Source organism: Patella vulgata, chromosome 9 (assembly GCF_932274485.2).
Source record: "Patella vulgata chromosome 9, xgPatVulg1.2, whole genome shotgun sequence".
Taxonomy (NCBI): Eukaryota; Metazoa; Mollusca; class Gastropoda; family Patellidae; genus Patella; species Patella vulgata.
The window spans coordinates 40,027,937-40,172,115 of NC_065887.2; the positions used below are offsets into that span (position 1 = coordinate 40,027,937).

Sequence of the window (144,179 nt, forward strand, 5' to 3'; positions counted from 1 at the left end):
CGTGGGTTTTCTCCGGGTCCTCCGGTTTCCTCCCACTGCTAAAGATCCCTATGCGCAAGCGAATTATTGAAATAAAAGTAAACCATATGTTAGTCCCGAAAAGACCTAGTTTGTGTCGAGTGGACGTTAAAACCCATCTCTCTCTCTCTCTCTCCCTACAGTAATGATTGACGACATCAAGCTGGAAAATGTAGAGGAAAGTTGATATTTTCATCTTTGTTTTCTTACTCTAGGTTCCCACTGTCACGATTTGCGCTACGATTGAAATCGTGGTTTTAATCGTGGAGTAATCGTGTTGATCCTATCACGTCTTATCGTATATTAAGGTCAGACGTAGCAATCGTGTTGATCGTATCGAAACGTATCCCAACGTATCTACACGTAGCAGATCGTGGACTCAATAGAGACAGTCCTATCGTGACGCATCGCAGGAAAGTCGGAACCTAGTATTAACTAAAAGACACAAATTAAAGTCTTTGTGCGTCATTTTCTTCTTCTTTTTTTAAACTTAATATTTTAGATTCTCGCCGAGATACTTACTAAGCGGTAAATAATCGTCCTTTGAAAGGAAAGATTACATGTAGAAGATTTAAGAATGTTTATAGCTAAGGATATATTTTAAGACAATTTATGTGTTTTCAGCTGTTTGCTATCTTTATGTAATGTCGAGTTGTCCTTTCCGTATTTAAATTTAGATTTGAATTACATCCTTATATCTGATGAATCCAAGAGTTATAGATCTTCCAGTAAAGATTCACAGCTCCATTCCTGCATGAGATTCTGTTGGGCGAATATAATATGTAAGTAATAGGGAAGGAACCACTTGCCGTTCAATGTTGTATTGTTTTAGCATATAAATACAGTTTCTAATAAATATATAATATTTTAATGAGAAGTAGTATCACGTGTTATACGATAGCTAGCACATTCTGCATTGTACACGATATCCATCACTAGCAACGTTGAAGGATAGTTTGGACTTCAAGAAAGTATTAGGAATATTTAGCATACACCGTTTCCTGTGAAGTACCCGTTAGTTAGTAAAGTTCCTGGGACAGTTTGGACTTTACGGAAGAGTTCTATAAAGAGATGACATCTTCCACCTGCTGTACAATACCCGCCAGCAGCGGACTGTATTATAACCGTTAGTAGCAAGAGTTGGGGATGATAATTTGGACTGTACTATACCCGTCAGTGGCAAGAGTTGGGGATAGTTTGAACTGTATTATACCCGTTAGTAGCAAGAGTTGGGGATGATAATTTGGACTATACTATATCCGTCAGCAGTAAGAGATTGGGTTAACCCCCCCCCCCCCAAAGAAGAGATACCATGTCACCTAAGGGCGGATATCTTTAATGGATGGTCTAATGTTTAATGGAATAGAAAGGGGTTGACATCTGGTCAACACTTTACTCAGACCGTCTTGATACTAATATAGTCATCTTTATTTACAAGATCAACACAAGAGAAAATTCGAATTCAAAGGGAACTTTTATGTTTACGTACACTGTCAATGGGGTGTTTTGTTAGTAACCTTGAACAAATTGCGTCATATCTATTACCCAACTAATGAATAATTCACTTTCGTGGGAAACAGTGAATCTATTTCATTACTAATTTTATTGTTTGTAGTCAGGCATATTATTCATGCCTGATATTTTTACATAATTTGCACAGCTATTGCAGGGTCTTGTTCTACCCCTATCATCCCGACTATCTCCCTCCACAACAAAAACACATTGCTATAGTCTACAACGAGTAATTGGCCCTTCTAAAAAACCAATCTGTCATAAGAATATGGTCAAGCCTCGTCAAGCACGGAATCTCGAGGGATGTGTTAAGAATTAACGCAGTAATTTCCTCCCCATATCGCGTTAACCATCAGGAACTCCAGAAAAATTCCTGGCAAAAATGTCTGTGAATGAATGGACTATGTTTGTGTAATAAAGACAGTACACGGTTCTTGAAAGACTGAGTATTATTGATTGAATTTGTATGAAGAGTCGGCTATTTCTAGCCACCACACGTCTCTCGCTATGTCTCAACACTATCCAATACACGGATAGCCACTACTACAAATATCATTCATATAGTCCATATATTTCACATCCAACGAAACCTACACGAACTCGGACTTGTTTTCTTAATAAATTGCCTTGTATGCTTTAAGACAACCCTTGAATTTGGTCCTTGGTGCTTCTCTTATTAGCATGATTATCAGTTAAGTGTGTTTTCTTAAATGTCTTCGGTTATAAACACAGAATAAGCGACACGCTGTTTTCCTGGCTGTCAACACGCCATTACACGACACCGTGGAAATTACCAGCCATATATATCATAGCGGTAAATTATACCATCTCATAACCAGCATCCCCAAGGTGACATAAACAATGTATAATCTACCTTACCTTATTTAGAATAATTGTTCTATCGTCTGCTATCAATTTGTGTCATATATGGAAACGCGCGTATGGCGCATGAACGTTCCGCGTGAAGGTACACATCCGGTGGAATTAGAAACGAGGTTGGATAGTTGGGATTGGAAAATGTCAGAGGATAAAGATTGTTCTTTGATGACTGATATTTATCCTATCAATGGTGATGTTCTTGAAGACCAAAGCACACAGAGAGACTTTCCCACATCAAAGTGACAATATCTGCTTGAGTATTAACCATCAAGTCGTTTGATATATCATTTCCAGCAATATTTATTGCATATTTTCTTTATTTCGTAATTTGAATAAAATTATTAGAAAGGGGGTTTTGATTTTAAAGTTTAATAAAGTTGCCTAGCACTTCCTATAAAGGTGGAGGGGGGGGGGCTTACATATTCATGCGTTCCAGTTTGGATTTTGTCTAAACATTTAGAGATAAACATCCCTATGCACGTGCCTTAGCGTAGCAAGAAGGCGTTTGTAAATTGCTTGAGCAACTCCCCTCCCCCATGTCTAAAAAGAAAGTGTAGGCCTATTTGGATTTAAAGTATGTCCCATCCCCTTCATCGCAAAATCCTCTTAATGAAGACAGGCATATGCCATATAGTGTGCTATGGGGAAATTTGGCCCGAATTCCAGCTGTCAATGGTTCTTTTACGTGCACTCAAATGTATTCACGGGACCTCGGTGTTTGTCCCATCCGAACAACTATACGTTGTCCCTTGCCAGGCCCCCTGTCCTAAACCACCGATGTACACGGGTCCTCTTAGCCTACTCACCGTGGCTCCCGTATTAATCTTTAAGAAGCTAGCATTATTTGACTGTATCTTCCATGTGTGGCTATTTAACATTAAAACAGCACTTATTTTTGAATCGAAATACGTGTGTTGCTTCGAACCGTATTTTCCATTTTTTTCTAAATTCCTTTGTAAATCGGAAAAGTCTTGTCTGAATAAATATCACACAGACATTCCAGAGAAAAATAGCAACTACCATGATGTAGAGGGTGAGATAAAATCACAAGATGGAACTCAAGATAACATGACAATATGAACTGGTACCAAGTGGTCTAGAAAATCACCCACGCCCCTCTAAACGCCAGGTATCCTTAACAACCTAGTTTACTATTTCTGCGCTTCGTGGAATATAAAACGCAAATCGTCTTCGCAGTCGGTTACTGCAAAATAAACAATTAGAAACTACAATAATTTTTTTAAAAGTTCAATATGAATCAGTCTGATTAGAATACATATCTATATTTCGTTTCGTTTTTTTTAAATATATATACTTTCGATGGCCTACACTACATGAAAATCTGAGCAGTTGTACTGGAAGGTCGCGTCAGAGGTCATACGAGCGGATTTTGACCCTATGACGTCAGACATTGATTAATTAATCAGCGTTGACGTTTCTACGGATTTACCCACAGTTTAGTGCATCGTTCGCCAAGAAATCTCCGTAACGGACCGTTTCATTAGCTAATTCCTCACATCAACTAGAACGCCGGTTATATAACAACTCTTCCAAATCCCAGTGTTGTGAAGATAAATTTGGACTATAAAAAACGAAACGAAATAGAATCTGTGTTTTAATCAGATTGAATATAAATCCTTTTATATACATGTACATCCATATTACTTTCATATATGTGCCGTTTTTAAGGTTCCAAAGAATAGGGCCATTCGCCCTTTAAATGACTTACAAAAAGTATCAGTACGTATATGCCTTATAATGTAGTTGACTTCATTGATCACACTGATTGACCACAATTGACCAGTCAAAGATGTAAGGGATAAATCTGCCTATTCTAGGTCTTTATTTGTGCTTCAAATGTTATATAGACTATTATATAGACATCTATTTACAGGACAAGCCTATAATCAACTCGCTGGGATATCGAGTGGCGGAGATTTTAACGGGTTGAAATACGATCGTCATTTAATGATTTAATTTAAAAATGTTGAAACGATGTTATGCCTCGAATACCAAGTACCTTTGTTACGATAATAAACAATCTATGCTACATCTTGTCAAAACTTCAAACTGTGGTAACGTCCCGTAGAAAAAAACTAATTTGAATGAAATTTGTATTATCTAATTTTGAAGTATTATAGCAATAACGATCAGCTATTTATCTAAATCTTAAATGATGAATCTGTAATATGCTGCTGGTTATGACATAAATGTTCAGTTTTATAAAAGTATATTTTATAGTGCTGAGTACATTGATCAAATTGGTTGACCACGGTTTAGTTTGATAGGTAAACTATAACAATAAACTATAACACATACTTATAGAAGAACAATTACTGATTTGTTGGACAACGTTTCGAAGAGTATTCTCTGAACGCTTTCAGGAAAGGTAAAATAACAGTATTTTTTATAGTGTGGAATCTGTTGATCAAGTTGGTTGACCACGATATAGTTTTATTGGTAAAAAAACAGTGTATATTTTAGAGTATTGATTTCTTTGATCAAGTTGGTTGGCTACACTATAGATAGTTTTATAAGTAAATTAACAGTATATATTTTATAGTGTTGAGTCCATTGATCGAGTTGGTTGACCACGCTCTAGTTTATCAGTTAATATTCTGCTGATTTGACAGATCCTGAAAGCAACCATATTACATGTCAATCACTGACGATAGATGATTATTGAGAGGCGTATATGAAGGTCAAAATACATTCCTCGACATTCTAGTATCCTTGTCAACTTCTATAGGGCAGCTTCAGGGTGTTCAGAAATGAATGTTTAACACTTCGTAAACACCTTATTCTAGTTCTTCGAACATTCTGATTTCACCATCTTGTATGTCAGCTTCAGAAATTTATCTTTAAAGGTCACCGGAAAAGTTTAATTTTTTTTTTTAATAATGCAAGAAATATGGACTAGAATATGAACAGAAGGACTAAAGTGACGTCACGGGTTATTTATTGACGGAAAGGTACGACTACCCACGGAGAACGGAGAAAATTACTAACGATGAAATTTACCTGTTGCAGGTAATATTGACATTCGGGTTCGTTGAATACGTATGGAAAGGATATGTTGATATAATTACTTGCATCATTTAAAGAATTTATGAAGCTTTTTCGGTGACCTTTAACAGTTCGTCAACATATTAATCATATATGTGGTAAAGGTGGGTGGATTAGATTTCCCATGCCCTTCAAACCGTCAAGGGGGATCGCGGTGGCTAAGTGGGTAAGACACTGGCTCGCTAGCCTGGAGGTCGGGTGTTCGATCCCTGCGTTGGCCGAGATTTTCCGGCGTGGTTCCCCCTTGTCAGTGATGCAGGACGGAGGTCCTGACAAGAACAGATGTCTAGTCGTTCGAATGGGACGAAACACCGAGGTCCCGTGTACACATTGGCGTGCACGTAAAAGATCCCTTGGCGGTTAGAATTCGATATAAGAGTAGGCCGTAGTGCCGCTGTTTGGGCAAAATTTCCCAGCACACTGTATGGCGTATGCCCGTCTTCATTAGCCCAGTTTGGAGCAGAACAGTAGGACGTTAAACCCCATTTCATTTCATTTCAGACCGTCAAGCTAAAGCTCAAACTTTTAAAATTTCCATTTTTCTAAACTCGGAACATAAACTTTTAATGGGAATTTCAATTGCGTCAAATTTATTCCGAAATTTTCGACATACCAAAATTTGGGGATGGGGTGGATGAGATGTTATAAGGTTTTTGTGTGCAACCACATTTACTTATACCGACAGGTTTTAAAATATTGTTTAGTATGGGCTAGCTGAAAATTCATCAGTTGAAATAGATTATATTGTTAATTAATTATTTACTTACAAATGAAATATTTCACCATCGTTGTTTTTTTTACTGAATCTGTATTTATTGATATGGGGGGGGGGGTCAACAAGGTAATATTGAACAAACTGGCGGTAGACTTAAAATGAACTGCGTCTTGAGCTTCTTAAATCCATTTTCCATATTAATATCTGCACCCCCACCCCGGCACCCACCCGGCACTATATGCGTAGATTCTCCTGTGTCCATTTTGGAATGTATAGCCCAGGATTTGTTGTACTAATGACGGGTTGCTTTAGAATATGACCATATGCCTGATCGACTGATCCCAGCGGTATCGTGCCGTTCTATTCCACTAACGGAACGATACCAGTACCCCACTAACGGAATGATACCACTACCCTTCTAAAGGAATGATACCACTACCCCACTAACGGAACGACACCAGTAGCCCACTAACGGAACGATACCACTACCCCACTAACGGAATGATATCACTACCCCACTAACGCAACGATACCACTACCCCACTAACGGAATGATACTACTACCCCACTAACGGAATGATACCAGTACCCCACTAACGGAACGATACCAGTACCCCACTAACGGAACGACACAAGTACCCCACTAACGGAACGATACCACTACCCCACTAACGGAACGATACCACTACCCCACTAACGGAACGATACCAGTACCTCACAAACAGGATGATACCACTACCCCACTAACGGAATGATACGACTACCCCACTTACGGAATGATACCACTACCCCACTAACGGAACGATACCAGTACCCCACTAACGATGATACCAGTACCCCACTAACGATGATACCAGTACCCCATTAACGGAACGATACCAGTACTCAACTAACGGAATGATACCACTACCCCACAAACGGAACGATACCAGTACCCCACTAACGGAATGATATCACTATCCCACTAACGGAACGATACCAGTACCCCACTAACGGAATGATACTACTATCCCACTAACGGAATGATACCACTACCCCACTAACGAATGATATCACTACCCCACTAACGGAACGATACCAGTACCCCACTAACGGAACGATACCAGTACCCCACTAACGGAACGATACCACTACCCCACTAACGGAACGATACCACTACCCCACTAACAGAATGATACCACTACCCTTCTAACGGAATGATACCACTACCCCACTTACGGAATGATACCACTACCCCACTAACGGAACGATACCAGTACCCCACTAGGGTGATACCAGTACCCCACTTACGGAATGATACCAGAACTCAACTAACGGAATGATACCAGTACCCCACTAACGGAACGATACCACTGGGGATATTGAGAATGTAGATGACGTGGCCACATCTGTATGGAATAAATAGAAGTTCTGGCCGTTCACCTTTGAATTGTCTATAAAAACAGGGAAAGAGACCTTTAAGCTATATGCAACAAGAATCTTTTGGTGGTTTTTTATTTTTTTTTTTTTTTAAATTCTTATCTTGATAGTACCGAAATAAAGGCATTAAAGATACATTATTTAAGATTTAGATAAGAAGCTGGTCGTTCTTTATGGTGTTTTTATGCTAGAAATGTCACAATCCTAAATGTGTTCATGTAAAGCGTCCATGAAGAATACATTTAATAATTTGTTATAATAGTTCTAAAATAGATAATGAAAAGGGAATATATTGAAAATGTCATTCAAATTACTTTATTTTGAGCGAAGTTACGACTGTTTGAGGATGTAGAGTAGTTTGTTTATCATCGTAGTCTTGATTATCCAACATCGTAGTCTCGGTTATCGATTTTATTAAATCATTTTTCGAAAATCAAAAGCCTAAAAGCAGTTTTATGTAAATCCACTGTTCAGGCATCCTCAGCAATACGAAAAATGAATATCGAGTTAACTTCACCTGCCCTTAACCAAGGGTAGCCATGACAGTATGATATCTGGGTCTTGGTCTTGGCTTATGAGTCACTATGTAAAATATGAAACTTTAACATGCATTCAGTATATTATATTTCACATTTAATTGACAAGATAAAAGTGTAAAATATTCAGTAAGAATTCCTAATACATGGACACAGAATAAACATCTATTGCTTTGAGATTTCTCGAATTTCACAAACAATTCCAGCATATCTGGCATTTCGGATTTGATTAAGAATTAAATCGCAAATTCTGTCGTTATCTCGCGACATGTCTGAAATAAAAACACAAACATTCGCCATGTTCTCCTGTCAATTACTGTTGAGAAAACCTGGATAGAACATCCAATCAAAAACAAATTCAATCACATGAATCGTTATCTTGTGGGTTCCTCGGCAGTGAGATTTAATCTGTACCAACTGTAGATCGCCAGTCACGTACAAAAACTTAAATCTCCTTAAAATCGTCTTAAACTAAAATTCCATCCTAACTTAAGATAGATGCGTTTCACATGGTTCAATTTTATTTGAATAATTCGCTTGGGCGTAATGGTCTTTTGTAGTGGGAGGACACCGGAGGTCCCGGAGAAAACCCAAGAGGTTGGACATACAACCTGGGAATCGAAACCCCGTCAGTCCTATAATACTAGATACGCCATATGCAAAGTAAATGAAATGAAAATGAAATGAAAATGAAATGAAAATGAAATGAAATGGGGTTTAACGTCCTACTGTTCTGCTCCTATACTGAGCTAATGAAGACGGGCATGCGCCATACAGTGTGCTATGAGGGAAATTTTGCCCGGGCAGCGGCACTATCGCCTACTCTTATATCGAATTCCAACTGCCAGGGGATCTTTTACGTGCATTCCAATATATACACGGGACCTCGGTTTTTCGTCTCATCCGAAGGACTAGACAGCTGTCCTTGTCCGGCCCTCCCGTCCTGCATCACTCACAAGGGGGAACCACGCCGGAAACATATGCAAAGTATTTATGGCTTTGAGGTTATGATGATTTATATAGGAGCCAAGGGTATTTTATATTGGGAATAGATAGGCATTATCCAATAAGGTGTGTGGCACTTTGGCATTTTCAAATTATTATTGAAAGGGTCCATGGGACTGATATTTCAAATCTAGGCATCGCCGGAACATTGGTTATTTCGTGTATTAATTTAAAAGTTATAAAATCGACAATAGTTTAGTCTAGATTAATCGTTTGAGTCAGAAATATCACATGTTTGTTACAATTTCTCAGTAGTTTCTGTTATCCAAAATACCACAAAACTACTAAATTCAAGAGATTTACATGTAGTTTATCGATACGCATTATTTCCATTGAAGCCTGCGAGTAAATCAAATGCCAAGGTCACGAAAGCGACATGCAAGTTCAAGGCCAACCAACTGATACATTTCAAAACAAATAACACGCAATGAACTTATTTATTTCATCTCTCTACGATTGACTGACCATGTGCAGACATTGTTACAACGTATGAAACCCCCCTCATTGGTATTGTAACGGTTAGTTCAACCTGGCAACAGTTTTCAGTTCCGAAGCGTGTACGCTCCCACCCTATGTGCCCTCACCGGAATTGTGCACTGCGCGAGCGCAAGCAATTTTAACTAAAATATATTAAAATTGCATTTTAAGTTTCAATCGATCTTCGTGAAACGCTTAAAATTTAAAATTTCATTTTGATTTTAGTTAAAATCTATTTTAATGATTTTAGTTTAAGTTTTTGTGAAACAGGGCCCAGGCATCGAACCCACAGACTTCTCGGCTAACTATAGTCCCACAATTAGTTAAGTATACATAAATGAAATGAAATCGAGTTTAACGTTCTACTGTTCCGCTACGACTGGGCACAGTGTGCTAGAAGGGAAATTTTGCCCGGACAGCGACCTACTCTTATATCGAATTCCAACTGCTAAGGATTCTTTTACGTGCACACCAATGTGTACACGAAACCTCTGTTTTTCGTGCCGTCAGAACGGCTAAACGTTGTCTCTTGCCAGGCCCTCTGTCCTGCACCTCTGACAAGGGGAACCACGCCAGAAAATTTTTAATAACTATAAACTTTCTCGGCTAACACGGGAATCGAACACGACACCTCCAGGTAAGCATGCCAACGTCTTACTCACTGAGCCACCGTAGAAATAAGGTGAGTCGCTCATAATATGCAAGTGGTACAATCAATATTCGGTTGCACTTCTCCGAAACATTACAAAAAACGTAGTTCATCAAAAAATACCCTCGTTAAGTTTACGAATCGTGATCAAAAGAAAAAAGCTTATAATTAGTCCAATCCATTGCCCTTACTAGCAGTGAAGGGTGTTGTGCATGGGGTAATGTATGCATATTCTTTCTAGCACACCTTGTACTAGTTGAAAAGTTTATATAGCTAAGACTTGGACTATTCTACGCGGGTTAATTAGGGCTTCGATGTCTATAATCAAAATAAAGTTAAATCCGTACATGGGGTAGGCTATGCTTACTATTTCTAGAACGCCACATCTCTTTTAGTTGGGGATTTAAAGGACAATATTGGTGTCAGTCATTATCACATATGTGATAAAACTGGTTTAACACGTTCCAAATATAATTTGACTGAAACCAATATTGTCCTTTAACATATATAGCTAACGAAGTTTGTTATATCCTTGTACTGAAGGCAATTCTGGACCAATCCACGTTTACATCGGCGTCTAAAATAAAGGTCTAATTCTTTTCGACAGACATTAAATAATGAATGGTCTCGTACACGAGGAAGAATATGCTAGAGATTTCTAGAACACCTGATACGACTTCTCATTTAGTTGGAAATTGAACATAGCTAATGACTTTTGTTATATACGAACCTAGGATTAATCTGTACGGCTTTATGGTCGGAATGTATCTCAAGGGAACGTTTCAACCTTTTAAGTGGCATGTAATTTGCTTTTCACACACGAGGAAGGTTAATTAAATCTTTTGACCTATAAATAAAGTAGATACATGGAGAAAAGAAAGTCGATAAACGATGAATATTGCTCAGACTAACCAATCAGCCTCACAGTAGTGGCTAAGAACAGAGTTATGTGACCCAATCAGCTGATGCTATGCGCCGCAGATCACAGGCCTCTCGCCAACCCATTCATTGTTTGATCACTTAATCGTATGTGAAGGGGGGGGGGGCGCACACCCACTAATCCGTATCCTTCTGAAAAACCTTTGGTTGTACGTGGCGATGAAGATTGGGCCCCAGACTATGAAACACCAGTTATGCCCTGGTAATGACTGACGGAGTAGTTCGTGTTTGACATCTGCCTCCACGATAGTGATATCGCAGACAAGCAGACCGATCAAGCTGAAGTGGGACAACTTCTTGACGTAACCTGTCGGTACAAGTCAGTTAATAGAGACTATGTTCTTAAAGTCCCCTTCACACACAACGTAGACCTTGCTACGTGCTTACTATGCGCAAAAAAATCTTTCTTCAGAGCGTGATAATTCAGGCCGCCGTGAAATGTGGAAGAAAGCCGCAAGTGTGAAGTCAACTACGCTCTAAGTACGCGCAAAATCACAGAAATTTTCACCCTTTTCCAGGTTCTCACAACATTAACCACGCCACATACGTCCTCACCACGCCTCGTCCACGTTCAACCACATTGCCACTACGCAGTCCCCGCTCTCACTATGTTCTCCTGTAATTTGGAATAAAATCTATTGAGTTAGACCCATATTTTGACTTACTAGGTTTTTCGCTTTCCATTTAAAGTGTTAAAGTGTGTGAAACTCTCACCTGTTGGCAGTTTTTCATCTGCTAGAACCTAGTAAGTATACTGACATACCAGGGTTTTTTTTTACCAGGTTGCAGGAGCATTATCTCCACGCTTTCTTTTCCACCACTACTTCGGTACGCGATCAGGGTGCAAGTTCCATACCCGCGTGGTGACGTCGTGGCCTGTCACGCTCTCCATATTCCTACCATGACCCAATCTCGCGCCTAATACGCAATCTGGTTAAAACACAGATCCTATTTCGTTTCGTTTTTATAGTTCAAAATTTCGTTTTACTTGTCTTTACTACACTTGGATCTGGAAGAATTGTTATTAAACTCGTGTTCTGAATGGTATCAGGGATAAGCCAATGAAACTGTCTGTTACGGCGAGCTTTATGCGTGTTTTGCACGGAACTGTTGGTAATCCACTAGTAACATCAATGCTGATTGGTTAATCAAATGTCTGACATCATAGGGTCATAAGTCGGTCTTTTGACCCCTGACGTGGCCTATCGCTATAACTAGTCAGATCTTCATGTAGTGTAGGCCATCGAAAGTATAAAAAAAACGAAACGAAATATAGATGTGTATTTTAATCAGATTGGCCTAATACGCTGACAAAGACCTCGTAACGTCCATACCGCTCTCAGCTAAGATCTGGGTAATTTTTGAAGTCGTAGGAACGTCGTTGTGTATGCGTGATGTGGGGATAAGCAAATATTTTCAATAACAACGGATTTTCATATAAAATCGCCCAACGATATAAACGGTAAAACTGGTCGGGATGAAGGATGGCCAGTCAGATCGTTAACCTTCCTCAAGACACCCAAGCGGTAAAACAAGTCGAGCTGAAGGGTAGAGATTCAGAGTTGACCTGGTGTATTAGGTTTTCTCCGGGTCCTCCGGTTTCGTCCCACTGTTAAAGGCCCCTACGCGCAAACGAATTATTGAAATAAAATTGAACCATATGTTAGTCCCAAAATGACCCAGTTTGTGTCGAGTGGACGTTAAATCCCAGTTCTCTCTCTCTAGTTTGGGAAGATTAAGTATAAGTATACACTGTCTCGTGAACAATACCCGTATTAGAACCAGATTCAATTAATCTATCACAATAACTGTCCCAATTTTTTTTTTTTTTTTTTTTTTTTCTTTTGTACAACTTTATCTAGTTTAGATTAAAACTATGCCGTTCAGTCAGGGTGACCTTGAAACATTTTGTAAAGACCGAATGTCACAGGAAGAGCTAATAATGGCGTTCTTATCAGGACTGATTTTATCTTGTAGACATTGGTTTTCTGTGAAATTCATAGATTTACATATGGGAAGTTTCAACTCCCTCGGCTTGAGAAATAAAATAAAATGTTGTTTAAATTAAGATCCAGCTTTTCTGCACCAACTGGACTAATGCAGTATGCCATGCTGTGTGTTATGAGGGAACGTGCCATGCAGTGTGTTATGAGGGAACGTGCCATACAGTGTGTTATGAGGGAACGTGCCATGCAGTTGGTTATGAGGGAACGTGCCATGCAGTGTGTTATGAGGGAACGCGCCATGCAGTGTGCTATGAGGGAACGCGCCAGGCTGTGTGCTATTAGGGACATTTTGCCTGGATAGCGGTATTTCCGCCTACTCTTAGCAACGCCGGATTAACCATGGTGGGGGCCCTGGGGCCTGGAACATGTGGGGGGCCCCTGATCACCGACCGTGGAGAGCGCCGAAGGCGCGAAGCCCCACAAGGGGGGTCTGGGGGGGGGGGGTCTCCCCCCTGTAAATTTTCAGAAATTGGAGGCCGGAAACGGGATTTCCTGGCATTTCAGGCGCTTGTGTGGAGCCATTTAGAAGTACCTCCCCCACCAAAAAAAAAATAAAATTCTGCCACAAAATTAGCGCATTCTGGCGTTATTTCAGTGGACCAATCCATGCGAGTGCTATGAAATGATGGCATTTCTAGAGGAGGGGGCTGGAAACAACTGAGATTTTTGTGGGGGGCCCTCTAATGTGGGGGGGCCCTGGGGCCTGTGCCCCATGGTTAATTTCAACAGCCAGGGGTTTATTTACGTGCATGCCAATGTGTACATGATTTCCCGGTTTTCGTCCCAACGGAACGACTAGACATTTTTTCTTGCCAGATCCTTTGTGCAGCAGTACTGACAAGGGGAATCCACGCCGGAAACGTCTCGGCAAACACCAGAATCTAACCCGCGAGCACGACCTTTTGGTGAGGGAACTATGCACCGTATTACCAGAGGAATAATCAGAAATACCAATGTTTGGGCAAAATTAGCACTTCACACGTAGCCATAGAAATAAAATTGCCATTTGTTATAGTCAAAACGACCTTAGTAAAGTTTCGATGCAACTTCAAACCCCATTTCATTCCAAGGCCTATTAACATTTCAGCGATCACGCCGGTGTTATAATAGAGATAAGATCGACCTGTAGATTATAAACACAGATAATAAAGTTGTACCAATTGTTCATAGACTTGTTGAAATCCATATAATGAAGAGGTCGAGAGTAACTGGGACTAGTGCCTTTGTTTTACTGTTATGTAAGTTTCCAATTCATTATAACTGGGATATTACAGACAGTCTAATTCTGTTATATGTATCCCTGATTTTATTTGGTTTTAAAAAACGTTAATCGCAGCTGTGGGCCGTTGTCATTTCCTATAGTAATAACTACTTACGGCTACTAACTAATTCAGTGGGCCGGATATGGATTTCAGAAGCTAGAGGCTACTGGGTAGAATTATAAATAACAATTTGAAATGTGGTGATCATTCAAATGGTTGTTGGAAGGGGTAACTGGTGTGTTATTATTATTTATAAGTAAAACAACCTTTCTGTGTCGTGCACAAGACCTGGTAGCTGCCGGTGGTTGGAGGGGCAAAGCTGGGGCAAAGTCAAAGATTACGCGGGCAAAGGCTCGAGATCTGACCAGATACGGATGTCGCCTGCCCACTAATTTATCCGATCAGAGTGGATAGTGTCAAACGAACGGACTTGCGAACCTGGAGGAAGTCCCATTATGGGGGTCAAAGTAGCGAAAATTTTGAAAAATAAACAGCCGGAAATGCAGCCTGACAGTATTCAGACACCGATTTTCGAGATAAATAGAGCTGACCAGATACGGTGTCGACAGTGGAACACAACATCTTAAAACTGGCTTTATCTGTAGATTAATTTTCAACACACAAAACAGTACCGAAAAGATAAACTACATAGATATTGCAAGAAATAAACAATAAATATCAAATCAACTGTATATTCCCGGGGCCCAGTCTTAAGAATCCACTGCGCTGTACAGTCCCGGGCCTGTAATGATACAGGCTTCAACCAAATTGGGAAAAAACCCAATTAAGTAATGATTTTCAATAGAAATAATGCGATCGGTCTTGACGTCGGTCTTCTCCTGAATGGCGATAGTCTGCCAGCTGACGATAAAGATTAAGCATATAAAAATCTAATAAAATCGACAAGTTAGTTTTGTCCACAATCAAAGAGTTCTAGTCATTTTAGAATACGCAATAATAAAGATAAGTTGATAATACTAACTTCCTGTGGGCTCGGGGTGAACGACCCATGCTCTTAATAATCTGTATTCAGATGTTCCATAGTACAACAAAGTCGGAAACAGAGTCGGGCCTACACTTGTGCGAAACTGAAGCCTGAACTATCATTCTCAATCAGCAACGTGGGCTGGGTAGCCACGGTAAACGTCTTCAGTGGCGTTGCTCAATGGCAGAAGAAACCCTACATTCGTGTAATTAACCCTATGCTCTGGTTCTACATAGGAAATTTTCAGGGGACCCACAAATAGTACAGTAGTTATTCACCCCTAGACTTCCATTCACCCCTATGTGGTAACGGACAGGTGACTACAGTGGTTCTACAATTTTTAAACAGTGCACTCGCTTCTTCGGGGTTAGCATAACGTGTAAGAATACCAGAAATAAAAACCTGTTAATATAGTAAATAATATGAAAACATCTATTTATATAGGTCTGTATAGTCAACACGTGTCTGCAGCATTACCGGGAAATTGTGTACACCTTGAAGATAAGCCCCTGGATACAACAGATCCAATTACCATATTTGGTGCTAACAATGAGCTTGAAGGTCGTGCTAAACCAACCAGAACCGGCAATCTCAGACGGTCTAGAGCTCTACCTACTGGACACTTTGCAACTAATCACATCAAGCCAAACTCAATTCCTTTAAGACTCTTTCCATATGAAGGTTTGCCTGATTTTATTAAACTCGTATCTTTAATAGGAACCATGAAAGTTGAATAATCATGTGTTACGCGAAGGACCACTAACAGAATTTTTATGTGCTGGAGCAAAACAAATTTTACCCCCCCCCCCACTCCTCCATTTCCATAGTACTACATCGGGGATCGAATCAAGGGTTTTGTGGCACGAATACTGGCCATGCAGACGTAAACAAAGTGGTTATCTATCGACCCTCTGGCCCATTATTGGCACCGGCTGCACCAGTACACCCGTCCTCTCCAGGACAAGGAGGTTAGGGCTTGGAAGTTAACCAATGTACTCCTGGGGGTTCCAGAGGGATGAGGACGAACTCAAGAATCACCCAGGACGACACATCTCTATTTAAGCCACTAGTTTGGTGTCCAAATTCTTCAACTTTCAGAGCAAATCAGAGCAAACACCTCCATCTGCACTGAACGTCCATTCTATATTTGAAAGTAGTTATGACGTCTGTATCGGACGTGTATTTTATAACTGAAGGTATTTAAGCTTATTTTTCACAAGGTTAAGAAACCTGATAATTTATACTTGTAGCAAACATGGACAAAAATGGCGTCACATATGATGCTTACACAATGGACAGGTGGACCAAGTCCGACAGAACCGATCTTATGGAAGAACAATCCGCTTGGCAATCCGGACAACCCTGGAACAGACTCGACAAAATGGGAACTAACTTGAAACAGATGGTTGCTGGTCCTGACGGAAATCCGATGGGGGTGTTTTCAGGTACTGTATTGTCATATATTTGATTTTGAAATGTACCCTTAAATTGTTAGGGAAGGGGGGGGGGGTATGTGTCCGCTAATCACCCCGGGTTTCTTTCCCAGTTCTAACCAGACGTCTGCTGTCTTGGCATATAGTTCTGTCAGGCAAGACAACAGAGCGCTCGCTTAATATACATTTAACTGAATCATGTTGTTGATAATTCTATATTTCAATATTTGAATCAGTAAAATAAAATCGTGGTAGCGAGGGGTAGTAGTTAGATAGGCGTTCCTAACTCTTGTCGTTTTCAGCTGTGGATTAAGTTGCTGAAGGACCAATGATCAACCCCTCCAAAATTTAGACCACTGACGATTCTGCGACATTTAGCTACACTATATGACAAACACAGAAAACATGAGCACATGGTCGACTAAACCTACACATTGTGATTATTTTAATTTCAGGAAAATCAGGAGTTAGAATTGGAATAGCTGGTGCAGGGGAGCCTACTCTTACAGACTTTGGTGATTTATTTGCAAACTTTATATACAATGGACATGGAGGAAGCATGGAGGTGAGCATTGATCATTATACACGTACTCTAATTCCGTTAACACGTGGAGTAGATTGTCTCAAATTAAAGGGCGTACATGTCTCATTTAATCCTCTATGATAGACCAAATAAAACTATCAGACCAGGCTGCTAATAACGAACGATTAAATCTCCTTTTATAGATCTTATGCCCGCCATTTAGATCTACAGATCTTTTTGGCTGATATTTTGCTTCTGTTACTTTACAGTCTGCGCTTGTTTAGCTTTTGGAGGGTGTCGTTTATACGGTAGAGTATGCTTAAATGTCCGGAATAAATGTTCCTACTTTGATTTTCTATGCACCGTTAGGAAGTCCTCTTACTTCTGTTTCGAATTTTGCCATATAATGTTTACTGGATTTTTTGTATTCAATCTATTATACCATGCCTACTATTGAAACTAATCATGGTTCCCAAATGCCATGTATTGGGATGGACAAAATTAAATCTAAAATTTTACTACATACTGTACTTGGCAAATCAATTGTTGCTCTTTAAAGCAGCTGATCTGGTCATCATGTCCTCGATTTTGGAACCCCAGCAAACTAAAATATCGTGAATCTCGGCTCTCTTAAAGTAATGGGGGGTAGGGGTCGTGGTTGAATGGTTAACGCGTGTGCGTTGTTTCGTGAGGTATGTCATTGAGTCAACATTCGTGGATTCGATTCCCCGGTTGTATGTGACAAGGAGTAGGGTCGCCTGCCCAACCTCGTGTGTTTTCTCCGGGTTTTCTCCCATTGCTAAAGATCCTACGCGCATGCGAATTATTGAAATAAAATTGAACCATATGTTAGTCCCGAAATGACCTAGTTTATGTCGAGTGGATGTCAAACACCATTTCTCTCTCTTAAAATAATATAGTTCAAAAATGGTTCAGTTTTGTAAAGAATCCACAAAGATGAGACGAATTGAAATATACTAGCAACATCTGACAATATCTGAAGAAGATATAATCAAGTGAATACCACCTATGGATGTTGGGTACAATCTTTGATTAATCGCTTTTTAATCTGAGTGTCCAGTGTTGAGATTTTGGTGTTATGGGGGTTATTTAAATAAAAGTTAAATTATTAATTTGAGTACAGTTTAGCGTAGATTAAGCCATGAAAACTTAGATATTGTCTGCAGGTTGGGACCAGGGCAATGTTTGATGGCCGATGTGTCGTTTTGTCGGGAATGATAATTGTTGTTTTCCACAATGTTACACTAAATTATTATTTCGTTTAGGTTCCTGTTGTAAGGGGAGCAACTCTACTTACTCATATCTTAAAGAACGCCAATCCAGTAATTAAACCATACTGTCTGAGTTCTATCAATGGACATGCTGTTAAATTTGGTTGTCCTATGGAACCGTCAGGTAGGCAATGATAGACATGAAAACGTTCCGCTTTTATGTACTGATCACTCCCTGATTGCATTAGTTCAGTGGTTGTCAAACTGTTTTTGCCAACGGCACACCTTGGAACTCATGACAAAATAGCGGCCCACCTGGCTAAATATATATGAACAATGTTTGAATTTTGCAAAATAAAAACATGGCAAGTCATAGATGGCATACAACCGTAGACACAGACTAGTCATAGACACATAGAATGACTCAAACTAACTAGATGAAAAACACTGTTATGAACTTACTTTATTGCAGTGTTTCGAATTTCATCAGTCAAATATCTGGCTTCTTAGAGAGGAATTGTCTTATTGTGCCGTTCCAAATTTCGCGGCACACTTAGGAAGATGTCGCGGCACACCTGTGTGTCGCGGCACACTGGTTGAGAATCACTGCATTAGTAAATAGCCGAAAGTATGTCTTTTGCAAGGAAACGGGTTTGCCGCAGAGATATTTACTCTAACCCGCCAGAACCTTTCTTGTGGCCTTAACTTATTTTGCGTGAATGTCGGCAGCCGAGAGGTCCATCTATCGTTTATTCATAGTGGGTGTCAGACGAAGAAAACTGTTTTCGTTTATAAAATGCTTAACGCAGGCAAATTTGGGGAGATTACAGAATCTGTTGATCAAGGTTTCTAACACTATGTCGTACCAAATCGATAATCCGGGCATTCATTACACGTGCAATATGGTTAATTGGAGCATGCGCCATTTTTCAATTCTTAATAAACAAATAGACATTGTGACAGCTGAATATTAAAACAAAGTCCCAAGTAAATGGCAACGCTTTTACAATGATATTAAAATATATGATGTACCAATAAGGTGAAGAGGGTACTAGACCTGTTAGAGGACACCATGACAGATGGGCCTAGTGACGGGTGGTATAAGGACTGGTGTTCGTAAAAGGTAAGAATGCCATCGATAACGTTTTGTTTACATGACCTAAACGAAGAGTTCCGTCATTTCGTATGGTTGTCAACGTTAGGACTGCTAGGATTTACCCTCCAGATCTGGCTAATATAATTGTTGATTTTGTTTTATTGACAAGGGCCAGTCTACGTTGTTTGTTTGTAGTTGTAGCTGGGGAAAATAGTCCCCTTTCACTGGTTGGAATCGCCAGGTACGGTCAATAAGTGACTTGTTTGCGAGATGCCAGTCATCATTCTGGACAATTCGTCGAAGTTTTGATTTCTGTCCCCTCGGTAAATCATTGGGGCCAACTTATCAGTTGTGGTGTACCAGCAACTGATGATAGGGTCCGCGGCAGATTGCTCTGTTTTTAGGCAAATGCATCTTTGCCGTGATTCAATATTTTAGCGGCAGATGGAGGAAGTGGATATTTAACTGGAGTCTGTCATGGTGGGAATCTCCATATCAGCCTTCACAATACTCGACCTATAAAAGATGTCACTAAGTTACAATGGGCTGCCCAAACTCAACACACGTGGCAACAGAAAACAATGAGGAGCTGTGATGCTAGTCATTGCAAGGTTTCGTCTGATGGTAAAACGGTTTCCATAGTAATACCAAACGCTTCAGGTATATTTTTTATTGTCTTTTGACTTATTCGACTCCATGACTATTATAGATAGAGTATAAGAAATCCTGCGAATAATTATTTACGTATAACGAAGGCTACATTAAGGAACGCCTGACGCGTTTGTCGATGCTCTGTCATCTTTTACTTTAGGGTACAGTCGATGCTCTGACATATTCTTTTTTAGAGTACAGTCGATACTCTGACATATTCTATTTTAGAGTACAGTCGATGCTCTGACATATTCTATTTTAGAGTACAGTCGATACGCTGACATATTCTATTTTAGAGTACAGTCGATACGCTGACATATTCTATTTTAGAGTACAGTCAGTACTCTGACATTCTTTACTTTAGAGTATAGTCGGTGCTCTAACATATTTTACTTTACTTATCGGATCAATTTAAAGTTTTTGTTTTTGAAAAGAGTTGTATGTGAATTCAGTAAATGTTTTTAGGGCATGTTTTAAACGCTATATTTACTTTTATACTGGTGTATTGGGGCTTTCTATCAAGTAACCGTTGAGGGGTTTGTCCCTTACTCCTTGTAATCTATACATGATCTATCATAATGGTCATTTATTGCTACAGGTACAATGGCTTTTGCTGTGAACTATATCGGACATTATGTTCTACCGCTCAGTTGGGGAGACCATCCTAAAACAGCCGCGTGTACAGGATCCGGAAAAAGGTCAGTTCAGTCTAAACGAGGAGTAGAAGATATTAGTGTGATAGCTAAATGTGACAGTAATCGTAACCTAGAGATTCGCGTTGATACCGGAAGTACCAATAATATAGCAGGTGTTGATAAAGTAAGTTTAATATTGATACTCTGTTGATAAGGTAAGTCTGGTGTTGACACCGGAAGTAATAGTGTTGATAAGATTCTTGTTGATACCGGAAGTAGGGCCAACCATTCTTGTTTAAGTAAGATCTGTGTTGATTCCATAAGTACCACTCCTGTGAAGGTAATGAAGGTAAGATCTCCGTTTTGAAACCAGAAGTGTTAATGCTGATAAGATAAGATTCGTGTTGATACCAAGATTTAGTCTTCTGAAATCCAAGTCGCGTCTTACAGGGAACATAGTGTGTATGTATATTTATACTTATTACTCATTTGACCTATTTCCTCCAGGTTCAGTACGCTGTGGAAACTACAACCAAGTGGAAACAAACACCCGCCATGCACACATGCACGTCCAGTACGTGCACCAGACAAGGGATTGATGTAATCATCAAGAAGAAAGTGACCGCAGATACAGTCCGGTAAGAATCGCATATATTGGTGGATTAGCTAATTGTACAACATGCATAGCGTCCACTTGGTGTTCGTGGCTTCGTCAACCAAGTTGCAGACAAATGTTTTTACTGTTCTTCGATATTGAAGTACTTGTAATTACTTAACAGTATCATCAATCAATTTCTCCTCTTTCTTGTAGGGTAGCTCTAAACATCATCGGGTATACAACCCTGCCCATGGGCAACTGGTTTGAGAAGGCTTACGTTGTTCATTGTGGTGGTAGCGCTGTAAACAGTGGTAACAAAGGAGGTAACACTAACCACATTACCACAGCTCCAGAGACAGGTCATACGGCTAAACCAAAGATAGTCAACACCCTGGCCGCCAACAAAAAATTCCTTCTGGAGCTCAACGAACCTGGCGATGAGCTGCCCCACCAGACACGAAAGTTTGTTTTGTACTTTACTGAAGCTGTCCAAGGCTCAGTTGACGAAGCTAATGGACAAATAACGTTCTCTGTGCCCCATTCTGGTAATGCTTACTCTGGTTTGGTACAGCTTGGCTATCTGGGAGCTGGTCCAAGGGGTGATAAAAGGAACGATAATTATTTGGACCCACATGCCGAAGTTTATTCATACAAACCTCACGTATCTTATTGTGTCAGTGATGCCCGGAACAAGGGTTACATGAGTTTCGAATGGATGGCTAAAGATAAATCTGGTAGAGAAGCCGCGAACGGAAAACTGATGATGGTAGCAATGCCGCACCAGGTAAACTCTAATTTTCTGTGATTCAATCAAATTCATAAATGCAAGCGACGTGTGACCAAATGCTTCTGTCGAGAATCAAAACAGGCATCCTAGACATACAATGCATACATTCTCGAGTTAGAACACCCCCAAGCTTACCACATGATTTCTACCACAATAAAATTAAAGTTCGCAAATTAAATCCCATATTCAGAATTACAGTTCCTAAATTGACAGGAGTTCAAGTGATTTTATGCCTTGTCAAAATGCCCTTTCTTTTAAGAATTGTTATGGAAGAAAACAGATGTACATGAAGTTACGCCTCTTTCTTTTAGGAACTGTTACTGAAGAACACCAACCCACATGGCTTAAAGAATTCCGTGTATGGTTTCAAGACAGTATCAGCAAATGATTGGCTGTTGGAACATGATCTTCAGCCAGCTTCTATGGAACCACAAAGTGCTGCTGTTGATAGAATCAAACACGATTCCACAAATCATAAGGTAAGACTATCTCCTTTTAGAATTAGCTATAATAATGTGTTGGATTTGAACGCAGGCCCCTACCTTCGCTTGTCGCTGTGAACATAAAGTTATTAATATTTAACGTCGATCTCCTGAACAGAGTTGTCTTTCCTTGAATTGGGGAATGATGGGGGAACTATTCAAAAGTGTTGCACAGAAACTAGGCTGTTGGGCTAAGTGTTTTGCAGGTTGAGTTTGTTGAACATTTTGTTTCTATTTTCTCGTTTCAATTCCATTCTTTACAGCTTATACTTGATGCTATTGAGCGAGATGCTGCTAATGTAAATCTAATGTCAACATGTGCCCATTCTGATAGTTATAATGTTGGTAAAGCTCTCGGTCTAGTTTCGCGACTCGCCAGTATCTCGAGAGCATTTGGTACCAATCATTATCAAAAACTAGATGACTCCATTAAAACCTGTCTAGACAAGTGGTTGAGAATTGACGGTAAGTTGATAATTTAACATAGGAATAATAATCAGTTAAATATTATTGTAGCTGAGGTGTCACGCGAGAGGCAGTGCATGCTTACTCTTTTTATAAACCCTGATACTGTGTTGCCATGACTACTGTGTGCCAGGAGGGGTTGAATGGCGCTGCATCATAAGGTCTGTCATTGAGACAACTGGCTTGATTTCGATTCCCTGGTTGTACATGACAAGGAGTAGGGTCGCCTGTCCAACCTTATGGGTTTTCTTCGTGTACTCTGGTTTCCTCCCACTGCTAAATTTCTCTAAGTGCAAGCGAATTATTGAAATAAAATTGAACCATACATGTATATTAGTCCCGATATGACCTAGTTTGTTTCAAGTGGACGTTAAACCCCATTTCTCTCTCTCTCTCTCGCTCTCTCTCTCTCTTACACACACTCTGTGCCAGTTATTTTGGTACGTTTACCCGGCTACGTTAACGTACGTTCGTAATATTTGTGACATTGTATCTATGGACTTGAATGCCCATCATGATAGATGGCACTATGTTTATTTATTGTAAATGAAGTTTGACGTCCTAATTTTCTGCGTTTCGAATCCCATCTGCCAAAAGCTCTTTTACTTGCACGCTCTCGTGTACATCTCGGTTTTTCGTCCCATCCTTGCCAGACTCACTGTTCTGCACAACTCACAATGAGAAACCACGACAGAAAATCCCGATGAACTTTCTCGATCAACAACGGGATGAAACCTTGGACGTTTGGGTTAGCGAACCGGTACCTTACTGACTGCGCCATCACAAATTGCTTTATTTATTGTAGATACGTTGGACAATAAATGGAAGTTTCACTATGATAATGTTTGGGGTGGAATGTTTTTACGAGGAACAGATGGTGGTCTAGAATTTGGCACTGATTACGGCTTCCCCTACTACAACGATCATCATTTTCATCTTGGGTATTTTCTCTACGCTATAGCATATTATGTGAAACATCACCAGAACTGGGGAAGGAGTAAGTACAGCTTCTATTAAAACACTATCTAGACAACCAGCAGAACTCTCCGCTAGCAGAAAAAAAACACATCTTTTAAAAACCCTAACTATCAAACTATAAACTACCATGGCCAACGAAACAACCAACAACTTAAACCTCAACTTGATCTGTAAATAATCAAATCAGGGATTATTTTTAACGTTTGCTCAAAAAAGTTATCCTTAGAAAATCATGTTCATCTAGCGTTAGATTTAAGTTAAAATAAACGAATAGATTTCCATCCTTGTCAAAATGTTTGTTAATTTAACGTAAAATTCACGATATATTAACGTTAATTTCCGACGTAAAAGTAACAAGCATAACAAACATTTGGGATATATGTTATCTGGGATATACCGCCACTCACGCACTTGCTAGATAACTAAAGACAATTTTTAAAAATGTTTTAGAAAAAGGTTTAAATTTTTTCTGATTCAAACAGATTTTAAACTATTCACTAATCTTCCAGCTAAAAAGGTTTAAATTTGTTCTGATTCAAACAGAATTTAAACTATTCACTATTCTTCCAGCTAATAAGGCCAGAATATATGCGATAGCACGTGATGTGGGAAATCCGTCTTATAAAGATACCCGATTCCCAGTGGTACGACATAAAGATATCTACACCGGTTTCTCGTGGGCTACCGGAGTAGTTCCTGGTGAAAGACAGGAGGAATCAGCCTCAGAGGTAAATACAATATAAAAATACAGAGTTAAATACAATATAAAAATACAGAGTTAAATACAATATAAACATACAGAGTTAAATACAATATAAACATACAGAGTTAAATACGATATAAACATACAGAGTTAAAGAGGTAAATACAATATAAACATACAGAGTTAAATACAATGTAAAAATACAGAGTTAAATACAATATAAAATACAGGACAATGATCATTTCTTACTTATGGGTTTCTTTTAAATAGGTGTGAATCATTTAGATGTAATTTTTCTCCTTTCAGAGTATAAACTGCTATCACGGATTAGCAGCACTGGGAGACGCCTTCGGTGATCAACAATTACGACATGTCGGACAAATTATGTTAGCATCAGAAATCCTGTCTGTAAGAGAATATTGGCAAGTGCGTCAACACAACCGTCACAATTTCCCACCCATGCTACAACAGATCGGAGTGGTCGGTCAGATCGCAGAGAATGCATTCTATGTATACACCTTAGACTGGGCATGTGATCCAAACAGATTTCCAATGCGACATGGGTGTCTTGTTGGTATACAAGTTATTCCATTAACTGCAGCTTCAAAATACTGGGTGGATAAGGTAAAGTGCATTTTCTCGGATACCAAGTGAAATAAACTGGGATTTGAACGCCCCACTGTTCTGCATCGACTGGGCTAATGAATACGGGCATATGCCATACAGTGCGCAATGAGGGACTTTTTGCCCTGACAGCGGCACTACGGTCTACTGTTAATGCTTCTTTTATGTTCACGTCAATGTGTAAACGGAACCTCCATTTTTCGTCCCTCCGAACGACTTTCCATAATTAGGGGGATCCAGTTCTATTTCGAATATTAATAATTTTATTATAGTCAAATTAATTTAATTTTGAAAGTTTTCATTAGGTTTTATTTTAAAGAATTTGTTAGGACGCATTGTCATATATTGATTATAACACGGCACGTAGTCGTATATGCCGTAATGTAAAAAACATTGGCATTTTCAGGAATGGGCCAGTAGTATTAAACAAAGTTGTGAATGGGCGATTGATCCAGCTCAGTCACCCCAATATCATCTCACAAACCCTGGTGACATGAGACAACTAGCAGTGGTAAGTACAATTAATTTTAGAGATCTAAAGTTTTGTGATTCAAATTCCTTTTATAAATTTATCAATTGTTCTGAGACTTCGTTTTCTATTTCTTGTAACCCTTTTTGCAGGGATGGAAGGCTTTCTGTCATGCTGCTTTGGCACCTCTTGATACATCACATCGAACCAAGGCAGTGGAATATTTGAAAACAAAACGACCCCAAGATCTTGTTGGTGGAACTGGTTCAGCAAGCACATTGCTTTTTATTTTAGGGTCTACCTAAGATTGTCTACTGATTATGTTGAGGTCTAATAAACATTTAAAACAATTTAATGGAGTTGTTTCCCTTGCATCGTCTAAAGCATTATATTTGAAAAAGTGTTTTCTGGGAACTCCTCCAGACGATAGAAATGGGGTTTTACAGCCACTTGACACAAACCAGGTCACTTCGGGACTAACATGGTTCAGTTTTATTTCAACAATTTGCTTGCGCCTAGGGGGTATTTAGCAGTGGGAGGAAACCAGAGGACCCGGAGAAAAGCCATGAGGTTGGACAGGCAAACCTACTCCTTGTCACGTACAACCGCTGAATCGAAACCACGCCAGTTGACTCAATGACAGACCTTATGATACAACATGCAGGTGCTAACCATTCGGCCATCCAACCCCCATTGTTTGATGATATTCTATTATAGAAATTTAATGAAGATATGGCGGGGACTATTTGCACGATAATTCTCTTTGTCACCGACTTTTCAGAATGAATCAATCATTAACTAAACCGAGTTTTTCACAAATGTTATTACGCTAGGTCTTAAGTATTATAGTTTTCAAACTGTGAACCGGAAGCGATTTCATTTTACAAGAATATAATTTTATTTCTGTGCTCTCTGATGTTTGTGCGGAAAATGGAAACACATTGCCCGAAAAATGGATTGAGATTCAGTGAGATTTCTCTGCTGTATTGCTCTTGACTGTATTTAGACAATCTGTTCCAAGAGCCAGACAGTAAAGGATGGTAGAGACACACCCATCATCTGAGTTTCAAATTACAGCATCCTTCTTATCCTTGTAAATAGAATCATATATAATTGATTTTTCCCCATAAAAAAAAAAAACTCCATAAAAATAATTTTATTTAATTATTTATTCTATTTTTCATTCTTGTCAAATGTAAAATATAAAATAATAATAAAAATGTCTGTTGTCATTTCTACTCTAAAAATACAAACAATAAATCTCTCCTGTATTTTTTCGTTTCATTTCTTAAAAAAGTAAACTCAATAATCTGTATGGAATGGAATTCAGCAAATTGTCTATAATTTTATATATTTTTAAGAAAAACGTCTATATTAACATGATACAAAACTAAATCTTAACCTAAAATATTTTATTCAATAGCGAAGATAATTATATTTCCTTAATGTGCACCATCAAAGATCTCATGGAAAATTATAATCCCTTTGAAAAAGTTTTAGAATTTATAAAATTGTTATTAACCCATTAATCCTAAAACATTGCTCTTTAAGTTTCAATCAGTAATGTAAAGAGGAAGATGCAGCCATTAAAGGGTTAATAGTTTTTTTTTTATCAGTTCTAAGAATCTTTAAGATAGATAAGAATTTCTGGGGAGTAACTTTGATAAATTCAGAGATAATTTCTTCAAAGTTATGAAATTCAAATTCTTATCACCAAATCGACAGATGAAGTTTATGATAAGTATAACATGTCACTGGGAGGAAACGCTGCTAAAGATAAATAAGTCCTTTATAACAAAATCTAAAATCAGTGTTTTCGCAGAAAACAAACTATCATTTATAATTATCTAACACACACACATTTAACATATAAATTAAAATAAGCACTTTTCAGAATTGAAATAAAATGTAGATTTTTTAAATACAAGACATAAAATAAAGATGTTTATATAAGAAAGTTTATATAAGATCGAAGGTAGGAATATATATAATACATTGTATTATGTACACAGGTTATGAGGTCAGTAAAATATATTTTAATGATGCAGACAATTCTTTTCAGATTTTGCCCAAAGAAAAGGCAGAATTCTTCAAATATTTAAGTTTAAATTCTGTGACTAAAGCCCTGGGTTTACCAGTACCGTTATATGTACTTGCCAAGTTCTATCAAAGTTCAATAATAAAAATAGTTCTATCCATGTTTCAAACCAGCCTCATTAAGACCTTACAAACAATTCAGATTTTCTTCTTTAAAAAATTTAAACTGTCACTGTTTGGAACAAGATTTTTGAACAAATTCATACTTTTTTCAAACAACTTTCTCGAGGCCTACCTATATTTTAAATCCAAAAAAAATATAGTTTAAATGTTTATTGTCAAAATATTGTTTAAATTTTTAATTGAAACTAAAGAGTGATAAAGGGGGCTTGCACATAATGCTCAAGTTTTGGTTTAAATTAAATAAATACATTAAAAACAATTATATCCCTGGAGTCTAATCAAATTCTTGTATCACCATGGTTACAAAGGAACTATATATACATACATGTAGATATTAATTGCTGTCTATATTATCTATATACAATGCTAAAGTAAAACTAGTGCCTAGCAGCAATTCAATATACATATGTTATTAACTTATTAATCATATCTACAAAAATATACAAACTCTTCATAATTTACAAAGACCTGAATTTAATCATAATGCCCCTTTAATATCTCTGACAAAATTACTATTGATATGACCTATAATCAGTAACCTAATTTAACTCTAATAAAGTGATAACCTTTTCATGGGGTGTGCACAACCCAGAACACTTAAAATTCCAGGAGTTTTCCTGGAATTATTTACCAAATTCCAGGAGTCCTTGTATAGAATTCTACCAAAGACGAGTCCATTTATGGAAAGGAACTCGTGAACTTTTGAAGAAACATTGGATGGCTACGTTCAGTTTTATATCTTAAAATATATAGCGAAAGCACAAATGTTAATTTTCCAGGAGTTTTAAGGAGTAGTCTTGTTTTTCCAGTATTGGAAATCATATTTTCATTTTTCCAGAATTTTCAAGGAGTTTCAAGGAGTTGCACACAGGTTTATCATTAAGTGTTCTTCCAACTGTTCTTACAACAACAAATCTGAAACCTCTTAAAAAAAACTCTGCTTTTATTATTACAAGGTTTAATAGATGGATTAATTCACAATGAGCTCTTACTTTATTTAAAACAATAAATATCATACCAATTTTACTTCAGTCGAGATATTATAATTCAAGTTTGATTCTCTTCTGCAAATATTAAAGCTTGATCATTTCTATTTCTACGTCAATCAGTTTCGACTAGTAGGAAGATAAAAGCTATTTAAGTGACTATGTTTTGTCAAGGGAAACAACTCAATTCTTCTCACAATCCTAACTTGTCATGCCATGGCATAAAGCAATTTATTAAAGCTTGTTGAATCAATTTCTGAACAAGAGAAATTTAAATTCAATACATAATTTTTCTTCTTTTTAACCAAATTTGACAAAATTCAGTGTCCTGATATAATTCTAAACATCAGAAGATAATGTCACACAGTCTGAAACTGATACAAGTTGAAGCAAGCGATCCACACACACAATTTGAACTATCACACAGTAATATTCATCTGGATAATATCATATTGTGATTTGGACCAGCTACAATATTAAAGCAGCCAAACTGGCACCCAATTTATATAAATAGATATCACACAAAACAACCACACACACTGCACTATTCAATTATATTATTATGCAATTAATCAGATCAGATTTGCATAAGTTCATTAAAATTACATTTTTTCACATTAAAACCATTTTTTTCTATATACAAATTGCGAAACTATGGCAACTGAAAGACAATTGGATATATGTATATGTAGATAAACGGGTCTGATATTTTTATAAAATACCACTACGTCTAAACGATGTTAAAGCTCCTAACACACCCGTTCCACCTTGTTGAAGCAATTTGCCTGAGACTCCTGACTCTCCTGTTTTTGTTTCCGATTTTGTTAGGACCTTAACATTGGGTTCTGTTGGTGTGACCTCAGATGACGATTTGGGTGATGTCGGAGAACTGGATTCAATTTTAGCTCCACTCATGTATTCGTATAAAGTGGCTCCAGTGCTTTTCAGTTTATTAAAAATATTTCCGCCTGACGCCTCAGAATCTGGCGATGCGAAGGTCGTGACCTTTTCCGGAGACGATTTTGACACAGTTTCAGTGTTTGACTTAGCTAAAGGAAGTTTAAACATTTTCGTACTTGGACTGCTCCTAAAACTGACACCACTGTCTAACCCTGCTGTTTCACGACTATTCAATATGGCTGCTAATCCTAAGCTCATGCTATAGTTTGTGGAACCGGATGATGTTGTTTTGGCACCACTTCCTTTGGCTGGCGTCGATGACTGCATGGGAGTCATTACAACTGAAGTGTTGATACTGAAAAGAGAAAAAAACTGGGATTTAATCAACAATAATGTAAAATTAATGTAAATGAAATGGGGTTTAACGTCCTACTATTCTGCTCCAACTTGGCTGATGAAGAGGGGCATACGCCATACAGTGTGCTATTAGGGAAATTTTGCTTGGACAGCGGCGTGTCGGCCTACTCTTATATCGAATTCTAACTGCCAATTCTAAGTGCACGTCAATGTATACACAGGTCCTCGTTTTTTGGTACCATCTGAACGACTAGACAACTGTCCTTGTCAGGCCCTCTGTTCTAAAATAAATGCAATGTTAAGAAATGACTCATGAAATTAATATCAATATTGCATTTAACAGAAAAAAAAATGAAAATAAATTGAAATAAAATCAAAATCATCATGTGGCAAATATAGACAACAAATTGTGAAATACAAAGTTATTATCCGGGGATTTCAAAACCACAGTCAATTAATTTATTTGGAAAGCTCACATTGCAAAAACTGGACAAGACTTAAAAACCCTAAAACAAATGAGAACTGTACAATAGAGAGAGAAATGGGTATTAAAGTCCACTCAACACAAACTAGGTCATTTTGGGACTAACATATGCTTACATAGTAATTCAATAATTCACTTGTGCATAGGGGTCTTTAGTAGTGGGAGGAAACCGGAGGACCCAAAGAAAACCCATGAGTCATGTACCAGCTAGGAAATGAAATCACACCACCTGACTTAATGACAGACCATATGTTCTAAAGCGCTTTAGACCATATCCTTCCTTAAAGCAAATGAAGCACTCTTTTCAAAATGCAATTAACATCATCAGAACCTTCCCGAGATATACCTCACATATTGTAAAAGTATTTTTTGGTAAAAAAAAAACCAACCCAAAAAACAACAAATAATAAGACTCATCAATATTCTACACCTTTATGTACCCCTCCAAGTCAAATTTGTTACCATGGCAACATATAGATTATCCAATCAGAGAAATTTCTAATGAAGCAAAAGGCACAACTACTATAATAGGTTGATGTTTGTATAAAGGTTCATTATTATATCTTGAATGGTTTATAAGGACCAACGGATGGAACCCATTCTAATGTAACATTATGGGGGAGATTATATTAGAAATACTATATCATAATAATCCTACCACAATTTCTATTTCTTAGAACAATGTGATTTCAAATTTACAAAGTTCCGAACAACTATCTTTCTTTTTTACAGTATCTTCTATTTGACTAAAGAAACTTCAAAAAAAAAAAAAAAATTGTTCAGTGAGTGCATGTGAAAATTGTGCAATCCTAGTAGACAAATGGCTATATTACTTTTGAATCACAGTGAAAAAGTGAAATTCATATTAATTAGAGTTATCTCTCATTTTTTTTTTTTTTAAAGCTGCTAATCGTCATTTGTATTTTTCAAACAATCCAAACTCAAATATACTCAAATTGATTATTTATCATATTAAACATACACTATACAAGAGCTAAATCTCCCAGGTCTGAAATTTTATATAAACTATTAATTAGACATTTATTAACACAAGACCATAATCCACTCTCCATGGCATCAGATACTCGAGATTTTAACTAGATTAAAATAATGTAGTTTGTAAATTGTATTTTCGTTTCGTTTTATTTTTGTATTTCGTTTCGTTTTATTTTGTTCCGAATCTTGTATGTAACTCTGTGTGTGTAACTTTTTTGTGTGTTCTTTACTGTTTAGATATATACATGTACATCGACATTGCCCGTCAATAAATACATCGAAATAAACAAGACATTAATTTTCTTGTCAACATGTTTAGTGCTTATCAACATGTTTAACCAGTGCCCTGGTTACCACTGTGCACACATCTTGTCAAAACTACAAACAATGATAACTTGGCTGAGAATGAAGTAATTTGAATGCAATTTTCAATATTTTTTTTTTTTTATCATCTATTTTTGAATTATTATAGCAAGAATGACCAACTCTTTATTAAACTCTTAACTAATGTATCTTTAATTAAGAAAACAGAATCAAACTATCAAAGGTAGATATTGTCTCGGTTCAATGATTTTAGTTATAGGTGGTGGGGATAGTTTATATTGTCTCCACAAGATGCCAATTGTTGAGAATACAATATTTCACAAATCACGATCAACGGCTTCAAAGATACATTATGTAAGATTTGGACAAGAGCTGGTTGTTCTTGCTATAATATTTCACAAAATTTATAGATAATGTAAAATGAATATATTGAAAATTTCATTCAAATTACTTTATTTTGAGCGAAGTTATCAATGTGTGCATCGATTGTAACCCCCATACTGGTCATTCGAGTCTTTTAGCCTGGCTTCTCCACCTTTATAGTAAATCATTAAATGGCCAAACTGTTCTAATCTACTTAATATCAGAGGCATCTAATGGCATTGAGAGTTGATCATGGTTTTGTCGTGTTAATAAATGTCTAATTGATAATTTATATTACATTTAAGGCCTAAAGAAATACCTGTAATAGGCAGATTTATAACATTTAAGGCCTAAAGAAATACCTGTAATAGGCAGATTTAGCTCTTACATATTGCATCTTTAATCATATTGAGGTAAATGTTCAATAAAGTTACTTTGATGGGTATTTCCCCTCGTTTTTCGACAGTAATTTACTGTTACTTTTAATATTTATCTTCTTGCATAATATCAACTAATCATTTATGTATATGTATCAATAGAATTGTCAACTAAAATAATTGGAATGTATCTTATTTTTACAAACAAGATAGCCTATGACACATCATAATTTCAAAATAAAAGTTAGACGTGTAATGTTACATATTTTCTTCAGCCTATTTAATTAAAGATTTTAAAATAATATTTACTCTTAGAAATATCACTAAAATTTTCCTTAATTTATCTATAAATAGTGATAATGATTGTGCAGCAGGCGTGTAGGGAATATACGGTATGTTAACTCTTTCTGGATGCCAGAACCAACTTTCACTTTACTAAATTACCAGTATCAAATTATAACTTTGAAGATGACAAAAAGAGAAGAAATGTATTTCTTTCTGAGATTATGAAAGTTGTATAGAAATATACTCCTTTTAAAATATCTATAGTAAAGAAATTCCATTAAGAATAAGATTAGGAGAGATATATACTAAAGACATTCCTGTTAATATTTTACCACAGTCAAAAGATACAGCTACACTCTCTAAAAATGTCTTTTACTCAAAATCGTTATATGTTGGAAAGGATTTAGGAATATTTATCAAGATAGGCTTCCAAGTGATGAAATATACGCCAACTAGCAGTTATGTCATTCAAGCCATTTTATAAAGGATGGCGTCTTTGTTTTGAAATTTTGAAAAAAAACCTTTAAATATAACTTTACATACTAAAGTGTTTACAGGTTTTCTAAATATCACTCTAAGAAAATAAATGACCATCAACAAGAACTCCACGCATATATAACCATATTGATAATCAAAAGGGGTGTATAAAACCATTTTTAGCTTTAATATTGCTTGGGGGGAAATTCAATACTTAAATTGGATTTTTCACAATTTATTGACGGTAGGTATAAGTACATATTCCTCTAGCAATGATTACAAGCAACATATTAACCACTACATCAGTTTGTGTGTCGACTAATCAAAATGGTAAGTTTAAAAAAACTTGCAGAATGTTGGATTATACTTGATGCACCTGTATATACCAAACATATTTTTCCATGGTAATACAAAGATTATTAAATCCAGCAAAAAGCATGTCTAGTATAATAGGTTGATGCATGTATGGTTTATGAAATAAAATCGAGACACATGGATGGAAAGACAGACAGAGATCATATCAATATGCCTCCCATAACTTTCTTGGACATGCAGAGTTTTGTAACTTAGTTGGACACAAGGGTAAAAATGCTTCATAATAAGTATCTGATTTAGCAATGTTTAATGAGCAGTTTGTAACCATGACTTTAGGAATATGGTGTAAGTGCAGATAGGTTATAAAGGAAATAATAGATGTTTTATTGGTTAACAGAATACAATATGATATAATTGTTGGTTAGTATAATAAATAAAGGAATCATATGCATGGCAAAATAAAGTGATTTTGTTTTTTATCTTTCTGACTTTTAGTCTGCCACAAAAAATTAAGTGTTGTAAAACTGATCAATTCTTAAGATTAACACTAGCAATATATTTTTTTTGGTTAAAATTTGAGGTAAAAAAATCACTTTAGTTTATTACTATTAGTGGATTCAAAACTTCTAAGATTTAACACTGTTCTTGTGTCTTCATGGTTAGCGCGTGTAGGGTCGCCTGTCCAACCTCGTGGGCTTTCTCTGGGTCCTCCGGTTTCCTCCCACTGCTAAAGACCCCCTACGTGCAAGCGAATTATTGAAATAAAATTGAACAATATGTTAGTCCTGAAATGAACTACTTTGTGTCGATTGGACGTTAAACCCCATTTCTCTCTCTCGTTTCAATACTAACACATAAGATGAGAGATCTGATGAAGCAATAAGAACTAATAGAAGTTTTGTATCCACAAGTATTAAAAGAAACCTAAATGTCTTTGAAAGATTTATATTATAAAGTTTGAAGATATCCCAATCACCACGGCTTTTAATGAAAATTGACCGAAGTCTAGAATACAATTACCCTGTGGAAATATGGCGTGCAAAATCAACCAATGACGTGTCAGCTTGCATATTGCTAAAATAAACATAATATTATCTTATAGGAAAACATCTGATTTATATCGGTGGGCAGATTGTAAACAGGATATTGGCCAAAGTCTCAACCTGAATAAAGCTATTATTGTAGTATTCAATGCAATCTTTGTAAACATTTTAAAAAGAATTGAACCATTGCTGGACTAATATTCAACTTTTACAATATTATAATTTGCCCCGGACTTGAACTCCCCGATGATTGGGTTTAAACAGGTGTTTATAAAAGAGAATATGTTAATTTACCTGGCAACATCTAATTGATAGGGATGTTTAACTGTAGAATTGGTATAGGTATAAACAGAGGAACTACTATCATCTAATCGTCTATTGGTTGGACAATCACTAAAATCATCTGAAAACACATGCATTAAATACATTGTCTTAAATTCATGCTTTCTAAAGTAAACATTTTTTTTTTCTTATATTAAAATCTATATATTAGTGACTGTCATAATTTGTCTATCTGCAACTTGGGGAATAAAAGGAAGTTTAATCTGGTGAGTTATAATACCTCCAGTTCCGGCTCCACCCTTGTAGTGCCAGGTCAGCTTCTAGTCTAATATAAAATACATTCGCAAAACTTTTCAGTCATGAAAAACCCTTGAATATTTTTTTGATACAGAAATACATGCTTTTAATATTCAGATATATATGTTCGTATATTCAGATGAAAAAAAAAAAAAAACCAGATTTAAAAATGAACTAGAACTGATCATGACGTCATCGCAGCCAATTTGAAATTATGACATCTTATCAAAAATCAAAGTCTGTCAATCAATGTGCAGTTGTCCAAAGAACAAGCATGCCAAGTTTCATGCTGATCTGGGTAGTATTAGGGTATGATCAACACTTACCATCCTCCTCGAAATCACTGAGTGTATACGGTTCTTCATCTATATCTAATTTACGTTCACCTTTAATCTGAACTCCAGGTCGGTTCTCAAATATACCACCAATATGGGGTGTGGCTAACTGTTGCCATTTACCAAGTGTCGCAGATCCTGAAATAATTAAATTTACATTAATTAACTTTTTATTTAAAGATACTTTCCCGCGTACAAACTGTGTGATTTGATGATATATTTGAACTAAAAACCTATTTAAACTAATCAATCTATCAAAAATTTGCTTCTAATCCCTCTCGAAACGTTGTATTTGCAAGGAAATACCCCAAGCTATAAAAAAAATCGTTAAAAAGAAGTAATGTTTGGGTCACGTGACTTGGCAGTTGCGGTAACTATCAACGGGTGCAGAGTTGGACGAGCATCCATGAGAGGATATTAAATATTATTTTAACAGAATAGAATAATTTTATTAAAGGTTCATTCAAAGTAAATTTAACAATTGATAGTAGTAGTGATGTTTCAGTTATCAGTTTTCAACATCGGTAATTGGCCGATTAGTGACCTATTGGTAGAAATCGGTAATGGCGGATAGTCAGCCATTTTGCCGATAGTGGAGTCACAGATATCTTTTCAAAGACTTGGTAAATATTGTGAAAGTATCATTTGAGTTCTGAACAAATCATTCTTATATTTCTATATCTATCTGTATGGGCTGATATGTTTTACTGTCAGCATCTGATATCAGTAAAACCTCTAGTACCCATACAGGCACATCATTAGAAAGTAGTATTGTTCAAGTTTATGGTGGTAATCTCTATAAGGGATATCATACCTTCTAAAGGTTTAACTATTTGTAATTTCTCCGGGATTTTGAAGTATGGTGTATTTTGACTTCCTGGAAACGAAAGGTAGGAGAAACTACTTCCTGCTGACATGTTGCCGGGTGTTGAGTTCCCTGACTTCTGCTGCATTTCTTTCTTCTTCTGCTCTTCATAATAATCTTTCTCATTCAGTTCATTGGCTGTTCTCATCGCCAGGTGTTTCAAGGCTGTCTCAAGATCGTTAGAACCAGGTATACCAGGTCGGCCAAGGTCAGATCCAGAACTTAAATTATAAACAAAAGGAATTTTTTTAGGTCCAAACCCAAATAAATCTATACTAATATTTGTGACTTGTTTGTCTGTTCAGGGTTGGCAGTTACACTAGCGCTGTCCGGAGGTTGAAATGTTGAGGACATATTGGCAGTTTTTTCTTGTGGAAACCTCTAACGATCTGTCAATCTATTTCCTGCAATCTGGTGAATTCTTAGTTTAAACTAAATCTTGAATTTGGCTTTTCTGTTTTTGGAATCAAAGGTACCTAGAATACACCCTGTTTAATGGATATTCTTAGGTCAGGGACATTAACAACATGCCATCAACAGAAAACTTTATTCACAAAAGTCATAATGGATTAGGTCAATTTTAGGAGGAAGATTATTTATTTCCTGCTAATAAAATAAAATAACAACTAACCTATACTGACTGTCCATATCACCTCCATAACCATCACTTGTTGCTCCTGATTCAACATCTGATAAACACATGGAACTAGGTCCTGAAACACCTCTACCATCTGTACCATCTCTTGTTAATGCTGCACTTGACATCTTCAACAACTGTTGGTTCTTTTTACAGGCTTTCTTAGCTGCCTTTGCTGTTTCAAATATCTTCCAGTTGTGGGCTCTGAAATAAGATATTTGTGGTGATGTAAATGTTCTGTTGAAGCCCTAATATAAAATACTATTTTAAACCGTAAATTTGAGCCATGAATTCATTTATTGATTTCTTTAAACCATCGAAACATAGATTTCTTTAAACCATCGAAACATACTTTTTGCAACAATTCTAATTATCAGATTTGATTTACCCTTGAATCACAATATTATATTATACTAAATAAAAAAAAAACATTTTACTAAAATCACATTCCTACCTTCTTTCTTCTGGAGATAAAGTACCGAGTTCACCTTCACCCTTCATCGAAAATTCTAGCTCGGAGGCCAGCGAATCAGAAGGTACATTGAATAAGGTACTAGATATGTAGGGAGCAGCTCCTGATGGTCGTTGTTTACGGCGGAGGACCTTGAGCTCATCATTCGCTTCTTCTAACAATTCAAACAGTTCATCGTATCTATCTTGCATCATGCCCAGCTAAAATTATAAATAAAGAATAGCTTAAAGAAATTAGGTTTCCCCAAAACACATTTGTAATTGAAATTATATGCTACTTTTCTATAGCAAACTGGCTAATGGAGAGAAAGAGAGAGAGAGAGAGAGAGAGAGAGAGAGATGGTTTAAATCCACTGACACAAACTAGGTTGCAGGAATATATTAGTAAATTTTATTTCAATAATTCACTTGCACGTAGGGGTCTTTAGCAGTGGGGGGGGAAGCCGGAGGACCTTGACAGGTAACCCTATTACTTGTCACATACAAGCGGGGAATCAAAACCAAGCAATTTGACTCAATGACAGACCATATGATCCAACAGTCATGCGTTAACCATTCGGCCCCACAACCCCCAATGAAGATGGCCATATGCTATGTAGAACTTCCCCATAATATTCATTGATTTCTAACTGAGATCTGAGGGTTACTACTTAAAGGGGAAGACCAACGATTTTCAACAAGGTTTCCATAAATCTTAAATATATATTGATAAATAATCCCCTCTGTAGCACAAGAAAAAAGTTTTTGTAAGAAATTAATTTTTATTCAAACCGGAAGTGACATAGTTGGTTCAACACGCTCACTGGGCTCTATAGTAAGCATACAGATTTGGCATAAGTTTACTGCTGTATTGTGTTCACGCGTCGTCCTTTGGCCAAAAATCGGATCAAATGGACTGTTTATTAGGATATTATAAACACGAATTTATGTTTTTTTAACGTTTAGTACACAAATCTGTCGCGTAAATTCACTCAAACTGAACAGTACGCTGTGCCTCAATTCACGCCACATGGCTACTTGTTTACATCACGTGGTTTGATTGACAGCTTGCAAGTGACATGTATTTCGTCTGCTTCGATGTTTTTGTGCGTGCTGACAGCGTTTTTCAACATATACATTATGGGCATGTGAGACATATAATATAGTGCATTTTGGCACATAATGTCGACGTGAACGGCTTAACCTTTTTTCTTCCATTTCCTCTTGAGAATGGCTGGGCTCGAATGTTTATACGGCATTACTGTAGACCTATAGAAGAGTTATTTTATATTCCGATACGTTGGTGTCTGGCGTTGACATATTTTGGAAATTTATATATTTATTTGAATATATATATATGTGCCACAAGTCCGTTGAAATAAATAAAAACACTGTCCGCAGACTCAGCACGCACAAAAACATTCAAGCAGACGAAACATCTCTCACTTGCAAGCTGTCAATTAAACCACGTGATGTAAACAAGTAGCCATGTGGCGTGAATTGAGGCACAGCGTACTGTTCAGTATGAGTGACCTTATGCGACGGCTTTGTGTACTAAACGTTAAAAAACATAAATTCGTGTTTATAATATCTTAATAAACAACCCATTTGATCAGATTTTTGGCCAAAGGACGACGCGTGAACGCAATACAGAAGTAAACTTGTGCCAAATCTGTATGCTTACTATAGAGCCCAGTGAGCCTGTTGAACCAACTATGTCACTTCCGGTTTAATAAAAATTAATTTCTCGCTTACAAAAACTTTTTTGCTTGTGTTACAGAGGGGATTATTTATCAATATATATTTAAGATTTATGGAAACCTTGTTGAAAATCGTTGGTCTTCCCCTTTAACAATCAGTTGGTAAAAAAAATCTTTATCTTTCTTACCTCTTTGGTTAATTTTCTCTGAGATTCTTGGGAAGCCTGGAGATGTTTAGATAATTCCATATTCTCTATCGTTAGCTGGAAAAATAAATTAAAATTCTATTGAACAAAAACTGTTTAAATATCTGATCGGTTTTCCTCTGATGTTAACACTGAAACTTAACTCAAATATTGTGTTCCTGAGTTTTAGCATCATTATGGATGATATTTCATCCATTGACCACTTACTCGATAAAGTCAGTATACTACCAAACCTGTGCAGACTGTCCTACAATGTGTGGATAATATTATGAAACCATAACAATTTGTCCCATTTTTTTTAAAGGGGGAGGGGGGGGGGTCAGAAGACTTGATTATGTAAAGAGATATTTTGAAACCTGACAAGCCTTCTGTCAATCATATAAAACTATACTAATTTGTCCATAATAGACGTAAGAACTGTTGAGTGTTACAGCAATCTTAATTATAAGGTATTATGTTAAAACTCACACTTCTAACTCGTTTTTGAAGATCTACAACTTGTGATAATAAGGTTGTTATTTCTTCCTTCTGCCGAATATTATCATCAGATTTTTTACTTAATTCTTCCGCAAACGTTTCCACTTGTTGATTCACCTCCGCTAAAAAAAAACACAAAGAAAAATATTACCAATGCTACTAAAACCGACAAAAGAGAGAGTGAGAGAGAGAAATAGGGTTTAACGTCTACTCAACACAAACTAGGTCATTTCGGGACTAACACATGGTTTAATTTTATTTCAATAATTCGCTTGCGCATAGGGGTCTTTAACAGTAGGAGGACCCAGAGAAAACCCACGAGGTTGGACAGGCGACCGTACTCCTTGTCACGTACAACTGGGGATTCAAAACCAAAAACCGATAAAGGTTTTAAAGAAATCAAATACATTTCAAGCATATGTCTCTGTTGGGAGAAACATGAAAATGACAGGAAGTAACCCAGGTTATGCAGCCCCCACCCCTACTCTACTACTCATCAAAATGATATGAAATGGGGTTTAACGTCCTACTGGTGTTCTGCATCTACTGGGCTAATGAAGACGGACATACGCCATACAGTGTGCAATGAGGGAAATTTTACCGAGCAGCAGCACTATGGCCTACTCTGACGTGGTACCTAGCAACGGCTGCGACGCCAAAGGAGTATTCATTGCATATACAAGAAGATGTTGTTTTTAATCGCCGTCCATTTATCATAAATATCGAAGCCTATTTAAATTCTCTGATTATCCAATGCCCACGTCTGTTTCTGTGCTTTTTACCACAGAAAATGTTGTACGTTTTAAGTCACTCACTTTTTCCTAGTCAACATATACATCAAAGCACTCCCTAACGCTTAGAGATCAGACGATTTTCGAGTGCAACCTTTGAATAGACATCCCTAATCGTCAGGTCACCAGTTAAGGAAACCCTTACATTTTTGTCCTGTATGCACTTCATGGGTGTTTTTCAGGGAATCTATATTTTTCTAGGCAGTTTGGATGTTTCTACTTTCCATATATACCAAAATTGTCATACTTTTACTGGAAATAACCACCCGATAAATATTTTTGTGGGAAAGTATCTTTAACATTACTTGGGCTTATTCCATCTATTACAAATACCCTTAACCTAAATAATTCTACTTATGCAAATAAGAAAAAAGTTTAAAAATAGGCCAAATTCTTTACCTTATGACTGGGATTAAGTTTTTAATGGTCTTGTTTTTTCATTCTACTAATGTATTTATAGTTCACAGGGAAATGACTTTAAGATAATAATATGTCATTAACAACTAAGATGTCCTGACCTTTTCAAATTAACAATCTACTTCTACATTGGGTTTAACGTCCTACTGTTCTGCTCCGACTGGGATAATGAAGACGGGCATACGCCATACAGTGTGCTATGAAGGAAATTTTGCCCAGGCAGCAGCACTATGGCCTACTCTTTTATCAAATTCCAACTGCCAAGGGATCTTTTACACAGGTCCTTGGTTTTCCGTCCTATCCGAAAGACTAGAAAGCTGTCCTTGTCAGGCCCTCTGTCCTGCACCATTTACAAGTGGAAACAACATTGAACTTTCTCGTACAATGCAGGGATTGAACACGCGACCTCCAGGCTGGCGAGCCAGCATCTTACCCACTTAGCAACCGTGACTCCTTAATCATATGTAATAAAGTTCTTCTTGTCATTACAAACAAACTTACACAGCTGCTGTAGACAATCTTCAACTAGTTTTTTCTCTTTTTCTTCCATATCACAAGTGTCTGATTTAAGTTGTGCCGTCTGCAACAATATACAAAATAAAAGATTTAAACACAGAAACTCGTTAACTTTCCATATAAATAGAATAGAAATGGAGTTTTGTGCTCTTTGCCATGAAAGACAATCTTAAAATGAATAACAAACAAGATAATTGGTGTAAAATGTCATTTATTAAATGACGACTGAAGCATAGCTTGAATAATTAAATGTAATTAGAGTGCATTAAAGATGTATGCTTATTAAAAACTATCAAGCAATTAACCGAAGAACCTCATGTTTCTGAGAATCGTGAGAGAGAGAGAGATAGGGTTTAACATCCACTCCACACAAACTAGGTCATTTCAGGACTAACATATGGTTCAAATTTATTTCAATAATTCGCTTGTACGCAGGGGTCTTTAGCAGTGGGAGGAAACCGGAGAACCCGGAGAAAACCCACGAGGTTGGATAGGCGTCCTAACTCCTTGTCAGGTACAACAGGGGAATTGAAACCATGCCAGTTGACTCAATGTCAGACCTGCACTAGAATTATGTAAGAACTGGGGATTAAAAAGTTTACAAGTTCAATAATTTATTACCATACTAAATATTCGGTAATAACCTAATTATATTTTGTTAAATTCATGTAATAGAATATCAATAAATGTGTAAACTTCTCAAATAATGAGTGACATCAGATGCTCTAGAATACTTACCTCAAGTCGTAATGATAGATTTTCATCTTCCAACGATTTAACCTTTTTATGTAGTCCCTCGACTTTAACCACACTAAGGGAGAAACCTCCTTCTCTGAAACACATTTTTATAAATTCTCAATTCTAAAACCAAACCAAGTATAAATCTTTTCAATTAATAATCCTTGCACTTGTTTAAAACTATTTCTCCTATCAAATGTGAAGATCCTTCAATATGTTTGTTTCAAAAGCAAAGTTCCAATTCTTTACATTCCAAAGGCAAAGTTCCAAATTAGCAAAGTTCCAATTTAGCAAAGTTTCAAATATTTCCTTTTCAGCAGAGTTCCAAATTTTTAGGGCTATCAAAAACAAAGTTCCAAATTTTTACTATCATCAATTTCAAAAGTAAAGTTTAATTTCAACTACGAAGCCCAACACAACTATCTAAATCTCACAAAGGATGTTTGAAATAATTTAACTTGTTATTTCAACAGGATAGTACAGATCAAAAGGAAAAGGAAATTGTGCATAAACTTTTCACTCATGTAAATTGTTTTAAATTTAAAAATTTTAAAAATCCGGGCAGGAAGAATGAAAAGATTAAAATAATATAAAAGTTGTTTTCCGTAAATGGGATAGCCTCTGTGGTTTTAATTTGTTTGTTTATTTTATCAATCAAATTTTCTTTATTCAAATAAACAGTCTATGAGAAATATTGGGTTTGCTTATACAAGGATTTCCCTATTTAATTGTTTGTTTATGAAATGACATCTTGTTGTACAGATCATTCGAGGAGCATAAAAGAATTTCTAAGATAAAAAAAGAAATGATTTTTATGTTCATATAGCACTAAATGGGAAGACCCCTACTTTATGAAATATATAAACATGTGACATATAATGAATTTTCCAGTCCCAGTTTGAAGTTAGTGTACATAAACTCCCTCTCTGTCAGATGTAAATCAGCTATATTGTCTGAACGTTTTACTAGACATCATTTAGTTGGTTGTGTGTATATCAAATTTCCAGGCCTACTCACAAATCGGAAAACATACTTAAGCAGAGTTTCAGACAGTTCTTTACAGCTACCAAGGTAAACAGATTGCTGTCAACGCACTTTGTCTATTAACCCTCCTTATTGACTATACTTACTGGGGACTAGCTTGTGGCGCCTCAATTCCATCATTCTCGAAATCCTGACAGTAGACACGTAATAATTCATCTTTCATGGACACATCATGACGAAGTTGACTGACCTAACAATAAATATATGGTCATTATTTACAAGCTAACATTAAATTCAAAAGCTGATGTTCCAAACCTTAGTGTGTGGGGGGGGGGGCCTACCATGTCACAGTCAGAAATATGGCTGCTTGTATTCAAAGGGTTAATAAGACTGGAGAGAGAGAGAGAGAGAGAGAGAGAGAGAGAGAGGTCCACTCGACACAAACCAGTTAACTCAATGACAGACGTCATGATGCAGTGTGCACACGCTAACCATTCGGCAATCTTACCCCAACACATGACTGTACAGATAGATGTCTTTATCTAATAAAACAAGCTCCAGGCTAAATAAAGAAATTAAATAAAATGGGGTTTAACGCCATACAGTTTGCTATGAGGGAAAGGTGGCCCAATTTCAACTGCCAAGGATCTTTTATGTGCACGCCAATGTATACACAGGACCTCCGTTTTTCATCCAATCTGAACGACTAGACAGCTGTCCTTGTCAGTCCCTCGGTCCTGCACCACTGACAAGAGGAAACCACATCGGAAAATCCCGATGCAGTCTAGGTTATATAAGACAAACAGGTCTGCTGTATATTAGTCTTGTCTACGATATCACCCTTGATGGAAGTAAAAGCCAGAGAAGAAGAAAGTAAATTAGTCAGATACCATAGTTAATTTGTAATTTTTTTTAAATTAACAAAATGTAAGCTTATAAAAGTTTTACCTTTTCATTGGCTGATGTTAACTGTTCTTCTAAATTTTCGGTTCTTGATTCAAGGTCTCGATTTTTATCTAATAAAGTTGTTCCGATTCTAGCAGCAAGTTCCAAGTCACGCTCTTTCTATAACAATAAACATACAAATAGAAACGTAGTGCATTTTTTATTTCAATCCTAGTGAAAATTTTCATTTTAAACAATGGAACATCCAGAACCAATAGAAGATCAACATGCACTGTAACCGGGGTATCATTTAATCTTGTGTTTTTAGCATTAATTTCTTTCACATTCATTCAATATCAAATGTTTGTTTAAAAATTCGTAAAAATCGTTTAAAATCAACAATTTAATCGACAATTGATTATTGATGTTTAATGATTAATTTTTGAACAGTCGTCAGGAAATTAAACACTTGTAAATTGGACACTCATTATCAAAATTAATCAGTCTGCTTTAAACTGGACACAAGTACAAATTGGATGATTTTGGGTGATCTTGATTGATTTTTGCGAATTTTTAAACAAAGATTTGATATTAAACGAATGTGAAAGAAATTAGTGCTAGACACACAAGATTAAATGATATCTGGGTTTCAGTGATGACCAAACCGGATTTATCATCTTTTACCTGCAACATTTTAGGGTTAGTTTATGGAATAAAGTCAACAAAACCATTTTTCTCCTTGGACTGTATCTAATATTGATCACAGCATTTGTTTTGTTGACGACAACGTGACACTCAACAAGCCAAGAATTTCATGGCAACAAAAGTTAAAAGTCTAAGTAAACAATGGACTATAGTAATTTTCTATTTCCACTGCAAATGTGTCAAGGAGGTCAACCTATTTGTTGGTATACATTTTCCACACTGACAGAAAATTTAGTAAAATTGAACAAACCTCTTCTAACAAACGTGTTACTGCCTCAATATCATTGTACGTTTTTGTCATCTGGGTTACCCTGTCCGCACATAGAACTAAAAAATACAAAGAAAAAACACATAAATTTAAGATTAAAGAAACTTATTTCCTTCCAAAATACAAGCAGCAGTCATTTAAATCAGAAAAATTCAAGTATAACACTTAAAGTCGTCAATTTCTATGATATTAATAAACAATCTAAGCAACATTTTGTCAAAACTTGAAACATAAATTATATTCCTATCTTCTGTTACTATATATCAAACTAGACTCATATGTAAATAACTTTATTTTATATCTTTTATTTATATAAGTGAAACAAAATGAAATGGGGTTTAACATCCTACTGTTCTGCTCTCCAACTGGGCACATGCCATACAGTGTGCTGTGAGGGTAATTTTGCCCAGGGAGCGGCACTATGGCCTACTCTTATATCAAATTCCATCTGCCAGGGGACCTTTTACGTGCACGCCAATGTATACATGGGACCTCAGTTTTTCGTCACATACGAATGACTAGACAGCTGTCATGCATCACGTGACAAGGGGAAACCACGCCGGAAAATCCTGATGAACTTTCTCGGCCAATGCAGGGATAGAACACGCGACCTCCAGGCTAACGAGCCAGCGTCTTACACACTTAGCCAACGTACAGTTCATTTTAAAACTGACAATCCATAACCTTAGTATTTTAAGACTTTTATTGAAGAATCTAAAATACGTAACTCAGAATTTAAAAATGTTTTTTTTTATTATTGTATTGATCTTTTTATTACATAGGGTCTGAGAAATATCTATTTTTCTATATCAGGAATTTCTCATTTATTTGTCTATCTCTTGACAGGAAATAAACAAATTAGCCAGACGAAAATGGCTTAATTAACATTCATTAGTTACTCGTTACCTAGGTTACCTACATTTAAATTAATTATGATTGTAAAGCGAACAATATTAAAGTTTACTTGAGTAAACATATTACTATTCTTTTCACAATAAATGAGTTATAGAGAACTAAGGAAATTACATTCTCCAGATAATAACTATATTCTTTCAATGACATTTAGTAATTGGAACATAATCAAATAACACACTTTTATGGAATATCAATTACTATGGTTTATTTCACTGAGACACTTGATAACGACTTGTGAAATCTTGTTGAAACGTCGTCGCAGTGAAATAAACCATAGTAACTGTTATTTGATCAGATAATAACTATATAAAAGAATAACAAAACAGTGCAATCATCAAAGACAACAGTAACTGAAAGAGAGAGAGAAATGGGGTTTAACATCCACTCGACACAAACTAGGTCATTTCGGGACTAACATATGGTTTGATTTTAGTTCAATAATTCGCTTGCGCGTAGAGTCTTTAGCAGTGGGAGGAAACCGGAGGACCTGGAGAAAACCCACGAGGCTGGACAGGCGACCCTACTCCTTGTCACGGCCATCCAACCCCCCCAACAGTAACTGAAAGTCTTATACTTAGGCTTTACAGTCCTTTGTATGAAAGTACAACAAAAACTGTTGGTCATTTAAGAACATGCTTCAAAATTAAAATGAAAATATTTTCTATACCGATTTAACAGCATCGATTAACATTAATACAGGTAAGTATTTTGTATAGGATATAGAAAAATATCAATTCCATTCGCTTCAATAGACATTGAATAATGAATACCAACCAGTTTGAATAACCAAGAAATGTCAATATTCAAATGTTTGTGTGAGCACTAGAACATGCATACCCTGCCTTAAACACAATGCCTTTCACTAATAAAGTTTAAATGATAAAATCCACAAATTAATACATTAACAATTTTACCTTCTGGGTCAAAACTACTCCAATTATAACGAACCATTTTGAATACTTTGATAACAAAATCAAGCACAGATTAAGCAATGAATAAATGTTGAATGGGATACACTGATATGACTAACGAGTTGAGATAGAGGCGGATAAATAAAATAATAAAATAAAAGGTTCAAAGCAAGGATATAAGAAGATGAACAGGAATATCGAAATTTAAAAATAAAAGGATATAACAAGAAATAATTTGATGAAGCTTTTGATTTAGAAAAGAATGTAGTAATTAATTAATGTTTACAGATTACCAATCCTCTGGTGTAAAAATATATGTTATTAATTAGAATATACAGGTAATAGGTAAGATATAGATGATAGGTAAAAGGAAAAGATGAAAGCTATGAAGACGGAGCAATGAACAATGTTTCAAGATGTATTCTCCTTATATAGGGATGAACGACAAGGAAACAATTCTCGTATACCACGGACAAAAAACACCTATCTTAAAGTTACACAATTAAAAATATAAGACACTAGCAATGACAATAGATTTTACTACTCCATTTTACTATTAAAAATATATTGAATTTTTAACCAATTTTTAAATCTGTCTTTCTCCTCGCAGAAAAAAGGAGGAGGATAAGACCTTGATTGTATTGTATTTTACTTGAGGAAAAGGGGAGGTAAAATTTATTAACATCCTTTAAAGAATTTTAAAACTTTACAGAAAAAATTTAATTTTTAATGATCGTCATCTAATCATTGTTTACATTTATCGGACTTAAAAATAAATTAAAAAAAAAAAAATATTAAAAGATATGAGTCAATTGATTTGGATCAGGAATAATTGATGGCTAAAAATAAACCTTTGGTGTGGTATTCCTGAATTGACTGACGGCTAAAAATAAAGCTTTAATGTGGTATTCCTGCACTTACTCTTATGGGAGTGATTTAACAGTTTAGTAGGCTAATAGACAAAAAAACTCTCCTCAATCAAACTATAAGTGCTTGATTTACACCTTAAAAACCAAAGACCGCTAGAGCACGCCATACCAACAAGTATTTTGCTGCCCTACTATCAAGCATACATGTAATATAAAATGTGCTCTTTCTGAAAAACAACAAACCTCTGCAACCAGCACCCACCTTACTCCTGGGCAAAAAATCTGTGGTCTTCATTGGAATACAACTTACAACTAATCCAACCAAACTAACTTTAATGCTATTGTTTTACTTTCGTCGAACTAAATTTCCAAGTTTTGTATTTTCTGGCCAATAAAATGAATATTATACCAATACAATGTCTACTTACGATTGAAAAACTGACCAAATGCAGCTGGATTAAGACTGGTGTCGGCATTAAATAAACCTTCAGCTAAACTAGACGAGGATTTTGACAAATGAGCCATATTTGCATCCGAGAGTAAAGAAAATTTATTAACCAAGGGGACATTATCAAATGATACACAACGTTTCAGATTTGTAATTTCCACTTTTTTAGTTCTGTTCAGATCTATTTCATGGATATTTTCATCTTCGGAATAACAAATCTTATAAAGTGATATCAATTTATCACAAGAGGATTCACATTCACTTCTAATTTGTTCCATGTTTTTTCTGAAGGATTGTCAATCCATTGGCATTATCTCCAACTCCAATTAAGATCCATGTTTCATATAAATTCAGAATTTCATAATACATTTCATTTCAAAAACGTCCGGTTCAGTGAAAACTGTCTAATTCAGTTCCAAGTAATATATTGTGACAACCTCACTACAAAAGTCCATTTATTTAAATCCCTGCCTATAAATTAATCATTCCATATACAATGACTAACTCAATAGTTTCATCAGTCAGTAAGATGCACACTGTATCCAATTAAAGTACTTTAGTATTATAAAATCTCACATCATATTAACATGTCAGTTGTTCTGGAACCATGAACAACTTAACAGCAGTTGATTAGAGTTAATATCAGGAAGACACAGTTTTACATTTATAATAATTGATGAACTGGAATCGTGGAAAACCGTATAACAATTTAAAGTCCTCTATTTCAAAATCTCACGTTCTAACGTGTCACAGTTATTCCGGAACCATGAATTACTAACGGCTTGTAGATGAGAGTTATTACCTCTTCAAACAAAGCAATAATAATTAACTCTATGGTATGTATGAATGCATAATTTCATCATTCATAGCCGTGAATGACCGTCATACAACTCCACATGTAACATAACTCCGGAAACATGAATAACTCACTAAATGTTTATCAGTGTTATTATCTGATCTTTATATGGTAACTGATGCCATAACTACGTATTCACTGGATTTTATTCACTTGTTGTTGTTCACTAGTTTTACCATTTACTGTCCAGACATTTCTAATAAGTGAGTCAATAGAAATACCAACAAGCATGCCCAATATAAATCAATGGAAACTTGCCAAATTCACGAGAAGTGGTATCAGGTGTTCTAGGATTTAAAATAACCTGCCTCATGCAAGACTATGAAACACTATTTGGTAGGAATGTTCAAAACGCTGTTGCTACCATTTAAATTACACATTATTCCAAATTACTATCTATATTCTAATATAAAAGTATTAGCTGTAGCTATGTGACAAGTGGTAGGAAGTGTTCTAGAATGCATCAACACACCCTGTCTCATGCATGATCCCTGTCATGACCGGTATTGAACTATGTTATTTGGTACGTCTGTTCAAAAGGTTGTTTTACTTATAAATAATAATACATGATTCATCCCTTCCTTCTACCATTTTGCTACTTAAAATTCTGTATACAAAAGTTCAACAATTCTGATTAGTCATGTGAACTTCCAGTATAAATGAAAAGTGGTATCTCATGTTCCAATAACAGTAAACATCCTAAGCACAACGTCTATCACTGCTTTAAATATTAAAGCCAACTAAAGTCTAAAATAATAATTCTGCACACAAACACAGGTACATCATCCTTTAGACATTTCAATGAATGTATAAATATTTAATATGAAAGCATAGATTATTCTGTGACATATAAATACAGTTTTAAAGATGTTATTTACATAAAATAAAATATGAACTCTGATGAAATCAATAGTTAACATCTGTTACTAGCTGTAAACATCATCGATTCCCAGCGGTTGTCACATCCAGACATCTGATCTTGTAGGTTAATCTTTAATCCAACTGATTTCATATTAATCCAACACCAAGGTCTCGAATTGATACAAAGAAATCTTTTCTTCCGAAAAGTAAAGTCGCTGATTAAACTTTGATTCTAATTCAATTTCATTTTCAATACCTTCCATCTTTGAGAACGCTGCTCAAACTTTCTTGTTGGGAGGATTTCTGTTACAAACCTTTTATTATCGCAGTTGTGTTTATTCGGTAGTTTTTGAGAGCTCAAGAGTGGAGCTTGTATATATTTTTTTTTAAAAAAAGCTTAGCGTCTTCAAATGATAAAATATTGGTCTGCTTATATAGATTGTACATACAGGTATTATGTTATATTGGTCTGCTAGCTTAGACAGGTAATAAACCAGGGACGGGTATCATAAATCATGATATGAAATGAAATGAAAAGGGGTTTAACATCTTACTTCTGCACCAATCACGCTCATGCAGATGGTCTTGCAGTGTTCCATGAGGGAAACTTTGTGAAATAATGTGTTATGAATGATATACCAGTACATAGGACCTTGTTTTTTCTGCTCATCTGATGATTTGACAATTTTAGATTTGAACATATGTATCCATCAATCATCTGTAAATATGAAATTACCCTACAAAGACTTCAATTCATTGCAATAATGAAGGCTACAAATCCAGTTATTTCCATCACCAGTGTTAAAAGCCCAGACCAATAATATAGTTGTCAACTGAATTTCAATCCAGTTAAGAACCTCAATTTAATCATTACTGATAAAGTTTATATGTTTTCATTATCTAACAATGACATGCAATATTTACATGAACTGATGTACATATGTACGAGTAATGAGGTAAGCCATATCGTTTTTCTTTCATATGCAAGTACATGTACAGAAATATCTTATCATGTTCACATTTGCAAACTCATGATGCATTGTTTTTGCATCTGAGATATTTTCAGTTTACTTTTTTTTTCCATTTAGATAACAAAGCTAAGTGTTTTCATTGACCATGATCTATTAATATAACCTACAACAACAATTTCCCAAATACAACATTAATTTAACTAATATAGGCTACTATCAAAATGTTTACCCTTTGGATTCTCAAATGTACCAACCACAGTTCAAAAGATCATGTGCTGGTATGGCCTACATTTAAATTAAAGAATATGATTACATACTTAACAGTGTTCTTCATTATACTGAAATCATATAAAGCTGCACCTGTCATTAATCTAAATAAAATATTTGAATCATTTGTCAAGTTAACTCGGTACTCCATATGCTTAGATTAATATCTATTCAATGTGGGTGTATAAAAACTATAATTTTCACAAAAATGTTCTTCCTATTTTCTTTTAAATTTCAAGAAATTAGGACAATAAATGTACCTGAAACACTTCAGACACATATACCACAAGTCATTTCTTCTATTCAATCATCTCTTGTATTTCTGCAATACATATCCTATGTCTAAATCAAATAAGTTAATTGTTGAATTAAATAGCCTAACAAATTTAATTGTATGCAAACAATTTTGTAGTACTATTCTTTAATTCATTTCAATTCAGATTATTAAGTGCATTTAACAGTTTGATTCACATCTAATGTTAGTTTAATTACTAGACGTAAATAAACAAATAAACTTCCTCCAGGGTATATTGCACCTGAATATTACATATAATCTAATCATGCATGCATGGATTGTCTTTAGCTCATCAACATCATACGGTATTGTTTTACACCAGTTGAAATAAATATCTACTGGTTTTTTAGTTAAATTTTAGGGACTACGTTCTTACTTTTCAGCAATAAAAATATTATGAAAAAATTCCAATTATTTGTGGAATTATCAAAGAGGAAATACAGATACTTACATATGTAAGGCATTTAACTGACAAAAACTAGTCCCCAAAACAAAAACAACAACTTTTTCAAGTATGGCAAATCTGACACTAGCTGTCTTAGTGACTGGAGTGTCTATCAGATAGCTCACATACTTCAGAAACCACACTAAGACTTGAAGATCACAACTTTTTTTTTAAAAGTTTAAATCAACAGAATGGGTGTACATCAAAAAAATAAAAAGAACTGAAGGTGAAGTCTATTTGATTAAAATCCAGCTTGTTGGGACTTTTAAGTCAGTGCTTAAAAATCTTGCTCGCTAAGATCAAAATCGTTGACGCAACTAGGAATTAAGGGGTTATAGTGAATACGCTGATTGTTTGAAAAGGTGTGCAGGTAACAACTCCATCAACTTAAAGGTGGCTAATATGACACAAGTATAGACAAATTTCTTTTCTTTGACATGGGGATTATTCAAAAAAAAATTCAAATCCTAAAAAAACCAGCGGCTGCCAGGCAGGATACGCCCACATTTTCGAGAGATGGATAGAAAACAAGCTAAAACGAAAGTGATTTTTCCTACAATCAAGGGCCATAATTCAGGAAATTACAATTCAATATGCGCAAATATCGAAAGGAACCAAGATTTTTGAGTTATAAACTTACATTTCAAGTTTCAACAAAATCGGATAAAAATTGTGACCTTTATATGGTCCACAACCTTGATATACCATATTTTTACGCTATTTGAGAACGAACAGCGGCCATTTTGTCTGTCAGTTAGTTTTGGGCCGATGTTCACGAAATTCGAACTCAACCGTCCTTAGGGTGTAACGGTTATATATTAACACGTTTTTTTAAATCGGATAAAAATTATGACCTCTATAGGGTACATAAGCCAAAAAACACGTTTTTGCGTACAATCAGGGGCCATAATTCATGAAGTTACGGTCCGATATGTGCGAATATCAAAAGGAACCAAGATCTTTGTGTTATAAACTTACATTTCAAGTTTCAACAAAATCGAATAAAAATTGTGACCTCTATAGGGTCCACAACCTTGATATACCATATTTTTACGCTATTTGTCTGTCAGTCTGTACGCGTTTTGCGTACAATCAGGGGCCATAATTCAGGAAGTTACGGTCCAATATGCGCGAATATCGAAAGGAACCAAGATCTTTGGGTTATAAACTTACATATCAAGTTTCAACAAAATCGGATAAAAATTGTGACCTCTACAGTTTTCACAATCCAAAAACGTGATTTTTCGTACAATCAGGGGCCATAATCCATGAAGTTATGGTTCGATAGATGCCAATATCGAAAGTAACCGAGATCTTAGCGTGATAAACCTATATTTCAAGTTTCATTGAAATCGGATAAAAATTGTGACCTGTAGACTGTTCACAAACAATTGTGGACGGACGGACGGACAGGGGCGACGACAATATACGTCCACATGAAAATGTGGGCGTATAAAAATAGCATTACTCCACTCCACATAATTTCTATCTCATGCGGATGAAACAAAAAATTGTCACATTGTGTAATCCCAAGAGACAATAATTGATTGGTTAGAAAAGGTTTGAAATGAAACAAGTGTGTTTAAAGTCTTTGGTCATCATTTGAGAGTTTATTAATCCCTTGCAAACTACAATATTGTGAAAGATCGCATCTCTAAAAGGAATATCAGTAGTTCAACCATGGTTCAGTATTTTACAAAGATATGAATTGAACGATTAGACAGCTGTCCTTGTCAGGCCCTCCATCCTGCATCACTGACAAGGGGAAACCACGCCGGAAAATCTCGATGAACAAAAAGATAGGTTGCCAGGCAACGAAACATTCATTGAAAATCAATATACTTGTTCGCCTCAATATCTTAAACTCTGTATATCAATCTGAAGTTAATTGGATATTAACTTTGGCCTCTAGAGCGTCCACAAGATTTTTCAAAGTGATCAAGGGCCATAACTCTGGCAGTAATTATCGGAAATCGCTGAAAATCAATAGGCTTCTTCGTCTCATGGCCTTAAACACTGTATATAAGTTTAAAGTCAATCGGATATTAACTTTAGCCTCTAGAGCGTCCACAAGCAGTTGTGGACGCCGGACAGACGGACGGACGGACAGGGGCGACGACAATATACGACCACATAAAAATGTGATATTACATGAAAAATGCAATTGACTTTAAGCGAACATTATTTTTAAGCACGAATCCTGACCTGAATAACTCAAAACACTGTCCTTGAAATGCAAAACTCCATTAAAGCTCAATCATTCATTTTTTTTTTAATGCAGAAATGCGAAAGATATAAATAATATCATGGCATTTGTAAATAAGATATGAAGATAGCGAACTTTCCATTCTTTTCATAACAGAGAAATAAATCTTTCATTAATGCTGAATATTCAACATAAAATGTGTGTCAAAAGATTGTTGCTAAGATAAACTGGATTTAACCTAAAAAAATATCATCTGAAAATAAGTTGAAGTGGAAAAGGAAATGGGGTTTAATGTCGTACTGTTCTACACCAAATGGGCTAATAACGAAGGGCATATGCCATGCAGTGTGCTGTGAGAAAAATTTTGCCCGGACAACTACATATGGTAGTTTTTTTCTATGTTGGGTAGGGGAATTTTTGCTAGCGGAGGGACTAGGGTTAGGGTTTCTTTCTACTTTCCAGTATTTGTGAAATATCTTTATTTAACATTCGCTTCCACCTAAGTGATATCGCAGACAAACAATTTTCCAGTTTTCAAGGTTTCTTTGATGTGCACACTTTTTGTCTCATGAGTCACAGACAAGGTAACACTTTCCATGTTGTCCCTGCAGGTACAACAAATGACAATAGATAACAGGGATTAAAAAATCCTGAAGCTTCGTCTTATCTTATTACCTTTAGCTTCAATATTAACAACAACTTTATTATCAATATATCATACAACAAAACTATTTCTCTTATCAGGCTACAACGATTGCAGAAGTCATCTTTTAGACATTTAACAAAGGACCACAAGTGAATATGGCAGTGGGTAATTATACCAGAACATCCTGGGTTTGACAGTTCTTTGGGGTTTTCTAGTCTCATTTCAATTGTCTTTTTGTTCGGATAGAACAGAAAACCAAGACCCAGAACTTGTTAGCTTACCCTTTAAAGAGTCCTTGACAGTTGAAATTTGATGGCCTGGTCTAATGTTACAAACCACATTTCATTTCAATTTCGATGGCACCACCAGTATGAAGATGTGATAATTAAGTTTCAATATTGAATAGTAATCTAACTACATGTACTGTACATAATTTGATTATGACAAGAGAATTCTAGTCAAAACTTCACGGTGACAGTAATAAATAGTTGTTTTTAAAAGAAATGTTTCTTTTTTATTTGTATGTCCTTAGACATTTACTGCGGGATGAAGATTAATAACAAATTTAAAGAAGAAAAGGATGGGATAATCTTAAAACTAGAAAACAACAAACTCCTCAAACTAATCATTACTAATCTTTATCCATAATATTTGTTTTAATATTATGTATGTATATTATTATCTAGAGAGAGGGGTTTTACATAGGCTAAGCCTGTTCCCTAATCCCATTCAGACAAACTGAATAAAATACTGTTTATAAAAAAAAAAGAAATCCATACAAAAACTATAGCAATCGCTACAGTCATTAAAAAGTGGTATCAGGTGATATATAATATGTAAACATACCCTGCTCCATTACTCCTCCTTATCTACATGGAACAAACACTTATTAATACACAGCTCTAGATTTACTCCAATCAAAAAATCTTCTTGCGTGTAGTAAATCTCTCTAAATTTAATATGGTAGATTCACGTCACGTAATCCCTTTTCTAAATCACAAAATCCTGTTTTGCTTTATTTTTATCTTACTTTCTATGTATACATACCTTCTAAATCATATCCCGGTTAACTTGACCAATACAACTAAAATCAACAAACACCCATTGAACATACTGTAATTGTAATAAAACTTAAAAAAAAAAACAACTGTTCTTTTCAAAAGAGTAACAGAACGATAAAGATTGTTTGTTGACAATCAAGGCAGACTGTTCGACAACCCAAAGAATTGATTATAAAGATTTGATACGGGAATGACCTTCTATAAATGTCTATAACTGACCTATAGACTGTGGTATACACTGACAACAGTACATTACCAAATAAATCCCAGTCACTATCAACACCTTGACGATAAATAGTCCCTTGTTAATAACTGCTTATTCTATGATGGAAATAAACTGTCCCTTGATAGATTTCTATGGTGATAATAAATAGTCCCTTGTTAAATGACAGCTTATTCTATCTATGATGATAATCATATATGATTCTTTACTTTGTGTAATTACTTTTATGTCAAAGTTTGTTAATTTACCCTTTTAAAATATCTTTATTCTGAGAGAGAGAGAGAGAGAGAGGGAGAGAGTTTAACATCCACTCGACACAAACTCGGCCATTTCGGGACTAACATATGATTCAATTTTATTTCAATAATTCACTTTGCACAGGAGTCTTTACACAAGATCAGCATTTAACATAGAAACATTTTCCTTTTTCATAGGAATGAGTGAATATATGTTTGCTACAGCATCATGAGAGGTGGCCACCCAACAGAAGTTTTGAAAGATTTTTAGAAGTTAAATTTGACTAAAATGCATTTTATGGACCTACCTTTTCAATTTGAGGGGGTTGGGTAGTCGAGTGGTCTAAAATGTGCACTTTTGATCACAAGGTCTGCCACTGAATCACATGACATGGTTTTGATTCGAAGCTTGTATGTGTTTTACTGACTGATTTAATTTGTTTGTCAATTTCACTGTCATACATGTATGAACAAAATGTGATCTATAAATATAAATCTTATGATGTCGCAACATTATAATTTTCACGACACTGGTTCCAGACAAGACAAACCTATGGACAAGAAATAAACAACAAATATCAAATCAAGTACATGGATCTGGGGACCAGCTGAACTGTACATGTAAAGATGTGGTTAAAACGCTGGCTCGCTAGCCTGGAGGTCGGGTGTTCGATCCCTGCATTGGCCGAGAAAGTTCATCTGGATTTTCCGACTTGGTTTCCCCTTGTCAGCGGTGCAGAACAGAGGGCCTGACAAGGACAGCTGTCTAGTCCTTCGAATGAGACAAAAAACTGAGGTCCCGTGTATACATTAGAATGCACGTAAAAGATCACTTGGCAGTTGGAATTCGATATAAGAGTAGGCGATAGTGCCACTGCCCGGGCAAAATTTCTCTCATATAACACTATATGGCATATGCCCATCTTCATTAGCCCAGTATAGGAGCAGAACAGTAGGATGTTAAACCCCATTTCATTTTATTTCATGTAAAGATGTCTCTAATATAAGAGTAAGAAGTCAGCCAAACTTACTAGACACTGAGATAACACACACCTGAGATAATACGGTATGTGCATGTACATGTAAGTGTATATATTCACTGGAGCAGAACACAATAAAGTTTGAATATGAAAGGTGGTTTAAATATGGTTCTACCTGAATACAATAGAATACCACATAATATATAGTATTAAATTCATATATGTACCTTATTATATCATAATAACTGTTTATTCAAGTCAAAAAATATAATAAAGCAATCATATTCAGTGCTAACATGGGTTTTGATCATTAACGACTACTCACACTCATACCTGAATACAATTGTCTATATGTTACCGGTCCTTATATAAAAGAAACTGTTGACTAAAATCATAATATTGTACCTAAATCATATTGTCATATATATAACATTTATGACCGTCAATATTGAAGGTTTATATTGAAACACTAACAGTCTGAAATTTTAACAATTAACACTGGCCACAAAGAGTCTATTGATCATGTTTTTGTGTAGGACATATATTAGAGAGAGAATGGACTTTAATATCAACTAAACTTCACAACTATTTGGATAGATTCAATTACATTAAAAATATACACTGTATTTTAGTAATTTTATACCATTATGCAATTTGATTGTTTACTTTGATTTTCGCTGAAATCATTAGAAATATACTTTCTATAGGTTGAAAGAATGACCTAATTATGCTTAAAGGAATACATCTTTAATCATAGAAGCAACATTCTGTAGATAAATACATTGAAGGAACATTCTGTACACATAAAAACATTGTATTACAATCTGTCACTCAAGAAAAACATACATGTTACAGCATGGTACATTTACCTATCCCATGTTTCCTATGACACTGATCGTGTATAACAAGATCTATCATTAAATGATGTCATCACTGATGATGAAACCATGGTCTAAATTTATGTCAACAAAACCCTAATTTACCCAATGGTGGTTCCTAAAAAAATTCATCTTAAAATAGCTGATTGATAACAGCAATTGGATTACACAAATAACTTTCCAAAAATTTATTAGTTTGAAACTTATAATTTATAGGCTTCTCAATTTTGTATGTTCTATCAAATGTGGTCATTAAATCCCTTAAGAGGTTTTTGCATTTCAACAACCTACATAACTAACATGGTTATTTATGACCCCAAAAAACACTATAATATAAATCACTGTCATGGACTCCCAATGAATTGAAGGAAAGTCTTGTCAACAGAACACTTCAAGAATAAAATAAGGCTAGTTTTATCAATTACAACAATTTCTGTTGCGTACATTGTATTTACTAGAACGCAAATTCTGCAAATTTAAATGTGCATGTCAAAGTCTACATGGGTGGATCTTTATTCTCGTTGTCAACCAATTACAAACACTGGACAAACAGCTCTCAGCTTGAAATATGTAGTTTGTTTTCTTTTCCAACATCTTATTTATTTATATATATATATATATATATATATAGAGAGAGAGAGAGAGAGAGAGAGAGAGGGGGTAACTCCACTCGACACAAACTAAGTCATTTCGGGACTAACATATGGTTAAATTATATTTCAATAGTTTGCTTGTGCGCAGGGGTCTTTAGCAGTTGGACCTTATACAACACGCACATGCTAACCATTCGGTCATCCAACCCAACCGAACCCAATTAACTAGTCTGTGTATCAATTACAGGATGGTATAAGTTTTTTTTTATTCAACAATTCGCCTGCGCAAAGAGATCTTTAGAAGTGGGAGGGGGAAACTAAGGACCTGGAGAAAAAACCTGAGATTAGGCATCCGATCCAAGACCTTGCCAGGTAGAAGCCTGAGATTCAAACCACTTGACTCAATGACAGACCATACACAGATAAAAGGCCTTATATTATAAATGCTCTATGACTTATGCATTATACCACTTGGCCACCCTATAATGTAAAATAACTTGCCTGAATATATTTGTGATGCTTAGTTATAAACCTTATAATCTACAATATAGAGAATATACGACACAACCACCTTAAAACATCATTTAATTTACCTGAACTTATCAATAATACATTTAACAACATTGTCACCTATACAGGTATATTGTATAGTTCTATCTACCTGGTTCTATTGAATATTGTCACCTATACTATATAGGCTAACGACAGGTATAGTTCTACTGATCATACCTAGCTAAAACAGTTTATTTGTCATGTAGAATTAGTTAGTCACACCTCTCTTACAAATCTATCTTATATTTAACAATCACTACACACAATTCATTAGTCACACTTTTCATTCACGTCAAATCCACACTTCTCAATTTTATCAAATAAATACCAGTACTTGTGTTTTATGGACAGTAAGTCTTCACTAACGAAAAATTATACATTGATTTTTATATGTCCAAAGCAATAATGTTACTGTTACCTTTTACCTACGCCAGTTCATTACAAAAGTACATTTGAATAATTTTGGGACCTGTACACTTTTTATCACGTAGTTTCGGAAAGTGTGTTTGCCATTATAGTTTTACAATTTCTAAATATATAAATCTGTCATTGTCTATTGTCAACCATTACACAGGTAAATATATATAATAAACATAATTCTTTTATCTATGTAGGATTATTATCGTACATCACTCCACATTTATTAACTTAAGTCACAATCAAAATTTAAATGGAGAAATTTTGAAAGGAAAAAAAAAAATAAAATAAAATAAAAGAAGTTTTATTCTAACTTCCAGAAAGTCATGTAGATCATGTCTACTGAATAGAAAACAAAATTATTAAGGTCTAAAGTAAAACCTAAGAATAAGGGTAAATAAATGAAATTTGAATACAGTTCACAATTTGTATCTTGATCTAGTAGGTGCAGTAGAACCTCCTTCCATCTCAACGACTCTAAGTTGTCCCTTGCCACCACAGAAAAGGGGACCCACGCTAGAAAAAAATCGCAATGAACTTTGGGATCGAACAAAGGGCTTCCAAAAGAGAGAGAGAGAGAGAGAGAGAGAGAGAGAGAGAGATGGAGTTTGACATCCACTCGACACAAACTAGGTCAATTTAGGACTAACATATGGTTCAATTTATTTCAAAAATTTGCTTGCGCCTAGAGGTCTTTAGCAGTGGGAGGAAACCGGAGGACACAGAGAAAGCCCACGAGGTTGGACAGGCAACCCTACTCTGTGTCACGTAACAAGAAGTTGGGGCATCTGTTCCCCGGGTTCTGTGGTTTCTATTCACTTTTAAACAGATTTGTGCACATTCAAATTATTGAATCAAAAATTAAACAATTTGTTCACCATGAATCTACTCTATGATTTTTTTGAATATGGACATTTCATTCTTCTTCTAATAACAAATTCAGGATTCCAATTAAAACAGACCATTGTGAATGATTTATAAATGGATACCTCAAACTACTATAATGAATGATTTATTAGTATAAGTACAGTAATTAATTAATTTGTCAAACATTATCAAACATCAATCTGTATCTATGATATATATTATTGATATACCGGTATATATATAGGTTATTTATAGATCTATATACCACATGTTTATTTATTTATCATGATAATATTCAGTGAGTTTTACAAGTGTACATGTATATATACAAGACAACAGAACAATTCAAATCACAATATTGATATTGGTCATGTACATGTACAATACCACGGAACCATTCAATACAACCACTCATACCACAATATTGATATTGGTCACAGTTATTTCCTCTGTTCTCCGGAGCAAATTTTCCCCAAAACTTTCTAAAGATCTTGCAGTATAGCTTTTGTGGCTCACTTTGGCTTGAATTGAAAGAAAAATAAACAGAATCTTACCTTCCTACTGTAATCAATGTTTATTCCTTCTTACTATGTATATTTTAGATACATTGATATATTTGTTATATATAGGACAATAATCACTGGTTTATTATACACAACCACAACATTTTGATAAGTATTCTCTTATCCTTGCTTGATAACGATAAGAGAATATTTATCGAAACGTTGTGCTTGTGTATAATAAACTAGTGATTGTTGTCCTATATAACTGTGTTAGTTCTGTGGTTTCCAATTGCTAAATGCCACTAAAATATGATATTTGTTACGATTTAAATCATTGGTTAGGTATTTGGTGTAAAATTAATTTCAAGCGAATGAAATCAGATTGAAGAGTTAATTGGTCGACGCCACATGTATTCTAGAAACTTTGTTCTTTTAAGTGATAATTTTACTTGATAAAACTAATAGATACATATTCCTCCAAGCATTTAATTGAGTCTCTGATCTTCATCTCAAGAATTTATAATTTCTTACATACTATGTAACAATATTATGAAAACTAAAAGAAACTTTAATCTCTAACAGAATATCAGTAAAAAAGGGGTTCCATTCTATTTAGTATTTCCATATAGATTTTCGAATTTTTGCAGATGATATAAACAAACCAGAGCCACCTGTAAGTGTTGGGTAAAATCTATTGATGGGCCTCTTTTTATTTTGATTGAATTCAAATTAAATACTATTGCTTTTGTTTTTCTTAATCAAATGAGTAGAATTTAGCATGGATGAAACCGGGAAATACTAGATAGATTCCGATCTGCGACTTTAAGCTAATAATACTAAGGTGGTTTGTTCTATTGTTTGGAAGCAATTTAAAAATAATCGATAAATAAAATTGTTAGAAACAATATAAATTTTTGACTTAATTATAATTCAATACTAGCAGATACTATATGTCAATATTATAAGCTGACAGTAGCAATTAATATTGATCAATACCTACCTATACAGGAATATATACATACAGATATATACAACAATCAGTTCATCTTACACAATACTGACTTTAACATCAACCCTGCATTGCATAGGTATTTAATATCATTTATAGCACTTTAAATTAGAGAGAGAGTGAGAGAGACAGAGAGACAGAGATGGGATTTAACCTACACTCACCTCCACCCGAAACAAACTAGGTCATTTCGGGACTAACATATGGTTCAATTTTATTTCAATAATTCGCTTGCGCGTAGCGGTCTTTAGCAGTGGGAGGAAACTGGAAAAAAACCCACAAGGTTGGACAGGCGACACTACCCCTTGTCACATTCAACCGGGAAATCGAAACAACGCCAGTTGACTCAATGACAAACTTTATGATACAACGCGCACATGCTAACCATTCGATCATCCAACCCCCTTTTAAAATTAAAATTAGAAGTCAATATATTAAACAGATTGCATGAATGTAACACGAGCCAAGCAATCCATTGCAACAAAATAGATTAAATGGTAGATAGATATGAACTCAAAACCAAAAATTGCACCAAAAATTATAAATTAGTAGTAGACCTATAACCATATCAAATATGGTGATGCTTACTTACAGAGAGAGAGAGAGAAAAATTTGGCTTAATATCTACTCGACACAAACTAGGTCATTTTGGGACTAATTTTTTTTTATGCTTATTTACATGTAATTACCCAAGATAGATACTTCATCAATAAATTTAACCCAATCATTTCAATTATAGTCCATATCTAACATCACAACTGACGATAAAAACAAAGTAACATTTATTGGTTATTCACAGTAAAAAATAAATAATAACACTTTACCTTACTTCTACGTGACAGAAACATTTAACCTTAAACCTGGCACTGCTGTAGAATTATACATCATCAAGGACAAACCCTAATACATATATATACTCAACTCTATATCATTCATCTATTCACAAAAAAAAGTTTCCAGTAAACATTTCTACATGAACAAGATTCAAGGAGTTTCTATGACAACAAAGCATAACAGACTTATCTCCCTTGAACAATGAAAAGCCTAATCAATACAGTTACAATACGTAATAACCTGATCGACTAATGACTGAAAATAACAACAGATTAACTATTCGCGACAATTCATCAACATCGCTATAACTATACACACGCTTAATTCAAGTCTGAAATTTATACAAAAATATACATTAAACGACACACCTTAATTAAAGTCTGAAATTTATACATACATAACATGACACACTTTTATCGCATTTTTATGTATATTTGATTAAATTCCAGCTTTAAATCACAAATCTATAATACAAATGTAAAGATAGGTTGCCAAGCAACAAAACATAAGCCTTTAGAAACTATGTTGTCGGGCAGTCTGATTTTATTCTATTCATAATGTGATGGGGATAGCCGAATGGTCTAATGCATGCTGTTTAGATCATAAGGTCTGTCATTCAGTCAACTGGCATGGTTTTAATTCCCAGGGCTGCCGGTCTAACCTCGTGGGTTTTCTCTGGTTTATTCCCACTGTTAAACACACCTACACACCTACACACAAGCAAATTATTGAAATAAAATGGAAAGAGAAATGGTGTTTATTGTCCACTCAACACAAACTAGGTCATTTCGAGACTAACTAACATATGGTTCAATTTCATTTCAATAAGTCGCTTGCGCGTAGGGGGTCTTTAGCAGTCAAAGGAAATGGGAGGACCTGAAGAAAACCCACAAGGTTAGACAGGCGACGCTACAACTCCTTGTCAAGTACAACCAGGGAATCGAAACCATGTCAGTTGACTCAATGACGACCTTATGATACAACGCGCACACGCTAACCATTCGGACATCCACAACATATGAAGTAATTATTAGAAATATGAAGTTCAAGTTAATGATATGACAGTGTTAGAACTAGAGCACCCCTAGCCATGCATGGTGGACAACTGATATACAACAAATCCTTGCCCTCACCTAAACTCATTTAAATTTGAGAAACATCCACTCTTGACAATAACTATGTGAATTGAAATGGGGTTTAACGTCCTACTTTCTGCACCAAATAGACCCATGATACAGTGTGCTATGAGGGGAACGACTAGATGATTTTCTTTGACACTTGCCAAGCCCTTCCGTCTGCACCACTGACAAAACAAAACCTGGTTTGAAATTCACAAGTTTTTCTGTGCATAAAAGGGATCTAACAGGTTATTGAATAAGTACCTTCTTACTCAGTGATTCATCATATAATTATACACACTATTAATTACAGTCTCAATATACAAACAAAACATTTGCTCCTTGTTGTATTTTCTTAACAGAAATGGAATAATGAATAGGGTTTAATGTCAACACAATACTTTAGACAACTTGAGATAAGGTCATTTTTATTCATATGGGTATTCTTTCTGTTTTTTTACCTACAGACCTAATCAGAAGAATGGGGACGTAGTAGTTGTTGAAGGTCTGCGGTGTGAAGATGAACATTGGTTCATGATGGCAAATGGTACATACCTCTAACCAATCAAAAATCAGTCGACCATTACCTTCATCCAAACTTAATATATATGTATATAGAGTGTAAATTTCTATAAACAATTCATACACCGTGTTCCATGGACTAATTAGCCATGTTTATTTTATGAGGTTGACACTGAAATGCTGTATATAGTTTATTTATTTATAACTTATCAAATAAAATATCAGATCTCAAATTACAACAGGACTAAGTCATATTAAAAGTAACATGTGAGAGAGAGAGAGAAATGGGGTTTAACGTCCACTCGACACAAAATAGGTCATTTCGTGACTAACATATGGTTTTTAATTTTATTTCAATAATTCCCTTGCGCGTAGGGGTCTTTAGCAGTGGGAGGAAACCGGAGAAAACCCACGAGATTGGACAGGCGACCCTACTCCTTGTCACGCACAACCGGGGATTCGAAACCACGTCAGTTGACTCAATGACAGGCTTTATGATACAGCACGCACATGCTAACCATTCGGCCATCCAACCCCCCAAAAGTAACATGTAGTTTACCTTTATTTTCTAAATTCACTTGTTCACTCGGCCACCCAACCCCCTACCCTACATAGATAACAAATTATTGTATTGGCAGTTACAAACTGACCTTTACAAACTAGTATATAATATTATTAATATTGTGGTATTATAATGAAGAGAGAGATAGAAATGGGGTTTAACGTCCACTCAACACAAACTAGGTCATTTTGGGACTAACATATGGTTCAATTTTATTTCAATAATTCGCTTGCGCGTAGGTGTCTTTAGCAGTGGGAGAAAACTGGAGGACCCGGAGAAAACCCACGAGGTTAGACAGGTGACCCTACACCTTGTCACGTACCACCTGGGATTCGAAACCACGGCAGCTGACCAATGACAGGCCTTATGATACAGAGCGCACATGATTGCTAACCATTCGGCCATCCAACCCCCCTTATAATGAAGAAAACAAAAGTTTATGTCCAAATGAACAGGTGTATCAGAATTAGAACAAGGTGTCTTTACCATAAATATCTCTGATTGAAGAGGAGAAACAAAAACTCTACAACACTATCATGTGCTGCCTAAACATACTATCACTGATTTACAAAAAAAAGAACTTTAACATCTAGTACTGTTAACATACGCATGTACTACTTGGCATAAAGATTCAGATATGAGAGATAGAAGGGGTTAAACGTCCATTCGACACAAACTAGATCAGTTTGGGACTAACATAGGGTTCAATTTTATTTCAATAATTCATATGTGCATAAGGATCTTTAGCTGTGAGAGGACCGAGAGAAAACCCATGAGGTTGTACAGGCGACATACAAGCAGGGACTCGAAACCATGTCACTTGACTGAATGACATCCAACTGTGTAAAACTTTAAAGAGGCATTATGTAAGAGTTAAATTTGCATATAAAAACGTGTTTTTCTTGCTTCAAATGTTATATAAATTATTATTTAGACATTTATTCACATGACAGTTAAGCCTATACTTCCCTCAACCATCAGATGACTTTAATATTGCATACAAATTTAATTGCATCCGCTGTCTGAAACCGAATAAAACAAGCTATTCATAACTTGGCTCTGATTCTGAATAAAGTAATTTGACTGAAATTTTCAGTATATTCATTTTCCAATATCTACACTTAAATGGCCAGTTCTTTATCGTAATCTTACATAATGCATTTTTAAGATTTAAACTGGTAACAGTATATACTACTTGCTCTGAATAAAGTCATTTGATTGAAATTTTCAGAATATTCGTTCTCCATTATCTAAACGCACAGCTCTTTATCGAAATCATACATAATGCATCTTTAACTTTAACATTTAAACTGGTGACAGTATATACAGTATTTACCTTAGATAAATACAATATCAGTGAACAGGTAAACCCAACAAGGTAAGTATTATAAAACAGGGTGGAGTTTTATATTACACAATAATAGATAATCAAAGCACTCTATGCTAGAGGCTGTGCAGTAAATCTTGTCTGCTGCAGTAATTTGATGTGCATAGTGAAATATTAGTCAAGGTCTTGAATCAGATGGAAGGATGACTACACAACACACAATAACATCATTACAATTTATAACACCACTGATTAAATTAATGAGAAATTTATACAAAGACACCCACAGTAAAGTAATATTCGTTTGTTTAAAATCAGTCTGTAAAAACCAGACAGCTATATAATCCATTGTCATGTTCCTCGGAGAAAATCAAATTTCTTACATAATTGTCTTGAAGGCACCAATATTCCAGATTAATATTATTATTTCAAGGTCTGATTACAAACTCTACCAAAACAATACAGTACACGACTGATTTATGATTGCATATATTCAAATATTTGATTCACACTAAATGATTAATATCTGCATTGCTTTCGGTTCTTTTTCATAATGAATATCATTAAATGCTTTGCTATTAGATAATGTGTGAAAAATGACAGTCAGTGATTTTGAGTTAAAATTTTTCTAAATGGAGGTACTTTCGATTTTTGGGAGACAGAGAGAGAAAGAAAGAAATGGGGTTTAACATCAACTCATCACAAACCAGGTCATTTTGGGACTAACATATGGTTTAATTTTAATTTTGTTTCAATATTTTGCTTGCGCATAGGGTCTTTCTTTAGCAGTAGGAGGAAACCGGAGGACCCGGAGAAAACCTACGAGGTGGGACAGGCGACTCTACTCCTTGTCATGTACAGCCAGAGAATCGAAACCACGCCAATTGACTCAATGACAGGCCTTATGATACAGAGCGCACATGCTAACCATTCGGCCATCCACCCCCCTTATAATGAAGAAAACAAAAGGTTATGTCCAAATGAACAGGTGTATCAGAATTGGAACAAGGTGTCTTTACATTAAATATCTCTTATTGAAGAGGAGAACCCCCCCCCCCCTCATAAACTGAAACAAGAGCCATTGTTGACATCAATAAAATGAAATGGGGTTTAATGTCCGACTGTTCTGCTCCAACTGGGCTAATGAAGAAGGTGACATCAAATAAAATTCCTACCTTGTCTACTCTATATATGTATAGCTCGAGTTGTAAGGCTACTGTTTGTACCTTATAATATCTTCTGGTTATGAACATCAAAGAACTAGTCCAATCCAACAATTATACCTGTGCATGTACGTTCTATAACTTTCACAAGGTATTCCACAATACTCAAATCATAATCAAAATCCTTAATTTTCTATAATGTTACTAACTAGTTCAACCCTAGCATCATACCTGTATTTACCTATTAACTTTCACAAGGTATTCTACAATACTCAAATAAGGAACAGAGACTTGAATAAAAACCCCACCTTGTCTATATGTATAGTTGTTATTATACCTGGAGTCAAATAACACCTAGTCCAACCCCTGTATTATACCTGTATACGCAGGCTACCTATATTACCTAGACAGTATATTATATAATATTATTAATAGGTAATCTGTACTTGACATACCTACTACACTAACAGATACACCTGTATTTACCTGTATTATTAATAATCACCTTTAACTAGTTTAACTTCTCACTCACTGACCAAAAGACCAAATAAACAAATGGACACCCACAGGTTATACCTTTCGAAAAAACCTTTCATGCATTTAATATACTGTATGGCGAAAAGAAATTCAATATACTTTGGTCTTTTGTAGAAAACAATTTTCTAAGTACAGATATAACTGAAACTCAGACACTATTGAAATAAAACCATTTTGATTTGATGTGATACTTCCCTAATGATATGGCTAACAATGTGCATGGTCATGGGGATGTCTAGTTTCTATTTGTTCTCTTGTGTGGAGCAAGCCCACTGTACCTAGAAACTCAGAAATCCTGGAAATTGGTAGCTTTAGAATTCTTGGAATTTATCAGAATGGAATGAAATGGGGTTTAAAATTTCATCAACACTTGATACTTTAGTCATTTTGAGAACAATGTAAATTAATTTCAATAGTCACGTGCAATGCTAGGAATAAGAATTTTGCCCAGATAGCTGCATTTCCGCCAACTCTTCGCCAAACTTAACTGTCAAGGATATTTTTTTGTGCACACCAATGTGTACACAGGTAGACCATATGTTTCTGTCCTATCCAAACACCATTGATACGAACCCAGGATAGTCTAGTTCTTAACCCCATCCACCCAAATATATCAGTTAGGGCAATTGACCGAAAAGAATTATTTCTCTTGAGATTTTAAACAATAATATTAAATCAATGATAAGTTCTTACTTGTTTCTCTACGACAGCAACCCACTGCTTGATACACTGCCATGATGGAATGATCTATTCGGTTTAACAAACCAGATTCCACGATCAAACCATCCACATTACTACACAACTCATTATAAAGTATGATTGAAAATCATTTCAAGTTACACATCGAAAAAACATTGTCTAAACAGATTATATTAATAATAGTCGTGAAATCAAACAGCTACAAATTTATCCAAGAACGATGAGTCAAATCAAAACTTCAATTAATCAATCCCATATCTTCATCAAATTAAATCATCAGTTATGTCCATCATTGAAAATTATTCCAAGCTACATTTTGCGAAAGTGTTGTTGACTAAGCAGAGGTATTAATGGCAGAAGTCAGTGTGTTAGGAATTCCTCTCTGGTTCCTAACAGATGTTTAGAGGTGGATGGTCTAAGGCCAAGAACAGTTAATTTATTGATCTTATCGAGATAGAACCAAATGATGCAACAGTTATTATCATGGCGTCTTTCATATACAAGGATAAATAAATTGAACTACATCAATCCAAACCTTGCATTTATTATCCAGTATATTTGTTATTTTTGGGGCCATGTAGAAAAGGGGGCATGTATGTAGGATAGGGTAATAGGAGTCATGTACAATAGGGGCGATCTAGAATAGGGGAATATGATCAAAGGGATCCATGTATGTAGAATTGGAGTAATGCAGAGTAGGGGAATAGCAGCCATGTATGTTCAATTGGGGAAATGAAGCCATGTGGAGCAGGTGAGTTCACTGAGTTGGAACCATATTGAGTTGGGGAATATGAGCCATATGTAGAATAGTGAATTGGGGTCATGTAGAAGAGGGGAATATGAGCCATGGGGAATAGAGGGATATAAGGCATGTGGAACAGAGAGAGGACTTAGAGTGATGTAAACCAGCGGCTGCCAGGCAGTATACGCCCACATTTTCGAGAGATGGATAGAAAACAAGCTAAACGAAAGTGATTTTTCCTACAATCAAGGGCCATAATTCAGGAAATTACAATTCGATATGCGCGAATATCGAAAGGAACCAAGATCTTTGGGTTGTAACGGTGATATGTTAACACGTTTTTTTAAATCGGATAAAAATTATGACCTCTATAAGGTCCACAAGCCAAAAAACGCATTTTTGCGTACAATCAGGGGCCATAATTCATGAAGTTACGGTCCGATATGCGCGATTATCGAAAGGAACCGAGATCTTTGTGTTATAAACTTACATTTCAAGTTTCAACAAAATCGGATAAAAATTGTGACATCTATAGGGTCCACAACCTTGATATACCATATTTTTACGCTATTTGAGAACGAACGGTGACCATTTTGTCTGTCAGTTTTGGGCTGATTTTCACGAAATTCGAACTCGACCTTCCTTAGGGTTTAACGGTGATATAATAATAAGGTTTTTTAAATCGGATAAAAATTATGACCTCTATAGGGTCCACAAGCCAAAAAACGCGTTTTTACATACAATCAGGGGCCATAATTCAGGAAGTTACGGTCGTTATGCGCGAATATCGATAGGAACCGAGATCTTTGGGTTATAAACTTACATTTTAAGTTTCAACAAAATCGGATAAAAATTGTGACCTCTACAGTGTTCACAAGCCAAAAACGTGATTTTTCGTACAATCAGGGGCCATAGTCCATGAAGTTACGGTCCGATAAATGCCAATATCGAAAGGAACCGAGATCTTAGGGTCACAAACAATTGTGGACGGACGGACGGACAGGGACGACGACAATATACGTCCACATGAAAATGTGGGCGTATAAAAAGGGGAATTAGAGCCATGTAAAATAGGGGAATTGGAGCCATGTAGAATAGGGGAATTGGAGCCATGTATGTAGAATAGGGGAATCAGAGCCATATAAAATAGGGGATACTAACAGATTGCACAATAAGAAGACCAGAAACAGAAAATTTTCCAAGAAAACGGATTGTACTTTAAGTTAATTTTATATAGTCTGAAAATGTTACATGGCATTATGTCAAGAAACCAAATAACATGCCATTATATACAGTAATAGTTCAACTATATTTATAATATGGATTTTACTAAAGCTAAAACCAGCCAGATCGTTCACATATTTTTCCAAAAACATTTTAATATAAATACTGTTGTTATTATGCAGTTAAAGATCTGTGTATAAAAAGAATTGTCAAAAAAAAAACTAACAAAATTATTATTACTTTGTTTGTCTTAAGATACAATAATGGCCGTATGAAATCAATAGCAACCAATGTAACTTTAAATAACCATACCTTTTGTTATAACTGATCATTTCAATAATTTTTGAAACAAGATGTTCTTTTAACAATAGTACCGGTACATGTTATGTAACTTTAATTCTAGCATATTGGGGCTTTGAAAAATAATATCTGTTATCAAATCAATTGAAATAGGCTACTGATGATTTATTCAAGCAAAAAAATTATAGTGATCAGACAGATAATTAAATATTTATATTCAAATAATTATGTATTTTTGGTACAGTGCTGGTATTTAATAAGAATCGAATTAAATCAGATTATCAACATGTACTATACATGTATAGTAAATATTCAAAACTTGCAACATTCCGTGAAATAACTGATCTTTAAACAAAAATAATAAACAGATGAGGACAATATGTTGATTTGAAAGTAACAATTTCTACAAATCTTGAATAAATTTTACTTCTAAAATAACTTGAGAGTAAAAACATATCATTTTTATCAGTGGCCTGAATGGTGTAGTATGGTGTAACTAGTGGCCTGATGGTGTAGTATGGTGTAACTGAATGAAAAGACAAATGAAGGTCAATAAAAATATTTGGGAAGAACAGCCAAACATTACTGGATGTTCAAAGATGAAGCCTTGATTATCAATAACAAAAAAAATTTTAACCACAAAATATTGGCTTAATATTCATAGAATGTGTGGCAGCATACAGACTTGCAGTACATGAAGAATAAATTCTTTTGAACTGGTCTATTGAATGATCTAAATGGAATCTTGGCATTAAATGCTGTACAACAAATGTACTGCACTCTTCAATAAAATATCTCCATGATTTGTAAACTTATGTTTTTCCGATAAAACCATAAATATGAAGTTTACTGAACATTTTTTTTATATTAATATAAGAGAAAATCTGTTTAGCTGTACAGAAAAACTTTAAAATAACTTCATAACTTTATTCTTTTTTTACAAGAAATTTAATGGTGCTATTTCATTTGTATTTTGTGCAGGATTTAAACAGAGGGACTAATCATAGCTCCGGGGTATTTATTCACTTGTTTTGTTTTTTTCTTTAAGAGCACAAGCCGCTTTAATGAGAATAGCACAAACAGAGTTGCATCCCCTTTTGGAAATCATTGATGATATTAATATTCTCTTTGAATCATCTAATGGACAGTCCTAACTTTATTATTATGTTCTTTATGAATGGGGAAAACAAAAACACCATGGGCTTGTAAGACAAGACTGATCACCTAGTACAGGAATATTATTTAAGTGAACAAGACTGCTAGTGCTATACTATATATTTTCATTTTGCTTCATGATTAATCATTGATATCCAAGACATGATTTAGAATGAATATGGTTAGTAACATTTACCACAAAGCAACTATATGTGTAGCTGGATTCTAGATGCAGTATCATATCAAATAAATATATTGAGGTTATAATTACAGAGCTATATTGTTCTATTAATTTTTGTTGTATCAGAAAATGCTGTAGCCAAAATAAGCTGATAGGGCATTTCTTCATACATAACACAAATTGTTATTTTTGTCTAACACATAGTTTGCAAATTTTTTATTCATTCGTAGATGATACACAAACGGCACAATTGAAATCGCTTTATAAAATAAAATAACGGTCCGATCCATGCCAATATCGAAAGGAACCGAGATCTTAGGGAGATAAAGCTATATTTCAAGTTTCGTTGAAATCAGATAAAAATTGTGACCTGTAGAGTGTCCACAAACAATTGTAGACGGACGTCCGGACGGACGTGCGGACAGACAGGGGCGACGACAATATACGTCCACATGAAAATGTGGGCTTATAAAAATTATAACGGTAAAAACTAAATCTAGTATCGCTGGTGTATTGACTTAATTTTAACTGATGCATGTCACGTGTCACTGGAGATTTTGTTGGGAAAATAAATCATTAATGACCGATTCTCAGGATATTCAGGGATTATTAAATGACTATTTAAATTTAACTAACAATGGGTCAGTGAAACCATCAAATGTATGATCCATTTATTATTTTAATATCTACCTGGAATTCGTACGGAGCATTGAAGATAGCGCGGTTCCCAAGATTCATATTCCATGCCAAGATCGTCTTCATTCGACACGTGGCTTATTATCACAAAGGCAACTTAGTGAACCTGTTATGTTTTGTATTTTTACCAGATTATCAAATTCACCGTTGAATGTGCTAATTACTCGGATCATGAACCACATATGGCCGATTCTCTATAAGGTATGGCTGATGTTGTAGTTGACAAGCAAGCTGATTGACTTCTTAATCAACAAGTAATAATTAACCCAAAAGTAGATTGATTTATGATACAATAGTGAATGGTTCATTGTTTTATCAATCGGCTATTTTCAAACATCTGAAAGCCAACAATAATGAGCTGATTAAGATCCCAGTGTTCCTTACTGATTCGTGTTCCATACTGATTCATGTTCCCTTACTAATTCGTGTTCCATACTGATTCATGTTCCCTAACTGATTCGTGTTCCATACTGATTCATGTTCCCTAACTGATTCGTGTTCCATACTGACTCAGCTCGACACTTTTATTATACAGATCTATGATCTTCAGAGCACATCACTTTAAAAAGAAATCAAATAAACAAAATTCAAACTTACCAAAATATTTGAGCGTTTCGTTGATTTGTTCGTCGTTTAATTCGAGATTCTCATCAAGGGGAGTAACTGGTGTATGTATAATAAAATCCTCGTTAGTATAACCAGCAAAATCTGTGATGGTGTCAGCACGTAGACGATATTTAGGTATCTGCTCCTCGATCAAACTAAGGATCTCAACTTCATCAGGATCAGAACTATTACAAACATCTAAAACATTTACAAAAAATTGAGTTTAAATAATAACATTTTTTTAGATTTAATATTTATTTGTTGAATAGCAATAACACATATGTAACTTTGGTTAGCATATTTGTCTTGTTAAAGGACAATAACACTCTTGCTGGCTTGACGGCTCCAGAAAATAAAAAATAGCCTTATTCTAAGTACTAGATGTGTGAGTGCCCTACCTGTTGTGTAAATTATCCATTAAATCCTATTTTACTTGTCCAGAGGGTTCAAAAATATTTTTAAATCCAAGTCACATTTGAAAAGCTTTACGTCAGGCTTTTCAAATCATTTAGTTGAATTTTTCCAGTTTTTTAAATTAGATGTGTTAAGATGAAATTTGTATCATCAATTAATTGGAATATTGTAAAATAGTACAATTTGTTGACCAGAATAAACAAAAGTGGTATTGAGCCTTTAAACCACTGTAGTTTTAACACAATACTTGAGTATTTCAGACAGATTGAGAATGACATACAATAATTTTTTACAATGAATTCTAAAGGTCAAGGGTTCCTTTTCATCCATCACATTGTATACACAGACAGACCTTGTTATTTCAATTTCAAATTTGTTGGCCCCGCAGACGCTACTCCTGACAATTTGGAACCAGGTTTGAAAAATCGCAAATGTAATCTCGACCAATACCTGTATTTGAGACTGTGACATTCTAGTTGAGCACATGTATCCACTCAGATTCCCTTCATTCTTAAAACCGTCAAACAGGAGAATATATTGGTGATTAAAGTTAATTAGAGAAGTCTATAGAGAGAGAAATGGGGTTTAACATCCACTCGACTCAAAATAGATCTGTTCATGACTTACTTTGTTTAATTGTTTTTTTAATAATTCGCTTGCACGTAGATGTTTTTAGCAGTGGGAGGTAACAGGAGGACACGGAGAAAACCCAAAAGGATGTACTGACCTGTTATGCTTCCGACGTCCTGATAAGTTTTTACCCCTGTCTCCTGTGTTTCGTATGTTTTTACAGCCGTGTCTTCTGTCTCGGCTGTTTTCAAGGCTGTCTCCACTGTCTCATATTGTTTGTCGTCTTGTTTGTTCTCCTTCGCGACTTTAGGTGCATTATGGGATGCCAGTTTGTCAGACAAAATGTCACATACTTTGACACCCTTTATTTGGGCGTCTGCTAAATCATCACTAGACAGTCTTAAATCAGACACCACCTGAAAATATTCCATTTAAAAGGTCATCAATAAATTATCTTTCATAAACGATCACAAGATTTTTTATTCTGGGACCATAACTCTACAATGACCATGCCAATTCTGTGCTTTTTAATGGGGTCTATCAACAAACTGACACATCCAATTTCAGAAAATCAAAACTGTCATATTTTTAATCTGAAAATGAAATGGAATTGAGTTTAATGTCCTACTTTTCTGCAAAACAGATGCACATTTCTGAAATTTTCACAAATCTGAAATTCATGAATAACACCACTTTAAATTCTGAGACTTATATACCAGTATATTAATATGATACAATGTAATTTGTTTGGTGTAAATCAAAGAAAGTAAGGAAAGGAAATGAAATGAGATGAGATGAGATGAAATAAACTGGGAGGGTGAGAGGGGTAACATCCTAATTGTCTGCACCAACCAGACTATTATGAATAAAGGGAAGTTTGCTAGAACAGTTGTCAGTACCGGTAGCGTTTCTCCCTATTCTTCATCAAGGGTTCTTTCACAGTACCGCCACATCAACCTTATTGACCAACACCAGAATCCAACCAACATACGTAACATCTTTAACAGTAACAATTGAGAGAGATTGAGAGAGAGAGAGTTTAACATCCACTCGACACAAACTAGGTCATTTCGGGACTAACATATGGTTTAATTTTATTTCAATAATTCGCTTGCGCGTAGGAGTCTTTAGCAGTGGGAGGAAACCGGAGGACCTGGAGAAAACCCACAAGGTTGGACAGGCGACCCTACTCCTTGTCACGTACAACCGGGGAATCGAAACCCCGCCAGTTGACTCAATGACAGACCGTATGACACAGCGCGCGCGTGCTAACAATTCAGCCATCCAACCCCCCAGTAACAATTGAACTGCAGCAGACTAATAGAAACCCAGAAGACAAACCCAAGGACAACACAATCTGATTAAAATACAGATCTATATTTCATTTCATTTTTATATACTTTTGATGGCTTCTACTACATGAAGATCTGACCAGTTGTAGTAGGAGGTTGTGTCAGGGATCATACAAGCGACTTTTGACCCTATGATGTCAGACATTTCATTAACCAATCAGCGTTGATGTTTCTAGTAGAATACCCACAGTTACATGCATCGCATGGCGCATGCCAAAAACTCGCTGCAACAGACCGTTTCATTGGCAAATCCCTCAGATCAACCAGAAAGGAGGTTATAGAACAACTCTTCCAGATCCTAGTGTAGTAGTAAAGACAAGTAAATCAAAATTTTGAACTATAAAAAAACGAAACGAAATAGGATCTGTGTTTGAATCAGATTGAGGACAAGACAAACAACATATGGACATAAATACAATACTATTAAAGCAAGTGAATGGATTGGCTGTGTGTTGACAAGAAATCTCAATGCCAGCAAATTGATGGAAATGTCATAAATTATGTCAATATCTTTTTAAATATGCCATTTGAACGGAGTCTTGGTTTTCCTAGAAAATTAAACTATAATGTTTTTAATACCTGACTGGGTATTCCTACTATTTCACCAACTGTGTTCATATATATGTAGAATTAATAATAATATAAATGTTGACAAATTATCTAAAACTCAAGTCTGATGTAAACCATGTATGACAATAACCTTGTTTAAACCTTGCTAGATAAGATATGAATATTCATGAGCTGTCTAAGACAGGTGAAACAACTACAACGTATGAATTTTATCACTTGTGTTGACTTTATCTTATACAACCCTTCAACTACTAGTACAGACGAGGACTATTCTCCTACTCATTCAATACAGGGATTCCCTATTGTTCAACCCAGTAGGTCAACATACCATAAGTTAGAGGAGGAAAGGAATACAAGAGACACCGGACAATGGCCATATTTCGTAGCTTCTAGTGACCTGTATATTTGTGTACATTCTATTATGAACCTACATTAGAAGTATCATCATTTTCACCTGGATAATAAAAATCTTTTAAAGATAGGTTGCCAGGCAACGAAACATACGCCCACAGCAGCTAAATCGTCCGGGCAGTCAACAAGAGTTGTCACATATTTTTAATTTTCGGTAATGAAACATTTATAATAAACTAAAATCTGATTATAAATTTAAAGTCAATTGGATATTAACTTTGACCTCTAGAGCGTCCACAAGATTTTTCAAAGTGATTAAGGGCCATAACTCTAGCAGTAATTATCGGAAATTGCTAAAAATCAATAGGATTCTTCGTCTCATGACCTTAAAGACTGTGTATAAATTTAAAGTCAATCGGATATTAACTTTGGCCTTTAGAGCGTCCACAAGATTTTTCAAAGTGATCAAGGGCCATAACACTGGCAGTAATTATCGGAAATTGCTAAAAATCAATAGGATTCTTCGTCTCATGACCTTAAAGACTGTGTATAAATTTAAAGTCAATCGGATATTAACTTTGGCTTTTAGAGCGTCCACAAGATTTTTCAAAGTGATCAAGGGCCATAACTCTGGCAGTAATTATCGGAAATTGCTAAAAATCAATAGGCTTCTTCGTCTCATGACCTTAAACACTGTGTATCAATTTAAAGCCAATCTGATATTAACTTTGGTCTCTAGAGCGTCCACAAGATTTTTTGAAGTGATCAAGGGCCATAACTCTGGCAGCAATTATTGGAAATCGCTGAAAATCAATCGGCTTTTTTGTCTCATGACCTTAAACACTGTGTATAAATTTAAAGTCAATCGGATATTAACTTTGGCCCCTAGAGCGTCCACAAGATTTTTTGAAGTGATCAAGGGCCAAAACTCTGGCAGTAATTATCGGAAATTGCTAAAAATCAATAGGCTTGTTCGTCGCATGACCTTCAACACTGTGTATGAATTTAAAGTCAATCGGATATTAACTTTGGCCTCTAGAGCGTCCACAAGATTTTTTGAAGTGATCAAGGGCCATAACTCTGGCAGTAATTATCGGAAATTGCTGAAAATCTATAGGCTTCTTCGTCTCATGACCTTAAACACTGTGTATAAATTTAAGATCAATCGGATATTAACTTTGGCCTCTAGAGCGTACACAAGATTTTTTGAAGGGATCAAGGGCCATAACTCTGGCAGTAATTATCGGAAATTGCTGAAAATCAATAGGCTTCTTCGTCTCATGACCTTAAACACTGTGTATAAATTTAAGATCAATCGGATATTAACTTTGGCCTCTAGAGCGTCCACAAGATTTTTTGAAGGGATCAAGGGCCATAACTCTGGCAGTAATTATCGGAAATCGCTGAAAATCAATAGGCTTCTTCGTATAAAGACCTTAAACACTGTGTATAAATTTAGAGTCAATCGGATATTAACTTTAGCCTCTAGAGCGTCCACAAGCAATTGTGGACACCCGACGGACGGACCGACGGACGGACGGACGGACGGACGGGGGCGACGACAATATACGACCACATTTAAATGTGGGCGTATAAAAACACAATTCTATAGAATAAAAATACTGTTTATTACCAACTAGATGAAGACACAGGAATGGGTTTTTCAGTGAGTTTTTCATTGTTAAGAGTTGAATATTTTCGCATACAGGAAATGTGCCTTTCTTCATTTCGTTCCCCCACCCCATCTTATGTTACCACCACGTCATACGTGAAATGAAATGAAATGAAATGGGGTTTAACGTCCTACTGTTCTGCTCCTCACCTGGGCTAATGAAGACGGGCATATGGCATACAACGAGTTGAATATTTTCGCATACAGGAAATCTGCCTTTCTTCATTTCGTTCCCCCACCCCATCTTATGTCACCACCACGTCATACGTGAAATGAAATGAAATGGGGTTTAACGTCCTACTGTTCTGCTCCTAACCTGGGCTAATGAAGACGGGCATATGGCATACAACGTGCTATGAGGGAAATTTTGCCCGGGCAGCGGCGCTATGGCCTACTTTTATATCGAATTCAACTGCCAAGGGATTTTTTACGTGCACGCCATCCTGCATCACTGACAAGGGGAACCGTAATACGTGACCAACCCCATTATAAATGAAGATCACAATACACGTGGCCCGACGCCATCCGATGTAACCAGCATGATACAAGTCCCACACCACGATACACATGTCCCAACCCCATCCTAACACACCACTACTATACACATGTCACCACTCCATTCTAAGTAACCATCATTCATGTTAGATGTTTCCCAAACCGATCCTACATGACCATCCCATTACACATGTACCCGCCCAGTCCTACAGTGACCACCACCTTATATACATGTCCCAACCCTATCCTATGTTACCCCCATGATACACATCCCAACCCTGTCCTACATAACCACTACATTACATGTGTCCCAATCTCATCTTAAGTAACCACCACTTTTCATGTTACATGTGTCCCAATCCCACCCTAGGTACATGTAACCACCATGTTACATCCCACCCTAGGTACATGTAACCACAATGTTACATCCCACCCTACGTACATGTAACCACCATGTTACATGTGTCCCAACCCCACCCTACATACATGTAACCACCATGTTACATGCGTTCCAATCCCACCTTACGTACATGTAACCACCATGTTACATGTGTCCCAATCCCATCCTATGTAACCACCAAGATATACATGTGTCCCAATCCCACCCATGTACATGTAACCACCATGTTACATGTGTCCCAACCCCACCCTATGTAACCACCAAGATATACATGTCACCACCCCATTCTACGTAACCATCATGTTACGTGTGGCCCAACCCATCCAAAATAACCACCACGATGTCACAATACACATGTCCTAACCACATTATATGATGACAACAACCTTACATGTGTCCTAATTAAATCAGGCTTAATTAAGACCCTAAATGAACCACAAAGAATAATCAATTGATATTACTTCCCAAAAAAAACAAAACTTTTAACAAAAAATTAAACAAGAGTCAAGAATAAATAAAAGATACCTTAGTTGGGTAATAAACTAAATAATCCATTTTATGGTACTAAAAACATGGTAAAAACATAACACTATAAAAATACAGGTAGATTACTCAATAACGCACTAGTGATTTTTTGTTTGGAAAATTTACTGAAATTATTTCCTTTTTAATTTCAATGGTTAAAAATGAAATGAAATGAAATGGAGTTTAACGTCCTACTGTTCTGCTCCTCAATGGTTAAAAATCACATTGATATTTTAATTGTTATGAGATAAAGAAGGTGATATTTTGATTGTTAGGAGATAAAGAAGGTGATTATCATTCAATTTAGTAGAACCATGGTTCAAATTTACGTGACAGTTATTAAAAACAACCTAGTGTACAATAAAATATGAACAGAGATTAATCACATACAACATAAGCTTATTGAATTTATATTTATCTATACATAGTAAAGATAGTTGTATACAATATAAGTCTATATATTTTTTTTTTTAGGGGGGGGGGGGAAGGTAAAAAATTTTGTCCAGGCATGTTCCCATGTTGTCCAGGCATGTTGTCAAATAGTTTAGAGAGAGAGGTGTGGGGGGGAGGGGGAGCGAAAGAGACGGGAATAAGATTTTTAACGTCCAGTCGACACAAACTAGGTCATTTCGGGACTAACATATGGTTCAATTTTATTTACATAATTTGCATGCGCGTAGTGGTCTTTAGCAGTGGGAGGAAACCGGAGGACCAGTAGAAAACCCATGAGGTTGAACAGGCGACCCTACTCCTTGTCACATACAAGCGGAGAATTAAAACCACCCCACTTGACTCAATGACAGACCTTATGATACAGCACGCATGTGCTAACCGTTCAGCCATCCAACCCTCACCCCTTATTCTGTCCAACCGAGTCAATACCCAGTATATATGTTACTACTGGATCGTATTATCCGAAGTACATAAAAAAAATTGCAGTTTTATCCTGTTTCACCAAAAAATTACCCATGGGGTGGGTGTCATACCCAGACACTTCCCCAACCCATCCCTGGGAAAATTTTAATGACTTGGGTTTGTGGGTAGTCTCCTACCTCCTGAAAATTTTCCACTGCTTTTGTGGCTCAACTATTCCTCTATTACAAATTAGTGATATGACTCATAAGCCTTGTGACATATGATCAAACCACTAAAATGAATCGTTGATCCCTGACCAGGAGATTGTCTGTTACAAGAAGAATAATGAATTATTTCTATTCAATGTATTTTGTTTAATTGAATACCTACCCTATGGCTGTCACTGTCATATCTTTCTAATTTCATAGTTGAGTTCATATAAATACTTTTACATTAAAAGTTAATACTCTCTAACACACATCTCATGGCTATTTCATGTTAACCATATGATTAGGCTTTTAATAATCCTTACATACGACTGATTTATTACCAATTCAAGTTGACCTCAAACATAGAATGTAACACACTTGACTAAAAATATCAACTTCTTTATCTTTGTATAGAACTATTGGTTTATTTCACATAATTCATTAACAGACTTGACTTTTTCTACTGTAAGTTCTCTGTGGAGTCGCGTTTACAGTGCACTTAAATGTTGATATTTTCAGTGTAACTCAAGAGTTAATTCCACAAGTTTTACTAGGCATCTTTTTATAACATAAATATCAGAAGAATAATCATCAGTTCAATCTAGGGTACAATCACAAAATATGAATATGCATCAGAAAATTTTCATGAAACAAAATTCATAAAAAAATTTAAAACTTCTGTTAAGCAACTTCAGCAAATACATTATGCTCAAATTGTATATCTCATGTGTCTAAATTATATGTGATAATGTATTCTTATTCTATCTCCATGCCTTCAGGTGAAACCATGAGATAAAAATAAAACAATATGAAGGTGAAGACGTCCTTTATGCATCAGTTACCTCATAAAAACACAAAATTTAAATATCTATTCTAGTGCATTTACGTCAAATATCACAGAAACAATTATTTTTTTTCAATATCAAGCTCATTCAGGAGATACAATGCAATATTTACCCATAATCAATCAATCCAATTTGATATAGAGATTCTATTTATACATCAAAATCTTTTTAAGATTATATAAACAATTTACACAAAGTGTGTGAATTTATCTCGTATGTAGACAAAGTATCCAGTGGTCGTAGTTCAAACTTTAAAAGCAGCGCTTACACTCACTTTTGTAAAATTCTAGGCCATCTTCTCAATCAAAATATAAACTCTATTAGACAACAAACTTGTTATCTTTAGTTGTGAATCTGAGGGATCATCATCACAAAAAGATATCCGAAGTATCCAAAGATTATATATATGCTTCCTCCAAAGATTAAACCAGTCTAGGTTCTCTGGACCTCCGATTTCTTTTCTGTTGCACTGTGCACATTATTCAGTAAATTCACAACAAAATGATGTAAAAATAGATATCAATGTTGGATTGGAAGCTTCGAGCTATGAAACTAAACAGATTTTATCCATGCTAGAGACCAGATACAATAATGATGTACACATGTAGGCTGTGCTGCCTTGTATAATGTTTATATGATTCTATCTTCAAAACAAAGTCATGTGATGTAGAGATGTGCATGCCAAGAAATGCCAGTGAAACATCAAGTGTTTAAGAGGGTGGGTGTGTTCTGGTAAGAATCCTGTGTTTCTTCTGGAAATACAGAACTTGTCAAAGACATTGTCAGATATAAATCCAGACTTTTTCAGACACAATCCCAGCCAATAATATTCTAATCCTAAACCCATCAGGGATATTCTTATATATTTACACAAGTGGCATAACACAGCATACCAATACAGTCAATTTGATTGGTCAGTGCATTCACACGAAATGAAAATCAAATAGGGTTTAATGTCCTACTTAAGTTCACATGATCTGAACACTGGCTCCAAAGGAACAATATCAGATATCAAATTTTGATTGTTTCTTTGTAAACTGATATTAGAAAACAGGTCTCTAGATTAACAAGTGCTTATTTACGTGAAGAAAATAAAAGTACACAACAACTGATGTGAATCATTCCATGTTTATGGAGACAAACGATATTTAAAACAGTCATCAGTTTACAACCCTATAGCATTATCAGGTTCAACAGGTGAGATGTACAGAAAAAAACAAATATAGAGATTTACCTGAGAAACACACATGACTTCCTTCAATATCCAAATGGACAGAATATGAGTATAGTTTGACCTAGATGTATGTAATTCTATATATTGATCTTTTATTGAGTATTATATTTTAAACTCTACCAACACCATATGTTTAATATAACATTCTCTACATACACAGCTGGTGTTGTTCACAAAACTTATTACTACAGCCAGACATAAATACTCTTGACAAATTTGGGGGACAAAGTTCTGTTATACACATGGAATGGGTTGGGGGTTTTTTTATTGTCTCGTCAACAACAAAATACTTTAGTCATTTTGAGACTAACATACATATATGTATATTACTATGGATACATGTGCAAAGTGAGACAGGAAATGAAATTTAACTTTGTACTCATACTGATCTAATGAAGACATGCATATGTAATATGCACTACGGCCTACTCTTATATCAAATTCCAACAGCCAAGGGATCTTTTACGTGCATGCCAATGTTTACATGGGACCTCAGTTTTTCGTCCCATCTGAACGACTAGACAGCTATCCTTTGCCAGGCCCTCTGTCCTGCACCACTGACAAGGGGAAACCACATCGGAAAATCCCGATGTACTCTCTCAGCCAAGACCGGCGGGATCAAACCTGTGACTTCCAGGCTAGCAAGCCAGTGCCTTACTCACTGAGCCACCTACATTCATGGACCTTGCTCATTCGCCAGTGTCTGATAAAACTAGCAATTCAAGAGCGTGGTACCTGATGTTTTAAACTTGTTGCTCTATTTCATGAAAGAAATAAAAAACACTGATGAAAGACAAATCTGTGCATTTTTCGAAATAATGATTTTTTTTTTTTTATCAGTCTAGAAATGATTTTTGGCACATGGTTGACAGTTCTTGTTCCGAAATATCTTATGGTGGATTCTTTTAATCTATGTAAATAGTTCTTCCCCCCCACCGCCTAAATCAAGACATATACCTGTGATAGTAGTTTGGGAACATGCAAATTGTAAACCTGATTCATAAAGCCATCTCCTCTGTCAATATCAATGCTAGAGTCATAACTACAGTCATATGTACTATACACATTATTCTGTTCAGAATTTCTTTTAGGGGCTATCTGACAACCACTTGTCCTTTTGACATCGAATGACATGCTGTTCATTGTGTGATTTGGAAGACAGCGACACTTAAGCCTGGTTTTATTACTATTCCTAACTGTCAAGGGATCTTTAACGCGCTGGCAATTGCAGGACCTTGTTTATTTGTCAATAGGAGCTTTTACGGGTTTCCATTTTGACGTCATTTTCGGTCATGTGCAGACATTGGCCTTATTCTTAGACTGAAACTCATAGGCCAGTGTGTGTTTTTTTGTGAAAATACTGTCGTACAGTAAGCTTCTTTTACATAAAATGGAACTGAATGTCATTTCTATATACGCGTAAGGTTTACCGACTGATATAGGAAAGATATGTTGGTCTTTGTTTGAGGCTGTCGACTTGAAAATAATTCCAGCTAATAATACTATAAATAGTATGCAATATGCAAATAAGATTGTTTATGCGTGCTGTTAGCCAATAGCTATTGTAAATTTCCCCGCGTTTAGACGGCTCTTACCAATGATAAAATAGTTGTTTGGTGCACGGGGTAAAACTTCAGTCATTTTTATAAATTTTTCTCTTGATTGATGGGATATGAATAACAGAAAGAATAAAACGACGATCAAGTTGAATCTGTGAATATTTTTTAAAACGTTTTTTTTTTTCTGTTATTGTAGTCACATAAATCGTCTTGGCTCAGCTTTTGGCACTCAGTGAAATTTTAATCCAATCAGTTTATCTTGCCGCAACCAAGAAGATGAACGATACATTTGTGTCCATTTTATCAATTTCTAATTCAGTATTTGGTTTAGAGAACAACTGTTGAATGAAAATATGTAACTGGACTCGGTGCATTCTATAAATCGTGATTATTATTTGTTCTCTTTTTTATTAGATGTGCTACGGTCGTGCTTAATTTAATATCGTCTTGAATAATTCTTTTGTGGAACCGCAGGTCACCATCTCTAATTACCCATTCTATAATTTACTCTTATGCTCTATTTCATGGCATTTTACAACTAAACAGATGTTATCTATTAATTGTTTGCAGTAAAATTAAAACAAAACATATAAATCGGCTTCATACAGCAATGCATCTTTGTAATGCTTTTGTGTACTGCGGTCAACTGGGCCGTGTGCGAGCTTGACATATATCGTCTGCTACAACGCAGTATATCGTCATTCAAAGAAAAAAAATAATAACTTAGACATGATTTGAAATCGGTAATTTATTACAAATGCTACACGCAACTTAAAACAAGAGTGGCATTAAAGAATACGTTTTCTATAAAGAGAAAAAGAGGGAAAACCCCGCTTTCCCTAGCATTTACCATGTTAAGATACGGATAGAAAAAGGCCGGACTAAAAATAGACACCGGAAGTACGTCACGCGTAAAAGCTCCTATTGGACCGACTAGTCCCTTTTCCTCCACCCTGAATCAACTTGATCAAGTGATAACTAATACTATACTGGAGAATGCTGATCGGGGAACTTTCTCAGTCAACACCTGGTTAAAGTGAGCTAGAGCCATATATATACTCACGAAACCACCTATCATTCCGCCTTGACAATTTAAATTGAAGATTGTATGACCGGTGCTCTTAAACAGAGTTTGACCAGTGCTGTTGGCTGTCACACAAGTCAACTTGGGTTATAGCTTGCAACATCAATACATGATGATGTAATTCTTCTTAGTTGTCAATGTCAAACCCACTTTGTTGACCCGTATTCAGTCTGCTGCGCTGGTAAAAATCAACACATCTTAAATTTAGATCAATATTTATTGAACGATCTGTAAATCCAAGAATTTAAATCATAATTAAAAGGTTATTATTATTATTATATTAGCAATGTTTCATAATAACAATGTGCATTGTTATATAACAACCATAGAAGGTCAATTAGTGCAACGCGTAAACATCAATGATCAATAGAATCCGTCGTCTGTTCAGGTTTTGGAAAGCTGTGACGCCTGGATTTTGTTTTATAATTCACTCACCTGCTCACACGAGTTGCTTTTGAGTAAAATCTTGAAGGTTTTTCAAATCTACAATTCATGAATGAATAAATGAACGTGATATTTCGTGGCTTGAGTTGAGGAAATTCAGTTTACATAAATAGAACTTTTTTAGAGATCACCTTTTTAACTTCGTTCATCAATCAACAACGAGGATGACTAACACGGAAATGAAGCCTCGGTTATCTTGTCTCTTCCTCAATTTTTCCCTAAATGCGAGCTGCGTATTAAAGGGAGACAAATGCAATTAAAGCGGTCAAATTTGATCTTTGACCTGAATTTAAATATCCAAAAGATACGATGCAAGATGTAGATACCGAATATGTAAATTAACATACAATTTGATCTCTAAAAACATATTTGACCAAGAAAAATGTTATAGAAAAATATTTGTTTAATAATAAAAAATGAAAATTGAATGACATTAAATCAAAGTAAAAATGTGTAGTTTTTCGGATAGCATAGAAAGATTTGGCTACGAGAACGTAACTAAAAACGCTGAGATATACTGATGTGCTTACGGAGGGTTGAGAATTAAGGTCAAGGTGTGTTATCTAAGAAAGATTAGGTCCCAAAGATAATTGTGCACCTTTTTAAGCATGCATTTTGAGGTTTACTACCTTCAATGGTTATAGATTATGGTCTCTTGGAAGAGGTATAAAAACTGTAGATAGTATTTATGCACTCAAATTTTGTGTATTTCTAATTACGGTAGTGGCACCAGGATTTTCCAGTTGGTTGGGGAACCCCTCTCAAAAAATTTTCAGAAAATCTTGGGGCAATAAGCAATTTGGACAATCAACAGATCAGAAAGGGAGAAATGGTTCATGGAGCTTGGATACACCTACAAGTAACTTGGAATAAAAAATACATTCTATTTTAAGTCTGTTGGAAAAGGGAAAGCGTCTACGATGGGCTTTGCATACAAGTAGGCTTGTAGAAATTGATTCAGTTAACTCTAACAATAGACAGAAAACCAGAATCAACCTTTAAATAATTTCTAGATGTCTCCATTAAAGACCTGCATGGTTGTATTAATGACATAACCTATGATGTATTTGTTTGTCAAAGATACCTTCCTTTGTACAAACAGGGTGATTTGATGATATATTTGGACTAAAAACATATTCCAACTACTTAAAATTTTGCTTGAGCGTAGGGGTGTTTAGCAGTGGGAGCAAACTGAAAGACCTGGAGAAAACCCACAAGGTTGGACAGGCGACCCTACTCCTAGTCACAGACAACCGGGGAATCAAAACCACGTCAGTTGACTCAGTGACAGACCTCCATTTGCCATCCAACCACCAAGACCATGTAATGTAGGATATAGTCATCAAAAGAAAATACCACCGATGTTTTCACTTAAATTATTTGATGGGTCTCTTTTTAATTCGATAGAATCAAAGCTGAGAGATTATCTACATTTGATATTTTGGTTTTGTTTCTTTAATTACATGTTAAATAACAGACATGATTTTAGCTGTTTGGGGGGGGGGAAAAATCGGAAAAAAGTGGAAAGAAATCATGTCTGTAAATAACCAATTTGTATACATTAATGGTGGACTAAGCTGTGATAAATTGCATACATTCCAAAAAAAGGAAAGGACATACAGAGACTTTAAGGTTAAGACTTGAATGGCAGAACCTAGAAGTTTTTTAACAGATGATCTGAGAGAGAGAGAGAGAGAGGTGGCATTTAACATCCACTCTATCCAAACTAGGTTATTTTGGGACTAACATATGGTTCAAATTTATTTCAATAAAATGCTTGCGCATAGGGGTGTTTAGCAGTGGGAGGAAACTGGAGGATGCAGAGAAAACCCACAAGGTTGGGCAGGCGACCCTACTCCTTGTCAGGTACATCTGGGGAATCAAAACCATGCCAGACCTTATGATACAATGTACACGCACTAATTATCCACCCCCCCTCACAATGATCTGGGTAGCTGTCATTAAAGACAGACCAACAAGTGTGTAAGTACTATGGACCAGGAACCGTGTCTGACGTCATCGTACCCGTGTTGGAATTGTCATGTCATTGAAGCGCATTGTCCAAGGAGCAAGCATGCCAAGTTTCACACCAATCTTACTTGAATAGGCGGAGAGTTAGGCTTTTTTCGAATAGTGTCACCTCCAGTTCCTGGTCCAACAAAAAGAAAAAGAAAAGGATAACTGTTTTAAATCTATACATTTTAATATAATTAGACTATTTGGTTATTTTTAACACAATTTAAATATACAAATAGCTGATATCATTATAACAAGACATAATGTTTTATATACATATGGATGATAGTAATACACATTTACAACCTGTACATTATAACTAGATACTGTATTACATGAAATTAATGTGATTTCAAATTAACACACCTTGAAAATAGCGGGATTTGAAATTGATGTTATTTGATATTAACATGATTAGAAATTAATGTAATTTGATATTTGAAATTACTGGTTATGCAATTTTGCTTCGTTTTAAATATACAAATTTGTTTTACAGTTTAGTATCGTTTTTATTTTGAATTATATATACAGGGACACCATATGCTCAAGGTCTCCAAAGGTCTGAATCTTGAAGTTTTACCAAACTGGCCATCAAGAGTTAGTATTTAATGCATTAATTTCTTGTTGGCATTAATTTCTTGTATTGCAGTATCATTTGTTCCGTTTTTCTGAAGTTGAAATAGTCGAGCAACCAACAGAAAAAAAAAAACCAGAACAAAGATTCAGTATAATTTCTTTTATGCTCCTCTAATGATTCTTCATCTTATTTATCTCTACAAGTAATGATAGGCATCGTACACAAGGCATGATAGGCTTACTTTTTCTAGAACACTTCATACCACTTTTGAATTTTTTTAGATGTTCACAACAATTTCCACTGTACTTTAGAAGTTAACAGCAGCCACAAGTCTATGAACTTTGGTGACACAATCACGGTTGCCGTGCACCAATGGCAAAGCACTAACACCGTGAAATAATAAAAATGGTCAAGTAATTGAATGAAAAATGATGCATCAACCTCTATAGTTTTTAAAATACTCTACAATACTAGAAAAATATTTTATTGTTGTAACAACTGGTTTAAACTTATAAATTCTGAAGATTAAGTTTATATAGATATTGCAATCTATTTTGACAGGTGCTCATATTACTTCGCCTGTTCAGTTAAAAAATACTGATTGGATTTCATTTTTAACATGCAATAAGAGATAGAATGAAAATAAATTGCAAAACAAAATTCCAGTATTCTGTTAGTATTTTATTTAACAATGTGGTCAAATGGGGCAGCAATTATTCTAATTTTGCAGGGATTAATCAGCAGATTACTTATTGTGGCAAGGCAGTTTAACCCTTTAGCTCTTAGTACATGTAAATATTGACTATAATAGATCCTGGAAGAAAATTAGAGATAAGGAATATATTTCCTACCGGTATATCCCTGGTGAACATCAAACTGTTGAGTTATGTGGATAACTCTCTATATTAAACTGTATCCTAGCTTTTGGGGGTGTCAATGCTATTCATGTGACTCAGGCATCTATGGAGCACCAGATAGGGGAGGTTTCGAGAGGTCCAAGTCTCAAATACTATAAAACTTTCTCTTTGTTTCTGCAACTTCAAACTAAATATGGTAGAACCACAAACAATTTAAAGGCCTTTTAATTTTTTATGAATTAGACAACCCATGTTTGGAGTACATTGAAGGTTTAGAGGATAATACAAAGATTATCTAGTATTATGATAAAATATAATTTTGTTCTATAACAATTAATAACAATGACATTATACAACCACATAATAAACAATCTGATTAAAACACAAACCCTATTTCATTCTTATACTACATCAATAGGTCAAAGTTCATGACCTTTGACCTATCATCTGCCATGACAACCAATCATTTCAATATGCAGGACTCCATTGAAAGTGTAAAATCAAAATGAAATTAAGATGAGTATCTAAATCAAATTGACACAATTAATAATACAGCATTATATCATCACCTAAAATCTATTTTTATTACTTAAAATCAATTTTCACTATCTAAAATCCATTTTTATTAGTTTTCTTAAAAATAGAAATAAATTTTATATTTTCACCACAGATGCCGTTTCATTGGTTTAGCCCACAAAAATAATTTGAAAAAGGGTTTAATTAACCTCCAACTTTTCTGCACCAACTGGGCTAATAAAGACGGGCAAAAATAATTTTAATAATCCATAACTGTGTTTTATATCAAGAAGCAACCAATATAATTTATATAATTATTAATTGTTGTCTTATTCACACGTAAAGCATTCGTCATAAAAAAAACATTTTCATAGCAAATTCTTAAATATGTATGGTATAACATTTTATTTCAGTCAATAAATGAGAGCATATTTGTTGACGGTAGTTACTTAAAGGGAAACATCTATAATGACTCAGGGAGCCACAGTGGCCGAGTGAGTAAGACATTCAATCACTAACCTGGAGGTTTCCTGTTCGTTCACTGCGTTCAGTGGCGGATTAAGCTCCACCAAGGCCTGAGGCGGCAGTTGCTGGTGGGCCTATTTAGTTTTTAAATAGGACCTATTTAAAATGGCGTGGGCCTAATTAATTTCGGGTCAGGGCCTATGTTGATTCCCGTTGGGCCTAAACCCAACCCCCCGAACATTCATTGTCTATGCGTTTTTAATCGTATCAGACAAGTCTAAAAAAATTTTTTTTACAAACTCTTTGGGCCTGAGGCTGCAGCCTCATCAGCCTCACTGATAATCCGCTGCTGACTGCGTTGGCTGAGACAGTTTATCAGGTTTTTCTTTGTGTGGTTCTCCCTTGTCAGTGGTGCAGGACCGAGGGCCTGGCAAGGGAAAATGTATTGTCGTTCAAATGTGACGCAAAACCAAGGTCCTGTGTACACAGTGGTGTGCACATAAAAGATCCCTTGACAGTTGGAATTCGTTATAGTAGGCTATAGCACTGCTGTCCAGGCAAAATAGCCCTCATAGCACACTGCATGGTGTATGCCCATCTTCATTAGCCCAGCCGGAGCAGAACAATAGGACGTTAAACCCCATTTCATTTCATTTTTTTTTTAATTGTTTGTTTCACCCTACTATGAGACCAAAGCTGGGAAATGACCAACTGCCCTAAGCCAGGAAATGACCAAATGACAGGAAATGATCGATTGACCCAAGCCGGGAGATGACCAACTGACATGAGACACGCGTCCATTTATATTTAAATAGATTTTTATCAGGTGTAGAAATTATCAATCTAGATCACCAAGATGTCCGATAATATTATATATAAAAATGTCTTGAAGCTTCCATTTATAACAAATAATAATAAAGGTGGAAGCCGGTATATTGTATTTAATTCGGTTTTCGTGTAGTTTAAAATACTAGCCTTAGATTAGTCAGATTTTGACTTCCCTATCAAAGTGACTTAATTGGTTAAACCCAATTTGTATTAGCTCTACCTAATTGGTTAAATACTGAACTCATACAACATTTCAGCCAATCAGATTTGTTTGACCTATTTGCTCGCCTAGAGTCAAGTCATTACCTTAGCATCACGAAGTAGCCCAAAATTTACAAAGATTATTTTAAGTGTGCCAACGTTTGTAACAAACTGACAACTTGATGACCAAGTGATAAGCGTGATTAGATTGTTTTGTTGTTAGCGATTACAAAGCAGACAGCTTCACGATTTTTATTTATTTATTTTTATAGCAGACATCTTAATATTCTAGACTAGAATGTGAAAGTGAGATTAGCTTCTTTTCGATAATGCTATACAATGGTGATTCTGCAGACCCAAAATTCGAACTTAAGATTTCCAGGGAAAATTTATTTTACTTTGTGGTGCAGACAATGCTGACCACCTCAAAAATCTTAGCAAATTTCCAAATATCTCCTAACAATTCCTACGCTATCGTCATTAGAACCGTTACAGATGTGACATCAGCAGCAAGGATCTAAACACAAAAAGTAAAGGCGGAAATTGAGGAATCGCCTCCTGTAAAGGTTATTAAAGCAGTCATTAAAGATCATTCATTATTCAAGAAATAAATCTGCCTTTTGCAGGTCTTTATTAAGGCCTTAAATGTTATATAAATTATTATTTCGACATTTATTAACATGACAAGACCATAATCAAGTCTCTAGGCCATTTGGTTCAGAAATTTGATGATTTAATTTAAAAAATGGAGGCGCGAGGATAAGTCTCGAATAACCAGTACTGTAGTTACGATAATAAACAATCAAAGCACACATCTTGTCAAAACCACAAACAGTGATAACGTGGCTCAGAATCAAGTAATTTGAATGAAATTTTCAATATATTCATTTTGCATTATCTATTATTGAACTATTATAGTAAGAACGACCAGCTTTTTCTCTAAATCATAATGTATCTTTAAGCCATGAAATAATTGATGCTGTCTGTAAAATTGAAATGCTGATGAGTAAGTTTAACTGATATAGGTGTGTGTTTTTCAATATACTGTACAACTCAGTATTTACAGTAATATACATCATTCCATTCTTAGATATCTATCATCTCTCCTTTACATTAAAAACCCTGGATGTCTGATAGATAATCCTCCTTCAAAACCACTCTTTGTTAGCCAGCCAAGGTTACTATATATACATAGTTACGATCAATAGCTAGCTCTCTAAGAGTAAACACTTTCACTTATAGGTGCCTAGAGTCAATGAACAAACATTTTCACTAACAGGTGCCCAGAGTTAATGAACAGGTATTTTCACTAACAGGGTCCATGAGTAAATGAACATGTATTTTCACTAACTGGTGCCCAGAGTCAATAAACAGGTATTTTCACTAACTGGTGCCCAGAGTCAATGAACAGGTATTTTCACTAACTGGGTCCCAGAGTCAATGAACATGTATTTTCACTAACTGGTGCCCAGAGTCAATGAACAAGTATTTTCACTAACTGGTGCCCAGAGTCAATGAACAAGTATTTTCACTAACTGGTGCCCAGAGTCAATGAACAAGTATTTTCACTAACTGGTGCCCAGAGTCAATGAACAAGTATTTTCACTAACTGGTGCCCAGAGTCAATGAACAATAGCTAGCTCTCTAAGAGTAAACACTTTCACTTATAGGTGCCTAGAGTCAATGAACAAACATTTTCACTAACTGGGTCCCAGAGTCAATGAACAAGTATTTTCACTAACTGGTGCCCAGAGTCAATGAACAAGTATTTTCACTAACTGGTGCCCAGAGTCAATGAACAAGTATTTTCACTAACTGGTGCCCAGAGTCAATGAACAATAGCTAGCTCTCTAAGAGTAAACACTTTCACTTATAGGTGCCTAGAGTCAATGAACAAACATTTTCACTAACTGGGTCCCAGAGTCAATGAACAAGTATTTTCACTAACTGGTGCCCAGAGTCAATGAACAAGTATTTTCACTAACTGGTGCCCAGAGTCAATGAACAAGTATTTTCACTAGCTGGGTCCCAGAGTCAATGTATTAATGAGAGATGTTAGATTTTCTTAAATGATATCATACATAAATAAAATACATAATAAAAAAACCAAAAAAAAAAACATTATTTCTAAGAAATCATTCAGGGTTGTAACAAATTCTATACTTAACTGTGAAATGAGAAGTTATTAAGCATTTCATCTGATGATAGCACTTGAGCAGAATTGTGAACGTCAACAGTCAATGAATATTATCATATAGTAAATAGAAGCTTTATATACCTTTTTCTTATTTATAATACCCATAATGTCATGAAGTTTATAATTCTCGTCTGTTGTTGAAATACCTACGTCAATTTGATACACGTTGCATATTCTATTTTTACTTCTGACATAATTTTAAAATAATTTCTTTTTTTTCAATCAATTGAAAAATTTGAATCTTGAGGCAATTTATGTTTTACGAGTTAAACAAATTACAAAATGTCCTCATTTAATAAATATCATTCTGCATATATGAATTTGTTAAAACAGTTTTTATTGGATAACAGTCTCTAAAGCTAGAATCAATCATAGGAAATATGGTGTTTGTGTTCTGGGGGGGATAACTCTTTCATTATCTGGAACTGCACGGAAGAGTTTAGCCTCTCTATGTTCAGAATCTGTAAAGGAGAGAACTGCTGCTATATTTCCACATCTGTAACAATAATTAGGGGCCGACCACACAGTCACTAATTTCTCATCAAACATATACTTATAACCTGTAAATATAGAAAAAAAAATTTATAGCAAGATATTAATAGACACTTCCGAGAGAGGGAGGGGGAAATGGGTTTAACATCAACCAACCACTTAACACAAACCCGGTCACTTCCAGACTAGCTGTTGGGGATAACCAGGAGAGAACCAACGAGGGTCGTTTTCCAGACAGGATCAAACCTGAGACATCTTTGCTGGTGAGTCTGCGCCTTACTCAATGAGCCACCACATTAATATACAAATGGCCAGAGGATCATTAATTTGATATTCACATTGACTACAAGTATTGAAATATCAGCGGACAGTAAAATTATATACATGTAGCCAAGGGATCTTTTATGTGCACCAATTTGAACTTTGTACCTAGATATCCAACTAGGTAGATGTATTGTCTGTCCTGCAAACATTAACCTTGACAAGTGGAAACAGGGCTTAATAAATCCTGTACTTTGTTCTCAACACACATGACTATTGCAGATTGACAAAATATAAAATGTAACAAACCTTCATGTACTAATTGATGAGCTCTACATATTAACTTTAAATTATTGATATGTACAAACTGAAAAAAAATAAAATAAAAAACATGAAGCATATTTTTAAAATCAGTCTTCTTTCATCAATTCAAAAAAATATTGAAATAAATTTAAATCTATAGATCTGTTCAAATTTTCCAGAAAAAAGAAAATTTTGAATAATGCGGGAAGGTTACACTAAGTCCTACTCTAATTTCAATCTGTTAGATGATCTTTAACATACTGCCTATGATATACATGGTTACTCAGATTTTTTGTCTGTTCAAACAACTTGATCCCTTTTCCTTGCCGATGTTGGTAGAAAAAGTTCCTTTGGCTTTTCCAGCAACACCAGGATTAAACTCAGGTTCTCCTGAGTAATGAACCAGCACCAAACGACCGACCAATTGTAGAAATATTGTCGTTGCGACACTGTTTTCAATTCATAGGCAAGGAATGGAGGAATAAGATTATATTATATTTCATTAATTAAATCTTTGGCAAGTTGGTAGATTTACACATATGTAGAATTGTACTTAAATCAACTTAGTTAATAACTGATGGGTTGACACATAAAAAGAGTTATTTAGTCAAAACATGTGTCTATAAGGCCACACAAAATAAATGTCTTGTTTCTCGGGCAACTGACAGCTGAAACTGTAGGGAGGGAGGGCGGTTTCTTTTTTTTTTTTACTCATTGATGGTGCAAAATAAAATTTGGCTATTGCTGAAAATTGTTGGGGCGGGAGGGCGGTCTTTCTTTTTTTTTTTTTTAAATGAGAAAGTCATTACTTGTTTACGTTTTTGCTTTCCGTTATATTCAACTTTATTGTACATACTTAAAACATAAACCCAAAATCAAGTCTACTAAAACACTGAGACTGAACATTGACTGAAAGGAAAATAATTTTCCATATTTAATTCACATAATTGAAATTGGTTTAAAATAAAATTCCATACGACTATGTAATAGCCCTCCATAAAGACAACAATATTTTTAAAAACTAAGCCTCTTTCACCAGGTGTATCAAAAATAATAATCATGGTAAACAGTATTTAAAACTAAATCTAGTATCGCCAGTTTATTTATAATTATTTACCGAATTCCAACCAATGCATGTCACACCGTGTCATCGGTATTGGAGATTGCCGGAAATACTGTTTCTTGGGATATTCGGTGTGTTTCTCAGGATATTCGGTGTTCTATCCGGTGTTTATATTGAATGATTATTTAAATCTAACTAACAACTGGTCAGTAAAACCATCAAATCGGTAATCCAATTATTATTTTCCGGATTATCGAAACTACCGTAAATGTGCTAATAATGACCCAGATTCTAAGGTATGCATTATGACGACTATCGTCATCGTATCGTATTCTTAGCTATAATTAATTAACCTGTTCTACGGTTCATTATTTTATCAATAGGATTTTCCAAACAAGGACCGACTGAAGCCGGCAATAATGAGCCGATTACGATCGAATGATTGAAATATTGTCGCCAATGACTTTTAACACGAATCAAATTCTAGTTTATCAGGGGAGGTAATTAATATCACGTGATACAAAATGGAGGTTCTTTCGATATCAATAAAAAAGGCAAATCTGCCAAACTTCGCCATTGTTCGGATAAAAAAGACAGCATGTTCATCTGAATCAGTTTTAATACATTTGAATAGATATACATGTATGGCGGATGTAGGTACATGCGGGATATTTTTTTTACGACTTGCTTGTCGATGTGCGGGCGGGCGTTACATATTTATTTTTTTTCATCAAGACTAATAAATAGACTGCACGCGAAACAAGTTATTTTATTTGTGTTGCCTAAAATACCACGAGATATCACGTGCATGGAAATTTACTATTGCGTCATTGGGTTTAATTTAACCAATCATTTTGTTAATTACACAAGTTCAGGGCCATGAACACGCTTTGTTATGCATGATATACGTGAGTGCTATATAAGATATCTATTTGAAACTTTCAAGCAGACTTACATTAGATTCCAGAGAGGTTCCATCTGAGTTCCTAGACAGCCGCGAGGCTGGCTAGGGTGGAGAAATGGTTTTAGCTAGTATTGTTATCTATTATGCTCGTATACATGTATTCGGCTATATATATATAAAATGTAGAAGCGAACTGTTGCATTGTTATTCCTGGTAAGACAAACGTCTTAAGAAACCAGTAAGAAGCAAACACACAACGTGAAGCAGAAGTAAAGACAGCTAAAGACAAATTCTAGACGATCACAAGGCTACAGGAATATGTAGTAAGAAAAGATGCATGGGTCGTATGTAGGATGTGGCGACCGGTCTGCCATTACCCCGCTCTCCATGTCAGACAGGCCCATGGTGCTACACAATATCGTCGGGTAAGCAGTTGTCCCACCAGGAATGGTCCTGCTTATATTAATTGTCAATATCTTACTTCGTTGGTAACTTTAGCCCCAAATAACCAGCCAGCTCCTCTCGGACTCATAGCCCACGTCTCCACATCTTCTGGATCTGACCAAACTAAATCTAATTCTTAGGTTAAGTTTTTCACAAATATATTTGACAACTTATTCAAATTACTTTTACATATGTTGTGAATAATTATTACATATTATTTTTAACAATAACTTTGATCTCTTTTATCATATATTCAAATGTCAAATCATCTTTTAAATCTTTGAGTGGATCTAGATTTTTCTTCCCATTCTAAAGACTGGGTATAATTTTCATGACAGCCCTGGGGGAGCTGCCCCTTACAATTAAAAACTGTGCTTTGAAAGTCCTGAGGCTTTTTCTCAGCTCCTACTGGGATTCAAGTACAGTCTTGTCAAGATTACCCCAGTCCCTGAGTATATTGTAGAATCTGCCCCAGTCCCTGAGTATATTGTAGAATCTACCCCAGTCCCTGACTATATCGTTAACATGCCCATAATCTTGTTGTTTATGTGTGATTTACATTGTCACTTTGTAAAGTGCCCCTGAACATGTTATATAAAAGGGTGCACTATAAATATGCTGTAATAATAATAATAACAATAATAATCTACCCCAGTCCCTGACTATATTGTAGCATCTACCCCAGTCCCTGACTATATTGTAGGATCTACCCCAGTCCCTGATTATATTGTAGAATGTAGGTTTGTAAAGGATACCACAAAAAGCTCCTTTATGTGGAATTTCTTGATTTCTTTCTATAGTTCTAATCTGATCTATTGTTTTAATGTCTGGTGATAAACCTCCATGTACACATAATATACATTCATCTATTATCTGAAATATAGAACACTATATAACACTTCTTCTTTACTAACTGTTTACCTGGTGTTGCATTAGAAGGAAGTGGTTAAAAAGAGAGCTTCAGACAGTCAGAGAGGGAGAGAGAGAAAACTGGGGTTTAACATCCTGGCTAAGATTCAGTTGGATGAAAAAGAGAGAAACCAGGTTTAATGCCACTCGACACAAGCTAGGTCATTTTGGGACTAACACATGGTTCAATTTTATTACAATAATTTGCTTGCACGTAGGAGTCTTTAGCAGTGGGAGGAACTAGAGGACAGGTGACCTTACACTTGATCACGTACAACCGGGGAATCATCAAAACCACGCCAGTTGACTCAATGACAGATCTATGATACAATGCACACGTGCTAACCATTTGGCCATCCAACCCCCCTCAGATTTAGGATATTGGCAGGACACAATTCTATAGAATGCAATTAGTGTTTATTACTAATAATTAGCTAAGTAACGCCTAGAGAATTCCTGTTAAGAAATTAACCACTTCCATAGAATGTAGTGACCAGTTCAATAACTAAATGACAAATTACCCAGGGTGTTTTTTCTACAAAAATCAGATAAAATAATTGACTTACTGCTGCTATTGTTAATAAATCAAATACCCTACAACAATATCTCCATGCATTCGCATTACCATATTTCGTCTGACATTCATCTAAAAAATAAAAGGAATGGTGTTTAAGGCCTCATCAACACAATACTTCATATTATCAAAGAATCCAATGATTTGAAATTAAAGTAAATTTACAATTTTACTTTACATCTCTCTTCATCAAAATGAGCTTGTAGCGTACATATCTTTAACAGGCAATGAAGTGTTGATTTGTGAAGAAGGTATATGAGTAAATTTAAAATTTTATATCCACAGATAGAACCAATGATAAGGTATAACTGATTTTGGTGATCTACTTCGCTGTCAACACTTTTAGCCAAAAACTAAAATTAGTAAATAAAAAATCGACTTCAGTGTAAAATATAGAATGACACGTCCTCTGTCGATGGAATCTGTTGTAAACTACAATATTGTGAGAATATCAGATTGTAAAATGGTTCTGTTACAATCAGTTCCTAATCCTCTGTAGATAATATAAACAAAAAGAGAGACATACACACACACACAAACTAGGTCATTTTGGAACTAACACATGTTTCAATTTTATTTTAATCAATTGCTTCCGTGTACTAGTCTTTAGCAGTGGGAGGAAACCGGTGGACCCGTTGGATAGGCAACCTTACTCCTTGTCACGTACAAATGTGGAATTGAAATCAAACCAGTTGACTCAATGATAAGACCTTATCATGCAATGCGTACACCATTTGACCCCTCCCCACTCCAAATATAAACAAGAGCATCGCTAACGCAGCAATATACGTCCACATTCCTGTTTTGTTTGATATGGTCCAGTTTGCATTGAGGGTCTGTGAAATAAAACTGGGTTGTAGGACTGCTATCAGTATAACATTTCGTTCACATTAACAGAACACAATTTTTATTTTAAAACAATCGATGTCTTTATTCTAAAAGCATGACGTTTTTTTTTTGTTTTTTTTTGCTTGATTGATAACGATAAGAGAATACTTGTGGAAACGTCGTGCTTTTAGAATAAACTAGTGATTGTATCCCATAAAAACTGTGTTCTGTTAATTTGTTCCCTGATCGCTAAATGCCACTTAAAGAATAACTAGAAATGGGCGTGGCTCTGCCCCTGGGGGTCGGGCATGCACCAAAAACAATAGGGATCTTCCTTGGGGTATAAGGAATAAGTATACCAAGTTTGAAGAAAATCCAGTAAGAATTGCGCCCTGTAGGCGACACAAAGACACACGAAAAGAAAATGGGCGTGGCTCTGCCCCTGGGGGTTGGGCATGCACCCCAAACGATAGGGATGTTCCTTAGGGTACAAAGAATGTGTATGCAAAGTTTCAAGATTATTAGTTAAGAAATGTGGCCTGTAGACGACAAACAAACAAATACTAGAAATGGGCGTGGCTCTGCCCCGGGGGGTCGGGCATGCACCAAAAACAATAGGGATCTTCCTTGGGGTATAAGGAATAAGTATACCAAGTTTGAAGAAAATCCATGAAGAATTGCGCCCTGTAGGCGAACCACAGACACACACACACATACATACACACACACACACACACACACACACATACATACATACATACACACACACACACACACACACACACAGACAGGGGCGACGGCATAATACGTTCACATTATGAATGTGGACGTATAACAAACCAAGTGTGATGTAAAGTCTTTCGATGGAATCAAAGCTGGGTGGATGATCTAGTGATTGATATCTGAGTATATTTTAACTTGAATTAAATATTGTCAAATACATACAAATAATGATCAGTAGAAATCAGCCCACTGTCCTACTATTAGGGGAAATAATAGTAAGAAACGTACCATAAAAACCATATATCTGTGTTATTTGTCTACTTTCGTGATTACCTCGTAATAATACTATCTTATCTGGCCATCTGAAATATAGAAACATCAATATTACAATAAACCTTATACTCACCAAATCTTTATCAGGGTGATTCTGTCAGACTTTGCTAGAAACTAGTGCCATTGTCAAAAAATCAAAATTTAAAAAGTCCACATTAAAGATGCATTATGTAATAGCTAAATCTGCTTATTGAAGGTTTTTTAATGTCTCAAATGTAAAATAAATTATATTTTAGACATTTATTCACATGACAAGCCCACAATCAACTCTCTTAGCCATCTGATGGCTGTGACATTAATTTGATTAAAACACCAACACTATTTAATCGGTTAACGCTTAAATGGAAAATCGAGACTTCATTTACAATCGTAGCAATGACAATCAAGACAACACTATTCTTGTCAAAACTTTAAACATTCATAACTTCACTCTGAATAAAGTTATTTGGCCGAAATATTCAATATATTCCAACATTTTGCATTATATATTTTTGAACTATTATAGCAGAAACTGTCAGCTCTTTATCTAATCATACATAATACATCTTTAAAATCCCTTGGCTTAAAACATTTATTTTTTTGTCTTATCGAAACATGACATCCATCTTTAAAAATAGAATGGAACTGAATAGAGTTTAACGTCTCATCACAATACTGCAGTTAATCTCATTTTGATATTTAAAGGAGGCAAGTATTTAACTTAATATCATACAAACTCTTCGACATTGCGAACACAACTTATTGGCAAATTTAAATCAACACTGATGTTGTTATCTTACCGTGAAAAGATGGGCTTCTGATATCCAATATTTAAGACAAAATAAAAATGTTAAAATTAGCACACGAATCATGTGCCAGAATGCTTTCGAGTGCCATTTGTAACGAAGTGAAACAATGAAGGATACTATACTACCGGAAGTATACTACCGGTGTAGACTGGAATACCTGGACGCCAAAGACTGTCATTCAATTTGAACTCTTCGCGTATTTTGCCGAACATAACTGATTAGAAAACCAGTAAAAACAGAAACCATTGAATGTAAATCAGTTTATATACATTCATATTACATTATTATAGCAACCCATTTGTGTCCATTTCTAGGTGCCAAAGAATAGGGATTTAGCTTCTTTAAGTGCACAATGTGTGGGTGAGAAAATTGCCCAGACTGCAGTATCACCGTTTACTCTTCTTAAAACTCCATCTGTCAAGTGGTCTTTTATGTGCAAGCCAATATCTACATGGGTGGACTTTCCTTGCCAGTATTGCAGGCACCATCTGTCGCGAGTGAGAACTGTATTTCAAAATTTTTTAAATATACTAAGGGTTCCAAAATAAGTATGGTAATAAAGGGGAGAGAAAGAGAGAGAGAGAGAGAGAAATGGGGTTTAACGTTCACTCAACACAAATTAGGTCATTTCGGAACTAACATATAGTTCAATTCTATTTAAATTATTCATGGGAGGAAACCGGAGGACCCGGAGAAAACCATGAGGTTGGACAGGCGACCCTACCCCTTGTCACGTACAAGTGGGGAATCGAAACCATGCCACTTGACCCAATGACAGATCTTCTGATCCAATGTGCACGTGTTAACAATCCAACCCCACCCACCCTGGTAATAAAGGTTTAACTTACTTGGCTTTTAATGTAAGTAATAAAGTAAAAGTTTCTAAACTAAAATAACCTCTATCTACAAAATCTCCCTGAAAAATACAAGTTTAAAATTAAAATTCAATTGTGGTCAGAATGGGCGAACTAGTTTATGGACCTTCTGGCCTATGTTGTTATATTTAACAATATAAAATAATGTTATCACAGATTCAGCAGTTAGATTAACTTGAAAACTAGACACGGTTATATTTCGTTAGTATTAAAATGTTTAATCACAGTTTATTTTATTTTTTGCTTAGAATGTGGAACTTGTAACACTCACCATAAAAACATAATTAGTGTCTGGCATTTGTCCACCAGTTTTAAATAATTCCATTAAATCATAAAACTGTAAAATAACAAGAAATCATTTGAAGAAAATATGTCAGACAGGGGTCTTCCCATATCGCCGACTCACCGAATTTTGGAAAGTCGACCACGGCACCCTTTGATGAGATTAAAACGGATTAAAAGCGTTAATGAGGCAGGGACCAGTCATTATTAATATAGTTCACTGAAATTGATTTTGATCAGAAGTCAACTCACTCACTAATTAATAAAATGAATATAGTTCACTTAAATTACATGAACTTGAATTTTGTGAATTCAACTCACTCATTAATTAATAAAATAATAGGCAGCAGTTCAACATGAAGCTGACAGGTGATCGAAATTCAGTTCATTGTGATTGTTTCTCAATAAGTATAAATACGTAAATCATTCCAAGACATTTTTAACTTGGGCATTCCCTGCTAAGACACTATGTCTCAAATTAAACTGGACCAAGCCTAATCCCTACGGCTTCCTCCAGTAAGTTTCTTAGGAACCATCTTTGTCTACGATATCACCCTAGGTGGAAGAGAATTCTCAAATTCATCTAATGATAGTGCTCTTCGGTCATTCTTTAATCTAATTGTATCAGGAAATCAAAAATTTGCCTTCTTCTGCTTTGATCTGAAATGCTTGGAAAATGGGTATGCTGTTGTCAATTTTCAAAATTTTCCTGGGTGGAGAACCTAGCCTTCGGCCCACCAGTCCGGCACTGGTTATAAATTAAAAAAAATAAATGCTCCCAAAATTATCTGCTTAATGAGGTTTATCCTTCAGCTTGGGTCTATTGTTCTTGGCCACTCATTCCCATAACGTCGATCAAAATTTTTCCCCTAAAACTCGGTGAGTCGGCGATATGGGAATGAACCGTCAGACATTATTGTCTTTGGTTAAATGTACAAAGCCTGAATACAAAGGAGAACTAGTTAGTGATTATAGCTGGTTAATACAAATGTAACAGCTAGATTGTCTCCACTGGAGACCACAAACAATCAGACACATTAAAGTCTAGCCAGTTTTGGAATGGAAATGAAACGGGAGTTTAACATCCAACTTTTCTGCAATAAACTAGATAATGAAAAATACAGTCACAATTCTATGGAATACAATTACTGCTTATTACTGAGCGACCATTCAACTAGGCCTCTCTAGTCATTATCTTTATCGTAATGTCCCTCAGTAATAAGCAGTAATTGTATTTCATAGAAGGGTGACCTGTATTTTCCAGTTCAATTACTAAATGCCATTGAAACAATCTAGATAATGAAGATGTGTAAATGCCATGCAGTGTGGTATGAGGGTATTCTGTCCGGACAGTTGTATTTCCACCTCCTTCTCATTGAATCCCAACTGTGATTTGAAGGGTTCTTTTTATTACGTAAACATTAAAGTTTACATGGAATCAAATGATGAAAAATCCTAAAGAATTTATTGGCCAAAACTTGAAACTCAGAATTTGAAATAGATGACAGAAATGACCATCACAACATGCCGTAGAAAAGTAGGAAGGTAAATCTCTAAAAATTATGTGAAAAATATCATTCATTTTATAAAGTTTTTAATAAAGATTGAAATAATATACCTGTCCATGGATATCACCACAAACTGTTACTGGAGTAGAAACTGGTTGTACATTTGATTCTTCTAATAATAATTCACAAACCATATCACATAATTTCTGTCAAAAACAAAAAAACAACTACTACTCACTTAATTTAAAAGCTTCTTTAGTTTTATGTTTACTGGTGTAAGGCTAACTGGGAGTAACAAACATTAATAACAGTATATCATAAACTTATTTATTTTTAATTGATCGTTCCTTTCATGGGATATGTTAAAAGTCTTATGCTATTGATAGCGGCTACATCAATTGTGTTGTGGGATACGCTGTGGCTCAGTGAGTTAAGATGTTGGCTCGCTAACCTGGATGTCCAGTGTTGGATTCCACCAGTGTCGGCCGCAAAAATTCATTGGGATCAGTGGAAGTGGTGCAGGACGGAGGGCTTGGCAATATATACATATACAGTGGTGCACAATTCCCATCGCCCGACACAGGTTAATTTTTTTGTTGTACAGCTGAAATTTCGCATTCCATCCGCCCGCGGGACAGGCCGATTTTCTCTAATAGCAATTCTTCGAAATTGAACTATACTTTGTGATCGAACAATACTTTGTGATTATTTAACGCATTTTAGTTCCAGTCCGTGCAATAATAATAGCCAAATAGACTAACTTCAGTCAGAATAACTTACTAAGCACACGAAAGTTCTACTGGTAATAGCTTCCGGTACTAAAAATAACTTTTCTAAAATTAATGAGTATTGTTGAATGACATCATTCCTTACCAAAGATACAGCTTTTTTTTTTCTATGTATTTTGTGAAAATATGTCTTCCTTTTATTGTTTAATGATAAATAAACAGCAATAAATACTGTTATAAACTCCCAAGTGTTCATTTCACAAAGATTGCAAACGCCGTAATAATATAGCGTTTTTACATCACGTGTCTTCTAGCTCACTTATCCACACGACCGGTGGTATTGATAGAATTATCCCTTTTTCACGAATTATGTATACCCACACTTTGACTTTCCAAAGGAATCATTGATTTTCTGATTAAAATATACTTTATCTAGGCAGAAATGTGAAAAATGCTAACTATATTGAGAGGTACCGGTAGACTGAATGACATTGTGTCATAGTGGTCCGTAAATCGCATGATCTGAAAAAACGCTATTTATTTGACTTAGTTAATGTATAGTTTAATTTAGTATTCTTGTATTGTAATATTTCATTTTCAAAATGGCATACGCTTGAATGAGAAAAAACGAGTTTGTAAGGGTAAATTGAACCTGTAGCTATAAAAACGACTGATAGAACAACACAAACTTTTTCTGATATTTTGTTACTGTCTATTACACAGAGAGAGAGAGAGAGAGAGATGGGGTTTAACGTCCACTCGACACAAACTAGGTCATTTCATGACTAACATATGGTTTAATTTTATTTCAATAATTCGCTTGCGGGTAGGGGTCTTTAACAGTGGGAGGACTGTCTATTACAATTATAGCATCCAATACATTATTGATGATAATATGGATAGGTTGAGACAGTACTGGAACATTTGGATGCTTAAATATTTGTTACTTTGTTATTATTTTTATGATTAGTCATTAAAATAAATTAAAAACAAAACCTCACTTTTATATTCAGGGCAGGTGTATTTTTCTGTAGGGCTAGCAAATTTTGTCATGAAATTGTGCACCCCTGTATATTCACTTGGATGAGACGAAAACCCAAGATAACGTGCACATTGGTGTTCACATAAAAGAACCCTTGACTGTTGGAATTTGAAATAAGAGTAGGCCATAGCGCAATGGATTTTATTTAACGGGAGTTGATTTAAAACACACAGGTAAGTTTATAATAACCAAATTTAAGTAGTTTGTTCATAATCAAATAAATCCATTTAAAATTTACGACAGTTCAGACACTAGTTTCTCTCAGTGCCATGTGATTAACTTCATGGCATGAACTGGCACATGAAGGTTGACTATTTTACTTTACTATAAAATGTCAAAGCAAATAATAAAATAACTATTTCTAAATTCAAAATTGTGATCATTTCCACAGAATTTTGACATTTCAAGTGAGACGATATATTATATAATTTGTAGAATTATCCTGTAAATAATGATTGGTCCTAAGCTAGGGAAGAAGTTTAAAAGCGCAGCAGCATGTTTATTTTACGTAGTTATTTGTTTTAACTGTGTGTCCTCAAAAACTATACAGGGTCAGAGTGGAGTGATGATCAATTCTAAGTCGTAAAAAAGGTTCCATGTGGAGACTGGAAGCTAAGTAGGTACATAACAGAGGCTTTTACACTCGAGTCACATACACAAGCAACCAACCTCACCACTAACAGGTAAGGTGTAAAATCAAACTATGATACAAGTGTGGCTATCTATTTCAAACATTTCATATTTAGTTTTGGTATGTGATTGGCACAGCTTTTCATTACTTGAAAGTAATGTATGGATGTTTCCATACTGTTACTAGTTAAATATATACTATTACTATTACTATTACTATTGAATGGCATTTTATTTCCTCTTCTTGAATTGAAACAGGATTCAGTCATCATAATTCTGTTGTAAATATTTGGCCTGCCTATTGACATAAGAAATCCGTTCGTTTAATATTATTATCTATAAAACAAAACTCTTAGATTTAGATCTGTGTTTTTGAAACCTGGTCGTACAAATACAAAATAATCAAATTATTTAACATTGCAACGATAATGCATGGCCATGGCACGATTCTTAGAAAATCGTCCTCGAAAAATATTGGTGAATTTGGGACGTGAACGCCCTCCTCAATCGATTGTGACACGTCCACAGGAGGAGCAGGTATTATTGGGTGTAAAGATTAAAAAGGTTCAAAGGAAGGAGTTGGCAATTTTACAACCTTTAGGTCATTTTCTGGTAAGTATTTGCACTGTTTTGCAATTTCAATCCACTTGTCAACATCCGCCATTTTCGTTTTGGTCATCACGCACTGACATTTATTACTGAAATTCGATTGGTCAAAAGCGCTGCAGTGGGGAGACTACTCTAAAAAACCCAAATTGTCGCTTGACTCAAAGACAATCTCAAATTATTTTCAAACGACTTATTACAATTTGTCCTGACGCTTTCCTTGATCGTACGATATAGGAGCGCTGCATGGTTTAGCATATCTAGCCTACATATAACATTATAAAGTAATATGAATATCTTCTGAATTTTATTCAAGATGCGATGCAAACTAGAGTTATTTCCCTTTAACTGCGTTCTTGGTTCACTAACGCTGCATTCAATTTTCTATATTGATTACTTCCAAATCGGGTTGTCTCGGTTATTTGGTTGGTTTTCTTGATTTGTGTTTTTGTCTTTTTTTATTAAAAAAAGTATACATTCACCTTTCTTTTGTTTATTTTAATTTGTTGTATTTTTTTTTTTAAATGAGGGGGGGGGGGGGCATTCACTCACGTTTTTGCAATACGACTTATGGTGGCGTTCTAGCTATTTTCCATTTAAAAAAGTAATAGATAATATAGCATGCTAATAGATTTTTTAACCTGTCTATTGATTGCCGGGGGCTTAATGGAGGGCCGAATGGTTAGCACGTGCGCGCTGTATCATAAGGCCTGACATTGAGTCAATTGGCGTGGTTTCGAATACCCGCTTGTACGTGACAAGGAGTAGGGTTGCCTGTCTAACCTCATTGGTTTTTTCCGTGTCCTCCGGTTTCCTCCCACTGCTATAGACCCCTATGCGCAAGCGAATTATTGAAATAAAATTAAACCATATGTTACTCCCGAAATGTCCTGGTCTGTGTCGAGTGGACGTTAAACCCCATCTCTCTCTCTCTCTCTCTCTCTCTCTCTCTCTCTCACACACAGCTTACACAGAGGAAAAGTCGATGACCTTTTTTTAATTTGTATAAGCTATAATTTAACAATCTGTCCAAAATACAATCACCGCACCTGTTGAGAATGGCTTATTTCAAGACAAGCACACTCACCTTCATTAACACAATAAATGTGATTAATTTTGAACATCCTGTAATTATCGGAAAACCGAGCACTGACCCGTAAGGAGATATTTGTGACAATATTAATTTATAAAACAAACAACTACGCCCAGTCTTAGCAGTTTGCATAGAGTTAAAACACACTGTATATTATGTGTACGATAAAGCACGAGGTTTTTCTGCCAAGGTTTTGTTCTGAAGTCTTTCTTCCCAGGCATAATAGAAGTCGAGGACTTTATCTTGCTTATAAATGAAATGGGGTTTAACGTCCCACTGTTCTGCTCCGAACTGGGCTGATGAAGACGGGCATACGCCATACAGTGTGCTGAGCGAAATTTTGTCTAGGCCCGCTCTTATATCGAAGTCCAACTGTCAAGGGATCTTTTACGTGCTCGCCAATGTTTACACGGGACCTCGGTTTTTCGTCTCATCCGAATGACTAGACAGCTGTCTTTGTCAGGCCCTCCGTCCTGCAGTGTATAAGTCATTAAGCATATGTTGTAAAATGTAAAACAATGAAGCCCCCCTAATGGAAGTCAATCTATAAATAAAATATAATTTTAAAAAGCGACGCGCGATGCGCGATGAAAAAGGCGAAATTTTGCCCGGACAGCGACACTACGGCCTACTCTTATATCGAATTCCAACTGTCAAGGGATCTTTTACGTGCTCGCTAATGTGTACACGGGACCTCGGTTTTTCGTCCCACCTGAACGACTAGGCAGCTGTCCTTGTCAGGCCCTCCGTCCTGCATCACTGACAACAGGAAACCACGCTGGAAACTCTGGATGAACTTTCTCGGCCAATGCAGGGATCGAACACCCAACCTCCAGGCTAGCGAGCCAGCGTCTTACCCACTTAGCCATGCACCGTGACCCCCTATCTTCCTTATAAACCGTCTATGAGAATATGTACGTACAATGAGAATACCCCAGAATTCCAGTAAGAAAAACCTTATATCATGTTTTCTTATGGAAAAAACCCCTACCCTGCAAGAATAATCCGTTACAGGTTTAAAGAAAAACTTTCAGAAGAATAACCTTGAATTCCCCTGTATCTATCTAAAGCCACTCCGACTTTCAGACCGCAAATTAATCCGGGCATAGAATATACCCCAAAGATCAAAGAGATTTACCGTTATAGGTTTATAAGGCCACCTACAAACTTATTGAATCCTAAGAAACTTACACATTACCGAAATACAACGTTTGGGTGAAATTAAATGGTTGAAAATATTATATTTTCTCAATTTTTCTTGCAAAGATCGATAGTTAGTGTCCTACATTTCTGCAAGACGTGTCACTGGTCTATATTATGTAAATATACAAACAATATAACACGGTAACTAAAACGTTTTAGACCGTAGACGTTAATTACAATATATAAGATCAATTTAAAGTGTAAATCAAAGAATACTGGGGACAGATATTTAAAGAAATATAGAAGACAGTATGAAATAGATATAAATGGGGGTTAATTAAGGTCACGGAATTATTTAATACTTTGCCAAACCATCACCCAGATGTAAACGTTTTAAATGTGTTCAAAGAATTTAAAGGAGCTAAATCTCCATTCTTTGGCACCTAGAAATGGACGCAAATGGGTTGCGACGCATATAATAATGTATTGTGAATGTATATAAACTGATTTACCATCAGTCGATTCTGTTTTTACTGTAGTTGCTAATCATTTATGTTCGCCGAAATACACAGAGTCCAAATTGAATGACAATCTTTGGCGTCTGGTTTTTCCAGTCTACACCGGTAGTATTCTCCTGTGTGGGATACGTTTAGCCTAGTTCATCGAGTCGCGTCACTGCAAATGGCGCTCGAATGCATTCGTGTGCCAATTTTATAATTTTCATTTTGTCTTAAATATTGCACATCAGAAGCCCACTTTTTCATGGTAAAATAACAAAACAAATGACCAATAAGTTGTGTTTGCAATGTCTAAGACTTGGATGATACTGAGTTAAAGACTTGCCTCCTTTAACTAGACCGGCGTTTGGATATTCAATACATAGGATAGACCATGGTTATCACGAATATGATATTATTCAAAATTAATTACATTTTATTTTTGTTGGCGAGAGAGATAACGCTTCTTTAAATCGGTAAACGCCATGCGATCTATTTAAACAGATCGTGCAAGTATGATGGATATTTTAGACATAACGGGTCTTATTTTTTTCCAATGTTTTGTCCTGGAAATCTCTCCTGAAATTAAACTCCATTATGTTGTGTTGTTATTGATTATTTTTATAACTACATAACAATAAGCGTATACAATAGTCCGATATATCGGTCAGGTTGTAATTTATTATTTTATGATTATATCAATTCTTACGTCATATCCTTTGGGTTTTTGTTTTCATTATTTAGTTATGACTGAACTGGTGGTATTTATAGTTTGCAGAATTCAATGGCATCAATGGATTGGTGATGTCATGTTATGACGTATGTGACAAGGGGAGATAAGATTATTGACGCGTGTTGGGAATATTTGACGCTTATTTCACGCTATAGTCGTGTCATTGCTGATCAATAATAATCCTATCCATGATCTCATCACTCACTAACAAATTTCATAAGTATAAGAATAAATATCGCAGAGTGGGTTTTAACGCACTGTAAATAAGTTGTCTTACATACAGTAGGTGCAGGAGGACCCCACCACACATAACAACATCCAGGGAACGGCGGTAGCTCTGTAAGTATGACGTTGTTCACCAACCTTGAGGTCCCATGTTCGATCCCAGTAATGACCGAGAAAGGTCATCGGGATATTCCGGCGTGGTTCCCTTTGTCAGTGGTCCTTAAAGAGGGCGTGACAAGGGGCAACGCATAGTCGTTCGGATGGGATGGAAAAGCGAGGTCCCGTGTACACGTTGGCAGTTGAAATTCAATATACCCCCACCCCCTCAAAGCACAGTGTATTCTTCTTCTTCTATTAGTATTTAAAGTCCGCTTCCATCGATGGTAATATCGCAGACAAGTTGTCTTATTCTATTATGTTAGGGCACATGCGGGGGTCTTTTCTGTGGAAGGCGCCCCTATCTCCAAGCCACATACGCTCACATCAGGGATCAAAACCACGACCGCTAGCCAGAGGTGAGCGGGCAGCTCGAGCTCGAAGCGTGATACTCCAGACCACTATGTCATCCGAACCCCGTATATAGCGTATACCCGTTTTAATTAGCCTAGTTGGAGCAGAATAGTAGGATGTTAAACCCCATTTCATTTAATTTCAGTTTCTCATATTCTTCGTCGATTTCCAACTGTCGAGGCGTCTTTAACGTGCTTTGTAAGTATCAGAGTGTACAGTCTCCTCTTGAGCCCAATAGCGCTATCTAGAGAGTTCTTCTCGACTTAAGTGTGGATTCGAACTCTAGGCGATAATACTCTAGTAACTCAGTGGTTCCCAGACTTTTCTTGGTTGCGACCCCATTCCATAAATAAGCATCAGATCGCTACCCCTAGAAGAACAAAATCACCTTTCACTAAGGTGCCAGCCATCTCCCTTCACAACGAGTAACGCAATGTTTAAGGTCTAAGACAATGCGACGTAAAATGAATAATACAAGCGGCAGTCATGGCTCATGTCCAGTTGTGGATCAATATTATATGTCATTTTGCCGGGGAATCATCCACATCCCGATATAGACAGAGCGGGAGTCTCCTAAAGCCTAGAGAGCAGACGGAAAAGTTCTAATCCGATCTGTGAAAGACCTGTACAAAGTCGATGGTTTCCATTTATTTTTCTTTCGAGGTATACACTCTTTTTGCCAATGATGTTGCAAGGCCTGAATGCCGGTTAGGAAGAACTTTTCTTCAGTCACTCTAAAAGCAAGTCGCTCACGATTACAGGAAAATGACACCCGGCTAGTTCCTTTTTCATTTTTGAAAACAGTTCTCATCCATGGTTACATATCTGTCCAAAACAATGATCAGAATCGGCTTCAGAACGGCGCAGATTGTCACGGGACGTCAGGGAACTGACACGTTTCTGATCAGCAGTCAAGGGCTTTGGCACCCATATTGCAGAAACTTGTGTTATTCTAAACTCGTTGGCGATTATGTGCTCATCCTTCTCATGGGGGGGTTGGGTGGCCGAATGGTTAGCACGTGCGCGCTGTATAATAAGACCTGTCATTGAGTCAACTGGCGTGGTTTCGAATCCCCGGTTGTACGTGACAAGGAATAGGATCGCCTGTCCAATCTCGTGGGTTTTCTCCGGGTCCTCCGGTTTCCTCCCACTGCTAAAGACCCCTACGCGCAAGCGAATTATTGAAATAAAATTAAACCATATGTTAGTCCCGAAATGACCTAGTTTTTGTCGAGTGGACGTTAAACCCCATTTCTCTCTCTCTCTTTCTCATGAGGGATTCCCAGAACACTGGCAATGTGTCGAGTGGTCGATCATCGAACAACATGCACCCAGGTAATGTTTTCTTGAATGGTTGCTGTTGAAGGCCTTCCAGGACGCGGGTCATCGTCAGGGCTCTCTCTGCCATTCTTAAATTCCGCAGCCCACTTCTCGACATGTATCAGTGTTGGCCCTTTCAGTTGCAGGTACTGGATGACTGCCCTATAACCCGTTTTGTCCATTTCTGGTGATTTCAATGGATAGGTTCACAAGATGATCTGGTATGAAGACAATAATAACGCTACAGTAATCATTTAATGATTGTACTTGTTGGCAAAAGTTTGTTTCAACCCCATTGATCTATCCTTTTCAGGCTTAGAACTTTTCAACCAGCCTTCGGAGTTTAACTTTCTAGATCAAAATACAATGAGAGGCCGAGGAAGCAAATCCTCGGGGGTGAGAGAAGAAAGACGATTGACAATGTGGCAAGAGGTGTAGAGATCAGAGATTTATATGCTTTTTATGAAAACATAGCATTTTTTAAAAAGTTTCAAATTAGACCGCCGCAACCCCAAGAAAAGTGCTTGGGACCCAGAATCTAGTTTGATAATACTCATAACCATTGCTTTAGGAATATGGAAATCGTTTAGATGGGTAGCCTTCGCCGAACATCGTTGTTTTCTTACCATACGAACAACTAAGCAAACATACAGGCGCTGCGGGACCCAATTGGGAACATATTTTTGGCAACTCATTCCCCCCACCCCCATCTGTTTTAGTGTAATTAATATACTCTTCAAAAAAAGTAGGGGATATTGAAATGCAAATACCTATGCAGGTTGTGATATGATAAATAGTCTTGGACACTGGACATGCTTTGAGATGTTACACAATTGGGGGGATATATAATTGCATACCCTCACGAAATCAATTAGCAATCTTATCACAGGGCTAGCAGACAAATCACAGGTGGTCAAAAGATGGCAGTAAACATGATAAGTCTAACAGACAGACAAAGGTCGTTAGGAAGTCATTAATCATCACAGCTGTCCCGAGTTACGCAAGATCTTGAATAGTAAAGCAATCTGCACGGGAAGCTTAATCTGTTATTATATAATGACCAGCTGCCAATCCCGGTCATAATATAATCTGAAATATAATACCTGGAATTAGTTGATTGGCCAATAACTATATGTCCGTCCAGGTTATTAACCCACCCCGACCGGATACTGACCAATCAGGTTACGGTGCATGGGTGTGGTATCGAGACTGCAAGGCTGGACATAGATTCGGCCCAGTAATTAAAAGATCAGACAAACCGTTTTAGAGGCAGTCGAGGCCAGAGAGCCGAGCGGGGAACAAGACGGCAACCAGACGAAAAACCCGGTCTATATAAGTAATGTAGTAGAACTGTTGTATATGTGAAAAAGAAGAAATAAAACCATTGTTTGAAGTTATACCAGTGTTGTCATCAAAGAACCCGATTTAAGAACCAATACTGTCACAGAGAGTATGTTCACAGATGAAGAACTTATCGCCTCAACAGAACCACTGAGCTGCACATGCGCCATACACGTGGGAGGGGTTCATTGTCAGATTTGACACTTCAAGGAAGGGTTGATAAAAACTGCCGCGTGCTGGTTTATCCTATCCATGTTTGCTTTCCTATCAGTTCTTGCATAAGATTTACTGTTTAGCATATCTTTGCTTTAGTGTGTTACGTTTAATTTGATCGGGAGACGTGTTCGTCGACGTCAACGTTAACCGACAACACTGCAAGAATTGGCCGTGGCACTGCAAGAGGAGTGGGTCAGATTGCCCCAAACCGTGATCGGACGGTTGATTAGGAGCATGCCACGACGAATTGCTGGATGTTTGAGGATTGGTGGAGCAATTACTCATTATTAAGACAAAAATCAAAAACGTTCATTTTCACTTTTGACAGTGTATCTCTTTGCGAGTGAAATGAGGCCGTCAGATAAGCCGCCCATATGAACTGTTTATGTTTCTGAATATCCCCAACTTTTTTTGAAGAGTATATAAAGACAGTTTTTGGCAAAAGCAGATTACCCCAACAACCCCCAATTAAAGCCGCTGGTACATTATATATTTCATTTTACTTATATATTTATTAAACCATTTTTTAAAAAACCAAATACTTCAAAAATCTCGACAATATATTCGATATATTTATTTATGGCCATTTCTTTGTAATCATTTTCATTCCTGATATTTCCGCCTCTATAGATAAGATCATAATAGTTAATATTCTATTTGTCTATGTATGGGGGGGGGGGCGAATGGTTAGCGCGTGCGCCCTGTTTCATAAGGTCTGTTATTGAGTCAACTGGCGTGGTTTCGATTCCCCGGTTGTACGTGACAAGGAATAGGGTCGTCTGTCCAACCTCGTGGGTTTTCTCCGGGTCCTCCGGTTGCCTCCCACTGCTAAAGACCCCTACGCGCAAGCGAATTAGGCTATTGAAAAAAATTTTAACCATATGTTAGTCCCCAATTAATGACCTAGTTTGTGTTGCGTGGACGTTACCACCCACCCCCCCTCTCTCTCTCTCTCTTTCTCGCTTAAAGACCCCTACGCGCAAGCGAATTATTGAAATAAAATTAAACCATATGTTAGTCCCGAAATGATCTAGTTTGTGTCGAGTGGACGTTAAACCCCATCTCTGTCTCTCTCTCTCTCTCGTCTATATAGATTTGACGACAGTACGTCATTAAGATATGTATTAATGGGTTGAATCAGTATTATCTACGTATATATGTCTTCCACAATAACAATAGACATCAATACAATTAGATCGTTAATAAACTCGAGTAAAAACATGTTTACATGGTCATCTTGATTGGACGAAAGACAAGGAAAAACAAGGTTCATTCAGAGGTCACCACTCACTGACCATTAATACAAAATAGGAAATAGTCGATGCAGGACAGCGTTCAATAGAAACATTTCACCGATAATTAAGTCGATTTATCCGTACACACTAATGTTATCATTATAGGAAACGCACCGCTTAGAACCCTGGGTGCAATTTTACCCAGCCCAGTGCCACAAAATAGATTATTTGTTTTATTCAAAAATATCATCTCGATCAAGGGTGTCAAAACACGCGGCCCGCGGAAGGAATTTCAACAAACTGCCGTGCAGAGAATTCTTAGAAACTAGCGGTGAAAATCATTTATTATTGTTTTCCGGTTTCAGTAACGACTCTGGCGTCTGTATTGTATAAGGTGGCCAAGTTCGTCTATTTCAAAGTATTGTATTGCATTATAATATATAACGATTTTAGTCAAATAAATCAATACAATTTTCTTTATCTTGATATTTTTGTATATCTCCAGCCCACTTGATGTAAGATTTTAGTTCGTGTGGCCCCTGAATTGAAATGAGTTTGACACACCTGATCTAGAATGTCATACTAAACTTAGGCTGTCTGTCTACAATTAGCTCCGCTTGAGAACAGACACTAAGCTAGTTGACCGACATTTTAAGTCTTAAATCGACGATTTTAGTCGAAAACACTAAGTATACTTCACATAATTATAAGAAGTATTTATTCTGCTTCCATTTAATAAAATTGAAAAAGTTTATTCAGTCTTTGTGTGTATGACATATTATTATGTGAAACGGAGTAGAGTCGCATTACAAAACAGTATACTAATTTTTGGACATGGCGGCCATTTAAGGCAGAGGTCTATTCTCGAAGTATGAAGTAGATGGATTTCTGTGTGCAGAATGCTAGAATGTAATGCTAGTATGGTGTTCTAGTCCAGCCACTTCCCGTACTGCGCACGACACGAAATTCGCGTCACGCGACGTGCGTCACTTATTTCATCGATAAGCTATAGAGAAAAAAAAGCGACGTCGATTATTTTAACACGACGTCGCTCTTTAATTAAATCGCCTTTTTCATCGCGCATCGCGCGTCGCTTTTTAAAATTATATTTTATTTATAGATTTACTTCCATTAGGGGGACTTCATTGTTTTACATTTTACAACATATGCTTAATGACTTATAAACTGCAGGACGGAGGGCCTGACAAGGACAGATGTCTAGTCATTCGGATGATCGGAAAAACCGAGGCCCCGTGTATACATTGGCGTGCGCATAAAAGATCCCTTGACAGTTGGAATTCGATATAAGAGTAGGCCGTAGTGCCGCTGCCCGGGCAAAATTTCCCTCATAGCACACTGTATAGCGTATGCCCAGTTCGAAGCAAAACAGTAGGACGTTAAACCCCATTTCATTTCATTTCATTTACTTATAAACTGGATACTTAATTTAGATGCGGGGGGGGGGGGGGGCGAATGGTTAGCACGCGCACGCTGTATCATGCGGTCTGTCATTGAGTCAACTGGCGGGGTTTCGATTCCCTGGTTGTACGTGACAAGGAGTAGGGTCGCCTGTCCAACCTCGTAGGTTTTCTCCGGGTCCTCCGGTTTCCTCCCACTGCTAAATACCCCTACGAGCATGCGAATTATTGAGATAAAATTGAACCATGTACTAGTCCCGAAATGACCTAGTTTGTGTCGAGTGGACGTTAAACCCCATTTCTCTCTCTCTCTCTCTCTCTCTCTCTCTCTCTTAATTTAGATGCACATCCAATATTATTCACCATTCATAAACGCCATCAAAAATATAGAATGCACATACCTTCCTTGTCACCAATAATTACTGCTATTTAGAAAAAAAATTAAAGTTCGAGAGAAATATATTAAATAATTTTACAGAAGAAAAGTTTTAACAAACATACTTAAAATGTCGTCAGAAATATAAATATAAATGATTAAATAAAGTGTTTTATAGGACAGATTATTTCCTTTACATTACGCAACACTGAATATTCAAGTTACTGTACCGTATAGTTAAACACGAGCGAATTTATAACAAACCAGTGAGTCGGCAATATCCTCACAATATAATAGCTTTATGAAACGCGGCCCAATGTACTCAGCGATATGATAGATCTATCGGTATACTTAATTAACTGTAAACAAACCAACTGACCTGACTTACATCTGACCTTAATTAGGACTGTTTACTAGAATGATAGAATGACTCCCCCCAACGTAATTTGGTTGCTTTGATCCGGGGATGGAATGGGGGAGGGGGGGCTAAGGCCTGCATGTAATCGGATCAAAAAGATGCCCATCAAAAGATTATAACCAAGATTACAAGGGGTACCGTTTTTTTAATCATATCCCGTTTATATCTTATATCACTGATTCAAGTGATGTGCTTTATAACCCACACTTGTACGTGACAAGGAATGGGGTTCCCTGTCTAACCTCGTGGGTTTGTACCGGGTCCCACTGCTAAGCTACATAAATCATTTTAAAACAACACTTTATGTGAAAAGTGTGACGGTCGTGTGCTTTTTCCTTTATCATTAGATGGTAGGAGATGGGATGTGCATTCAAAGTGCGAAATAATGATATATTATGCATATGTCATATCACAATTAATGAAATTGAATCACAATGTCATCGTAATAAGTCATAATAAAAATTGATGTCATACGGGGTGATGGATTTCTCCCTTTAAAAAAGCTCAGTGTGTATGTATATACGCTAAAATTACGAAAGAGACCATGTATTTCTAAAATATGTTCAAGAATACACTGTCTCAGGTACCGGGCAAACCCCATTCTGCACAAATTCCTGGATCCGCCCCTGAAAATAAAATGATAATATATGTTAGGTCCGAAATGACCTAGTTTGTGTTAAGTGGACGACGTTAAACCCTCTCTCTCTCTCTCTCTCTCTCTCTCCGCTTTTAGATTGATATTCATTTTAGAGATTAAACTTTCGCATACGTGTAGTTTGCAACGGATTCCCCAATCCCCCAAATGACGCAGTTTGATCTTGATTAGGAGTTTATAACCAGTCGCGACATCATATATCACGCCATTATCATTATTACTATCAAACAGATACCGATTCCATTCAGACCAAACATGACGTAGGTAGAGGTTCTAAATTGATAAAGACATACATATATTATCGACCATGTCAATGAACTAGATGCTTGTGTGTAAATTAAACTGCCTATTGCAGGTCTCTCTTTAGGCCTGACATTTTATATTTATTAAAGATACATTATGGGAGATTTTTATAGAGAGTTGGCCATTCTTGCTATACAGCTCAAAAGTAGATGATGAAAGAAGAATATATATATTGAAAAATTCAGTCAAATTACTTTATTCTGAACATAGTTATCATCGTTGTAATATTTGCCTAGAAATGGTAGCGAAATGTGTCTTCACCTTCGCCGATCGTTTGATTGACGGGCGTTAACTCCACCTACATATCTCGATTATCAAGTAAAGTTTTCAAAACGCTTTACAGCGGCCTCGCTAAGTACACTCTATCATTTAGCCTTGATCTAACTGACGTATTTTCATCAGGTTACCCCTTATTTGATTTAATCAATTAGTGAAATCCTATTTAAATCTGAGCTGTAGCCGAGCCATCCGTGGGTCTACAGAGTTGATTTTGGTCTTGTTGTTTAAATAAAGATCTAATTTATAATTTCTATAACATCTGAAGCCTAAATTAAGACTTGCAATAATCAGATTTAGCTCTTGCATAATGCATGTTTAATTAGACATTTATTAACATGACAAGACGTTAATCAACTCTCGATGCCATCGGATATCTCCGATATTAATTCGATTAGAACGGTCCAGTCATAATTTTGATTCGAACAACCAGTACGGTGGTTGCAATTAATGCACACATCTTGTTGAACTTTCAAATGCTAATATCTTCGTTCGCAATAGAGTAATTTGAATGAAAATTTTTAATACATTCATTTTGCATTATCTTTTTTCGAACAAATATAGCAAGAACGGCGAACTCTTTATCTAAATCTTAAATAATGTATTTTTAAAGTTTAATATTTTTTCCGTGGACCATAAGTGTCTCAGATTGGCCAGGTAAGGAATAGTGTCTTGTCATTCGGATTACGTACGAAACATCGGTGGAAGGTGGGGGGGGGGATAGATGGTCGAATGGTTAGCGCGTTGTATTATAAGGTCTGTCATTGAGTCAACTAGCGTGGTTTCGATTTTCCGGTTGTAGGCTACGTGAGAAGGAGTAGGGTCAAATTTAACCATATGTTAGTCCCAAAATGACCTAGTTTGTGTCGCGTGGACGTTAAACCCCATTCATCTCTCTCTCTCTCTCTCTCTCTCTCTCTCTCTCTCTCTGATGGACAGTAGCACCTAGTCGCATAGCGTACATACGGTAACATTTAATTCAAAGAGGGAAATTTTGCTCGGGCAGCGGCACTATGGCCTACTCTTATACTCTTATATCGAATTCCAACAGCTAATGTATACACGGGACCTCTGTTTTTCGTCTCATCCGAACGACCAGGGAGCTGTCCTTGTCAGGCCCTCCGTCCTGCATCACTGACAAGGGGGAACCACGCTGGAAAATCTGGATGAACTTTCCCGGCCAATGCAGGGATCGAACACCCGACCTCCAGGCTAGCCAGCCAGCGTCTTCCTCACTTAGCCACCGTGGCTCTTGTTCTTGAACTAATTATATGTATAGGCCTGCGTTCATTTGTTTGTTACATGGTTATTTGTGGTACAGTATTAATGTAAATTATGATATTGTATGCTGCTCCCCGTGAGCGTTTCTATGCAATAAATTTTATCTTATCTTATTTTTATGGCTGCCAATATGAAGGAACCAATGTTTCCTGGGCAGATAAAACATCTTTTAGTTTTACGCTCACCACTGAGAATTTGTACACGGGACCTCTGTTTTTCGTCCCAAAAGAACGATTAGGCACACAACACACTAGGCTATTCTTGTCGGCCCACCGATTAAATATATCAGAAAAAGGAAAATAATAAAATATTTGAGCATGATTGGATGTTAATCATTGTCACAACAAGTAATAAACAGATTTTTCATTGTTTATCAAGTTCCAGATTATCCAGTTAACCTCGCCTAATTGCTTTAAATCTGTGTCGCTTACGTCTTCGACAACAATAAGCGCCTGTTTGACGTAGGTGGCCGTTATTAAATCGAAGATTCCCATCTATATATAGATATGAATGGATACATGTTGCTGAAGGCGATTAAAGAAAGTTCAAAGACCTTTATAGAGTACATAGCCTGACAAAAATAAAATGAAATGAAGTCGGGTTTAACGTCCTACTGTTCTGCTCCAACTTGGTAAATTGAAGACGGGTACACGCCATCATTGTGGGATACCTATGAGGGAAATTTTTGCCTAGTCTTAATTCGGGTTCCATTACATGTGATGAGCTAATACAGGCGGAGATATGCCATACAGTGTGCTATGAGGGGAATTTTGCCCATACAGCGGCGCTATGGCCTATGCCTTCTCTTATTGAATTCCCACTGTCAAGGGATCTTTTACGTGCATGGCAATGTGTACATGGGACCTCGGTTTTTCGTATCATACGAACGACTATACGTTTTCCCTTGCCAGGCCCTCTGTCATGCACCATTGAGAAGGGTGGGTCACGCTAGAAAATCTAGACGAACTTTCTCAGCCAACCCCGGGATCGAACACGGGCCTGTTTGCGGGCCAACGCCTTTTACTCACTGGGCCACATAGTCTAACAGATCGACTACACTAATACACATAATTTCGTCTACTAACATTGTTTCATCGTATCGTATAGGAGTGGGTCCACCTGCCTACACTCGTGGGTTCTCTCTCTCTCTCTCTCTCTCTCTCGCTCTCTCTCTCGGGAATGGAAACAGGCCATTTATTAAAGAAACACGAGAGAGAGAGAGAGAGAGAGAGAAATGGGGTTTAACGTCCACTCGACGAAAACCCACGAGGTTGGACAGGCGACCCTACTCCTTGTCACGTACAACCGGGGATTCGAAACCACGCCAGTCGACTCAATGACAGACTTTATGATACAGCGCGCGCACGCTAACCATTCAGCCATCCAACCTTCCAAAGAAACACGAAACAATAGTATATAATTGTGGTTTAGATTTCCCGGTTGTACATGACAAGGAGTAGAGTTGATCGTCTGTCGAACCTCGTGGGTTTTCTCCAGGTCCTCCAGTTCCCTCCCACTGCTAAAGACCCCTACGCGCAAGCGAATTATTGAATTAAAATTGAACCATATGTTAGTCCCAAAATGACATAGTTTGTGTCGAGTGGGCGTCTCTCTCTCTCTCTATCTCTCTCCTTCTCTCTCCGGAACACGTGTTATCAATTTTAGTTTATCTGAGAAATGTAAAGATGTTATAGAGGACGAATTACTAATGAACTGTTCAATATCTTCGCCCTTCCACAATCTGAGTATTTTATAAATACGTTTATGACACTCGAGGCGTTAATTTTATAAATACGTTTATAACACTTGAGGCGGTAATTTCAGAATAAACCCGGGATCTATTTGTAGGTGTTATATTTATTACCTGTCTATAAACAGGTTAAATTAACACTTTCTCATAAAGCAGTCTAATTAAGAAATAAACTTATACAAATTGGAATTAGGATTTCCGACCGTAACAGAAATAAATGTTTTATTTATAATTTTATTTATTATGTTGTATACTTCCGGTTGGGTGTGTGACAAACAATGAATAGAGTATGACCCCTTGTCACTGTTGATGCAAGGGCCCCGGTAACATGTTCAGCCAGGGGTCCCCAATTTAAGCTTATTCCCGCCCTGATGAGGTACCCGGTCACTGCTATACACTGGTTAGGAACGAATGTACAAGCATTTAAAGATACATTATGGGAGATTCGATAACGAGTTGGCAGTTCTTACTATAATAGTTAAAAACTAGATTATGTAAAGGCAATTTGCTGAAAATTTCAGTCATTATGAACCGAGAATTAAGCGATTGAAATTTTGGCTTAGCCTCGATCATCATTACTAAAATCTGTACGACAAAAAAAAAACATAGTCTCGATCATCCATTTCATGATTAAATTATGAATGGAAGTCGAGCAGCAAATGGGATCATAATCAAGTAAATATCGCAGGCTAGCGATGTCACCGAGAGTTAATTATGGCCTGAATAAGTTAATTAATGTCTAATTAATAATTTAGATAACATTTCAAGCCTAAATAAAGACCTGCAATTGGCAGATTTAGCTCTTGCATACTGTATGTTTAAAGGACAATATTGGTGTCAGACATTATTGCATATGTGATAGAACTGGTTAAATACATTCGAAATATAATTTTAACACAGAGATCATTGCTACGGGAGATGTGTAACAAGCACATGAAGAAACGGGAAGTGACGCACAACATGACAAACACGAGTTATCCTTCTATATTTCTGACTGAAGTAACGAGCGATACCAGACAAACGATCGAATTTCATTTTTCTGATAATTCCGTTGAAGTTGAAAGGTTATTATATGGGACGGTGAGAGTGTATCTCACAATTCAAAAATAGAATTGGCTGTCACTAGATAAGGGAAAACGAGAAAAATAGAAAAATCCCGTGGATTCCCCCGTTTTTATTCATTCTGTTCTTAATAAAAACATGGTAATGCACGGACTTTTTCTAATTTGATTGTTAACTTTTATCTAATGACAGCCAATTCTTTTTTTGAATTGTCAGATATCCTCTCACCGTCTCATATAATAACTTTTCATCTTCAACTGAATTATCAGTGCAATGAAATTCGATCGCGTGTCTGTTATCGCTCGTTAATTCAACCAGTTATATAGAAGGACAACCCGTGTTTGTCATGTTTGGCGTCACTTCCCGTTTCTTCACGTGCTTGTCAACATCTCCCGTAGCAATGATCTCTGTGTTAAAATTATATTTGGGATGGATTTAACCAGTTCTATCACATATTTTATAATGACTGACACCAATATTGTCCTTTAATATATGATAGACGAAGTGTAGCTTATAAAATCACAGTATAATAAAGGTGTAGTAATAACATAATCATATCGTGACAGTTTCTCTGTACCAGTTAGGCTACATAATCCTTTATTATCACAATAAACAGATTTAATCTTAAATAGGACACATTTCTATAATTAATATTAGCTTTTTAAAGGGAATGTACCGCCAATTTTTAAATTTGTTTTATGTTGCAATTATTTCAAAATGCCCGACACTTCTTGTTTTTGCATATTTTCAAGAGAGTAGACCAAGAGACCGCCAAGGGCCTTATATTCAATAAAACCTAAAATTAAAATATATTAAAGATGCGGCGTTTTCATTACTTTCGGATTAAAATCCTACTAAACATTTTAGCGGCATTGTTTGCTCAAGGTAATAGCCGCGACAAAGAACCTCGAAATTTTTCCCACGTGGTTTCCCTTTGTCAGAGGTACAAGGAGTGGTAGCTAGTCGTTCGGATGGCACGAAAACCCGGGTCAACGTGCTCACGCAGGGGTGCAAATTATAGAACTCTTGACATTTGGAATTTGAAATAAGAGAAGGCGAGTAGGGAGAAATTTAGCCCACAGCACATTGGTCCAAACAAAAAATAATAAGATCTGAGTTCGACTCATAGCGCCGAGGAAAGAAAGTGGTGTCCCTTTAAAAACATTTTCAGAATTGCTGTGATTTGATTATACGGTTATATCGAGCGTCTTGAAATTTGATTGATTGTAAAATAAGAGACTGTCTATAAAATCAATCAATCAATCGTATAGGCTACACATCAAGTTGGCCAGTTCTTGGATTATTGATAATTAGTTGAATCTGGGGTAATTCTAAATATGAAATTTTAATTGTCATGAAAATTACATTTATTTTCTCGTTGAAAGTTTAATTGCCCTTAAAAACAGCTAGGGGAGGGGGTTTAACGTTCACGCGACACAAACTAGGTCATTTCAGGACCAACATATGGTTCTTATTTATTTAAACAATTCGCTTGCGCGTATACTGGGGTCTTTAGCAGTCAGAGGAAACCGGCAGACCTGTAGAAAACCCACGAGGTTGAACAGGCGACCCTACCCCTTGTCACGTAGCCTACAACCGGGGAATCGAAACCACGCTAGTTGATTCAGTGTCAGACCTTATGATACAACACGCACGCGCTAACCATTCGGCCATCCAGCCCCCCTCGATATTTCGAATAATCCGAATGACCGGACACTGCGGTTCCTTGTCCTGCCAATCCGAGACACCAAATCAATCGATAAATATATTATATACTATTGTTTCGTGTTCCTTTAATAAATGGCCTGTTTCAATTCCCGGGTATATTTTGTTTTTTTATTCCAAGTTCATTAAAACAAGACGAGGAATTAATGAAAACGGTAAATCAAAGTGTGAATTTTAAACAACTGAGTGATTTTATTAGCTGAGGAAAACACTGTTTTATGGTTTATATCCATAGACAAACGCCATCTGGAAAAGAAGCACGTGCCGATTTTTAACCTATAATTGGTCGTGACAGATTTATTTAATGGATTGGGGGTCACGGTGGCTAAGTGGGTGAGATGCTGGCTCGCTAGTCTGGAGGTCGGGTGTCGATCCCTGCATTGGCCGAGAAAGTTCATCCAGATTTTCCGGCGTGGTTCCCCTTGTCAACGATGCAGGACGGAGGGCCTGACAAGGACACCTGTCTAGTCGTTCAGATGGGCCAAAAAACCGAGGTTCCGTGTACACATTGGCGTGCACGTAAAAGATCCCTTGACAATTGGAATTCGATATAAGAGTAAGCTGCCGTGCCGCTGTCCGGGCAAAATTTCCCTCACAGCACAGTGTATGGCGTATGCCCGTCTTCATTAGCCCAGATTTATTTACGAAATTAAAGGAAACAACAAAGAAATATTAAAGATACATTCCCGGGTACAAACGTTTTGATTTGATGATATATTTGGACTAAAAACATATTCAAACTAATTAATTTATCGTAATTTTGCATTAAATCCTTCTCAAAACAGGCAATACTCGGCTATAAAAAATCGACCAAAAGAGGTCATGTTTGTGACACACGTGACACAACGGGTGCGAAGACGGAGGAGAATTCATTGCATACAAGAGACGATATTGTCTTTTAACGCTAACTATTTATTACAAATAACGAAGCCTATAATTAAATTTTCGGATTACCCACTGCCCGCGTCTTTTTCCGTGATTTTTATCTAAGAAAGTGTTGTACGTCTAATTCTTCATAAAGTTTATCAACATGTACATCAAGCGCTCAATCTCCGCGTGCAACCTTCGACGTCACGCGTGCAGACACTCGTTGGGCTGTCGATTAGGGAAACCCGTACAATTTTGTCCTGTTAGCGCTTCATGAGTGTTTTACTGGGAATCCAGTATTTTTCTAGTAAGATTGGATGTTTCTACTTTCAATATATACCAAAATTGCCATACTTTTATTGGAAATAACCACCCGATAAATACTTTTCTGGGAACGTAGCTTTAACGGACATCAATGGCCAAAATATTGTTTACGTAAGAATATCAAAATTAGAACATATAAAGAAAGTGAATTGTTGGAAATTACATGATTGATCTATAACGTTGCCCTCGATTCATTACTCATTCGTTTACCTAATTCGTTGACTGACATTTTAATGTCGATGACATGGTTTTTAAAGATGAGTGTTCATCAGATCAGTAGTGTATGTAATTACCACATTGGTGGTTTTTTTAAAGTAGATAAAGTACTAGTACTTCTTTGTTTACGGTAGATAAATGCATAAATAAATAAAAAATACGTCCAGATAAAAAAATTCATAACGCTCACTAACTCATCTGTCTAAAAATAACGGTATTATTAGTTATATGTTCCCATTGGTTTTATCTGTGGACGTTTATTTTTAAACGACCACAGATTGTCACCCCACAAAATGCAGTGAAAGCAACCATGTTACCTTATTTTCAGTAACCTCTGAGAATTTTAATCCCACGGGAACGAACAAGAGGTCCTAGGTTGGATCAGAGTTATTTTCCAGTCTAGTTAGTCGGATGGTCCAAAAAAAATTATTAGCACCCTTGACGTAAAGGAGAGAGAGAGAGAGAGAGAGAGAGAGAGAGAGAGAGAGAGAGAGAAATGGGGTTTAACGTCCACTCGACACAAACTAGGTCACTTCGGGACTAACATATGATTTAATTTTATTTCAATAATTCGCTTGCGCGTAGGGGTCTTTAGCAGTGGGAGGAAACCGGAGGACCCGGAGAAAACCCACGAGGCTGGACAGGCGAACCTACTCCTTGTCACGTACAACCGGGGATTTGAAACCACGCCAGTTGACTCAATGACAGGTCTTATGATCAAGCACGCACGTGCTAACCATTCGGCCATCCAACCCCCCTGACGTAAAGGAACCCTTGGCAGTTTTAATTTGATCGATGAAGAGTACCCCTCATAGCACGTTGTCTGTAGCCCGATTTATGCACCAAAGTAGGACCTTGAACCCCATTTCATTTTATTTCGTTTCCCCATAATTTATTGTCACAATTCCCCGATATATTTTTAATCCTATAAATAATATAGGTTTGAAGTTTTTCGTTCCTACTTCACCCAATATTTCATGCCAGGAGCAAATTAATATGAGGGCTTTGACTCTGTGTGATAATTAAATGCTTCTAACCTTGAACAAACCATGTGATTAAATGGTAAAGGCCCTGTAGACTTGTTTGTCATTGCCTTGGACCAATATCATAGACTCACTTAACTTGTATCTAAATCTATCCCGTTATTCATAAATCACTGCTCTACTTATGGCGGAAACAACCATATTATATCAATTGAAGAAACATTTTTAAATTTTAAAAGTCAAGGAAATCACAAACAATTGTAATTTTTAACAGACATGAGGATTACAATTTTAGCTTTAACCAGCTTTAGGCATATGATTACACTTTTAAACAGCTTTAAACAAAAGCTAGTTTTAAACCGCATGATTATCGGTTTAAACAGTTTTAAATAGATGATAGTTTTAAACAAGAAAATTCTTTTTCTAGAATTTATTTAAGGATAAACAATTTAGAGACAAATATAAATTTCTTGTTTAAAACTATCACCAGTTTAAAACTGTTTGAAAGAGTAATTTTCTTGTAATCTGATTAAAACACAGATCTATATTTCGTTTCGTTTTTTGTACTTTCGATGACCTGCACTACATGAAGATCTGACTAGCTGTAGTGGGAGGTCACGTCAGGGGTCATACGTGCGACTTTTGACCCTATGACGTCAGAGTTTTGATTAACTAATCAGCGTTGATATTTCTACTGGGATACCCATAGTTCCGCGCAACGCACGCCTGGAAGTCGCCGTAACAGACCGTTTCATTGGCTTATCCGTCACATCAATCAGAACGTGGGTTATATAACAACTCTTATCCTGGAATAATACAGACAAGTAAAACAAAATTTTGAACTATAAAAAACGAAACGAAATAGGATCTGTGTTTTAATCAGCTTGATTTTCTTGTTGAAACTATCGTCTACCTGTTTTTTCTTTTCTCCCATCCACACGACTAGACGTTATTCCAGCCAAGCCCTCCCTACTACACCACCCACAAGGGGACTTCTTTTGTTGTTGTTACCACCCGAACTACCCCAGGACCTCCATCCTACACCACTTACAAAGTACCTCAACTTTTTTCAATCAACGCGACTGGATTTTTTCGCCCCCACCCCTCCATCCTACACCACTGACAAAGGTAAGTGGAACATTTTCTCAGCCAACAACGGGATCGAATCCACAGGACCCCCTTGGGTAGTGAGCCAGCGCCATACAAACTGAGCCAGCTTTGCTATCAAACGAAATTGGAATCTATCTTTCATTTGATTGAAATTGACAGTACATGTATATACATACATGAGCCAAGGTGGCTAGACGGGTAAGACGTTGGCTTGCTAACCTGGAGGTCGGGTGTTCGATCTCTGCATTTGACTGAGAAAGTTCATCCAGATTTTCCTGCGTGGTTCCCTCTTGTCAGTGATACAGAACAGAGGGTCTGGCAAGGAACAACGTATAGTCGTTCGGATGGGACGAAAAACCGAGGTCTCGTGTACACATTGGTGTGCACGTAAAAGATCCCTTAGCAGTTGGAATTCGATATAAGAGTAAGCTGTAGTACCGCTGTTTGGGCAAAATTCCCCTTATGGCACACTGTATGGCGTATGCCCGTCTTCATTAGCCCGGTCAGAAGCAGAACACTAAGACGTTAAACCCAAACCCATTTTATTTCATTTTCATTTCATTTATATACATACAGAAAATATTCTCAGAGATGATATAAAATTGGGACAAAAAAAATAGTTAAAACATTTAACGAGTCAGTAATTCTAAACCATTAATTTATCTTATTATCGATTGATCTTAAGCACACATTTACGTTCCGGATATGAGCCAATTAATTCTTTTGCGTTGTAGACAAAAAAAGTCGACAAACACAGAAAGCTATATTAGTTTAAAGAGTACTAGATATCAAAGCTCTGAGCTATATTAGACCTATTGAAAAAAATACCCAATAACTCTGACCACTATATCTATCTGTATTGCCCTAGGAACGGAAGTGTTCAGGGGATTGGTTCGATTGCTTTTATTTACTTCGCAATGACATTATTCCCCCACAGGCTATACGATTCCTGAAGACAGTGCATGGTGTTTAGAGGTAGCTTGAAATGGTAGGGTCTTGGGTTTTGTTCGGGTCCTCTGGTCTCCTTCCACTGCTAGAGACCCCAACAGGAAATTAATTATATTACGATATAACTTATGCCCTTTACAAGGATGCATAGAACTCTTCTCCATTAAACCATTCCATCAGGGTTTGAATATTCATACGGCTAGCGAAATAGCCCCTTTTGTAGTCCCTTTTAGCGCAACAGCAGCAAGTGCATCCCAAATCATCAGAAAACACTATACTGATCTCCAGGAAAATCACCCGAAAATCTCCACACAGAAACTTATAATTACATATTCTAAAAATAAAAATCTGAACGACATCTTAGTGCACAGTAAGTTAGATTAAATAAGACCAGTCTTCACCCTAACCCAAAACAAACCATATATCAAATCCTAGCCTTAACCGTTATTAAATAAAATCAACTAGATATAAGTATCCCTAGCCCTAACCCGGTGACAGTGGAACAAACATATTTTTAGAAAATCCAATTCTTAGTAGGAAACTAGGAGAGCCTCAAATTTATTCTTTTGTCTTCAGAAACAAAAATACCAGAAGACCAGAAGCACCACCCAAGGAAGACCATCAGCGCCACCAACGCCAAAAAAACAGTGAAATCACCTTTGTATATAAATCTAGTGTATTATATGTATTTTTAATAAAACTAGGAAATATCACGAACTAAATTTTCATCATCCTATGTCAATGCTTATGTGGAGACTTAACCTCTCCCTCAAATTCTTAAACCTAACATGGACCTAGCCCCTAACCTTAACCTGCAATATGTCACTTGGGTGGAAGCGGACGTTAAATAAAGCTATTTCACACATTACCCTTGTATTTGGATAATGATTTACCTAGGAACATGATAACAGACAAATAAATGAATAAATATTATACAACACATGTCAAATTTCAAGAAACATAAAAGGAAGACACGTGTATGAAATAAATAACATAGCAGGAAGAATGACATAGATTACTTGACACTGCACTACTTCCTTATTTATTGGTTTCAACAATCGGTCACCACTGTCTCCCAGTGTAAATAGTTGTTTATTTCTAAGAAATATGTTTATTTCATGTCTTTATTTCCTAGAAACCCGGATTATTGCTATGTGCTATGACCTAATTGCACTGTTATGTATTCTTAATGGATTGTTGGGTTTTGTTTGTATTGTTAATACATTCCCTTGTCGATTGAGACTGTATCATTACAATACACACTAACAATTTAATATTTTTAAATATAAAAAGATGAGTCATTTAATATTTAATGAAGAAAATTTAAACAAAATACCAACCCTATATATGCCCCCTCCCCCGCCCCCGACTTAGATTCAATCGAATTTCGAAAAAAAAAACTCATCATTTATATTCGCCCAAAACAAACTGACGCGGGCTTATTACCTCGCGAACAGCATACTTCGATGAAATTTCAATCCAACATAACTTGATAAATACTGAATGGAATTGAGCCATTTCGGGGCCGATATTTATATTAGAGATGGGTGGTGTATGGCCGAACGTTGTATCATAAGTATGTCACTGAGTCAACTGGTGTGGTTTCGATTCCCCGGTTGTACGTGACAAGGAGTAGAGTCGCCTGTCCAACCTCGTGGGTTTCTTCCGGGTCCCTTTGTTTCCTCTCACTGCTAAAGACCCCTACGCGCAAGCGAATTATTGAAATAAAATTGAACCATATGTTAGTCCCGAAATGACCTAGTTTGTGTCGAGTGAACATTAAACACCATCTCTCTCTCTCTCTCTCTGGTTCATTTTTCACCATATTTTACTTTGCAAGGTATTCGTACTGCTTAAAATAAGGCATGGAGACTTTACAGGTCCATTTACTGTAAAATAAACTATTGAAAGTAGAATTGTTCAGGTTTTAGGTGGCAATGCGTGACAAGTTATAATTTTTCAAAATTTTGTTTTATGTAAGGGATTCCTATTGCTTTAAATAACGCATCGAGACTTTAACATACGTGCGCAACTCGAATAAGCATAACTTATCGTTCGAAGTAAAGACGGCCTGCAATGAGAATAATCCTCAATCAAACATGAAATCTAGAGATTGGTCATTCTAAGAATCTTTTACAGTCAATGTTGTTGGGTGGGGGTGGGAGTGTCAACGGTGGCTTTAGAGAACAGGGTATGTAGCATTGATTTAAGCACCATGATTACGTAGAGGGTTTGTATGCCTGGCTTGTTGCGTTTTTCTCCGAGTTACCCTGTTTGCTAGTAATAAAATTATATCAAACCTATTTTCTATTGAGCTGACGTAAACATATTAATGATAAAATAACTGGTGTAAATATTATATACCCCAGCCCGAGGCATATATGTACAATGACCTCTCTCTCTCTCTCTCTCTCTCTCTCTCTCTCTCTCTTAACTTGTTTATTAGTTCCAAAATGAATTATTAAATAAAGATATAACTTTCCTAATCGTGTCAAATCCTCGCACAGTAACTTTTCACTTCAGGTTAAATAGCCACAAATTACATTGTATTGTTTGTTTATTACAACATTCATTCCTTTAAAAATAAAAAACAAATAAAAAAACAAAGAAAAACAAAATAGGTTTATATCCCGAGGTGACAATTAGAACTAATATCTATACTTGAGACGCACTCTTCACTAGATAGAAATGACCTCATTTTTGTACAGGCTAACAGGCTAACGGCGAATTAGAAAATAAATTAAGCCTAACAGCAGAGTGTGTGTTCTTTTTTCTCTCCTAAAATAGATTTAAAAAATGGAAGGGAAGAGAAGAAAGAAAATGACAGGGAAGGGCGAGGAAGAACGTCAGAACGAACATAGAATGGGAGAGACGAGAGAAAATTGAATGGAATAGACGAGAGGATATGGAAGGGAAAAGACAAGAAGAAGACAAGAACATGGACGGGAAAGGAAGAAAGGAAATGGAAGTAAAAAGGTGAAATGGGTGGAAGGAAAGATTGAATGGACGGGCGTAAATAAAATAGAATGAATGGGCGGAACGAAACTGGCATGGACCGGCGGAAAGACATAGAATGGAAGGGAAGGGGAGAATGAAAAGGGAAGGAAGAAAATGGAATGGAAGAAGGTGAGGTGGAAGGAAATGGAATGGAAGAGGTGAAATGGAAGGAATAGACGAAAATGGAAGGAATAGAAGAAAATGGAATGTAACAAAATGGAATGGAATGTAACAAAATGGAATGGAATAGAAGAAAATGGAATGGAAGAATATGGAATGGAAGAAGGTGGAATGGAGGAAGGTGAAATGGAAGGGAGGGACATTGAATGAAAGAAGGTGAAATGGAAGGAATGGAAGTTAATAGAATTAAGGGGATGAAAAAAAAAGGAAGGAATGGAAAAAATGGAATGAAAGAAGGTGAAAGGGAAGGGAGGAGACAAAATGGAGTAAAAGATGTTTAACACTGTTCCTCTGGTTTCCGCCCACTGCTAAAATCCCTACGTGCAAGTGCAGTATTGAAATACAATTGTACTATATGTTAGTCCCCGAAATAACCTAATTTGTATTCGTGTCGAGGTGACATTAAACCCTATTTCTCTCTCTCCTCGAATTAACGATACACGCCCCACTCTCCCGGCGCCGCCCTGGTTTAAACTAATAGCTATCACATGATGTTACGTCTGGCGATATTTTATCAAATGAAAGTAGTCTGGTCGATTGCGACACAATATAACCTTCGACAAAAACTCATCCCAAACTCTGTATGCAGTAAGACAAAATCTCAGACCACTTTCTTTATTAGGGCATACGCTGATAATGAAAATTAACTTAAAAGAAAGGGGTCATTTCAGGCGACCAACGGACCTCGCGATGATAATGATGTTTATCGTAGCCAATGTATGAGTACATGTCATTAAGGCAGGAAAATAGCTCACTGCGGGTACCCAAAACAAACTGCAGTAGCCCACGGCGGCCAAGATAAGAAAGCTTTTAAGAAAAGCCTTCTCGGAGACAAGTTCGGAGTTGGTGCTTTTAAAATGGTTTATTTTGCCCGTAAGTTAAACTGGTTTAATTATCTCCGGTGATTTTAAACTCGTTTAAATATAAGCGTCTGAACGGGCAACTAGTATTGGCCTAATTTGATAAAGCGCTCGCCATCAGAGATTATTGTGGTTCAATGTGCATCTGTTCAGTTGCAAATTTTATTTTTTTAAAATATGGATTATTTTTGTTGCTATACGTCTGTATTCATATGGTTAGTGCTAAATGATAAGGTCACGAGATGTAAACAGGGCTAGCGCTAATCCCAACCCTAACCCTAACCCTGGTTATAGCCCCAATGCTTATCCTAACCCTAACCCACAATCTGGCAGCAATCAGGTGCCTTAACCTTGTTTACATCTCAGTGACCTTGGCAAAAATTGAGCTCGCCTTAAAAAATAGATTTAGCCGTCTTCATATCTGGGGACTAAAAACAAATAAAGGTCCCGGATCCTGAATCACTAGAGACAAGTCGAGGCAATTTTTGTACACATTTATAACCAACAAGGCCATCTTCCACATTTCCCATTGCGTTTTCGTTCGATATATGTCAACCATCACTGTGGGCTATGCGTTGCATATATAAAATACTGATATAGGACAAGAGATGGAAGGGTCCACGGCGCTGTTTTATATAGTGTGTGATCGAAAAAACAAAAATAAACGAACACGTCATTAATTGTATTAAAAATAACACATGCAAAATAGGCCATGTTGTAAAGGAGCACTTGATGTGTTTGTGACTTGTTAGTCGACTATAAATTACGACAAGGTCGAACCACTCTAGATGTTGTAAATAGAAACCCTTGTGTATCAGTTTTTACTTTGTAAATAAATAATATTATTATTCGTATCAGCTAACAGGGAAGTCAAACATGTATGGTTAAAGTAGCTAAGTCTCTAACTCAATATCATCCAAAACCTTCGACATTGAAAACACGAATTATTTGTCGGTTTAAATCAACATTGATGTTCTGATCTTACCGAGAAAAGATGGGCTTCTGATATCCAATATTTAAGACAAAATAAACATTTTACGATTGGTACACGACTCGTGTACCATAATGCGTTTCAGCGCAATTTGTAGCAAGTGACTCCAAGAACGAGGTTAGACATATTCCACATTTATGTCAAAGAGCATGCGCAATAAATACTAACGGTGTAGACTGGAATAACCAGACGCAGAGATTGCCATTCGATTGAGACTTCTGGCGTATTTCGCCGAACATAAGTGCTTTGAAATTAGAGTAAAAACGGAAACGACTGAATGTAAATTAGTTTATTTACATTCATATTACATTACTATATACGTTGCGACCCATTTGTGTCAATTTGTAGGTCCTAAATATTAGCACCAGTCGTTTGAATGGTGTGAAAAAGCAAGTTCCTGTGTACACATTTATCTGTATGTAAAAGAAACCTAGGGAAATGGAATTATGCCCAGTTTCATTATCCCAGTTGGTGCAGCAAAGACATTAAAGGGACAATAACACTCTTGCTGGCTTGACAGCTCCAGAAAATAAAAAATAGCCTTATTCTAAGTACTAGATGTGTTAGTGTCCTACCTGTTGTGTAAATTATCCATTAAATCCTATTTTACTTGTCCAGAAGGTTCAAAAATATTTTTAAATCCAAGTCACATTTGAAAAGCTTTACGTCAGGCTTTTCAAATCATTTAGTTGAATTTTTCCAATTTTTTAAATTAGGTGTGTTAAGATGAAATTTGTATCATCAATTAATTGGAATATTGTAAAATAGTACAATTTGTTGACCAGAATAAAGATTGGGACATATTATTCAGTTACAACAAGAGTGGTATTGAGCCTTTAAAATCCATTTCATTTCATTTCATCTCAGTAACGCCCGCCATTTTGTTTCTTAAAAGAGGCGAACGTGTAGTAGAAAGGTCGTTGGCTGCTCTAGTGCATTAATGTCAATATAATTAATTAAGATATTTTTTCTCAAACCAAAATAAATTCTCTGTAACATAAACGCTTGTTTCCGGTAGTTGTTATTGACGTCAAGTCTCAACACATGAGCCGGTTATGTATATTAACATATATATATAGAAGTTTATCACCCAATAATACATTCTACAGTAGATATCGCTTGTGTGATTGATTGGTCAGTTGAAAAGGAACTACTTTTTTTTTATTTTCAAAGAACAAGTCATTTCTTATTAAAAGTAACTTTTTTTTAAAAAAATGAACTATTGTTATTCAATTGACCTTGATGGAAACACTGGGCCAATACAAAGGACTTTGCAATGGTTGAATTGCTGTCAAAAAATGATGTATCACTACGCCGGAATGTTCAGTAAAAGTCAAATCTACAGCAAAGAATTATATTTATCTATTTGTGCATGTAAGAAGGGATTGGGTGATAAATAAAATCTCCTACTCGTCTTTTTTGATATCAAAAAATATCAACACTCGTAGATAAAGTAAAAAAAAACTCGACAGAGCCTCGTTTTTTGTTACTTTATCAACTTGTGTTGATATTTTTTGATATCAAAAAAGACTGGTAGGAGATTCTCTATATATGGCAGGTTTGTGTCGGGTGAATGTTCTCAAACAATATATAATCAGATGTGTCGTGACATGTCTCACTCCTCTATTATCCTCTTTTATTTTTATTTTCTGGAACAGGTCCGTAAACGCTACTCATCTTCTTGTTATTTTGTCCACCAATTCAAGTAAGATCGACATTAACCTTGGCCTTCTTGTTCCTTGGACAATTGTGCATCGATTTTTATATGAAAGCCCAAGATGGCGACAATGACGTCATGCTCACTTCCTGATCATATTCTATCGTACATTGTTTTGTCTACGCCTAAAGGTGTGGGGAGTTCTGAGAATGTTGGCACATATTACGACCTAGGCCTACGTCATATTAATTATGCAACACTACCCACAAATCAGGTTTTGGTAAAATCCAACCAGGTAACGACTATCTAGTGTACAGTGTCAACTGTTTCGCTATTTTTATACCTTCGATGGCCTACACTACATGAAGATCTAACGGGTTTTAGTTTAAGGTCACGTCAGAGGTCATACGAACGAATTTTAACCCTATGGCGCCAGACATTTGATTAACCAATCAGCGTTGATGTTTCTAGTGGTTACACACAGTTCCGTGCACCCCACGCCACAAACTCATTGGCTAATCCCTCACATCATCCAGAACTCGGGTTATATAACAACTCTTCCAGATCCTAGTGTAGTAAAGATAAGTAAAACGAAATTTTGACGTATAAAAAAAACGAAACGAAACAGGATCTGTATTTTAATCAGATTGTATCAAAGACACCCTGTTTTTAACAATGGTTTGTGTTCATGTGTAATATAATAATGGTTACAGTAGCACTGACACCAATCGGATTAGGTTGACATCAGTTGATAACAGTGCAGATTTTTCTGAAACCTAAAACGAGTAAGTTTTCGGGTCTATGAGTAGGACTGTATATACACTAATGTGAATATTTTCACTACGACTTAACAACACGTATCGAGGGGTTGGATGGCCGAATGGTTAGTACGTAGGCGCTGTATCATAAGGTCTTACACTGAGTCAACTGGCGGGGTTTCGATTCCCCGGTTGTATGTGACAAGGAGTAGAGTCGCCTGTCCAACCTCATGGGTTTCTTCCGGGTCCTCCAGTTTCCTCCCACTGCTTAAGACCCCTACGCGCAAGCGAATTATTGAAATACAATTGAACCATGTGTTAGTCCCGAAATGACCTAGTTTGTGTCGAGTTGAACTTAAACCCCATCTCTCTCTCTCTCTCTCTCTCTCTCTCAGGGGAATCACACCATACATGTATGAAGTGAGAAGATAAAGGGGTGGACAAGACACACACAACACGGACATTACAAGCAATAAAAAATGTACTATCAAATAGAGTGAAAGGATCCATGAGCCTGTCGCAAGCGTCCACGGTGCTGTATATAGGCTACAGTTCGGAAAACTGAAGAACAAAAGCCAGTTTTGATGGTTTTGACTCGCGTCTGGCCACCAACAGTCAAACTAAGTCCGGGAAATAGTCAGACATTTCAGACCATAACTGATCTGATGTATTACAAGAGTTAAACACTAAAATAAAATGTCGATTTAAAGTAGCTAAGTCTCTAACTCAATATCATCCAAAGTCATACACGTTGAAAATGCAAATTATTTGTCAATTCAAATCAACATTGATGTTGTGATCTTACAAGGAAAAGACAGGCTTCTGATATCCAATATTTAAGACAAAATAAACATTTTACCATTGGTATACGAATCGTGTACCATAGTGCGTTTTAGCGTCATTTGCAACAAGTGACCAGAAAGAACGAGGCTAGACATATTCAACTGGAGAACCTGCTCAATAGACTGGAATAACCAGACGCTGGAAATTGCTATAGGGTTGAGACACATGCCTTATTTCGCTGGACATAACTGATTTGAAATTAGAGTCAAAAAGAAAACAATTGAATGTAAATCAGTTTACATACAATCAGATTACATTATTATATACGTTGCGACCCATTTGGGTCAATTTCTAGGTCCCAAATATTTAATTAAATTGAATCCAATGTGTTGATTTGCTTCGAGATCATCGCCAAGAGCCCGTGTCGAGATAGAACTGATTTTGTGTTCAGTAGTCTAAAGGAGCTAAATTCCTGTTGTTTAGCACTTATAAATGGACACAAACGCATATAATAATGTAATAGTAATGGATATGAACTGGTTTGCATTCTATCGTTTCAGTTTTTACTATAATTTCTAATCACTTATTTCGGTGAAATACGCGAGTTCAAATTGAATGGTAGTCTTTAGCGTCTGATTATTCTAGTCTACTCCGGTAGTTTTCCCTTGTGGGATATGTTTAGCCTCGTTCATCGAGAAGCTTCATTACAAATGGTGCTGGAAAGAATTTTGGCACGCGATTCATGTGCCAAGTTTAAAATTTACATTTTGTCTTAAATATTGGATACCATAAGCCCAATAAGCCCAATGTTGATTTAAATTCTCCAATAAAACCTGTTTGCACTGTTGAAGACTGTGGCTGATACTGGGTTAAAGACATGTCTCCTTTAACTTACTATCAAAGTGAAATTAACTGTCGTATTGTTATGAGACATTTGAGCTAAAGACTTGTCTCCTTTAAGCTAAACTGAAAATCAAACTTAGTAAACGAACCGTCTTCTGCTTAAAGTAGCTTAGTCTCTAACTCAATATCGAAACGCAAATGCTTTTCGTTAAAGTTCATCTGGCCTTGAAACGAGATCCACGAAGATATCTCGACTGAAAGTAGGTTGTGTAATGTCTCGTCTTAATGTCGGGTTGTGTAATGAGTAGGTTATATACGTTATCAGTAAAATTATTAATATCATCATGGGGTGACTTTTGGCGTCATGGTGTCAACCGTGACTCACTTTAAATTATTTTAAAGGTGGTGGTCCACCTGTTTCTGTAGATCTTGACGACTTTAAGAAGATTTCTAGATGCCCCCCTCCCCATTTAAAATCTGTCTTTATTACCGAATGTGTTAATGACGTCATCAATATTACTAGAATTTGCAATGTGGCGGCCCCAAATGGTAAAATGACGATGTCAAATTTGTTTATTTAGTGTGTTGAAATTATCTGTATACTGTGGTTCTACTCTTTCCAATAGACAACATCAAGTGCTCATTTAGCAATTGACGTCATCAGTTCCAGACTATGTTTAATTAATATACTATCAATATCACACTATAGCATAATGTATCACAGACTATGTCACTATTGCTACACTTCAGTCTATTTCATGTATTCCAGACTTTAGGCTACATCACCAGTTCCAGACATTAGGCTGCATCACCACTTCCAGAAATTAGGCTGCACCAGTTCCATATATTAGGCTGCATTGCCACTTCCAGACATTAGGCTGCACCAGTTCCATACATTAGGCTGCATCACCAGTTCCAGATATTAGTAATATTAGGCTGCATCCCCAGTGTCAGACTTTAGGCTACATCACCAGTTCCAGACATTAGGCTGCATCACCACTTCCTGACATTAGGCTGCATCACCACTTCCTGACATTAGGCTGTATCACCACTTCCAGAAATTAGGCTGCATCACCAGTGTCAGACATTAGGCTATTTCACCACTTCCAAACATTACGCTACTTCACCAGCTCGATGTCAGACAATGGGCTATTTCACCATTGTCAGACATCAACAATGCATGTAATTAGACTATTTCATCAGTTCAACTGTAAATCTCATTGCGTTGCAAGTTCTCTTAAATTTCAAATAATATCTATTAAAATTCCCTAGATATATCCAGAAATTAGGTTGATTTGAGTAATGATAATAGTTGGGTCGTTCTTTTGTTGAAATAAACAGACCGTGTAACCTCAAACATTCACACAGGATAAAGCCAACTTACAAACACGTGTTCTACTTCAACTACAATAATCCAGTCAACCTGTGATTAAACCAGAAACAAATTGCAACAAAATAATTTTGGTGGAAAGGGGTCAAATTGCGTAATATGCTAATTAGCATATTTCATGTTTAAAAAATTGACTTTATGCTATAACTTGGCTATCAAATGTTCCAATTTGGTGGACAATATAATCACTTTCATACATAATGCATAATCCGCAAATCAACAGCCGCCATTGGTGAAAAAAATTTGTTATCCAAAATCTGAAACGCTTTGACTTAGCTCCATAAAACAAGTATCTACGCCCATAATTTCAGGGCCAGGGGTGCCGAAAAACACTTGGAGAACCGCACAGTTATATTGCATGATATGGAATATGCAAATGAGACGCCTCATCCATTACTGAAAAACACAAATTTGGTCCAAACTAAAAAAAAAAAAAATCATTTGAAATAACCTGAAAGATCACGTTTAGCATGATCAAAGAATGTAATAAAAGTATCTGTACCTCATTGTGGACAACATTTGACTGATTGCAATAGTATAAGAGGACTATCTTTACGGGGGGTGCCGGGGGGGGGGGGGGGGGCGCATAGCTCTGATGAAAACAAACAAATTACCAAAATTTATCATCACAGTTGTCTTAAACCGGTGTTTGGGGAGTGCTGTAATGCGATATAAGAGTAGTCCTTATATAGGGTCGCTGCTCTGGCAAAATTCCCCTCATATCACGCGACAAGGAGTAGGGTCGCCTGTCCAACCTCGTGGGTTTTCTCCGGGTCCTCCGGGCAGTGCCGGACTGGGCCCACCTCATTAAAATAAAAGTGGGCCTATGCCTATAAAGAAAAAAGAAAAAAAGAAAAAAGAAAAGAGAAGAAAGAGAGGGGGAGGACAAAAAAGAAAGAAGGAAGGAGAAGACAGGATACTTGTGTGGGCCTTGGTCAATGACCTGACAGGTGGGCCTTCGGCACACCAGTCCGGCACTGCCTCCGGGTTCCTCCCACTGCTAAAGACTCCCACGCGCAAGTGGATTATTGAAATAGGAGGCTAGCTTTAAAAGTATTAATACCCGATAAAATAAATATATGTCACAGATATTATAGTTAATGCATTATTTCATGAATTGAAAAGAAAAAATAAAATAAGCTGTAACTTGTGACATATGTCTTTACTAATCTGTTTCTAATGAAGTATTAATGCCAGAGGTTTAACGGTTCAGTGTGTCACTGAGAACTAGATATCTAGATCACAAAAGCATCTATAACTTTTTCAAAAAGCTTCTTGTTTAATCTTTTTGTCGAACGTGTTTTCAAAATTAAAATATCTCGAAAGGGATTGTTTTTTTTTTTTAAATCTCGAAATTACACATCAAATTGCGATCAGTGACGTCAGTATTTTTGTAAAACAAAAAGCAACAATGTGCCGACACAACTCACATAACCATTTAACAAAACACTGATTTACCGGATTTGCACACGCCGATATTAAAGGGCGTACGGCTCTATTATATTGTAATTTCTATTCTAATATTGTTATTTCTAATCAATTATGTTCGGTGAAATACGCGAACTGTCCAAATTGAACGGCAGTTGTTTACCCCTGCGTCATAGTCTATTCTAAACGTATTTTAGTATTATTTTGTCGTTTGTGAATCGGCGATTACTAATTACTGTGTTGTAGGATATGTCTTTCTTCATTCATTACAAATAGCACCCGAAGCCATAGAATACACGACCCGCGTACTAATCATAAAACGTTCATTGTGTCTTAAATATTGGATATTAGGGTCTCATATCTCCACCACAAGATAACAGAGAAAGATGGGGTTTAACGTCCACAACTAGGTCATTTCGGAACTAACATATGGTTAAAAAAATTTTAATAATTCGCTTGCCCTTACCAGTGGGAGGAAACCGGAGGACCCGGAGAAAACCCACGAGGTTGGACAGGCAATCCTACTCCTTGTCACGCACAACCGGGGAATCGAAACCTCGCTAGTCGACTCAATGACGACAAGATAACAACTTCAATATTGATTACGATGGACTAATATTGAATTTTGATTTGTGTTTTTAATTTCGAATATTATGGAAAATATTGAGTTAGAAGTTTAGCTCCTTTAAAACGTTGTCGTTATATATGACTGTTGACTTTTAGGGTTGGGTAAATAACAGCGTTTTTTCAGTTATCCAATAATGACTTGTGGTTTCCATGGCCATTTTGGACGCTGAACACGAATCCATCGGAATTTTTGACCTAGGATAACCTTTGACCCTGGATAATTCAATTTATTCAAAATGGCGACCAAATTCCATGTTTTTCGACAAATATATCATAAACACACCGTCAAATATCTCTATAAATAGGTTTTAGAGGCAGGAAAGAACGAAAAACAACATTCAGAACAGAATCCGTCAGAATTTTTGACCTAGGATGACTTTTCATACTGGAAAATTCAATGTATTCAAAATGGCGGGCAAATTTCATGTTTTTGGTCAAATATATCCTAGACATGCTGTCTAATACCTTTAAATATAGGTTTTAGAGGCAGGAAAGCACAAAAACAATATTTCAGAAGATTTGTGAAGCACCTAAACTTTCAAACTATCAAAAACTACCAAAAATCACGAGAAAATTCCATTTTGTGGCAATATTTGACATTTTTTGAAAATAATACTTTCCAGATTCAAACGGTTGACATGGTAAACAAATTTTCACATAACAGTTCAGTTTATCTCACAAGTTAATCAATGTCAATAGCAATATCATTTTCTGACCTTACAGCGTTCTTTACAGAGTTCCATAGTTCTACCAAGTTGAATTTCTTCATTTTAAAAATTGAAACGACCCGTTTTGCGGTCTTTCACACGTTGCTGTTGTCTAATACCAGGTGCAATTGTAAGTCTCAGGTAGTCGGTTTCCTACAGTAATTCCTTTTCAGATGGACTGTCAGGAAGTGAAGACTGTTAGCTGTTTGTGGTCCATCATGCTCATTGCACTGATCAAAGGTTTGAAGTGATTGTGTGTTCTTTTTCTCCTTGAATTGCGTCTTTTTCGCTAAGGCTAACCTTTTAGACAATTTTAGAGTAGCCATAATGACCTTCTACAGTTTTCTTCATCCACTGTAGCGTCCATTTCAGAGTATCCATAAGTCCTTCTTCAATTTTCTTGCTGCCACTGTAGCGTCCGACTTACGGGCCGGGCCCTCTTCCATCTCACTTACTGCTCTTCTTTACTCAAAGATCAAAGAGACTGGTATGGTGTGTACGACCATAACAAAATTACCGGAAATGGAGTCACTGCCAGATGACTTCAAAAATGAAAATGGTAAAGATTGTCTTATGTCCGCATTGATAGCCGAAAGCGTAGAATCCCTGACTATATCGAAGAAGGTGCCCACCTTCCAGCTGCAGATGATAGAGAGCTATCTGACCCTTCAAAACTAGGCTACGCACCGTTGTCGAATTTGGGCTGCGAGTGAGAGTTCGCGTGGTTTGACAAAACGTGATATATACGAATGGTCTTTTAATATACATGTATTCAGCTTTCGAGTCCTTGAGTGAAGAGGAGCGACAAGAGAGGTGGAAGTGACCCAATACAAGAAGAAAAAGAACACACGTTTACTTCAAACCATTGATCAGTGCAAAGAGCATGATGGACCACAAACAGCTAA

At 36.2% G+C, this 144,179-nt stretch overlaps 3 protein-coding genes across 9 annotated transcripts; 1 reads left to right on the forward strand and 2 right to left on the reverse strand.

The window, feature by feature from the left end:
- The first annotated feature begins 14,392 nt into the window (after positions 1-14,392).
- On the forward strand, positions 14,393-26,499 carry LOC126832341 (uncharacterized). The gene is made up of 16 exons (XM_050563093.2): positions 14,393-14,459; positions 15,913-16,149; positions 16,719-16,913; positions 17,357-17,466; positions 18,711-18,840; positions 20,191-20,412; positions 21,002-21,222; positions 21,546-21,676; positions 21,850-22,420; positions 22,735-22,902; positions 23,169-23,370; positions 24,176-24,367; positions 24,919-25,076; positions 25,358-25,675; positions 26,082-26,186; positions 26,297-26,499. Exons 1-16 carry the CDS (start codon positions 14,411-14,413, stop codon positions 26,447-26,449), a joined length of 3,162 nt encoding a protein of 1,053 aa, XP_050419050.2. The 5' UTR covers positions 14,393-14,410; the 3' UTR covers positions 26,450-26,499.
- Positions 26,500-27,293: 794 nt separating this feature from the next.
- Positions 27,294-75,899, reverse strand: LOC126831946 (trafficking kinesin-binding protein 1). Of its 7 annotated transcripts, XM_050562607.2 has the most exons (16): positions 75,641-75,899; positions 74,491-74,697; positions 45,807-45,883; positions 44,915-45,031; positions 44,113-44,216; positions 42,983-43,076; positions 42,230-42,308; positions 40,512-40,642; positions 40,026-40,100; positions 38,142-38,359; positions 37,682-37,891; positions 37,000-37,271; positions 36,177-36,323; positions 35,566-35,674; positions 35,249-35,302; positions 27,294-30,605 (listed from the first exon to the last, which is right to left on the reverse strand). In XM_050562607.2, exons 3-16 carry the CDS (start codon positions 45,855-45,857, stop codon positions 30,062-30,064), a joined length of 2,205 nt encoding a protein of 734 aa, XP_050418564.2. In that variant the 5' UTR covers positions 45,858-45,883; positions 74,491-74,697; positions 75,641-75,899; the 3' UTR covers positions 27,294-30,061. The 7 variants fall into 7 exon arrangements, with proteins under 7 accessions (XP_050418564.2, XP_050418565.2, XP_050418566.2 ...); XM_050562608.2 differs by lacking the exon at positions 35,249-35,302; XM_050562609.2 differs by lacking the exons at positions 74,491-74,697; positions 75,641-75,899 and adding an exon at positions 69,590-69,647.
- Positions 75,900-95,010: 19,111 nt separating this feature from the next.
- LOC126831960 (serine/threonine-protein phosphatase 6 catalytic subunit) lies at positions 95,011-108,110 on the reverse strand. Its single transcript, XM_050562625.1, has 10 exons — positions 108,018-108,110; positions 105,133-105,228; positions 103,504-103,569; positions 103,206-103,273; positions 101,525-101,598; positions 99,678-99,757; positions 98,958-99,075; positions 98,240-98,331; positions 95,798-95,855; positions 95,011-95,295 (listed from the first exon to the last, which is right to left on the reverse strand). Exons 1-10 carry the CDS (start codon positions 108,099-108,101, stop codon positions 95,105-95,107), a joined length of 927 nt encoding a protein of 308 aa, XP_050418582.1. The 5' UTR covers positions 108,102-108,110; the 3' UTR covers positions 95,011-95,104.
- Positions 108,111-144,179: the final 36,069 nt, after the last annotated feature.

Excerpts from the sequence above, each read along its gene's own strand:
- LOC126831946 (XM_050562609.2), bottom strand. The coding sequence starts at position 69,632 with ATGGCAGTGTATCAAGCAGTGGGTTGCTGTCGTAGAGAAACAA. Across the intron at positions 42,309-42,982 it reads ATCTATCATTACGACTTGAG|ACGGCACAACTTAAATCAGA; the intron begins GTAAGTATTCTA and ends ATATTGTTGCAG. Across the intron at positions 30,606-35,248 it reads GCACGCCATATTTCCACAGG|TATCAACACTTCAGTTGTAA; the intron begins GTAATTGTATTC and ends TTCTCTTTTCAG.
- LOC126831960 (XM_050562625.1), bottom strand. The coding sequence starts at position 108,101 with ATGACCAAAACGAAAATGGCGGATGTTGACAAGTGGATTGAAATTGCA. Across the intron at positions 103,274-103,503 it reads ACACTAATTATGTTTTTATG|GGAGATTTTGTAGATAGAGG; the intron begins GTGAGTGTTACA and ends TGTATTTTTCAG. Across the intron at positions 95,856-98,239 it reads GGGCTAAAGTTACCAACGAA|TTTGTACATATCAATAATTT; the intron begins GTAAGATATTGA and ends ATTTTTTTTCAG.
- LOC126832341 (XM_050563093.2), top strand. The coding sequence starts at position 14,411 with ATGAAGAGGTCGAGAGTAACTGGGACTAGTGCCTTTGTTTTACTGTTA. Across the intron at positions 16,150-16,718 it reads AAGACTCTTTCCATATGAAG|CAAACATGGACAAAAATGGC; the intron begins GTTTGCCTGATT and ends TTATACTTGTAG. Across the intron at positions 23,371-24,175 it reads CAAGTGGTTGAGAATTGACG|ATACGTTGGACAATAAATGG; the intron begins GTAAGTTGATAA and ends TATTTATTGTAG.